The 111,172-nt window shown below is 47.7% G+C and overlaps 1 protein-coding gene across 1 annotated transcript; it reads right to left on the bottom strand.

Moving 5' to 3' along the window:
• Positions 1–5,468: 5,468 nt before the first annotated feature.
• HSD17B12 (hydroxysteroid 17-beta dehydrogenase 12) lies at positions 5,469–104,607 on the bottom strand. Its single transcript, XM_066583462.1, has 11 exons — positions 104,366–104,607; positions 65,458–65,504; positions 62,940–63,015; positions 42,767–42,877; positions 38,619–38,683; positions 33,455–33,499; positions 28,457–28,491; positions 23,201–23,282; positions 22,273–22,338; positions 10,639–10,788; positions 5,469–9,870 (listed from the first exon to the last, which is right to left on the bottom strand). Exons 1-11 carry the CDS (start codon positions 104,526–104,528, stop codon positions 9,763–9,765), a joined length of 948 nt encoding a protein of 315 aa, XP_066439559.1. The 5' UTR covers positions 104,529–104,607; the 3' UTR covers positions 5,469–9,762.
• Positions 104,608–111,172: the final 6,565 nt, after the last annotated feature.

Genomic DNA, 111,172 nt, shown 5'->3' with positions numbered 1-111,172 from the left:
TCACCCTTTAAAGCAATTTAGAAAAATGTCTCAAAGTAAAACCGTCTTTGTTGCCGGTAGCAACCAACCACAGAGCGGCTCTCATATTTTAAAGGCAGAATATGAAATGAAAGTGAAGGCGTGATCAGTTGCTATGGGCAACAAAGACAGTCTTCATTATAAACATCCCCCAATGAGTTTTTGCACCTAGGAAGAAATATATTGCATACGGCAGCATCTATATATTGGGTTACCATCTTCATCACAACAAAAATTACCAGCGGGATAAAACAGGAGTGGAGACATGGCTTCCATCAGGGTCTAGGGTAATTAAAGGGTTAAAGAATCCTAGAATGGTAAAGTTGGAAGGGACCTCCAGATATTTGTCCAGCATTCTGCGATTTGCCGGCCGCTCATGGACAGGGCAGCTGGACTCTCCATAGAGCTTCCACTGCGTTCCCGCGGGGAATGCAATGCAAACTTGCCCGTGGACAGGCAGCCTAAGGGCGCATTCAGACGACCGTATATCGGCCGGTTATTCACGCTGGTCGATATACGGTGTCCCTCTCTGCAGGGGGAGGAGGCTGGAAGAGTCGGGAGCAGTGCTCTGAGCTCCCGCCCCCTCTCTGCCCCCTCCCCGCCCCTCTGCACTATTCGCAATGAGAGGAGGCGGAACAGGGCAGGGCTAAGGTCTGAGAATTAGCTCCACCCCCATCCTGCCTCTCCTCATTGAAAATAGTGTAGGGGGGTGGAGAGGAGGCAGAGAGGGGGCAGGAGCTCGGAGCACTGCTCCTGGCTCTTCCAGCCTCCTCCCCCTGCAGAGAGAGATGCCGTATATCGGCCGGCGTGAAAACACAGCCGATATACGTTCGTGTGAATGCACCCTAAGGCCGTTTTCACACAGCCGCGAAAATTGTGTAAAATTTGTGCACTGCGAGACGCACAAATCTTGAACGAGTATGAACTCTATTATTTTGAGTGAGGTCATACACATGCGCGATATTTTTTCTGCATCGCATCGCCCATTGTTTTCAATTGGGCTGGCGGCAGCATCGCACCACGTGCTAGGTACATGAGGTGCAATTCGAGGTTTCCCCCATTGAAAGCAATGGTAGAAACGCCACAAATTGCTACTTCCCCGCTAAGTAGGATCGCTACTTTCTTTCCTAAAGTGATGCCAGGCAGTTTTGACATAAAAACGCCCCGCATCCACGGGAAAAGTCACATGTTGGCGACCGTGATATCAGGGCAAGATTCACGTTCCAATATCAAACTCGCCCGAGTGAACTTAACCGAAGGAAGAGTAGAGGGGGACAATTAGCTCACGTAATTATCTAGACTCTATGCTTCTCTTAATACATCCTGGAAATGTGTTTGCCTTTTTGCCTGCTGCATCACATTGTTGACTCATGTTCCGTCTATGATCTATTAGTATACCCAAGTCGTTTTCACATGTGCTGCTCAGCCCAGTTCCTCCCATTCTGTATGTACTTCTTTCATTTTTCTTGCCCATATGTAGGACTTTGCATTTCTCCTTGTTAAATACCATTCTGCTAGTCGTCGCCCGCTGTCCACGCTTTTATAGATCTTTTTAAATATTCTCTCTTCTCTAGTGTTAGCTATCCCTCTTAGCTTTGTGTCATCAGCAAATTTGATCAGTTTCCCATCAATTCCCTCCTCCAGATCATTTATAACAATGTTGACCACCACTGAGCCTAGGACAGAGCCTTGTGGTACCCCACTTTATACATTCTTCCACTTGGATGTGCAGCCATTTATGACCACTCTTTGAGTACGATCACTCAGCCAGTTGTGAATCCACCTAACAGCTGCCTTGCCAATCCCATAGTTGGTCATTTTGTCAATAATACCAACCTCCCTGCTGGTCTAGGGTAGATAAGGGATGAATGCTTTCTGGAGTTTCTAGATACTCCAGTACGGACATCTACTGTATTGACAAAGTCTACACCAATATCTTTGGTGATCTGGGGCAGTGAATGGGTTAATGTAAACATCCCTGGTGGTCTAAGGTAGTTAAAGGTCTATGTACTGAAGAGGTCAATAGCCACAGCCTTGGACTAGTTTAGATATATATTATACAGTAAATGCCAAAATCCTTGTTGGTCTAGGGCAGTGAATGGGTGTAAAGCACATTGCTCCGAAAATCCATTTAGAAAGTGTATTTGGATATTTTCCTCTAATCTAAGAATGCATTTAAATGGCGGAACACGATATCGGCCTGCAAAACAATGATCAATATCTCGCTGTCAAACCTGCAATTAGGATGTAACTGTGCTCATGAAACTCGCCTGTTATTACAATAGGAAAAAGTCATAGTACATCACACACACATGAAAACTGCATAGGAAATGTAATGGGCGATATCTCCTAAAAAAAAAGACCTACTGCAATCTATCATTGCTGCGAGAGAAAAATCGCCGTTGTGTATAGACCCATTGCCAATAATAGGTTCTATTTTTGTGCGAGTTCTGTGCGATATGTGAGGAGTCAGTGTGCTGCCCAAGTGCAGTCAGTTGCCAATATGTACAGAACACGAATGTGAAAATCACTTGTGAATAAGGCCTAATGGAAAGGTCTGCAGCAGGTTTTCTGATTCTATCTAAATAAGGGCTTATTCACACAGTTTTGTCCGTGTTTGCAACAGGTTGCACAGAGACAGTCCATAGTCACACTGATTTCAGGAATGCAATGCTCTTCATAGATCCATGATCCATGCAACAGTCAAAGGGTGTCCTATTTTTTTCTGTATCACATGCGATGTCCACTATCCCTGCTGCTGGGACCGCGGACAGAGAATCCCAAGTATAATTCCCATATAGAAATGTGAATAAGCCCTAAAGTGCGATCATTAGATCATGAATTCCTAATATACACCTTATTGTCAAAAAACCAACCCCTCCCCTAGAAATAGTAATTATATACACACACACAGATTGTCAGCTTGAATCCCTCCTCTAGAAGTTGTCAGATGAGACATTGTCTGTGTGATTGTAACGTTAATAAGTGATTACAATATCAGAGCAAAAGGAGAATTTATTGTGGAGAACCGACCCCTTGTAGGGAGGTTCTAGTACCCCGTTGTATTGCCTCTAGCTTGGATACAAGATGTGATATGGGCAGGCATGGAGGCTCTAGTACCCTGTTGTACCGCCTCTAGCCTGGATACAAGATGTGATACAGGCGGGCATGGAGGCTCTAGGACCCTGTTGTACAGTCTATAGCTTGAATACAAGATTTGATACGGGTGGACATGGAGGCTTTAGTGCTGCCTTTAGCTCGGATACAAGATGTAATATGGAGCTCTAGAATCCTGCTGTAATGCCTCTAGCTTGGATACAAGATGTGATACGGGCATGGAAGATCTAGTGCTCTTTTGTATCACCTCTAGCTTGGATCCAAGATGTGATACCGGCAGGCATGGAGGCTCTAATATCCTGTTTTACCGCCTCCAGCTTGGATACAAGATGTGATACGGGGACATGGAGGCTCTAGTATCCTGTTGTACCGCCTCTAGCTTGGATACAAGATGTGATATGGGTGGGCATGGAGGCTCTAGTACCCTGTTGTACCACCTCTAGCTTGGATATAAAATGTGATACGGGCAGGCATGGAGGCTCTAGTACCCTGTTGTACTGCCTCTCCCTTGGATACAAGATGTGATACGGGTGGGCATGGAGGCTCTAGTACCCTGTTGTACCGCCTCTAGCTTGGATACAAGATGTGATACGGGGACATGGAGGCTCTAGTATCCTGTTGTACCGCCTCTAGCTTAGATACAAGATGTGATAAGGATGGGCATGGAGGCTCTAGTACCCTGTTGTACCGCCTCTAGCTTGGATATAAAATGTGATACGGGCAGGCATGGAGGCTCTAGTACCCTGTTGTACTGCCTCTCCCTTGGATACAAGATGTGATACGGGTGGGCATGGAGGCTCTAGTACCCTGTTGTACCGCCTCTAGCTTGGATACAAGATGTGATACGGGGACATGGAGGCTCTAGTATCCTGTTGTACCGCCTCTAGCTTAGATACAAGATGTGATAAGGATGGGCATGGAGGCTCTAGTACCCTGTTGTACCGCCTCTAGCTTGGATACAAGATGTGATACGGGGACATGGAGGCTCTAGTATCCTGTTGTACCGCCTCTAGCTTAGATACAAGATGTGATAAGGATGGGCATGGAGGCTCTAGTACCCTGTTGTACCACCTCTAGCCTGGATACAAGATGTGATATGGGTGGGCATGGAGGCTCTAGTACCCTGTTGTACCGCCTCTAGCTTGGATACAAGATGTGACATAGGTGGGCATGGAGGCTCTAGTACCCTGTTGTACCGCCTCTAGCTTGGATACAAGATGTGACATAGGTGGGCACACAACGCATGAGTCTTGCATGAATATGAACTCCATTCTTTTGAATGGGGTCATACACAAGCGATTTCTTTCCCCTGTATCACATCGGACCGCGATGCGGGAAATAAATCATGGCGTGCCCTACCATTGCCATTAGTTTCAATGGGGCCGGCTCAGCGTTACACCTTGTGCGAGGTGCACGCAAGAGCGACGCGAGGTTTACCCATTGAAAACCATGGAAAACACTCCCTGACTCGCTTTTAGCTGCAGCAGAGAATCACTACTTCCCTGAAGTGGTGCGAGGCAGCTTTAGCACAAAACCACCTTGCATCCACGGGGACATCACATGTTGGCATCGCAGTCGCCCATGTGAAATTCGCCTAAGGCTACATTCAAATGAGCGGGCCCAATGCCATGCTTGCCAATGTGCATTTTACACGCGGATGTGACTTCCCATCACGGACGCGTTTACACACGCTAGAAGACCGCAACTGTTTCCTATTGCCTTCAATGGGAAACATGTCACGGCGTGCGAGTGCCATGCGATGTCTTCCAAGGTCCAATTGAAAACAACGTGTGATGCTTTCTATGGGGATGTAAAAAGATAGAACATGGAACATGCTGCGATTTCTAAACTCGCAGCATCGCTGTGAGGGGGAAAAAAAAATATCGTTCATGAGAATATTCGTACAAGTTTTATGCGTTTTGCAATACACAAAACCCACATGAAATGCTCGCTCCTGTGCATGCAGCCTAGGGCTTATTCACACGTCTGTATATCGGCCGGATTTTCACGCCCGCCTGATATACGGTGTCCCTTTCTGCAGGGGGAGGCGGCGGGCCGGGGCAGGAGCAGTGCACCGAGCTGCTGCCCCCTACCACTGTTTACAATGGGAGGGCCGGGGTGGGAGCTCAGTGCACTACTCCTGGCCCGGCCCACCGCCTCCCCCTGCAGAAAGGGACACCGTATATCAGGCGGGCATGAATAAGCCCTAAGGCTTACACAGTTCAGGCCGATACAGTCCTTAGTCATAACCCTTCCTAATTGCGTAATACGCAGCGCTAAAAGCTCCATGATTTCTATTGGGTCGCAGAGGAAAATAAACAACACACGACATATTGCCTAGAAGTAAATTTATTAGTATAAAAATTAAACAATCTCACCAAAGTCTTTAAAACCTTATGAAAACACAGATATTGTTACCTCCACATGCCTGCCCCAAATAATACGCAGGAAACACCTTCTGCCCCAATCAGGATGGGAAAACACAAAAATCAATAACATTTATCAAAACCAGTGCAAGGGAAAGTGGAAGATTTATCCATAGCCCGAGAAATCAGAGCTGGAATCTGATTGGTTGCTACGGATAACTCCTCCCATTTTCCTTTTGCACCAGTTTTTATATCTCTCCCCCAACGTCAGTGCAACAAGCTTTAGTCTTGTCCAGTGCAAACATGGTCCCGATCCTAATGTGAGTTTTATCATAAGCCAGCAAGAGTCCAGTGGTCCTACAGCAGTGGTAGAACTAGAAGTCCCATAATGATAGCAATTATATACACAAATGACTTATGCAGGAATGAGGCTGATGGGTAATGTTGTGTTTAAAGAGACATTGGAAGAAGGGGGGCTCATTTGGTGGGGTGCTATTGCAACCAAAGTGCCAACAAGGCAGCTAGAAGAGGTAGATTCCACCCACAACTCCTTAGTTCTACCTGTTCCTTGGCGGCCCAGTAGAGCAAGATGAGTCATGTGACCTCTATCCTCCACTAAGGGGCCCAAAAGTAAGAAGACCAAGTTATTTTCAGCCATTTACCTGGCACTTCAAGCAGTTGTTTAGTTGGTGCACTGCCTTTCGCTGCACTTGTCTCACGGACGGACATCTGAAGTGCGTCCCGTCCTGACTGCAGGTCTCCGGACCCGAACTATGATCATCGTATGATATTCAGAGTTTGTGTCCGGAAACCCGCGCTCAGGTTGGGACACACTTCAGATGTCCATCCGCGAGATGAGTGCAGCGAAAGTCAGTGCGGACAGGCCCTTAAGAACGGGTAAATCCTGCAGATAAACTCTATTAAGGCCAGTTTCACATGAGCGCCAGTTATACCAGTCTCCTGTTCCGACTGCAGATCGTAGATCCCTATGATGTTCTCAGTTCAGGCCATTAGACCCGCGTTTGAGCCGAGACTCTCGGTCATAAGCAGCTTGTGTGCAAATGGTCTAAAGCAGAGTTTCTGCAGCGTTTGGCTCTTTAGCGGTTGTGAAACTACTCAACTGATAGGCGACACGTGGATCAATTGCAGGAAGAGCAATCCCTTAAAGCTTCTTTAGCTACCTGTGAATAATACTGTCAGATAGTCGCCCCTTTATATAAGAAACGTGACCTCAGTATGAGAGCTCCTCAACAAGTCATTAAGAGCGGAGCCACGTCAAGGTGCGAGCGGCAGTTTTTGGTTTTACAAGAAGTTAAGGGTAAAGAGACAGAAGCCAAAAATATGCAGAGACTTTCTAATCAAGTCACACAATGGATGGTATGAAGACTGTCACATCAAAAGACATAAGGAAAGGAGAAAGAGCTCTCCTTGAGAACTGTGAGATGACATGCACAGATGGAGCAAAAGCTTATCTAAACGGCCATAACATAAGATAACTTGTTGCAGCAAGTGAACACAACAAAAGCTACTAAAAAGACAAATAAATGTCGGCACAGAACTTTTTCTTAACACATTAAGTGTCAAGTTAAACTTTGCTACATCTGTATGTTAGTATAGTAAATTAGTGTGAATGGTTTTGTTTAATATCATTGGTCAAAATCCTTATGAAAACGCAATGAAAATGTATTAATGTGTAAGTAAAGGTAATTTATTGATCATTTCCTAAGTGTTTTTTGGTAGCGTCTTGGGAGGAGGGTTCATGCGTCGTGCATTAGCTAGAAGGCTGGGGGTTGTGTCAGGCAGGATAAAGCAGACAAGCATACAGAGCTGACAGCAAGAAGTCCCATATCCCACTGCCCCGACTCATATAAAGCCCCTGAGTCTTATGCATACAGTAGAGTAAGGCTGGTGGTATTAGGGTGACCACTGGCCAGGAAATGGGTAACAAGCAGAGATGTACCACTCATCAGTCCGAAGACCACAATGGGAGAAATTAAGTACATTCTTCCCCCTATGAGCAATTGAAAACCTGCCTAAAAGGGGTTGTTGTATGAAAGCAAGTTATCCCCGATCTGCAGGATAAGAGATCCTTTGCTGATTGATGGTGATCCAACCACAGAGACTCTCAGTAATCCTTATGGCCCTTTTACATGGGATCAGAATCTCACGATTCTCGTTTGCCCAAGCGAACGCGATTGTGACCTCATCACCAGCTTGTTGGCGTTTGGAGGCCTGTTTAGACTTCACGATTCTCAACGAGGGAACGATCAGCATTTAAACTGCCCGACGATCACACGAGCCGGCCATAATCTTTATGCCGGCTGAGACTGAACAAGAACCACACGATTCTCGTTTGTGTCGGCTCACGTTTACGATCATCGTTCAGTTTCGCTTGTTTGAACGAGTTTCTGAACGATAATCATAGTTCGATATATTATATAATAACCTTTATTTGTATAAGCCCCAACTTATTCCGCAGTGCTTCTATAATAACGATAATTCAGTCTAAATGCAGCATTAGAATGGGGCTCTGCCATGTCCGAAAGTGCAGGCAGCAGCGGTGGTTAGGTATGTAGACTATCATAACAGGGAGACCGTATTTACACGGCTGATATTCTCACGTGCGTTTTCTGCGTTGCGACACCCCTAAAAGTCACATGAAAGTACTAGCCTTTATTTACAATGAGTGGATTGATATGGGCCCTTTTTCTCTCACTGCATGTTCTATTTTGTGCAAGTCTCGCACAAAGATAGAACGTGCAAATGTGCGGTCTTCCACCCATCGCACACCACACGGATGGAGTGTCAGTGTGCTGTGCGATGCGACCACTCTTGCCCTTGTGAATGCACCCTTAGACAGATGTACATAGTCAAGCACTTGAACTCAGCCATTTCCCACAGTTCCACTGTAATGAATGGAGCAGAGGTGTATATGTGCCACCAACACTGCCCTCATTCCAGGCCACGCCGATACCCCATTCTCTGGGTTACTGAGAGTCCCAGTAGTCAGACCCCGACCGATCACCAAATGATCCCCTAATTAGTGGATAGGGCATAATCTGCTTTTATGGGATAACTTTAAATGGGACCCATCAGCTTGAACACGCAGTCTAACCCGCAGGCAGAAGGAGCGGAGCAGATGGATATATAGTTTTAAGGGAAAAGATTCAGCATAACTTGTATGGTATTCAGTTAGATCTCCGCACATTCCGAACTCCCTAATATTTCCACTTATTGCTATTATTCAATCTAAATCGTCAAACTGAACTTCAGTCTGAGGAGGCCGCAGGTAAAGCCATATGGCTGCAGCTTTGTAAAACAAGTTAGATTATATTGCACAAATACAGGTTATCACCTTATAACTTTTACTTTGAATCCCCAGAATAACCATTTACTTGTCCAGTTGGCGGTCCTACCAGTGATTAACAGCTATTTCTATATGCACAGTCATTCACAGACAGCTGTCAATCACCGATAGGACCGCCCATTGGACTGTCCAGAATGTGTGGGGGTTTAAATGAATAACCTTCAAGTTATACTAAATCTTTCCCCATAAATAGGACACATTGATCTGCTCAGCTGCTGCTGCTGCTCCATAACAGGATGCCTGCAGTTTGGACAGCAAGTTCAAGCTGACAGATTCGCGTTAAGACTGCAATCATACATGCCGTTTTTCAGCTAAAGCAAGAAGTGAACTGCAAAGGAATGGGAAACCTACAGGAAAGACTTCTACTTCTTGCTGGATCCATTTCGGATCCATTTTTCGCCCAAAGAACTGTATAAAAAACTGCATGTATGTTGTCAGCCTATAGGAGTTGCCTCATCACAGAAGACCCATTCAATAGAAGAGCCGCCGCAGGTCTAACTCATCAAGAACCTTAGCAAATAGCCAATTATGCCAGGAGATCTTGCTGCTCAATTTCCCTGCAGCCGACACTACAGTGTTATGTCCATGTAAGACATGGACCAACCAGGACCACTAATGTAAGAGATGCTGCTTCGCTCTGCTCCGGGACCCCGTTATGATATCCATAGGTCACAGAAGAAACGAGTTGTCCGGATAAAACAGGATCTACACATCTGACCTAAAGAAGAACATTTAGCAAGAAAAGCATTAAGTAAAAGGGGTAAAAACAGAGTGGTCAGAAGCAGCAAAAGTTAGTCTGAGGGTCTAATCATAGGGTCTTCATGTTACATTTAATCATTGTAAAGACTGGAAGATTCTCAAATTTGGTGGAAGTGATACAAGAAGAGTTGCTCGTTAGTTTTTCTTTGCTTTCTTCAGGAAACGACTGCGCAGCCCTTTGTTCCCATTCATAGCGAGCTTCATAGAAAGGCATTGAGGGAACAGAGATTCAATGACCCATCCCTGGGGGGAAAAAACAGAAGCATACCCGATTATAGAAAGTGTTATTGTGCAGAGCGTCATTCTAATGAAAAGAAAATGGCGCATAATTTATCATTTCTCCAAATTCTCAAAATCGGAACATAGATCTATGCAAATTTACACGTGGAAACCCTACTGATGACTAAAATGAAGGCGCCTGTGCCTTTAAAGGGTTATCTCAAAATCTAAAGTTATTCCCTGTCCACAGGGTAGGGGATAATTTTATGACCAATGAGGATCTTACCACTGTGACCCCCACCGGTCCTGAGTAAGGGGGTCCTGTTGCCCCCTCTTCTCCCACCTGTAGTAACTCTGCATTGAATGAAGCAATGGCAGAGCACGTGCAGCAGCAGGTCCATTCATTTCAACTGGGCTAACGGAAAGTGCCAAGCACTTGTACCTGCTATCTCCAGCAGTCCCATTAAAATGAATGCAGCAGCACTGCACCTGTATTGTCATTGCTGCACTCAGTCTCTACCTCACTGCGTGGGGTGCAGTAAGCTCGTAGTGAGGAGGAGGAGGAGGAGGAGGGGAAACATGGGACACCCATTCTCGGGATCAGTGGAGGTCTCTGTGGGGAGACCCCAACCGATCATAAAGTTATCCCCTCTCCTGTGGATAGGAAATAACCCCTTTAAAGGTATATCTGTCAGTATAAAATGGTACAAGACATTGTAGGTGAACAAAGCCCTGAAGAAGGCCCAAGAACACCCTAACTAATGTGCACTATTATATACAGTAATGTCTTACCATGATAGCATGCGGCAGGTAGCCATTGGTCCGGGTCTGTAAGCCAACAGTATTCAGTGCTGACTTCACATAGTCTTCTGGGCTTGGCTTGTCCCACGTTGGTTTGCGGATTTTGCTCATTTTGGTGGCCACATAGAACGGAAGAACACTCTGTAGACAGAAAGAACATACGGCACAGATGTCATCTAGGGAACCCCAGCATTTATTACACAGTGATGTGTCTCTTTTGATACACTTTACAATATGCATCTATTTAACATGAACATCTGATACAGTCCCCAACAATACAAATACATGACTTAAGGCCCATTTAGACACGATTATCGCTCAAAAGATGCCTTTTGAGTGACTTTTGAGCGATAATCGTGTCATTTACATCGCAAGATGATCGCTCAAATGTTGAGCGATCACCTTGCGCTCTGGAGGATGCAGAGAACAAGCGGGGGGCCGCTTGTTCTCTGCATCCAGCTGTTCCCCGCTGGGAGCGCCCGGCTGTGTCCCCGCTTGCCTTCTGCATCCAGCTGTTCCCCCGCTCTGAGCGCCTGGCTGTTATACAGGCGAGCGCTCTGAGCGGAGGATGCAGAAGACAAACGGGGTGTCCCCACTTGTCTTCTGCATCTAGCTGTTTTCTGCATGGAGCGCTCCGTGCGGAGTATAGAGAACACAGCTGCACAGACTCGGACCAATGGTTACCTGCCGCATGCTATCATGGTAAGACATTACTGTATACCATAGTGCGCTCTTCATACTCAGCCTGTCATCAGGGAGCGGGATACAGCTGAAACAATAGTATCAGCTGTATCCCGCTGTGAATCCCTGATAAGACTCATCCTTGTATTTCAGCACGCTGAAAGACAACAATGAGCGATGGTTTAACGAAAACTGCACGAGGTCAGTGCAGTTACACACAACGATTATCGCTCAAAAGATAGCTTGGAGCGATAATCGTTGTGTCTAAATGGGCCTATACTGTGATGAGTGGTAACGAGATGGGGGGGGGGGGGGGGGGGGGAGAGGGAGGGGACATACCTTACCCTTTAAGCTGCTCATATGACTATGCTGCTCTCCAGACAGTCTTAGATTTGCTTTTTTACTGTAAGCTCCTCTATACTTGCAATGGATTATTACCAGTTTTGTAGCTCATTCTATAGCTATACAAATGTTTATTAATATGGTTGATTGCAGTTATAAGCTGTGGCCACAAGATGGCAGCAACAGGCAGCAATATCAGTCAGCAGAACACAGGCGCTGTTTACAGCAGACTGTATATACTGCCCATGGCGCAGCATGCAAAGTATTGTTAGACACACTTCAATAGTAACATAGTATATAAGGTAAAAAAAGATATCTGTCCATGCAGTTCAGCCTATTAACCCCCCAATGTTGATCCAGAGGAAGGCAAAAAAAAAAAACCAATGAGGTAGAAGCCAATTTTCCCCATTTAAGGGAAAAAATTCCTTCCTGACTCCAAGCTGGCAATCGGAAAAGTCCCCGGATCACCGACCCTTCTGAAGGTATTATTAATTATAACATAATATTTAATACTCAAGAAAGACGTCCCGCCCCTCATACTTTTTAAAAAATCAAATTCACCATCACCCTGTCTTCAGGCAGAGAGTTCCATCATCTCACTGCTCTTACAGTAAAGAACCCCCTTCTATGTCAATGTAGAAACCTTCTTTCCTCTAAACGTAGAGTGCGCCCCCTTGTTACAGTCCTGGGTATAAATAGATGATGGAGAGATCTCTGTATTGTCCCCTGATATATTTATACATAGTTATTAGGTCGCCCCTCAGACGTCTTCTTTCTAAACTAAATAATCCCAATTGTGATGACCTCTCTGGGTAGTGTAGTCCGCCCATCCCATTTATTACTTTAGTTGCCGCCTTTCTACCCGCTCAGGCTCTGATATGTCCTTCTTGAGAACTGGTGCCCAAAACTGTCCACAATACTCCATGTGGACACTGCAAGAGGATCTGGATAAGTTGGGGGGCAGAAAAATGGGAAATGAGGTGCAAAACAGACAAATACAAGGTCCTGCAGATGGGCAGAGGACATACATGCCACCACTGCAACCAAATGGGAGACCACCAGGGAACACCGACATGGAAAAGGACCTAGGGGGCTCCAGGTAACTGTGCAACCAGTGTCAGGCAGCTTCTGCCAAGGCAAACAGGATCATGGATCACAAGAGGTCCAGGGGCACATGACCAGGTTAGGCCTCCTGCACACATGCGGGTCGGACCCCACATGCAGGATTCCCGCAGCAGAGTTGAACCTGCTACCCGGCCGGTGACCACTGTGTACCTGTCCGGCGGCATCTTCTGCGCTGTGGATGCGCAGTAGGCGCTGGCGCTCGGCAATAACGCGGACACCCCAATACTTCCGCAGTGCTCACTGTGGAAGTGCCATGGGACGGACGTGCGTAGCCCGCACAAAATCACAGCATGCGTCGATTTCTCCCCCGAGAGCGGAAAATCGCAATCGATATCCACTGGTGGGCAGGAAATCGCGTATTTCCATAGCATGCTATAGGCTGGAATTGCTGCAGAATGCTGCTCCGGATTTCGCAATGCAAATCCGCATGTGTGCAGGAGGCCTACGATGGGAAGTGGGATTGATCCGCCATTAGTGATGTGACAACATCTGGATAAGCGATGTCTACGACATGTGTAGCGGCTCCCAGCGGGGCTTCTGAAGTCGGAGTCTACGGTTATAAAGCGTGCCGATGCGATTGGTGGTAATGCCGCAGACAAGACGCTGATAGTTGTGTAGTCATGAGCCTCGCTGCTGCCAAGAGATGAGCAAACGTACAGGTCGGCGAGGGGCGCTGTTTGATGAGGAGTGGATTCTGAGTCACTGGACATATTTAGCGCCCTGTCACTTTATACCGCAAGTTTATCACGTAACGCTAAAGTATGAAGACCCTCCTGTGGGGAGAAGCCATGTTTAATCAGTAAAAGCATATTTTGTAAGGATGTGCCGCCTCCGTCTGCCACCGCCGCACCATCTCGCAGCCAGTGACAACCAACGTTACCACCGGCCTGATCCACTGTGATAGATGTAGTCTCAAGCTGTGTATCAGCAGGGATGAGGCAGCCATCTTGGAAGATAGTGAGGTGGGGAAACCTCACAATTGGGGGACCAGCTGTGTGATTCATACCCAGAAATATGGCGCAAACACCTTTTATATCTGGAAATTTTGAAAATGTCCATCACAAGCGGTAAACCCCTTTAAAAGGGAACCCGTCACCTCTGAACAGCACCTTAACCCCTTAAGGACCTGGCCTGTTTTGGTGTTGACGACGCAACGATTTTTGGGGGATTTTCATCTCCACTTTTCAAAAGCCATAGCCTTTTTATTTTTCGGCTCGGCCGGATGAGGGCTTGTTTTTTGTGGGGCGAACTGTAGTTTTTATTGGTGCCATTTTTGGGTGCATATAATGTATTATAAAACTTTTATTCATTTTTTAATGATAGCAGGAAGAGAAAACAGATCACTTTTGCTATTGTTTTTGGGGGTGCTTCTCACAGCATTAATCATGCAGCATAAATAACGATACACGTTTTCCGCCGGTCGTTACGATTACAACGATACCAAAATTATTATGCTTTTTTTAGGGTTTTTTAAGTGGCAGCATTCAAAGTCCAATAACTTTGTTATTTTTCCGTGGATAATGACCTGTAGTTTTTAGGGGTACCATTTTGGGGTACATATGGCTTTATTCATCACTTTCACAGTGTTTTTTAGGAGGCAAAATGAAAAAAAATGCATTTCATTTCAGTTTTTTGGTAGTTTTTTTTTACGGTTTTTGCTGTTTAATTTGTTGTACGAGTCGTTATGGATACGACAATACCAAATATGGGGGATTTTAATTAAAAAAAAAAAATTTAACATTTTTTTCTAATAGGAGAAAAAGCACAAATAAAGAGTTTTCTTTAACATTTTTTTTTATTTTGCACTCCCCCCCCCCACACACACACATTTTATGTCCCTGTAGGGGACTTATACAATACCACCTATGATCGCTATGATAAGGCAGTGCAGTACTTCTCTCCTGCAATGCCATATCGCTTATTATAGCGATCATGGGCACTTGCAATGCAGGATGCCTGTATCTGGCGTCCTGTTGCCATGGTAACCTGATGGCCCTCTGCGATTACATAGCGGAGGGTCCAATGATGTCAGAGAGGAAGCGTGCTCCCTCTGTGAACCCTTTACATGCCGCAATCTATATAGATATCTACATAGATCTACATCGCTGTCCCGAGGCACCCCTGCCTGATAGCACGTGATCTCTTTTGACCTCGCGCTATCCCCAGGGGGTAACTGTACATCCTGTTGCATTAAGTACCTCCCTGCCAGGACTTACAGTTACATCCTGTGGCCTTAAGGGGTTAATCTAAGTTATGGTGACAGGCAGCCGGGGGACATATGTTTATACCCACCCCCTCCCAGATCCCGTAGTGGTCTGCCGGCGAGGTCTGTGCGTGGTCTGACAATCTGCCTCTTTTCAGATCGCTGTCCCATCATTTATGCCACGTCTGTAGTATCATTGTATGTGGTGCCGTGTGCCGGGGTGTGGGGGCAGGAATCATATTAGGGTGGATGGTGACATATCTGAATATCTCTGCTAGGAGTGGTGCGAAGAAGGGGGGCGGTGCCAGCGGAAGGGAAAAAGCATAGAATACATTTATATCTATGGACAACCTTCCTCTTGCCTTCTATAAGGACATGATCACACGGGGCGGATTTGCTGTGGAATGTCTGTAGCAGATCTGTAGCTGAAGCAGCAAAACCCACACCGATGGCAATTTCTGGAGGGGTTTTGTACAGATTTTTTGGCACATCTTGTGTGCCAACGTGGGTGAATTCAAAATTTGTTCAAACAAATGAAATTGAGCGATTATCGTCTCGTGTAAATGCAAAAAAAAAAATCATTTACTATTGTTTCACTTCTCATTAATCGCTGACTTTCAGCATAAAAAGCGTCGCTGGATCACAAGATTCTCACTAACTCAGCGCTTCATATAGAAGGATACGTGTACTGTATATTAGATTGTAAGCTCTCAGGATCAGGACATGTACTGCATATTAGATTGTAAGCTCTCAGGATTAGGACATGTACTGTATATTAGATTGTGAGCTCTCAGGATCGGGACATGTACTGTATATTAGATTGTAAGCTCTCAGGATCAGGACATGTACTGTATATTAGATTGTTAGCTCTCAGGATCAGGGCATGTACTGTATATTAGATTGTAAGCTCTCAGGATCGGGACATGTACTGTATATTAGATTGTAGGCTCTCAGGATCGGGACATGTACTGTATATTAGATTGTAGGCTCTCAGGATCGGGACATGTACTGTATATTAGATTGTAGGCTCTCAGGATCGGGACATGTACTGTATATTAGATTGTTAGCTCTCAGGATCAGGGCATGTACTGTATATTAGATTGTAAGCTCTCAGGATCGGGACATGTACTGTATATTAGATTGTAGGCTCTCAGGATCGGGACATGTACTGTATATTAGATTGTAGGCTCTCAGGATCGGGACATGTACTGTATATTAGATTGTAGGCTCTCAGGATCGGGACATGTACTGTATATTAGATTGTTAGCTCTCAGGATCAGGGCATGTACTGTATATTAGATTGTAAGCTCTCAGGATCGGGACATGTACTGTATATTAGATTGTAGGCTCTCAGGATCGGGACATGTACTGTATATTAGATTGTGAGCTCTCAGGATCGGGACATGTACTGTATATTAGATTGTAGGCTCTCAGGATCAGGACATGTACTGTATATTAGATTGTTAGCTCTCAGGATCAGGACATGTACTGTATATTAGATTGTTAGCTCTCAGGATCAGGGCATGTACTGTATATTAGATTGTAGGCTCTCAGGATCGGGACATGTACTGTATATTAGATTGTAGGCTCTCAGGATCAGGACATGTACTGTATATTAGATTGTAGGCTCTCAGGATCGGGACATGTACTGTATATTAGATTGTAGGCTCTCAGGATCGGGACATGTACTGTATATTAGATTGTAGGCTCTCAGGATCAGGACATGTACTGTATATTAGATTGTAGGCTCTCAGGATCGGGACATGTACTGTATATTAGATTGTAGGCTCTCAGGATCGGGACATGTACTGTATATTAGATTGTAGTCTCACAGGATCAGGACATGTACTGTATATTAGATTGTAGGCTCTCAGGATCAGGACATGTACTGTATATTAGATTGTGAGCTCTCAGGATCGGGACATGTACTGTATATTAGATTGTAGGCTCTCAGGATCGGGACATGTACTGTATATTAGATTGTGAGCTCTCAGGATCGGGACATGTACTGTATATTAGATTGTAAGCTCTCAGGATCGGGACATGTACTGTATATTAGATTGTAAGCTCTCAGGATCAGGACATGTACTGTATATTAGATTGTAAGCTCTCAGTGTCAGGACATGTACTGTAAATTAGATTACTAGCTCTCAGGATCGGGACATGTACTGTATATTACTGTATATTACTGTACTTTTGTCTTTCTGTATTCCCCCTGTCTATGTAAGCGCTGCGGAATAGGTTGGCGCTATACAAATAATGATTATTATTATATTACATTGTGAGCCATTAGAGCCAGGGAGTGTACTGTATATTAGGTGAAAAAAACCTCTTAGAAAGAAAAACAGCAGTAGAATGTATGACAACATCACAAGTCACATGATGTCACAGGGCTTATGACATCAAACAGTACATGACATAACTGGCGCAGAATGTGAAAGTTCTACAGCAGAAGCATCTTATGTCAGTTCAGCAGGACAGCCTGGCGAGGACGGATCCAGGTAAGTAGCCGGGGCCTGAGGGTAGAAGGGCAGCTACGGGGCCTGAGGGTGGAAGGGCAGGTAGCCCGAAGCCGGGGCCTGAGGGTGGAAGGGCAGGTAGCCCGAAGCCGGGGCCTGAGGGTGGAAGGGCAGGTTGCCCGAAGCCGGGGCCTGAGGGTGGAAGGGCAGGTTGCCCGAAGCCGGGGCCTGAGGGTGGAAGGGCAGGTTGCCCGAAGCCGGGGCCTGAGGGTGGAAGGGCAGGTTGCCCGAAGCCGGGGCCTGAGGGTGGAAGGGCAGGTTGCCCGAAGCCGGGGCCTGAGGGTGGAAGGGCAGGTTGCCCGAAGCCGGGGCCTGAGGGTGGAAGGGCAGGTTGCCCGAAGCCGGGGCCTGAGGGTGGAAGGGCAGGTTGCCCGAAGCCGGGGCCTGAGGGTGGAAGGGCAGGTTGCCCGAAGCCGGGGCCTGAGGGTGGAAGGGCAGGTTGCCCGAAGCCGGGGCCTGAGGGTGGAAGGGCAGGTTGCCCGAAGCCGGGGCCTGAGGGTGGAAGGGCAGGTTGCCCGAAGCCGGGGCCTGAGGGTGGAAGGGCAGGTTGCCCGAAGCCGGGGCCTGAGGGTGGAAGGGCAGGTTGCCCGAAGCCGGGGCCTGAGGGTGGAAGGGCAGGTTGCCCGAAGCCGGGGCCTGAGGGTGGAAGGGCAGGTTGCCCGAAGCCGGGGCCTGAGGGTGGAAGGGCAGGTTGCCCGAAGCCGGGGCCTGAGGGTGGAAGGGCAGGTTGCCCGAAGCCGGGGCCTGAGGGTGGAAGGGCAGGTTGCCCGAAGCCGGGGCCTGAGGGTGGAAGGGCAGGTTGCCCGAAGCCGGGGCCTGAGGGTGGAAGGGCAGGTTGCCCGAAGCCGGGGCCTGAGGGTGGAAGGGCAGGTTGCCCGAAGCCGGGGCCTGAGGGTGGAAGGGCAGGTTGCCCGAAGCCGGGGCCTGAGGGTGGTAAGGCAGGTATAGGCAGGGTATACTTTCTACTGTATATTTGATTACAGACTCTAAGGAGCAGGCTGTGTTTTTCTATTTCTGCACAGGATTAGCTCTCCTGAGTCTATAATTACATACATATATACAGCAATATGAAGCAGGACAGATTGGATCCAGGGTGACAGCCGATCGCCACATTTGGGGTCAGGAAGGAATTTTTTGCCCCCCCTGAGGTAGAACTCTCCGGGGGGTTTTTCGCCTTCCTCTGGATCTTTGGGTCCGGCGGCTCTCATGTCAGGACATCGATGGACTGCTCAAAAGGACCGCAGCAAGTTCTGTAGTCTCTACCGGTTCTAACCTGAGAGTCACTGCGATCAATGTGTCATTTATTAAAGAGCCGGTAATATTTAATTACAATGTTGCTTATTGCTCTTCCAATAAAACAGAATTCTATAATCTACATGGCGGTGTTTGTCTTTTGTCTGGAGTTCTCCTTACACAGCGACCATGATGGGAGCGATCGCTGCAGCCCAATATTCCAGAAGTATAAATTAATTAAAGTCTAATTTATCCACAAAATTTCTCTTGAGCCCCAACGAGATGGGGGCTAGAACCAGCCAAGATGTCTCCAGTAACCTCCGAGTCCAAGTCTGGAATATCTGCTCCATTAGGGGAGAAAACTCAATTTTTCAGGGAACAGCGGACTGTACCTTAGGCTGCATTCACACGAACGTATATCGGCTCGGTTTTCACGCCAGGAGCAGGAACTGAGCTCCCGCCCCTCTCTGCCTCCTCTCCGCCCCTCTGCACTATTTGCAATGGGGAGAGGCAGAGAGGGGCGGGGCTAATTCGCGGGACTTAGCCCCGTCTCCTTTCATTGCAAATAGTGCAGAGGGGTGGAGAGGAGGCAGAGAGGGAGCGAGAGCTCAGTTCCTGCTCCTGGCTCTTCGATCCTCCCCCCCCCCCCCCCCTGCACAGGAGGATAACGTATATCGGCTCGGCGTGAAAACCGAGCTGATATACATTCATGTGAATCCAGCCTTAAAGAGTCACCCTCATAGGTGCAGGCAAGCACATTGTAGGAGAAGTAGCACCCCTCAACTGTAGCCCCCTCAAACTCTGGTCCGTACCAACCAACTTGTGCTCCAAGCTACTCACTGGGTTATAGTCACTCAAGGTTAACCACCGGCTACACTAGCTAGTTGGCTAAGTAATAGTAATAAAATTGGGGGAGAGCAAGTCTACCGGGAGACAGATGGTTTCTACTTTAAGTCTAGGAAGGGAACCTCCACATAAAATGCAAAGCACTGTCCTGTGAAGAACATGGAAAAACATCTTAGGGACCCAAATCGGAGAATTATAAAAAACAAAGAAATTCAATTTCCAATAGGTTAACCCAGCCTACCAAAGCCAAAGGAAGGGTTGTAGAAAGCAGAGATCTACTTGGTCACCCTTATACCCCAATAAGTTGTCTGGTCTATCCAACGCACTGGCGTTGGCAAAGGGAACAAGGCTGCCACCAAGTTAATTGCCAAAAGAGGAGCTTTATCCCAATTAATCATTATGCCAGAGTAGTGCCCAAAAGCGTAAAAGATGGACGGCGCAGGGGTGAGAGAAGACTCCGGATCCTGCAAAAGGAGAAAGGTGTCATCAGCATACAGTGCAACGCGCTTTTCATAAGTATTCACTTTAAGCCCAACTATTGCTGGCGACGTGCACATCTGGACTGTAAGGAGCTCGATAGCGAGGACAAAAAGGGTTGGAGATGGGGGGGACCCTGCCATGTACCTCTATGCAACGGGAATCCTACAGGGTTAGGACTATTAGTTTTAATACTAGTTACCGGGAAGATCTGAACCCATTTGATGAATACTGGCCCAAATCCAAACGAGTCAGTCATCACCGCCTACACATACCTCCACTCCACCGAACTGAAGGCCTTAGTCTGGTCAAATACAGGAGTTAGTCTCCCACAGTTAAAGTGTTTATGCGCAAGATTACTGAAACGCCTCCTAAGATTCATATCGGTGCCCTTGTCTGGCATGAAACTAGATGGATCAGCAGAATTTCACTAAGAACAGCATTAATACAAATTGCCAAGATTTCAGCTAGAATATTGACGTCAGTATTTAGAAGGGAGAGCCAAAGTCCGCCGGGTGCTTCCCTGGTTTAGGGATCAGAACCACCAGGGCCTCATGCATAGTAGTCGGTAACGGGCCATTCTGCAATATGGAATTGTAGAGTATCAGAAGTCTAGGTGCTAAAAATGTTGTGCTCTTTTTATACCATCCAATGGGGAATCAATCAGTAGTTGGGGAAAGACGCAATGGCATCCACTATTTCCTCCTCGCTGAGTGCGCCATCAAGGTAAGTTACACAACTCCGAGGCAGCATCGGCAATGGAATATCATTAAGGTAGGTCTCCGATTGCTCATCAGAACAGACGAGCCTGGGGGCATGTAAATCAGCATAGAAAGTAGTGATGGCTAATTAATCAAGATGAGATCATCTGCCATAGCAACATCAGCAACCTGAGCAATTACAATAGGGGGCAGTGAGGTGTCCTCTCTGGGTAAGTAAGCCAACAGGTCAACATACATTACAGGGAGTAGAGACGTTTCTTTTTGGTATAGTCGACTAACAGAAATTTATAAACCCGCTGCAGCCCACTAAGAACAGTCCTAGAGAGGGACTTGCTATAAAAGGGTGGTTTCCCTTCTGCGTTGGAACATCTGCTCGGAGTACCTCTGGTAAAAAGCCGGGCAACTGAGTGGAAAGCGAACAAACCCTAGTACAGTCAATGGGGTCCGTTTGGCGCCATGTGGTTCAGTCATTAAGACGGATCCATTCGGCCAGGGAATTCCTCTTTCCTGCTTCCTGAACGAAGTAAGAAAACGGAACCCCCAAGCACAGATGTGAAAGCAGCCTTACTTGCTTCAGCTGCAGACAGCCAAATGGCTTGTAGGGACTTCTGGTACTCAGTTATAGCAGCGGTAAAAGATCCTCTACTAAAGGCCCTAAAGGGATCCCATCCTGAAGAGACAGAGGCTTCACTTACATCCCAATATATAGCCGCCCCTACTCAATATAGTTGTGGACCTCCTGATGGTCTAACCACAGTGGACTCTGCCTCCACGAAGGACAACACTCATGCGTTCCAGGATTAAGTACTAACTGTAGCGGTGACCTCGCTGGATTGCGTGAATATGAATGATAATCGTTCGGTGTAAAAACGGTCAGCAACTGAATGAGGAGCGATAATTCATTCACTTACCGTTTGGCTCATGCAAATTGGCCATCCATCTATGAACTCCCCGTTCACTCTGAACGGAGGTGGGTGGCTGGACGGAAGCCATCTCCGGCGCGCTCCACCGCTGTGGACGATCATTCAGTGAACGATCGTCGCTATTTTTGTTTTGCTTAAGCTTCCATGTAAGAAGACCCTTAATCAGGAGTCTCATGGTTACTGCACTTTATGCGCAACTTGAATCAATTTTAGCGGACTTGTCCGTATATAAAAGTGCATTTTTGGACCACGGGGGGTCCATATTGTACCGTAGCATTATGTCACACACCCCCCACCACCCCATTTTCATTTGAGCGCAGGTAACGTTTATGTGAATTACCTTTTGCAGATTAATAAAAGAAAAAAAAACAATGATAAGGCAGAGATGATAAAAAAAAAAAAATATCTAATTTAGACCAACTAGAAGCCTAAGAGGCGAGGACGTCACACACTCCTATGCTGGAGAACGTGATCTCCTTGTTGCCAAGACATCTGCTGTTGCCATGGAGACCACACAATAACAAGGATCCTCGGCAGCGACGCACTTCACTCACCTGCACGGTGACACCCTTACTCTTGTACTCGGCGTGCAGACCCCGCGAGAAGAAATCCACAAAAGCCTGCATGAAAAGGGAAAAAACGGTGAGAGTCAGCAGGAACCGCTCATGTGAGGACATGGAAAGAGGGAAGTACTACAACTCCCAGGAGGCAGGAGACCAGTCACACCGTAAAGGGGGAGAAAAATTAATTCCCCAAATCGCTAGGGGAGACGCGAGCCTCAAACATGTTTCATGCGTTACTTGCGTATCGAACGCCCCGTAAATAGGACGAAAGACAATAAAGCAATACAGTCCTGAACAAGCCGCGACGGCCAATGCAGGGAAATCCTGTTTGCCCCGGGTGCGGCGCCACCAACGCGGAGGCAGGATTAGAGGAGGGAAAAAAAAAAAAAGAATCAACCCTTTATCTGCCCATGTAACTGCAAAGGGCATCCGGGATTACAGACCCGCCTCTCCCTCCATACTGCCCTCATTGTAAGGTCTTTTACATTGTATTTGGGAAAAAAGGGTATTCTGGTAAGGCTCCTCCTAGACAACCCCCCACCTCGGGGGCAGGCTCCTCCTAGACAACCTCCCCACCTCGGAGGCAGGCTCCTCCTAGACAACCCCCCCACATCGGGGGCAGGCTCCTCCTAGACAACCCCCCCACCTCGGGGGCAGGCTCCTCCTAGACAACCCCCATCCCAGGGGCAGGCTCCTCCTAGACAACCGCCCATCCCGGGGGCAGGCTCCTCCTAGACAACCGCCCATCCCGGGGGCAGGCTCCTCCTAGACAAAGCCCCCGCCCCATGGCAAGCTACACTCTGATGAACTCTTTCCCATGGCAAGCTACGCCCTGATAAAACTATGACCTGTAAAAGGTGTAGAAGTGTCCCCACAAACTCTTCCCTGTTGGCAACTCCTGTATGTGGTTTCTACCTACCTTAGTAGCAGAATACACAGTAAGCAGCGGTATGGGGTACATGGCACTGGCAGAGGAGATATTCAGGATCACACCCTTGGACCTGAAATGCACAACAAGTGACTTCCATTAATCAGTCATCTGATAATTCAGAAATACTGATAATCAGACACAAACTGTAAGATAATCTTGAATTTCACAAACCCAAATGCTGGTTTTACCATTTTATGTTGGGATTTTCTTTCTCAGAAACGTGTAAACTTCTTGGACTGTCCAATAATTTGGAATGTCTGATAATTCAGCACCCATCAGATCCCATTAATGTTGCATTACCGTACTATATACCATATATTCATATACAATATAATTACTAATCTAATGACACAAGTTTAAAGCTGCCCCTGCATATCAGATGTAGATTGGTTGCACTTGCACATTTTGGTGGGAGCGGACACCCATGTTATATGTATAGGGGGACACCCAACTACCCCGATAGCAGATACAGCAACAAGAAAGGGCAGGGGGAGCAGTGTAACACAGAAATAGCCAAAGCAACTCTACAGTGAGAGGAGCCCATCAAACAGCCCTTCATATCTCAGCTTCCTACATCCCTGTGAGAATTACATGAGAAAAGGGGGGATTATTTGCAGTCTCGGCAGTTGGAGTTGTGTTTCCGTTGTTAGAACATGCTCATGTCTTCAGTGACGAGGATCAGCTCATAGACAGATCAGCTTACATAGAAGTTGATGAAGATGGGATGGGGGAGGAAGAGGAGGCAGAGAGAAGAACAGACACACACATGCTGCTGTAGGTAATAGTAAATGATGTACCATCTCTGATAGCTACGGAAATCATATCTGTAGTGCTTTGTACTGCTGTATAATGTCCTCCGTGATGCTGTTACTTATGTGGTTGTGCTACAAAGATGGAGAAAAAGAGATCCTGCTCTCACATGCAGCGTATCGGAGCTATCATAGCAGCAGTCTACAGCCAGAAGCTCAGAGAAGGAGAAGAGATCCTGCTTCCCTGTATGTACAGTGCATGGAGACATCATAGCAGCTAGTCTACACCCACCAGCTCAGAGAGATAGAATAGATCTTACTCATCTATGTGTGCAGTGCATAGGAGACATCATAGCAGCTAGTCTACACCCACCAGCTCAAGGACAACTGAGAATTCGATATGGAGACTGCATGCAGGAAAACCCATTTCTTTTTTAATTTCCTTTTGATTGTTCATGTCGTTATTATACATCCATCCAGAATGAAACTTTTTGGCCCAAGTTGCTATCCATAGCTCACTGTGACATCACATGCAGCTTGAAGGAACACTTACATTTTTCTTTCACTCGCACACATTGAAAACATCACTGTCTTGGACTTCACGCTTCTGTATGTAGCAATATCTCCTAGTGGAAACTTGAGATGGATGTTTAACGGCACTGACCACCAGAAGAAAAGAACTCTACAGCTGGTCGGCCGAATCTCACTAGCGGACCCCATTTCTGATGCACAGATGGAGGTGGAATGCAGATAACAGCTAAGACAGGTCCGATAATAACCTTGGTTTTTGCGTGGCCCTGGCCTATAAGACATGACACTACTCACCTGTCTTGTGGGAATATACAGGAAGAGCGCAGGTACATTTTTTACTTTCTCGCTTTGTACTTCTGTAAGTGCTGCCTGCTGTGACACCTACTCCTTGTTTTACGATACGGCAATCAGGGCAAGAATACTTTTACTTGTTGCAGAAAACTCACACTGATTCCTTGAGTGACCGGTTCCCTTCAATCTCCGTCTGCTTACGAGTAGCACAGACACATGGCATCTAAGCACACAAACTCTTCGGCCAATCACTGGCCTAACCACCCTGAGGTGGGCATAGGACCAAGCTACTTGGATGTGGACACAGACCAGAGGGGGCCGGAGCTGTAATTTATACAAGCCTTATAACAATAATTGGAAGTTGACAACCAAGCCAGAATCCATACGCAGACAGCCGTTTCAGGTTTTTGCCCTTCATCCGTGTGCAGCAGGTTTCATTGTTAGGCTTGTATAAAGAGTCTAACATTGGCTTGCAGGAATGCTGCCTTCCAATAGGTGGATCTGCAGAGGTACTGTTCTATCTTCCTTATTTGCACATACCCAGAGTACCATGAATGGCCTTATATGTGTCCTCCCACACCTTCTAGGTGCTCTCCCTAAGGAGAAAATACGCTTCCCAACTCACGTCCCAGGCCTCTCACCAGCCAAGCCAGAAACCTACTGAACACTGATGAGAGGCGAACACCCCGAAACAGCTGTCTCTGTATGGATTCTGGCTTGGTTTTCAATTCCCAATCATTGTTCTAAAGCTTGTATAAAGAGTCTGACATTGGCTTGCAGGAATGCAGCCTTACAATAGGTGGCGCTGCAGAGATATTGTTCCATCTTTCTTACTTACATTCAGACTAAGTACACCCTAGCCATAACTGCGAATTGTGCCCAAGAGACTCGGGTGCAACTCGCGTTGGACAGCACACAGACACCTGTCTATGGGTTGCATATTCAGTTTACCAGTCGCTGAACGAATTGTTGGAAGCATTTACAGAGGCTGAATTATCATTCACCCACTTGGTAGGGGCGTTTCCTGTTGTTTGTCGGCTTGTATTAGTCATTTCCACACTCCTCCCACTAATGGTCATGGATTCACCTGTTCACTGCCACCCGCCAGCTTTGCATGATGCAAACACACAAGTACGACCGAGGAATCTTCGACTGAACACTCGCTATGACTCTCTGGTGTATTCATGAATGAACTGATGTACTGAAGAGACCGCAGCAGCGAAAAAACCAACGAACGCACCAGCGAGTATTCAGTCGACTATCCTCTGCACATTTATGAGCGTCATGAAGAATTCCTTGCGGGAAAAAACATCAGGAGCCAATCAGTGGTTTGTGGGAGGTGCATGCTGATCAACTAAACGCCTCCCGCCAAGTTGGTGCTTCAATCGATTTCTACTCAGTTGATGAATTGTTTCGTTAAACACAACTAACGACAAACTAACAACTAGGGAGTGAATTATCGCTCAGTGCCCTGTTGGGGGTCACGTGTAAACAGGACGAATATTGCTTAAAATTCGCTCTTTCTAGCTATTACTTTGACAGTAATCGCCTCGTGTAAAAGGTACCTCAAATCAGACGCAATCCATCAAATAAGCGGAGGTGCGACTCATTCTGGTCCGGGCTGTCTGCCATTTCATCCTCACAAACCTTTCCTTTTGTCTAATGATTGACATCTACAGCTCCAGTGATAATACAAGGGGAGGGTCTGAGGAGGACTAAGCGGCAGACCGCCCACTATACGGCAGACCACCCATCAGACGGCAGACCGCCCATCAGACGGCAGACCGCCCATCAGACGGCAGACCGCCCATCAGACGGCAGACCGCCCATCAGATAGATTGCAGCTGACTTACATAGAATGCAGGGAGCTGGTAAAGCCATAATCATCCAGACGGCTGCAGGCGCAGAAAAATGGGAGATGCGATTGTGCGCATGACCATAGCGCCGATATACGCTGGCAGTGATTCATCAGCTGTCTTCCAGGGACAGACTTCCTTTAACTACTTTAGGGCCAGAGATTTATCTTTTTTATTTCATTTCTTTTGTTTTTGCCTCCTAAAAGCCATGACTTTTACATTTTCCCACTGACTTGGCTATATGAGGGCTTGTTTTTTTTTTTTTTACGGGACGAGTTGTAGTTTTCAATAGCACTATTTAATATGCTGAAGATATATGGAAACATTTTTACAAGTTTTTCATTGGGCGGAAATGGGAGAAAAACATGCTATTGCTCCATTTTTGTTAGGTTTAGTTTTTACCACACTCCCAGTACAAATGACATATGAACTTTGGGGGAGCCCAAGATGTCAGCCAGTGTAACCCACTGGGGAGATACAGGGCAATCCACTGCTTTGCCAGTAGGGGGGGGGGGGGGGTCGCACTCCTGTATAGTGTGGCACACCTACCTGTGGTTGACGTCTTTGGTATCCGTTCACATGTGCAGACTGTGGTTGTTTGCAGTCGCTCCTCCCCAATCTGGGCTGGGTTGAGTGGGCGGCTGCACGATTAGTCTGCATTGAACAAGTAGCTCCTCCATATCATAGTATGGCTGGATGGACATATGGCTTTCTTCGGTCTTACATACTAGGATACTATGAAAGACCGCTTTCTGTTACCATTGCATGGCGGTACTGGGAGCCTTCAGTTGGCTCCAGGTTGCAATGTTATCCCATCGGCACCCCTGATCGTTTTGTGGGATGTGCTGATGGGGTAGGAGGTAGGGGTAGGGGTCCCTTCCACTCCCGCTAACCATTTAGACATGCGATTAGTTTTGACCGCGGCATCTAAACCGTTAACTGTTGTGATCAGAAACAATAGTTGCCGGGTATGGAGCGAACTCTACTCCTGAGCCCGCTCCATATACCTTTCAGTACTGCAGAACATTTATATGCAGACGGCGGTCCTGAAGTGGTTAATAGTCTAATGCAACAATTATCGCAAAAAGAGACCGGGAACATGATAAAGCACTTCCTACTAACAGGTCTTTCATTGCAAATGCAATATTGTGAGCAGTTATCAATTGCAGGGTGGTCCAACTGGTCTCCGATTGTTCTTAGGCGCTCGGCACGGGGAGGGGGATACAAAGTGGTCTACAGCTCTCAGCCCTCGACCGCTTTCCTCTTCTTCACCAGGATGGTGAAAGATAAGAAAAAAAAGAATTGAGCATTCCCCAATGACAAAACGGTGAAGGTCATCGCCCTCTGTAACCACACAGATGCCAGTGTAGCCGATGCCCGCCTGGCTAGCTCACCGGGTATTGTATTGCTGTTTTGTTTACATGCTGCCATCTCCATCATGGCTGAAATGCTGCAGCCTGACGGCAGGTAATCCCAAAAGATCCACCCACTCCCCTTCTCTGTAATTCCCCCCTAAGAATAGAAAGCTGTTGAGACTATTGATGACTCAGAGCTCTCCATCTCTTCTCTCTCTTAGGTTTTTTTAATTCTGTTCTAAAAAGAAAATCACCAGAAGAGCGTTGAGGAGAGCTGAAGGATTCCACGCTGCCGGTGACTCACCCTCCGTCCTCGTGAGTCACCTCCAATCGCTCCATCCTTACCAACATGGAGGCCGAACGCATTAGTCACCAGAATGAATTTTTCAAAGAAAAGGATTCTCCCCTATAAATAATAATGAGGTCCTGTCTGGGCGCTGTTTATTTGCCAGTCTGACTCACCTCTCCAGCATCCCGGGCAACACCAGTCGTGTCATCTACAAGAGACCAGCAGAGAATAACCATCAGGAGAGACGTGATAGGGGTAGCAAGAGGGAGACGGCAGAAAAAACAATAGACTTGTGTCTCATCCCCAGAATGTAATATATATAGTGACAGAATAGTGAATGCAGCTCTGGAGTATAATGCAAGATGTAACTCAGGATCAGTACAGGATAAGTAATGTATGTACACAGTGACTCCACCAGCAGAATAGTGAGTGCAGCTCTGGAGTATAATACAGGATGTAACTCAGGGTCAGTACAGGATAAGTAATGTATGTACACAGTGACTCCACCAGCAGAATAGTGAGTGCAGCTCTGCAGTATAATACAGGATGTAACTCAGGATCAGTACAGGATAAGTAATGTATGTACACAGTGACTCCACCAGCAGAATAATGAGTGCAGCTCTGGAGTATAATACAGGATGTAACTCAGGATCAGTACAGGATAAGTAATGTATGTACACAGTGACTCCACCAGCAGAATAGTGAGTACAGCTCTGGGGTATAATACAGGATGTAACTCAGGATCAGTACAGGATAAGTCATGTATGTACACAGTGACTCCACCAGCAGAATAGTGAGTGCAGCTCTGGAGTATAATACAGGATATAACGCAGGATCAGTACTGGATAAGTTATGTATGTACACAGTGACTCCACCAGCAGAGTAGTGAGTGCAGCTCTGGAGTATAATGCAGGATGTAACGCAGGATCAGTACATGATAAGTAATGTATGTACACAGTGACTCCACCAGCAGAATAGTGAGTGCAGCTCTGCAGTATAATACAGGATGTAACTCAGGATCAGTACAGGATAAGTAGTGTATGCACACAGCGACTCCACCAGCAGAATAGTGAGTGCAGCTCTGGAGTACAATACAGGATGTAACTCAGGAGCAGTACAGGATAAGTAATGTATGTACACAGTGATTCCATAAACAAACAGTCTTCAGTACAAAGATAAAGGGGTTGTACAAGATGCGGTAAATATGGCAGTCTTTTTCAAGAAACTATGCTACAACCGTCCATAGCTTGTGTGATACTACAACTACGCTCCATTCACTTCAGTGGACCTGATCCACAATACCAGACAACCGATGCACAGGTGTAGCGCCGTTTCTGGAAGAATGCAGCCATGTGTAACACATTCTCTACAACCCTTTTCGCTTTGTACTGAAGACTGTTTTTTCACCTTACAAAAGTTCAAAAAAGTCTTATATAATTTTCTACAATTATCTGATAACCCGAAAAAGCGGATAATCTGTTACCAGGTCCCATGGACGCCGGATGAAAAGTATTTTATAGTCCCATAAAATGCCCTTGGAAATACTGGCCATGGTAAAGTATCACTCCAGGGCATCTCTGCAAACAACCAGCATTGCCTAAAGGTGCAGCAGATTGTAACCCTCTGCATCACATCCTCACCCTTTTCTTTGCTCCCCCGAACACTACTGAAGAGGTCCTACGTGACACTATGTTGCAACCCCTGCATATTAGCAGCATTCCAGGGAGCAGCTTGGTAGATACAGATGTAGCAAATGTTAACGTGACATTTAAAGGGGTATACATTTTTGTTTATAACAGCTGAGCAAGTAACTAAAGAACAGATACTTACCTCTCTCCTCCGCCCGTTTAATCTCCCGCACTCAACACTACCCGGAAGTCAGGTGACCAACTGTGGCCAACCATAGGCTGCAATATCCTGTCCCGGACTCCTGACATCATAGCGCCCAGGATGTTGACTGATAATGCCAAGAGAACGGTAGGTGACAAGGCAGCCTCAGATTGGCCACAGCAGTCACCTGACTTCCAGCGAGCGCCGACGGACGGAGATTCACTGGAGCCGCTCTGTAGCTTCCAGGGGAAGGAAGAGAGGTAAGCATCAACTCTTGTCATTTTATAGCATCAAAAAAATTATACCTGTACGACCCCTTTAAGGCAACGACAAGGTACTATAATTGGGTTATCACAATGCGCCAATCATGTTGACGATTGCTGCATCTGTACATTTGCTTTTACTGCACTGATCCGACATGCAAGGGGGAAAAAAAAAGTGGATCTGAAACGTATCGAAGCCGAGGTTCTCTTATTGTAATCAGATCTTTAAATCTGCACTACGGCTATTAGTTCCACGTCCTTCGTCTAATAACGGGTAATCCAACTGATGTCAATGAGACGGCGGCTAAAGCTCACGCATCTCCACACTGGAACGTCACTGGCATCGAGGAAAAACAGAGAATATACATTTACAATTCCCTGCATCAAATACAGCAAAACGCAGCAATGCCGAGTATTCCCTGGCATGATGCATGCAAAGAGGCGTAAAATTGGAAGGAAAAAAAAAAAGGTATTAAAAAAAAAAAACAAAAACAGAAAAAAAGTACAAAAAAATTAATAAAAAAAAGCAGTTTTTTTTTCAGCCAAAAAAAGGGAGGGTGGATTGAAAATGTATGAGAGGCAGCCTGGGATCGGTGCTGGAGCCAGACGTGGAGACGATGGGAGGGAAGTGGGTGAGATGCACTGTGTGGGCGGAAGTTGTGTGGGTGAATGCTTGCTGCGTAGGCGTCTGTTTCAGACATTCCCCTGAACAACACCAACTAACAAGGATGTCTTCCTCAAGTAATAGGGAGAGCGGGGATTAGGAAACGATTTTCACGAAGCGCCGGAATAACGAAAAGCACAAAAACAGAGAGAAAATAAAAAAAGTCTGAATAAAATACGATAAAAAGAGTGAAGGTTGGGGAAATCGCTTTCTTAGAAAACAGTTTGGACTGTGAAACGGTATGATGGCAAAACACGGGACGGAGGCAGATGGTTCAGGGAAGAAAGGGGAAGGAGAGAGGAGAAAACACAGATTGAAGTCTTAGATCAGCGAAGCGCGCAGTCTGTTACTTCTAAAAAGTTTGGCGACAACCCTGGTCCATATGGCAAAAACACATAAGAGGTTCCCAAAAACATCCCCTCCGCTGAGAAAACGCAAGCTCGGCGGTCTTACATCACACGGGCTGTTTGCCATCTCCGTGTATAAAGAATGTGTGACCATCGTACAGCCCCTTGCCTCCGGGGGAAGATGACGAGCCCTAAAGGGTGCGTTCGCACGTCGCTGATTCGCTGCAGATTTTGGGGCAGATCTGCAGCAGGTTTCACCCCTCAAGTTTGAATTCAATTGAAAGGGTGAAATCTGCTGCAAATCAGCATTATGTGAACGCACCCTTAAAGAGCATTTCCCCTTTAAAACCGGACGTCGCTATCCGAAGAAGCAGAGCAGGGGACAGACAATATTTCAAATTTACGCAAGGTCTTAGAAAAGACTTATTTCCCAACATAAGCGCAGGAAAAGGTTTTCCCGAAGTCCTTGTGTCGTGCATTTTGTTAAAAAGTCCACTATTATTTGTGCGCCCTGGAAAGCTGGGTGACTACCAATATCCTATATATTTCGTCGCCGCTGCCACGGGAGTCCTCACACAGCTTTTCCAGATGACTAAATGCCAAATCTACTTAGTTATGAGGCGATACAGGAGATGCCTCTCAGGGGCCTGGGAAAGCTGGGTGTTTTTTCCCAAAGCAGCTGTATTGCATTAATACTGGTTGGCACGCTGCTTTCCCAGAAACGGATACAACTACGAAATGTATGAATAATCAACAATTTGCCTCTGCTGGTCGGAAGGGAAACCCCCGAGCACGGATTCCTCATTTATGGAGGACACATCCATCAATGTGTTTAACAGCCCCGACACAAGAGGAGTGCGAGAGATATAGTACAATCAGCATAGAATCACGTGACAAGCTTCCATGGATCAGCTTCAGTGCTAATCCACATTAGATGGGAGAAACCAGCGATTTGATCGATTCTAACGAGGCCGGGTCATCGATGCTAGACTAGCCGGGGCCGGGATGTCTCTGCCAACACCATACGGTTTTCTTATGCAGCGGGGTGAAGAGTATACAGAGAAGGCCTTGATCGAGAAAATCATCCAGCAAAAGGGGATTCAAAAAAACTGTCCCAAAAGGGGTCAGAGGAGGATGTCAGGATTCCCCTGACGAACAGGAGCTGCACAAGTCACGAAAACTTCAGTTGAATACAGGTCTAGTGCCCCAACTAATGTGTCCAAATGCACAACTTGTAGTTCCTCGGCACGGACGGGCTAGAACAAGAGTTACGGCACCATTGCCGTCTAAAGAGAAACAAACAGGGGAGACTCCAGGGGGCAAAGTGGTGCAAAAATTATACCATTGAGCAGCGGAAAAACATCACCTGTCAGATGGATCCAGATTTCTGTTGCCCCGTGCTGATGGGAGGTCAGAATTTGGTGCAAGCAGCATGAATCAATGGACCATTACTGTCAGGCTGGTGGAGTAACTGTGTGGGGCGTTTTCTTGGCAGCTCGGGTCCTTTAATTCACGTAGATGGAGGTCATGACGAATTGGTGCGGTACTGAAAGCCAAAGAAGGCCCAACGTGCTACTAGATGGGGATCTCTAATAAAGTGGACATTCGGCATTAAGATGGCCATTTCAAACGCTTGCCTTAATCTAATTGTAGCTGGCATGAGGCATCCAATGTATGCAGAGGGGCACGCCTCGCTGTACGTTAGGCGCATCTCGGCATCGCCAACCGTCTACATAGAAATCTACGGCAGTGAGGAGTTGAGTAAATTCTTGGTATAACGTACCCCAGTTTCACATGTTGGGCCCGGGTGCTCCCCACAATGCAGACCCATTTTTGGGCTGATGTACATAGCAAGAAATTGAACATTTTTGCACAAGTAAGGCTCGCGCCAAACTTTGTGATTTTTCTACTCCTTTTTTCTTTTCACAAATCTCTCCTTAAGCGGTTTGGACGCATTTCGTATTCAGCGCTCTCCAACCTGTTGCATGCTGTGGCAGCCATGGGTACGGTATATGGACACCGCCTCTATAAGGAGGGCGAAGATCATAGACTGAAGACTTTTCCTACCTTACAGACGGACGTGATGTTTACGGTGATCAGCTTGTCAAGAGTCTGAAAAAAACAAGGTACAATGAGAAAAACAAATCCGCGCCGAGAACAAACAATGAAGTTACTTCATGGGTCTTCACCTCCGGACATGTGACAGGAGTTGCGCAAAGTTATAAAGTTATTACCCATCCCCAAGATCGGGGTTCGACCGCTGGGACTTTCACCGATCCCGAGAACGGAGGTCCAGTGGGTCCCTGAGTGAACGGAGCAGAGGGCCAGCAAGTGCGCTGCTGCTGCTCCTCCATTTACATCAATGACCACGACGGAGATTACCCAAGTGCTTGAACTCTAATCTCCGCTGCGGTCATTGAAGTGGAGCGTCCGCGGGACCTCTGCTCCGTTCACTCAGGGACCGACCGGACCCGGTTATCTTTGTTTTCATGGTGCGGCCACAAATATGTATACAACTGGAAGAGTCTTTAGAAGCAGTACTTGCCCTGACCGGCTTCTTCTCTAGTGCCCTTCCTGCAATATGATAAATAGTTGTCTAGGGCCGTTTTTAGCTCATTAGCCATTAGACTGCAGTCACCTCATATCAGACACTGCCATTAACTTGCAAATTTAGCTTGGCTTAAAGGGGTTACACCATCATCTATCCATAAAATAGGTGATAAGTCTGATCAGTGAGGGTCTCACTGCTGAGGTCACCATCGATCTCAAGAACAGGGGTCCCGTGTCCCCCTCTACTGATCATTGCAGGCTGCACCCACCCACAGTGATGTGGAGACTTAATGAGGCAGTAGTCGTCCATGCCCAACGCCACTCTATTCATTTCAATGGGTCTTATAGAAATAGCCGGGTACAAGCGCTTTGATATCTCTGGCCTTCTCACTGAAGATGAATGGAGCCGCACTGCGCATATGCAACCTCCACTTCATTCACTCTCCTATAGCGAGAGGTGCAGTGAGCCCGCAGTGAGGAGGGGAGTAAAGGCTCATTTACATACAAAGACAATCTTTCAAACAATTGAAAGATTGATAGTTTCAGCGATCATTTTGCATAAAGTACTAATGGGCACTAATGCCCATTAGCACTTTATCAGCTTCGTTTGAATGTAAAGAAGCCTCTGGAAGCTGCTTGCGGAGAACAGCAGGTGGTCTGTTCTCTGCACACAGCTCCTCTGTTCTCGCATAGGGTTGTCAGCTGAATAAAATGTAATCAGCTGCTCCGTGCAGAACACAGCCTGCAGTCCCTGTTATCTTCTCTCCAGCTGAGCCACGGATTTTATGCTCACCTAAAAATCATTGTTCAGCTGAAGAGTGAAAGATGGAAGCATTTACACACAACGATTATCTCTCAAAAGCCATCGTTTGAGCGAATCTTGAGCAATAATTGTTGCGTGTAAATGGGGTTTAAGACACGGGATTCCTGTTCTCGTGATTGTGGAAATTTCAGCAGCGAGACCCCCACAAATCCGACTTTTATCACCCACCCTTTAGCCCATCTGTTTATGAAAGTCAGTTTTTGGATAACCTCTTTAAGAACAACTTATTTTAATGGAGAAGATAAGTGGCTGTCAGACACCGCTTATCTCAGGATGATCCACTATCTACTAGATTATTCTGATTGCAGGAGATGGGGGGGGGGGGGGTAGTCTTGCAGTTTCCAACAAACTCATTAAGTCAATGGGACAAGGCCATCTCTATTCTTTAGGTAGTCATCTGCTGACTACAGGGTAACCTGAAGTCCGCTAAAGGGGATCCAGCAACAGACGGCTGTCCAATCGTTAGCCTGGAGAGCAGCGGCATACATTTCTAATCCCTACAGCTGTCAGGGATACCAGCAAATAGAAATATGAGAAAAGTGCTAGAAAAGCCATTCCCCAAAATACACCAAAAAAATAAAAATGTGTTGTTGGAAAGTTGAGCTAAATAAATTATCTGGTGGACGAGCAGTCAGCTGTAAGTAGTATAGGGGAAGTAGAAGGCACGAAATACTGAATGTTACACCTACGTAGATATCTGCAGAGTCCGTCTAGGCCTCGTTCACATCCGCCTCAGAGGTCTCATTTAGAGCGTCCGTCATAGATTCTAAATTACCGGAAAAAATAGCGCCACGCGCAGCACTACTTTACTGATAAAGTACCAAACAAAAATGGAAGGAAGACGAACCCAGTATAGTAAACGGGGTCCGTGACCGCTGTGCGTGAAATATCAATGGGGGTCTGTCACCGCTGTGCATAAAAGATCAATGGGTGCATTAAAAAAACACTGGCTTGGACTCGCAGGATGCATCACAGTGCATTCATCGTCCACATGCTGATAGATAGGATCTCATTGACCCGATGCAAGATCAGCCGCTTCTCTGGGACGCCAATATAAAGGTGTGTCATAATAGTAATCAGTAACTTAGGCCTCATGTCCACGGCAAAACTGAATTGCGGAATCTCCACAGGTCACCCGCACGGACGATGCGTAGATCAATATGGCCACAGAACCATTGGACATCTGCAGGTAATTAAATACCGACGGATGTCATTTTATAGCGTGCAGATCACACACGCGAGGGAAAAAAAAAAAAAAATCACAACATGCTTCATTTTTTGCGGATTCCTGCACGTACGGCTTCCATTGAAGGCCTTCTGCACACGGGCGGGTCAGGCCCCGGATGCGGTATTCCTGTAGCAGAGTTCGACCAGATGCCTGGCTGGTGACTCCAGCTTACCTCTCCGCTGTCTTCCCTTTCTGCTGTGAATGGGCCGCCGCACATGCGCAGTACAGAGGACGCCGGGCCATTGCTATGGAGATGGTCATGGGAGCCGCGTCATTCTGCAATGATTGTAGAATGGCTGCGGGACGGACTGCTTCGATTGCCTTAAATGGAAGCCGGCCGTGCATAGCCTGCACACAATTGTAGCATGATGTGATTTCTCCCCCGTGAGTGGAAAATCACAATCAATTTCCGCTTGTAGGCAGGAAATCGCGTTTTGCCATAAATGCATATTTCGCAATGCAAACCCACCCGTGTGCAGGAGGCCAAATTCCATGAAAGCCATCCGATCTGTGGTACACCCGCAGCTGACACTGCGGATGTGCCACGGATCCGCGGGAAAGCAGGAGATTTGAAAAGAAAAACATTGCGCATGCGTGCGGCACGCCGCAGTGCAGAAGAGAAGAAGATCCGCAGAGAAGACCCACGCCGCATCTGGACAGGTGAGAAAATGTTCATGGCTGCGGGCACAGGTGAAATTCGCTGCGGGATTCTACACTTGGAATCCGCGCGTGCCGTGGACATGAGACCGAAGTCATGGCACAGGAACGTGACAGAGCTGGGTGATGTCCCCCACGTGCCATGGAAATCCGTGTCTCTTCAGAGTCCCGTGCACACGCTCTTCAATAGACTTCTAGAGGAGAGTGCACGCACGGGACTTTCATGCTGACTTCAGACTCTTTTCAGAGGAGTGGGCGATTATAAAAAATACCTGACCCAACTCATGTCGTGTCCACTAATCGCAACATAACCGTTGGCGCTGGGGGAACGTGACGAGGTCTCTTTAACCGATTCAGCGTGGGTGGAGGGAGCAAAAGAAACTTATATCCGGCAGTGGGAGAGAGCAACTAGCGCAGAACAGGGCTGGGACATGACGACATCATTTGGGCCATCTAACAGAGAAAAAACAAACAGATGACACTTGTGCGCAAAAAAGGCAAAACACACGAAAATCTATCTATTTTTCACGATCACAATCACACTCCCCTATGTGGATGAGGCCAAAGGGAGCGTTCCTACAGCGCTTATCACTATGCTGTGGGGCTTCCATCACAGGAGCCAAACACAGAATCCTGATGAACATGGTGTCCATTAACGAGGGTTCTGTTCATCTCTGCTGTATTTGGTGTAAAGAATAGTCACCGATGTTATTTTATACTCCAAATATAACGGAAACGCTGTCAAATGGGCACCAAACTGATGTCCCCTTCATGAATGGCAATGAATGGTTCCACTTCGCAGAGGTAGCGACCGCGGCGGAGAATCACGGAGCGTTTACCATTGTTTTCAATGGATAAACCTTGCATCGCACACCGTGCAACGCTGTGCCGGCCCCATTAAAAACACCCACAGATAGGGCATGCTGTGATCTTTTCCCGCACCACTCGTGTATGACCGCAGTCGGTTCATATTCGTGCGTCTCACAACGCACCAATCTGGAGCGATTTTCTCGGTTGTGTAGAAACAGCCTAAGTGATGCAAACTGCAGCCGGCACATCCGGTTTTCTGCCAAATGCATTAAACGAATCCGCAAAGAACAGATGATCGTTTCCGTCCGCTTCGGTTAGACAGCCGTTATGATCAGTTTTTTACGGATCTTTTTTATTTTATTTTTTTTTTATGCAGCTTTATTGACACAAGCGAGTGCAATCTGTGAAAAACGGACTGATTGTTTGGTGCGAATTTCATGCATTTTTGCTTTTTCACACGCAAGTGTCATCCGTTTTTCCATGCGGTAAGAAAAAAAGTAAAAGTGGTTCGCATATATTCCTAATGCTCTGCTTTTTTATGTTTCCCCTAGTTAAATGAGCTAAAAGCAGATCGCACTCACATCCTGCGACAACAATCCGTTTGAACTCATCGACTGACTTGAATGAGCGACTGTTGTCCATACATCAGACCGACATCCGGTAGGACATGGTGCTTGTTCTTTTTGTAACTCTGACTATCCATGCGAGTAAAAAACGCTCGCGCCTGGATTTAAGAAACCAGACCGTAGTCGCACAGAAAACCGCCGCGGTGAATAACCCGTTACATTAGTGGTCGTATTAAACGGATCCGGTAAACGGAGGAATAACCAGATGGCTTCCGTTTGTGTCCATTCCCCATTGACAGCAAAACTATAAAAATCAGATAAGGATGGAAAGCGCCGCTCCCTTCGGTTTCCATTATTTTGTATGGAAGAAAAATTCCTGAAGGTCAGTCTTTTTTTTTCTGTCAACAAGATGGAAACCGAGCAAAACGGAGGCGAATGGAGAAGAAAAGACCTATTTAAATCAAAGGGGATTCTGTAGGATGCAGTTTTTTTCCTGCACATTAGGCGAAACGGAAAAACTGAACGCCAGTGTGAGCAAAGCCAAAAAACGATTTTTTCCTCTGGGTTTCTAATGTGTCTGCAGCATGCAGTACTCACGTTATCCAAGTCGGGAATATCAAGAAAATACTCCGGATACTCGTAAGCGATCCCCACGTTGTTCACTGAAAGAAAAGAAATGTTACTTAATAGGGATATTCCCATTTATACAGCGCAGAACATCGCAGGCGCGTGCCGTCCCTGTGTGATTGGTGGGGTCTGTCCTCTGGGACCGCAGCGCCAAGTCTGCACCGCGTAAACAGTATGTCACAGCGTAGAGCCTGTCATTGGGGTACGCAGGGAGTCGGAAGAGCGGAGGGTAGCAACATAGTATATCAGGCTGAAAACAGACATATGTCCATCCAGTTCAGCCTATTACCCCCCAATGTTGATCCAGTGGAAGGCACAAAACCCCAATGGAGGTAGAAGCCAATTTTCCTCATTTAGGAGAAAAAAAACATTCCGGGGCCACAAGCCGCCTTGTATCCCCCGCACTGCCAGCTGCAGCTAGGATCTGAACATTTTTTAATTAATTGCCTTTAACCCCCAAAATCTTCTGATGTTCCTGAATTTAAAGCGATTTTCCAGTTTCAGGGAAAAAAGAAACTCTGTCCTGGGACTGGAAGGCGCAAGAGGTATATGATATGTACTTGATCTTCTTGGCCGTCCCTCCATTCCGCCAGTCCTGTTTTTGGGTGGCCAAGATGGCCACCATTTTCTAAACTATGCAGTGCTCTGTGATTGACCAGCGCTGATCACATGAGCGAGCAGCACTGGCCAATCAGAGTATTGGTAGTCCCAACTTTACAAATGCACTATAGAGGATTTAAAAACAGCAATGGACATCTTGACTGCCCAAAAGTAGAAAGCAGAACTAGTGGAAAGGAGGTCCGTCGCAGCGCTTCAAAATAAAAATTGGGGCAGCAGGCGTCCCTTCCTGGGTTCACGCAGCATAAATCTGAAGTGATGAATTTAAAAAAATATATATAATTTTGGCATTATTGTGAATTGTGATGACGACAGGAAAAAAAAGTTATGTTATTTATACTACATAGTGAACACTTAAAAAAAATAAATTAATTAAAAAAAAGGCAAAATGTGTTTTTTCACCCTGCCCGTCCCCCCCTCCCATCCCTGAAAAAAAAAATAATTATACATTGTATGTACCCCAGGTGTCGACGCAACTGATGAGCCCTCATACAGAAGCGTCAGTGGAATAAAAACTACGGCTTCTAAAAAGTGGAGACACAAATCTGGAGAAATCATTGCGCCCTTATGTAGCAAACTAGGCTTCGCCAGTAAAGGGTTAATGCTAGTCTTCTATTTACTTGCAGGGACTGTTTTTGCAATACTGCGGTGTCCCCTATAGGATTAGCTACTCAGAGGCGGATTTTGCAAATATGTCCTCTACAACGGAACAGAAAATGTAAGATTTGAAGGGACTGTAAACAACCCAGAACCTCCGGCTCAGCAACGAGGAGGGGATCCAACCAGACAGACGCCATCGAAGGGATGTGACATCTGCTGGAGGCGACATCGTTTGACCCATAACCAATGCGCTGCCCCCAAGGGGGGGAACCGTTGCAATGCCATATGCAGTAGCCTGTCCTATTGTCTGCCTGCACCGCTTGCAAAAGCCATGAATATGCTGCAAGCACTGCCATGGCACCGGGGGGCAAAAGAGCTTAAGTGTGAAGACACTGCCGTCTGCCCATGTACATCCTATATGGACCAGACACACCCAGCGGCCCATTGTATGCAGCCACGGTAAATAACGTGGTATGCTGGACAGGGAGCGCTGTGTATTTTTGTCCACCGTTTTCACGAAGGTATCAAAATGCCAAAAAGATACCCTTGGCATGAAAAGATCACCCAGATGCCCAGTGCCAACGATGGATGGCAGGGTAAGGGGAAATACAATGGAAAACAGCGCAGTTTATATCAGACAGTCCCCTTAACATATTGATTATGAGGGACTTGTATTGTGGTTACTTAGTACACAACGGCTTTCTGTACATTGGGGAATTCTAGCTATATACACCATGTTGATAAAAGTATTGGCCCCCACCAGTCCTGTGCCATCAGGTGAAGGGGATGGGTGGCATCAGGTATGAAGGAGAGGATCACACAGGCAGATCCCAGTACAGAAACCATTAGATGCTTCCAGATATAGAGCCGACAACGGGGTCTGGTGGTGGGATGTCCCTAACAGAGATGAGCGAGCGTACTCGGAAAAGCACTACTCGCTCGAGTAATTTGCTTTATCCGAGTATCGCTGTGCTCGTCCCTGAAGATTCGGGTGCCGCTGCGGCTGACAGGTGAGTCGCAGCGGGGAGCAGGGGAGAGCGGGCGGGAGAGAGGGAGAGAAAGATCTCCCCTCCGTTCCTCCCCGCTCTCCCCTGCAGCTCCCCGCTCCGTGCCGGCACCCGAATCTTCAGGGACAAGCACAGCGATACTCGGATAAAGCAAATTACTCGAGCGAGTAGTGCTTTTCCGAGTACGCTCGCTCATCCCTAGTCCCTAACCATTCACTACGGGACATTGCAGCTTTTGGATCTTCCAGAGTCCCCTGTCGGCCATGTTATTGGTGTGTGCGGTGCCGCTACGTTCAGGAGACCTCGTAGACTGGCAGAACGTGGACAACGAAGCCTTGTACCAGCTGCCCTCGCCCCGGAGGTCTCACAAACCTCACAAGGTTACCATGAGACTTGGTTTGAGGTGTGGAACGTATGCAAAAGTCATTGGCCAGCCCAAAGTCCAGATCTCCATCCCATCGAGGAGCTTTGGGACAAACTAGAACACCGTACCCGTGCTCAATACACCCATCATTAACCCCCACCTCATCACTATGTGAAGCTCTCCTCGAGGACTGGGGGTGGGGGGGGGAGGAAGGGAAATCCCTCTACACATCTACTGGAATTTGGTGGAAGGCGGCCGCGGAGGGTTACTGCAGTCGTTGATGCCAAAGGCGGCCAACACTGGATGGAAAAATGGGAATAGAAGAATAGAAGGTGATGAAATTTGATTTTATGTGTCCCAATACGTCTGTCAGCATAGTGTACGTCATTATGTACACTCTATATTGTATCGGAGGGTAAATCCCTGTAAGTGCACATACAGACTGTGGCCACTAGATGACAGCAAACACCAAGGAGCCGTGAAGCAGTTTTTGCGCAGAATGAAAATAGTTCGTGCCAGATCATCTAAACTCACTGGATGATTCCCCAAAGCTGTCTGAATGAAAAGTGCACAAATGCAAAACCTACAGTAAATCGGCAGCTATGGAGGGATCTGGCTCCGGGACAGCTGATGAATGTGCTTTTATGAGCGGTGATAGAATTAACTCGCATGTAGCCCCCCAACTCGGATTTCGCTGCACCCTGATAAATGCATCCCGTGACACTGAAGTGGATTTTGGAAACTGGCAGAACTGAGCTGTAAGGAGCTCAAACTAAACAAGTCACAATTTAGGCTGTCAGGACCAAGCCTGTTCGTCACTTGTTGGGGTCGATTGTCGGCCGTGTAAACAGGCATTCACTTTCAACAGCTGCCCGTTTGCAGTGAACGGAGGCGGGTGGTCAGCAGTGATCGCCAGCAGACTCCGCCTCCATTCACAGAAAAACTGTAGCGATAATCGGCGGGGCGGCTGTTGTCCCGTGTGCCACTCTCACACTAGCGGAGGAGAGAGAGGGGTCCTATAGCACTCAAATGCAAGGAAAGTTTGTTACTACAACAAACTTTCCCAGCCAGTGATACGAGTGGATGTCACTCTGATCGCGTCATTAGGACTTGAACCAATCAGGTCCCGATGACCACACCTGAACAACAGGTTGTTAGTAACCGCCTGTTTCAGATGCTTCAGCTGCTTTGGTGCAGGTGATTGCCAGTGGAATTGGGAACATAAATTTACGTCACTGCTGCGCAGCAAGACGCAAAGTAAATTTACGGTCAATGGTTGCGAAGTAGTGATAGAATTCACAATTAATAATTCCTGGCTGTGGGATTTCGTTTTCATTCCTTGTACAAAAGTTTCTCCTTTGTACAGGATTCCCAGAAAGAAGGAAATGTAGCGTGAAGCCCCAGGGGCCCCAACCGACCCTCTATCCTTAGCTCACTGTACAGGGGAGTTGCGTTAAGGTTCGTCCAAAAGTAAGAAAACCCGTGTCAAATATATCTTATAGACAAGCTTTATAGAAGAAGTCACCTACCCAGGACCCCAATCTCTAAGCCCTTCAGTCCTGCTGCGATGTGGTCATAGATCTCTGCAGGTTTCCCAAAATCTGCTGCGATGACCTTCGTTTCCACTTTAAATTTCTCCTCTGTAAAAAAAAATAATAAGTAGAGTATTAAATGGGGTCTCCATGTTAGACAATTTCTACTTACAAGAACAGTCCTTTTATAAATTGGTCATAAAATGTCCCTTTGCAAAGATCTAGGAAACCTGGCAGTAAGTGTTCAACTTCCCTGCAGCTCCCCCATAGGGAAAATGAAGTATTACACAGTGTCCCTTCACATCAGTAGGTTGTCTGTAATACAGGACAGGACAGAAGAGCGAGAGACAGTCTCTATAAACGCTCTCTGCTATGGCCAAGAGAGGAGGATCCTGAACAAAGGACCCCCTAAGTGTCAGAATACCTGCCATTTTTCTCTGCCACCGGTCTGACTGACCGATTCCAGGTCCCGTTTTCAGCCACCCAGGATGCCCAATGCCATCTTCAGACTACATAGACCCCACAATACATTGCTAGTTTTAGACTACCAATGCATCTCCGCTCTACGATTGGCCAGAGCTGCTCACATAATTAACATTGGCCAGACACAAAGCAGTGCAGAGTATGCATTAGGTAGTTAGAAACTGCAGCCATCTTGGATGGCCAAAAAGGAGTCTTGGAACTGGCAGACCGGATCTTCCCCTTCCTTTCCCAAAGCTAAAGGGCCACTTTAACTCCTAATAGGGTGTATGAAAATTGGTTTTCTAAGCTGGACAACCATTTTAAAAGGTTATAAATCTATACCCTATTCACAGTTTAGGTATAACTTTATGAGTGGTGGGATTCCAACCGTTGGGACCCTCATTGATCCTGAGAAAGGGGGTCCAGATGGTCCGCAAGTCAATGGGCCGGAGGCAGCATAAGCACACCACTGCTCCTTTCACTAGAATGACAACACTGAATATTTTTGAAGCGCTTGAACTCCATAATCTCCAGCAGAGATCGGACCACCGCTCATCATAAAGTTACCCCTAGCCAGTCAATCGTCAACTTTTGAACGATAATTGTTTTGTGTAAAATAGCCTTTAGGACACGGTCCCACAATGTGGCAAACCACATGGCATAAGAACAAAACCCTGCCCACCCCCAGCGACTTCAGGTTTGGTTGATAACCCTGCCTCCTTATCGGCAAAATCTTTCGGCCATTGACTGCATGCGGCCAAAACCCCACCTGCCTGAGGCGGTTACCATATTGTGGGACTCTACCCCCTCATGGACAGGATTCTGTGTATTTACTAAACGGAGCGTTGACAGAAATACTTATAGACCATCTACAAGATTATGCCCGGACTGAACACCCCCGGGGCTCACATTGTGGGTGACGGAAGGATCTCCTTGGGGTAAACTTAGCAATCAGCTGTTATATGTAGGTGAAGTGTAATGTAAAGACTTGTTTTCACATGAAAATGAGGGAGCACCGAAGCTCATTACTCCTCTTCCTCCAGTCCGGGGTGCTACATTGGATATGGCCGCCACCATATGTAGGTGAGGGAGACCTCATCAGACGTAAAGGTGGGGTGTCTGGAGATTGAACAACCCCCTTAAAGCCACCTACAGAGATCAGATGGAGGTAGGATGCCAACTGTGGAAACTTCAAGCTTGGATCACCCGAATAGCTCTGGTCACATCCATGTTGGCAGACGAACATATGGCCAGTGATAACTTATCACAGACCCATCTACCCCAAGACCAGGCAACCATCTAATACCTACAGGACCCGTCACCTCTGTGCCACCCTAGAGGCGGGTGAGAATATGTTCCAAGTCCATTTGATGTTCAACAGCGTGGTGTAACTATTTCCAATCTGCTTTTCCACCTCTGTGTCATCTCCATGGTGTTAGTCCAGCAATGAAGTGTCAGGTCTGACAGTCCGGTTACTATGGATACCTATATAGTGCTGCCAGACATGTCCATAGCAACCTGTCTCCGGCAGAACGGTCATAGAACTGAAGACCGTACAGCAGGGAGGAGGCCTGTGTGCTCCAAATAAGTTTTCCTACAGCTTTTAGGGCACCTTCACACGAGCGTATGCGCCGCAGCACTGCGTCTTTGCAGAATGACCTATGCGTCCTGGTGCAGGTAGCGGCATATGTTACTGTACCTTTTCCACCTGTAGGCCATGTTCATTTGCGTGTGGCAAACAAGACGCACTAATTGGAATGCATCTCTTTACGCACTGTCCACCCATTTGCACATTCCTCCACTGACTTCTATGGGGACCTTTGGTGCACAAATACGTCGAAAAATTTGAACTTTTTTTTTGCATGGCTGAAATGCACACGAAAGATAGGGAAATGTATGTGAACCCACTGAAATCAATGGATTCCATTCTCTGCATATTGCGCACAAATACGTCTATGTGAAGCCGGCCTTTGGCTCTGATCGAGGCCTCATGTTCACGGGTGGGTCGGATTCCGCATGCGGGTGGCGGCATAGGAATCCGACCCTGGCCACGGCCGAGGACAGCGCTTACCTGTCCTGGGCTTCACTGCGGATGGGTCGTCCTATGGGCGGCTTGAACTGCAGATCGTCAGCGCAGATTCCGCAATTCAAATTTGACCGTGGACCTTGGGCCTTACTATTGGAAATTTGTGCCAGAAACCTGTCTTCCAAGTTTTCAACATCTTGCGTTTTAGAAACTTGCGTTGTCTTTTTGCTGCGTCCTACCTAGTTTTTGAAAAAGTGGTGGGGCTAGCGCTAAAGACTGAAAAATACCCGCTACATGTTTGCACAAAATTTGCAAGTTTTCTACCCCAGTAATCTGGCAAAAAGCCATCATAAAGCCCCCTAAATCTCCCCCATTGCTTCTTCACCTTATTCTGCACAGAGCAGATCCCACATTTTGAGCTAATGAGCAATCCCACCAGATACTGCATGATGCCAATTACCCTTCTCCTAGAAGTCAATGGAATCTGTCTTGTTTGATCAGACTCCATTGACTTCTATAGGGGGAAGCACCATTCCTGTGCCTGCCCACCAGTGAAATGTCATCCTTTTGGAGCCAGGCTGCAATATTTCCATTTTCAACAAGTTCTGCATCCAACGTGACAGCAAGACGCTGCGGAAAGCCTAGTTGGAGCACGTCCGATCCTCCGTGCCCTTGAATGCAGAGGCAGAGTAACCCAGGTTAAATAGCCCGTTACTAGGCAGCGTTCTACGTAGCAACCGGACGGTCTATAAATGTGGATGGAGGGACCCTTTCACGTAGCTTCTTGTTGTAACAGTGAATGAGCTGACATTAACAGTAAGTGAATGGTCTCTATAAAGACATCTTGATCCCGGTAGATCAGGTCAGATTAGTCTGAAGACGTATGACTAAGGACTGCCGCACGAGTAGATGTGGCGTGCCAGATCATTCATTCATTAAAAAGAGGCCACTAAGATCTATAAAACATGAATGACACGAGTCCTGCTGGCCTTCTTAGAAAACAGATGGTTGTGTGAATGGAGGAGAAGCGAAGAAAAAAAAAATAATTAAAGACCAAAAAAAGGAGAAGAATATTTATATATAGATTTAAGGATGAAGGGCGTGCGAGGACAGGCTGTCTGCACCGTGACTCACCGCACGCTGATCGTGCCGCTCGCCATCACACAGGTTTTCCTCTTTTGAAGAATAACGCCAATGTAATCATTGTATGAGGAGTCTTCAGGGCTTTGGTGAAGCAAAGACAACGCTTTATACACGATTAAACCCCTGCAGGTCTCCACATGGGGAATAGGTTAATCAATACCCCCCCACCCCCCCCGAGACCCCCTCATCGGGGGCAAGCAGTGCATAATATATACTGTATATGCGTATACACTGATCAGCCCTTACATTAAAGCCATCTGCTTAATTGTGTCTAGGTTGCCCTCTCCATCCTGCCGAGGCCCGGACTCCACAAGACCTTCGAGGGTCTCCTGGGGTATCTGGCACAAGACGTTAGCAGCTGATCCCGCAAGTTGCTCGGTGCGGCCCCCATGGATCGGATGGGTTTTTCTGCCCCTGATGATCGATTGGGTTGAGATCTGAAGGACAAGTCATCATCTTGAATTCTTTGTCACCCATTTCTGGACCATTTTTACAGTGTGGCTGGGCACATTGGTACATCATCTTGCTGATGGGGGCACTGCCATTAGGGAAACCGGCTGCCATGAAGGGGGTACTTACCTGTCAGTACAGTGTTAGGTGGTACGTATCACATAGTATGTATCACAGGACCCAAGTACCCAGCAGAACATTGCCCAGGCCATCACACTTCCTCCGCCAGCGGAGCATCAGCAGACTACAAGCAGCCGGTGAATGGGACACAAATGACAGATAACGCCCCGGCCTGGAGAAGGGGGCAGCTGGATTTGAGAAGGAGAGAATTGCTACGGATGCCATGTTTATATCGGACGTAGATGCGACTTGTACTTTAGACGCAGCGCTACTTTACGTTAGCTTTCTACATGGGCGGATTTGTAGTAACATCCAGCCTGGAGAACGAAAGCCACTTGATGGACACATCCTGGCGTGTTCTGCGGGCGCAGGAAGTAAATGTCAGCTTCGTGCAGCGCGTCACGACCATACGATGGCTCTGTAGTGACCTCAATGATATCTCAGGAGGCTACGGGGAACTAGGGCAAGTAAACGGGCGTCCGTGTTCCAGCGGAGCATGGCCCATGATTCTCCCCAGTGAAGCAATCCAAAAACTGCATTATGTGTCTTCTGCAGAGTCCCCGGGGGGCCGGCGTTGTGACGCGGTAGCGATGTCTCTGGGCACTCAGGCGGATAAAGGACTTTCAGAGCCATTCCTCATACTACTGCTGAGGTACTACAGACGCGCGCAGCTGCTGACGGAGGAGGAAAAAATTAAAGCAAAAATATTCCAAGGGGAAAGACGGATTTGCAATTAATATGAAGGACGTTTATCCTTCTAGGAGGGGTCGTCCCACGAATACCATTATCACGCCAAACGGCCGGAAAGGCTGTCAATAGGGGTTTTAGGCTTCGTACACATGTGGTGGGATTTTGGGGCAGATTTAACACCCTCAGTTGAAAAGGTGAAATCTGTGCTGAAAATCCATAGCATTAGGCCATTAGGCCATGTTCACACGGGCGGGTTTACTGCGGGAAAAATCTGCCACCACTGTTGGGGATTTGTTGCTGCGGAGTATCCGCATGTTTCCCGTGTGGCTGTTGTGGATTTGTTGCTGCGGAGTATCCGCATGTTTCCTGTGCGACTGTTGTGGATTTCAGCTTCTCCATTGAGGTCGATTGTAGAAATCTGCATGATTTTTGCAACAAAAATCCACCGCCAACATGGACAAGCTGCAGATTTAAATTGCGCGCCGCGGGTCAATGTTTGTACTGATTTAGGCCCCATTCACACAGATGGCCTGATAGCGCACTTCTTAAGGTTGGATTTTCACGTCGATGCAAAGCGTTTTGATTAAAAAAAATTGCATCGCTTCTGTGAAAATTGCGATCCTCGTGCGAGTGATCGAAGCGCAAATGTTGCCGATCGCACGGCACAGCATAAGAGCGTTACGCAATGTCTTACAAGGTCCTATTGAAAACAAAAAGGCGAAATGTTCCAAGGGAACGCCAAAAGATAGAATGCGCTGCGAGGGAAAAAAAACAATCACTTGTGTGAATGGATTTCATATTTGTGCGACTTCCATATTGGACTAAAAGAAATGGTCCGAAAATCGGACCGAAATAGCAAATAAAAAAAAATAAAAAAAATACGCATGCGAAAAAAAAAAAAAAGCCCATATGAATACGGTCTACGGGCAGATTTTTTCTGCGGTGTTTGGATGAAACCTTGGAAGCCTCCTCCCTGTCGCTGCTGCTATAAATGCTGCCAACTTTCCAAACGGAAAGTCGTGCTTTCTGGTTCTTGTAGTCTCCATAGGACCCTACATTGAAAACCGCAGCGCACTTGCATGAAAAATCACGTAGTATGCAAGCGCGGTGTGTTTTTTTCACTATTTTAATTATTGGAACCAAAAGCAATTTTGTTTCACTTGCGGGAAACACGCCCGTACACGGACGCAAGTTGTGTGTTTACGGACGCCAAAACGCATTGTTTATGTTGGTGCATCACATAGAAATTGCTGACAAACGAGCCCGACCAACATTGCGCCGCCCGTGTGAGCGCCCAGGCTGTGATCACCCGGTCTGAATCCACTTGGATTTCCCTGCACAGATTCCAGCTCACCGGTCGCAGCGGCGCTCCAGATTTCTGCTGCGGCTTCACTTGTGGATCTGCAACAGATTTGGACCAAATCCAGTCTAATAGTAATAGCGAGATCTGCCATTCTACTTTCTGCGTACAGATTCCAAATCTGCATGCGAAGAAATCTCTGCTCTATACACTAGAGCCCGGATTACCACGGACCGTAATGGGGTGCCGATTTCGCGGCAGAAAATGCAGTGTGAACATAAACTTAAAGCAGTTTACAGAGCTTCTATGATAAAAATACTGTTTTCGTCCATTTTTCCTTCCTCCCTTGGTAGTGGTGCTAACTAGAGATGAGGGAGCACCACAATGCTCGGGTGCTCGTTACTCGGGACGAAATTATCGCGATGCTCGAGGGTTCGTTTCGAATAACGAACCCCATTGAAGTCAATGGGCGACCCGAGCATTTTTGTATATCGCCGATGCTCGCTAAGGTTTCCATTTGTGAAAATCTGGGCAATTCAAGAAAGTGATGGGAACGACACAGCACCGGATAGGGCAGGCGAGGGGCTACATGTTGGGCTGCATCTCAAGTTCACAGGACCCACTATTAAGCCACAATACCGGCAAGAGTGCCCCCCCCCCCTCCCAACAACTTTTACTTCTGAAAAGCCCTCATTAGCAATGGATACCTTAGCTAAGCACCACACTACCTCCAACAAAGTACAATCACTGCCTGCATGACACTCCACTGACACTTCTCCTGGGTTACATGCTGCCCAACCACCCCCCCCACGACCCAGTGTCCACAGCGCACACCAAAGTGTCCCTGCGCAGCCTTCAGCTGCACTCATGCCACACCACCCTCATGTCTATTTATAAGTGCGTCTGCCATGAGGAGGAACCGCAGGCACACACTGCAGAGGGTTGGCACGGCTAGGCAGCGACCCTCTTTAAAAGGGGCGGGGCGATAGCCCACAATGCTGTACAGAAGCAATGAGAAATAGAATCCTGTGCCACCGCCATCGGGAGCTGCACACGTGGGCATAGCAATGGGGAACCTATGTGCCACACACTATTCATTCTGTCAAGGTGTCTGCATGCCCCAGTCAGACCGCGGTTTTTTATAAATAGTCACAGGCAGGTACAACTCCGCAATGGGAATTCCGTGTGCACCCACAGCATGGGTGGCTCCCTGGAACCCACCGGCTGCACATAAATGTATCCCATTGCAGTGCCCATCACAGCTGAGGTAACGTCATGTTTAATGCAGGTGGGCTTCGGCCCACACTGCATGCCCCAGTCAGACTGGGGTTCTTTAGAAGTGGACACATGCGTGATTACGTGAGGTTTCAGGAGGAGGAGCAGGAGGAGGAGGATGAATATTATACACAGATTGATGAAGCTAAAAGGTCCCCGTTTTGGATGGTGATGGAGAACGATGCTTCCATCCGCGGGTGCAGCCTACGTATTGTTTAGGTATCGCTGCTGTCCGCTGGTGGAGAAGAGAAGTCTGGGGAAATCCAGGCTTTGTTCATCTTGATGAGTGTAAGCCTGTCGGCACTGTCGGTTGACAGGTGGGTACGCTTATCTGTGATGATTCCCCCAGCCGCACTAAACACCCTCTCTGACAAGACGCTAGCCGCAGGACAAGCAAGCACCTCCAGGGCATACAGCGCGAGTTCAGGCCACGTGTCCAGCTTCGACACCCAGTAGTTGTAGGGGGCAGAGGCGTCACCGAGGACGGTCGTGCGATCGGCTACGTACTCCCTCACCATCCTTTTACAGTGCTCCCGCCAACTCAGCCTTGACTGGGGAGTGGTGACACAGTCTTGCTGGGGAGCCAGAAAGCTGTGAAAGGCCTTAGAGAGTGTTCCCCTGCCTGTGCTGTACATGCTGCCTGATCTCTGCGCCTCCCAGGCTACCTGGCCCTCGGAACTGCGCCTTCGGCCACTAGCGCTGTCGGATGGGAATTTTACCATCAGTTTTTCCGCCAGGGTCCTGTGGTATAGCATCACTCTCGAACCCCTTTCCTCTTCGGGTACGAGAGTGGAAAGGTTCTCCTTATACCGTGGGTCGAGCAGTGTGTACACCCAGTAATCGTAGTGGCCAGAATGCGTGTAACGCGAGGGTCACGAGAAAGGCATCCTAACATGAAGTCAGCCATGTGTGCCAGGGTACCTGTACGCAACACTTGGCTGTCCTCACTAGGAAGATCACTTTCAGGATCCTCCTCCTCCTCCTCAGGCCATACACGCTGAAAGGATGACAGGCAAGCAGCATGGGTACCCTCAGCAGTGGGCCAAGCTGTCTCTTCCCCCTCCTCCTCCTCCTCCTCCTCCTCAACGCACTGAGATATAGACAGGAGGGTGCTCTGACTATCCAGCGACATACTGTCTTCCCCTGCCTCTGTTTCCGAGCGCAAAGCGTCTGCCTTTATACTTTGCAGGGAACTTCTCAAGAGGCATAGCAGAGGAATGGTACCGCTAATGATTGCAGCATCGCCGCTCACCATCTGGGTAGACTCCTCAAAGTTTCCAAGGACCTGGCAGATGTCTGCCAACCAGGCCCACTCTTCTGTAAAGAATTGAGGAGGCTGACTCCCACTGTGCCGCCCATGTTGGAGTTGGTATTCCACTATAGCTCTACGCTGCTCATAGAGCCTGGCCAACATGTGGAGCATAGAGTTCCACCGTGTGGGCACGTCGCACAGCAGTCGGTGCACTGGCAGATGAAACCGATGTTGCAGGGTGCGCAGGGTGGCAGTGTCCGTGTGGGACTTGCGGAAATGTGCGCAGAGCCGGCGCACCTTTCCGAGCAGGTCTGACAAGCGTGGGTAGCCTTTCAGAAAGCGCTGAACCACCAAATTAAAGACGTGGGCCAGGCATGGCACGTGCGTGAGGCTGCCGAGCTGCAGAGCTGCCACCAGGTTACGGCCGTTGTCACACACGACCATGCCCGGTTGGAGGCTCAGCGGCGCAAGCCAGCGGTCGGTCTGCTCTGTCAGACCCTGCAGCAGTTCGTGGGCCGTGTGCCTCTTATCTCCTAAGCTGAGTAGTTTCAGCACGGCCTGCTGACGCTTGCCCACCGCTGTGCTGCCACGCCGTGCGACACCGACTGCTGGCGACGTGCTGCTGCTGACACATCTTGATTGCGAGACAGAGGTTATGTGCACGTTTAACGCTTGAGCGTGCGGGTTCGTGGCGGCGTACTTGCGCTTGCGCTCCAACATTTGCGCTAGCGACGACTGGAGGGTGTGAGCTGAGAGACATTGGTGGATGGGGCCGAGCACAGCGGAGGTGAGGGTGTGGGTGCAGGCCAGGAGACAGTAGTGCCTGTGTCCTGAGAGGGGGGTTGGGACACAGGGGGAGAGGCAGCGGTGCAAACCGGAGGCGGTGAACAGCCTTTGTCCCACCTTGTGGGGTGCTTGGCCATCATATGTCTGCGCATGCTGGTGGTGGTGAGGCTGCTGGTGGTGGCTCCCCGGCTGATCTTGGCGCGACAAAGGTTGCACACCACTGTTCGTCGGTCGTCTGCACGCTCAGTGAGCACCTCGGCCTCTGCAGGGTGGCATGGCGCGAGGGGGCGCTTTGGGAAACAGTTGGTGGATTATTTGGTCTGGCCCTGCCTCTACCCCTGGCCACCGCACTGCCTCTTCCAACCTGCCCTGCTGCTGCACTTGCCTCCCCCTCTGAAGACCTGTCCTCAGTAGGCGTAGCAAACCAGGTGGGGTCAGTCACCTCATCGTCCTGCTGCTCTTCCTCCAAATCCTCTGTGCGCTCCTCCCTCGGACTTACTCCAATTACTACTACCTGACTGATAGACAACTGTGTCTCATCGTCATCGTCCTCCTCACCCACTGAAAGCTCTTGAGACAGTTGCCGGAAGTCCCCAGCCTCATCCCCCGGACCCCGGGAACTTTCCAAAGGTTGGGCATCGGTCACGACAAACTCCTCCGGTGGGAGAGGAACCATTGCTGTCCATTCTGGGCAGGGGCCCGGGAACAGTTCCTGGGAGTTTGCCTGCTCCTCAGAATGTGTCATTGTAGTGGAGTGAGGAGGCTGGGAGTAAGGAGGAGCAGCAGCCAGAGGATTCAGAGTTGCAGCAGTGGATGGCGCAGAACCCTGGGTGGTCGATAGATTGCTGGATGCACTTTCTGCCATCCATGACAGGACCTGCTCAGACTGCTCATTTTCTAATAAAGTTCTACCCCGCGTGGACCCATTAATTGTGAGATGAATGTGGGGACGCCAGAAACGTGCCTCTCTCCTAATCCCGCAGCAGTCGGCTGCGATACACCTGGATCAGGAGCTCGGCCTGTGCCCACACCCTGACTTGGGCCTCCGCGTCCTCGCCCGCGTCCACGTCCTCTAGGCCTACCCCTACCCCTCAGCATGCTGTATTACCAGTAGTGCAGAAACAGAACGCTGTAATTAAATGTGCCGCTTATTGGCCTGTGGTTGGAGGCTGACTTCCCTTACGGAACGCACAGCAGAGCCAGGAAACAATTTTGCGCACGCCTGTAGTGAGACGTAGGTGCGTATGACTGAGCTAGTGGAATTCACAGCGCAGTAGTAGGCCTTAAGTATTTTGCTTCTATTTTTTTTAAATGCTGAGCTGATACAGCAGACAGATACTGTAGGCAGCGTATAATATTATGTATACTCTTTCCCTTTGGCGGGATGACGGCGATCAATTTTTTGGAAAAAGCCCACTGCCTATATAGCCTGAATATCTCTTTCCCTGCCTCACCAGTACTGCCCCTATACTCTGTACAATGACTGCAGACTGCGGACGCAATGCTCTGCACGGCCGATATACAAAAAAATAAATAAATTGTGCAACACTGCTAAAAGCAGCCTCAACAGTACTGCACACGGTCAGATGTGGCACTAAGAAGGACCGTTGGGGTTCTTGAAGCCTAAAATAACTCCTAACGCTCTCCCTATAGCAGCTCCGGCACCAGCAGCACTTTCCCTCAGCTCTGTCACAACGCATCTGAGGCGAGCCACGGGAGGGGCCGATTTTTATACTCGGGTGACACCTGATCTCGCCAGCCACTCACTGCAGGGGGGTGGTATAGGGCTTGAACGTCACAGGGGGAAGTTGTAATGCCTTCCCTGTCTTTCTATTCGCCAGAAAAGCGCGCTAACGTCTCAGAGATGAAAGTGAAAGTAACTCGAACATCGCGTGGTGCTCGCCTCTAGTAACGAGCATCTCGAACACGCTAATACTCGAACGAGTATCAAGCTCGGACGAGTACGTTCGCTCATCTCTAGTGCTAACCTGTGCTGCTGGGGTTGGTCTCAGAACAAAATCGGTCTCCTTCTCCCTCTGGCAGCTGACAGCATTGTCTGCCCCTACAGAAGACGTCTTCTCTGCTATACCACCCCCATGAATTATCATTCATTATTAGAGATGAGCGAACGTACTCGTAATGAGTACTTACGCACCCGAGTACCGCCATTTTCGAGTACTTCAGTACTCGGGCGTAAAGATTCGGGGGGCGGGGAGAGGTGAGAGAGCGGTGCGGGGGGGGGGAGCAGCGGGGAACAGGGGGGAGCCCTCTCTCTCTCCCTCTCACCCCCACTCCCCACTGCTACCCCCCGTGCCGCCACGGCGCCCCCCGAATCTTTACGCGCGAGTACTGCTGTACTCGAAAATGGCGGTGCTCGGGTGCGTAAGTACTTGTAACGAGTACGTTCGCTCATCTCTATTCATTATTCAGGTGCCGCCAGCAATTACATTGAACGATCATTGTTCAGATTCCTGCTATCCAACGAGAATCTGAACGATCAGTGTAAATGGGTCCGAACAGCTGTATATGGATAGCACAGGATCTTCCATACACAATAGGCTATTGTCACAGCTCACCTCCTCCCCTCCCTACAGGACACCTAGACCAAAGAACGCAACGGATCAGTTCCTGTCTTTTGTGTAAAGGACCCATGAGACTGCTGTAAAGCGTATCTTAGTCACCAGGTTGAGACCCCCCCGACAGACCACCAGCAGAGAGGATCGTCGGATCATCCTACAAGCACAAGCAGCTCCAACTGTTTCGTTGTCCACCATCTAGAGAAAGTAGGCGCCATCGTTACACCCCTGTGTCTGTCAGAACCATTTCCAGGCGCTTGGCTGAAGTACATTTGGTCTCACGGCCCCCATTACTTGTACGGCCTCTGACACCCACTGTAGTTTCTGTCTGCAGTGAGGTCATAAACGATGAAACTGGACGCTACGACAGTCGGTCCCCCTAGTGGTGGTACGAGGGACAATGACAGCTCAGCGATATGTTCAGGTGATCCTGCAGCCACATGTGTTGCTCTCATGGCAGCTTCCAAGAGGCAGCAGGATAATGCTCGGCCGCACACACAAGGGGGTCACAGGAAGCCCCCACAACATTGTCACACTGCCGTGGCTGCCCGGTCACCAGATTTATCACCAATAGAACATGGATGGGATCATCTGGGACGCCAACTTCCACAGCCTATGAGTTTGCACGATCTAGAGCAGTGGTGGGGAACTATGGCACGTGTGCCAGAGGCGGCACACAGAGCCCTCCCTGCTGGCACGCGTCACCATCGGCCGCTCACCACATTAGTGAATGCCTGCAGGGGCCGTGGCACTATTACTGTTGGGGGGACTGCTGGGGGGGGGGGAGGCATTATTACTGCTGGGGGACCCCTGGAGGGGCATTATTACTGTTGGGGGGCCGCTGGGGAATGTCACTATTATTACCGCTGGGTGGTCGCTGGGGGGGTGTCACTATTATTACTGCTGGGGGGCCGCTGTCGGGGGTGTCACTAATACTGCTGGAGGGCTACTCTGGGGGGGGGTGACAATTACTGCTGGGGGGGGTCACTATTATACTGGGGTCCGCTGTCGGATGTCACTATTATTGCTGGGGGGTGGCTATCTTCGCTGGGGGGGTGATGTCACTATTATTGCTGGGGGGGGGGTGTCGCTATTATTTCGCTATTATTGCTGGGGTATGTTTACGTTTTGCAGAAATAGGCAGGGTTGTTTCAAAATAGACAGGGTGCAGATTTTGACAGCTTTTTGGATGTGGAAATACTGCAGAATTTTCCGCTGAGGACATTCTGCAGTATTTCCGCATCCAAAAAGCAGTCACAATCTGCACCCTGTCTATTTTGAAGCGAACCTGTCCTTTTTAGAACGATAGGGGTAAAATCATATGTCGTGATAAGCCCCGCCCCCTGACATGTTGGCACTTGTGGTAAATAAGTGAGTTTTGGGTTGCAGTTTGGGCACTCAGTCTCTAAAAGGTTCGCCATCAGTGATCTAGAGGCTCAGTTACAGCAAATGTGGAGCGATATGCTGCAGGATACCATACAGAACCTGTATGCCTTCATGACCCCCGTATCACATCTTGTATCCAAACTAGAGGCGGTACAACAGGGTACTAGAGCCTCCATGCCCACCCGTATCACATCTTAAATCTAAGCTAGAGGTGGTACAACATGGTACTAGAGCCTCCATGCCCCCCGTATCACATCTTGTATCCAAGCTAGAGGCGGTACAACAGGGTACTAGAGCCTCCATGGCCGCCCAATATCACATCTTGTATCCAAGCTAGAGGAGGTACAACAGGGTACTAGCACCTCTATGCACGCCCATATCACATCGCTGTCAATCACTACCACTGATTTCAATGGGGCTTCTCAGACAAGCGTTAGAATGTGGTTACCGTGTTTTTAGCTGCGTTTTTTCAGTTCTGCCACTATGGCCGCCAGCACACGGGCAAGTCGGATTCCGCATGCAAGTCAGAATCCAACCCTGCGCCCGGCCGGTGACCCCTGCGTAGCAATCCGACGTCTTCTATTTTGCTCTGCGGATGTGTCGGCTGGTATGCCGATGCAGTCGCAGTATAGAATAGGCCGCGCTGTCGCTAGGCGATGACGGAGTTCCGACTACCTTTCTGCAATGATGATTACAGAAGGGCCGTGGGATGGACGTCTCCATTGACTTCAATGGTAGCTGTCCATGCGGAGCCCGCACAACTATCGCGGCATGCTGCGATTTCTCCTCCACGAGCAGAAAAAAAATCGCAATCGATTTCCGCTCGTGAACATGAAATCGCGTATTGCCATAGCATGCGATGGGTGGTATTTCCTGCGGAATCCGGAAATAAAGGTGATGGCATCGTACAACGTGCGCTCGGCGTCTCTATAAGTGGCGCGTCCGGGTCGCATTATAAATAGTAAAGCAATTTCATTGAGCGTTCTCTAAATCTGGATCAGGAATTGCAGCGATGATTTACAGGATTTACTGGGTCTCCTCCTACAAATAGCGAGCAGCTACTGAAATCCTCAACTTGTGAGCGCCGAGAGATAATCCGGCCGTTTGTTGTGTTTTTTCAATCATTCATTAAAAAAAAAGAAAAATCAGGGCAACAGCTTCCTGCTATCCCATCATGCCCCTCTTCATTCAGAGAAAAGCAGGCAGAAGCATTGTGTGGTCCATTCATGCAGAAATAGGGATCAGAGGCTCGGGGGCTTTGTTTAAATGCTCACTTCTTAAAGCGGCAGACGCCGCTGAGGAGCACCTTGCTCTTGCAGACCACAATAAGAGGGAACGGGGCGGATTTACGAACGTTGTCTAATAATTAAGCAGCGCAGAGTTAGACGGACCATCCTAAAATACTCCGGATTTATCACAGACTCCGCAGAATGATAAATCTGCCGCGTCTTCAGACCGTCTAGTGTAACCTACTGGTTGGCCTAGTTTACCGTAAATCGTGCGTCAAAATTTTTAGCACAAATTTGGTGCCATTTGTTGCATGACTTCACATTCAGGTCATGCCCTCTTTTCACAAAACCGCAACCTTTTACGAAAGTGCTGAAACAAAGTGTTTGAAAGGGTCTAAAACCACATGATAAATGTGGTGCAAAGCCTGTAAGGGCTCCTGCAGATTGGCGATCGCGAGATCGCTGACACAAATGTCAATAAGCCTTTCTGATGTTAAAAACGCATTGCACAAAAATCGCAAAGCACAAAATTGAGATTTCTGTGCGATGCGTTTTTAACATTACAAAGTCCTATTGGCATGTGTGTTTTAAAAAAAAAACGCAGCGATATGGCGATCGCCAGAGAGCAGGAGCCCTAGGGCTGCGTTCACACTTGCGTTCTGGCATAGTTATGTCAGTTTCGTTTTGGAAGCAGAAAAACAGAATTAAAAAGGTTTCCGCTTTCCTCCCTCCATCGCTTTCAATTGGTTTAAACAAAACAAACAAACAGATTGCTGCAGTTTGATTCCGTTCCGTTTTTTTCTTTTACCAAAACAAATAGCGTTGAAGATGGCTGTTGGGTAAAAAAAACGGAAACATTACAGATCAAAAACAAACTGGCAATTTTTTTTTCAAAATGGTAAAAAAAAAACAAAAAAAACTAGAAACATTTGGAACTGAATTAAAAAACGATCATGCCAGAAACCCCAACCCAAGTATGTGCGCACCCAAGACCGCTTTTCGCTGCAATAGACACCAGAAAACGGGCAAATTTTCAGTACTAAGGCCTAATGTCGACGGCACGCAGTGCATCGCTGCAGATATCCACAGTGGATCATTTATAGAATGCTTAAAATGATTTTTAAATGCTTGCGGGTGATCGCGGATTGTGGGCTCTTTCCGCGCAAATGCACTGCGGATCATCCGTGCGGAAAAAATCCGCAACCCCACCTCCAAGTCTTTTCCCCACCTCCCTAATTGCTTCTAACTTTCAAATCCGCAGCAGATCCGCAAATACATTACTGCGGATCCTAAGCTCTCATAGAGATGAATGGTGCAGAATCCGCAATGAAATGGAGCAAGCTGCGATTTTAAATCTGTGCGGATACTAAATACCAGAAAATAAAATCCGCAGACCTAAAATCAGTTGTGGAAGCCCCATTCATTTCTATGGATGGCGATCCGCGGCTCCAATCCGCAGGTGAACATTGGGCCTTAGGTCCAATGTCCACGGGCGTACTTTATTTGCAGAATCCGCACAAATTCGAGCCGTGGAAATCCGCCCATAGAAATGAATGGAGCTTCTGCGATTGATTTTATGGTATTTATTTGCTATCCCCGCGGATCTAAAATCACAGCCTGCTCCATTTTTATTGCAGATCCTGCATGGATCTGGCTCCATTGAAGTGTATGGGAGTCGCGGATCCGCAAATACATCTAAATGCATTTGCGGATCTACTGCGGATGTGAAGGTTAGAAGTAATTACGGAGGTGGGGAAAAGCCTTGGAGGTGGGGTTGTAGATTTTTTTTGCGCGGATGATCTGCAGTACAACCGCGCAGAAAAAACCCACAATCCGCGATCACCCGCAAGTATTTAAGAATTATTTTTGGGCATTTTATAAATGATCCGCTGCAGATATCTGCATCAGCAGCGGACGCACTGCGTGCCGTGGACATTACGCCTTAACCTCCTCCAATGTGGTTTATCAACATGTCCAAACTTGCCGAGTCCTTTCCTCAGTTAGGGTGGCTTCACACGGGACGGCGATCGCCCGAATAATCACTTGACGGAATAATGGTCGCTTACATCCACTCTATGTAAACACGGCCCCTAACAGAGTGATAGGTCGTTAACTAATTGTTTCCATTTCAGCTCACCTAAAAACAGTCACAAGTTGATTAATTACCTTCTGGTGTAAACAGGAAATAGTTTGTCTTTCAAAAGACTAGCCAACAATGTTACATGGAGGCTTTTTATGCATGATGGAATAAAACTGGAGTTTTAACCAAGGAACTGCAATCTCCTATTTTGATATATACCCCGGATGCTGCTAGTATACTCTTTTCATTTGTTTTGGAACTAAATAACTTATTTTTGCATCAACGTAGCTGTATGGAGGATTGCTTCTTGCGGGACATAATAAACATTCGACGTGTACTAATTGGGGGTGTGCACATGTTAGTGCTTAATTCCCGCTCGTGGACATGGAAAAGTGATTTTCCATAGCATGTTTATGGGCTGTATTTGCTGCGGAATCCGGAGGCGGACGACCACTTTCCACAATGCAAATCCGCCCATGTGCATTGGACCTAAATGCTACCATTAAAAATACAACTCATCTTGCAAAACACAAGCCCTCATTACGGTGAAGTCAATGGAAAAAAGACAAAACCTTATGGCTCTTGGAAGGCGGAGATAGAAAAATAAACATAAATTTAAAAAAATGTAAAAAAAAGTGATAAATCTCTGGTCCTGAAGGGGTTACACGGTAATCAGGTAATTGTGCGCTGTCCTTTTAAGCTGTACAGGAGAATACGTGATCTAGTCTTGTGATGACTCAGGACCAACTATGGGGAAGCATCTGGGATCCTGGAAGAGGCCGGCGGAGAGGATATTGGAAGTTACCGGCTACAGCAGATTTGCTAAGCACGCTCCAGGAAGACCGTCCAGCAAACAGCCCTGGCATGGCCCATCCACCTACGGAATCAGAGGGGAAGACCGGCGGCGCTGCGCGTCCTGGTGGGAGACTCTCCTCTTCCTGTTGTCAGTAACTTTCAGCTGACTTACAAAGTAGCGATCGTATTAATGCAAGAAGTTTCCAGGCTGAAGCTCACGAGGGGGAAGGATATCACCGATTACCACGCTCGGGCTCGTCCACGGTGGCCCTTTCATGTATGTCTCAGGTACGAGAGAAATGTACATGAAAAAAAAAAAACACGGTAAAGGCGCGTGCATTTTAAATATACGTTTACATTTTTTTTAAGCGTATACATGTTTTTCCCCCTTTTGGGACAGAAAAGTATGGCAGGCTATGCGGTCCAATCCCACGAAAAAAAAACAAAAACCCTGCATGTCAGGCTAAACGTAGTCACACGTCTGCATAGCTTGACTATGTTTAACCCCTTATAGCCTATAGATGTTTGAAACAAGCCGCTTTCATCCATTTCTTTGGACAAAAACTGTGCATTTAATGGATGACCATATATCAGTGTGTGCAGCCGAGAAGCCCCAAACTGTATGCTGGGAAAAGAAGACTAATCTACAGATGTAGCAAACATTAAAGGAGATGTCCCGCGCCGAAACGGGTTTTTTTTTTTTTTAAACCCCCCCCCCCGTTCGGCGCGAGACAACCCCGATGCAGGGGTTAAAAAAACCACCCGCACAGCGCTTACCTGAATCCCGGCGGTCCGGCGTCTTCATACTCACCTTCTGAAGATGGCCGCTGGGATCCTCTACCTTCGTGGACCGCAGCTCTTCTGTGCGGTCCACTGCCGATTCCAGCCTCCTGATTGGCTGGAATCGGCACGTGACGGGGCGGAGCTACACGGAGCCGCTCTCTGGCACGAGCGGCTCCATAGAAGACTGCTGAAGACCCGGACTGCGCAAGCGCGGCTAATTTGGCCATCGGAGGCCAAAAATTAGTCGGCTCCATGGGAACGAGGACGCTAGCAACGGAGCAGGTAAGTAAAAAACTTTTTATAACTTCTGTATGGCTCATAATTAATGCACAATGTACATTACAAAGTGCATTAATATGGCCATACAGAAGTGTATAGACCCACTTGCTGCCTCGGGACATCTCCTTTAACTTGACCTTTTAATGCATTATGATGACTTAAGTACTACGATGCAGTAAACAGAGTTATCGCGATTCGCCAGTCATGTTAATGATTGCTACATCTGTACCATAGATAGTTTAGGCCTGAGGAGGACTTCAACAAAAATGTCACTGCGGTTCATGTGGTACACCCAAGTTCATCCAACTCCACACATAATGTTCTGATACGGTTTCCCTTGCGCCACTGTGACCCGCGGAGGCATGGACTATCCAAGGCATCTGATGTGTCTGGCGGCACCAAGACATTATCAACAGATCCTGTAAGTTGCTCGGTGCGGCCTCCGTGGATCGGACTTGTTTTCCAGCACATCCCACTGATATTGGATGAAGATCTGGGGAATTTGGAGGACAAGTCATCCACTTGTGCAGGGCGGTCAGGCGCCATTTTCTTGCTGATAGAGGGCACTGCCATTAGGGAATCCTGCTGCCGCGAAGGGGGTACTTGTCTGTACAAGGTTAGGTAGGAGGTACGTGTCACATCCACATGATGCCGGGACCCAAGACCCAGCAGAACATTACATCACACTTCACCTCCGCCAGCTTGCCCTCTTTCCCATAGTGCATCATGGTGCCAGCTCACCCTCTTCCCATAGTGCATCATGGTGCCAGCTCGCCCTCTTCCCATAATGCATCATGGTGCAGGCTTTTCCCCAGGTAAGTGACGCACACTCACCTAGCCGTCCAAGTGACATAAAAATATAATTCATCAGACCAGATCACCTTCTTCCGTTGCCCCGTAGTCCGGTTCTGATGCTCACTGTAGACTCTTTGGGTGGTGGGCAGGGGTCAGCATGGATGCACAGACTGGCTGGCAGCTTTGCAGCCCCTTACACAGTGAGGGGCGATGCCCTGTGTGATCTGACAACTTTATATTAACGTCAGCAGGGACTTTATCAAAAGTTTGTACTACATTGTTCTACAGTAGCTCTTGTGTAGGATTGGTGGGACCATTGCTGGTTCACAGGTTGTCTTTCTTTAGACGACTTTTGGTAGCCAACAACTACATACCGAGAACACCCCACAAGACCCGTGACTTTGGGCCAGTCACCCCGCGGTGCGCCACCCTGAGCCAGTCGCCCAGCGGTGCGCCACCCTGAGCCAGTCGCCTACACATCACAATTTGGTCCTTGTCAGAGTCGTTCAGATTCTTACAATTCTTTATTTTTCCTGCCTTCAACGCATCAACTTCAAGACAGACTGATCACCTCTAATATATCCCACCCTGACAGATAATTAGCCTTATTTACTTCACCCATCAGTGAATGATGTATAGCACCCCTGCATGATACAGGTATGCCAGTCGTGTGTTACTGCAGTCCTCTGCCCAACTTCTTGATAACCCTCATACAGTGACAAAGGTGCAGTTAGGGGACTCACGGATATACTTGGCGACCTCGTCCAGCTTCTCCTTGGTCCTGCTGATCAGCACGATGCACATGCCACGTCTGGCCAACTAGAAGAAAAGCAGATAGAACAGCTCAGTTTTGATTATCCAGAACAGATAATTAAAGTATTCATTTTTTGGGGGTCATCCTATTGACGAATACCAACGTCAGCCTCTCCCCTACCCAATATGGCTGCTAACAGGGAGCAATAGACTGTATTCACCAGCACAGCAAATTGAAAGACTTTAGATTTCATGTCCCTTTAATGGCTTTAATACAAAGCAAAGAAGTAGGACTGTTTCAGCTGCTTTTGCCATCCGCACAGCAACTTCTGCTCCTCCGATACGTCCATCAGAATGGAAGTCCATGAGGAGGATGCAATATTATTCCGTTACATCAGCTACTTCGCAGCCATGAATAGAAGAGAGAAAGGTTTTAATGGTTCAAGTCACAAGCCAGGTCAGGAGGTGTTATTGGTGAGGATCCAGGTGCTCCTCCATCATTTGCAAGAACAGACAGCTGGAGGCGCTGTACTACTCTACATGCAGCTTCAGCTAGAGATTGAGGCTGGCACTACACGTCGACGCGTTGCTTGCACTGTCACGTCTAATGATAGTCAATGGTGTCAGGTTGTGATCAGTTGCAGAAAATTCAACAAAAGCTGGATTTTGGTCACATGCGCCATTTTCCACCATAGAAATCAATGTAAGGCTAGGTGCACGCTTGAAAAAAAACAATGGTATTACATCAGTGTGCAACTCCGAGTGGCCTCAGTATTTGGTCTGCGTCTCCGTTTTTAAACTATGTGCGCCATTTGGGTTTTTTCAGACGTGAAGGACAGCTGAAAAAAAAAAGTTGGCTTAACAAAAAAAATATATAAATCAATGACAGGACAAGCCCTGCACACGGATGCCCTCCATGTTCAGGCCATATTTTTCTTATCTGACCCATCTTATGGACAATACTTGCCCATTCAAGTCAGCGGGGACAGGAGTTTTTTCATGCAGTCCAAGGCCATATGAAAAAACTTGCAAGTGTGTGATTCCACATGGAGTATTATGTTTGTTTTAACGGACCATACACTGAGAGAAAAAAAAAAAAACCCCACAAACGCCTAGTGTGCTGGAAGGCCAAGTAACACGCAACTGGAACTCCGCCATGAATTTTATTCAACTTGCTGTTGGGCAACACGTGTAACCCTAGCGGAATACAGGCCACAGCCAAGAGAGGGGCGCAGCGCTCATCAGGAGCCCCCAGTACTTTATCATCCTGTGGGATCACATCAGCAGGTTCCATCACAGCTGCCAAAAGCACTGTGATGGAACCCCTGAACGAACATCAGCGAAACCATTCCCTTGCTTTAGCGAAGCAGACATCACTTTGGTCTCGTTTTACAAGGGCTCCATTTGATTCCATTATATTTTGTGTACAGAATAACGTAGTTGACCGCGCCATTTTATACTCCAAATATGACGGAGACAAAATGAACTCTTGTGAAAACGGACGTGAAAGTGGCGACTGCTTTACAAACGCTAGTGGTTCTATTCCCTTCCGTCCAGGCGTTCCGTCAGTCCTGTTTTGGGCCCCTGTGATGGAATCCGCTGACGTGATCCCACAGCGTACGGGAACGCTTGTCAATTTATCCGGGGATGATGTAGCATAACTTGACAGCCATTCAGATCAGTGACCATCCAAGCAAGGATGGCTCGGAGACACTCGTACAGGTGGGCCCTCCATTCCACCTCCAACCAGGAGACCCCCTCTACGATGTGCATGTAAACAACGGCTGAATCCATGAGATCCCTAGATTTGCTGCTCACCCTTATACTAAACAGCCCGAGACGTCTGGAAACCATGCACTGCTCAGATGAAGGATTCCAGGAGGGTCTGGAGTGGTAATGGAGGAAAGACTAGCGAGCACATTTATCTAAGACCAGCCTTTTACATGCCAGTGTTATAGAAGTGCTGCTGGAATAAGATGCGACAAACATATTACAAAGGGGTATCCCCAAAATCTATCCTTTCACGATGTGCATGACTCCTAATACACATTGATCACATTTTTGAGTTGCCCATGTGCCACCTCCTGAAATCTACACCAGGTAAAACCTGGTACAACTTTATGCCATAATTCACGCTAGTTTCTGCCATAAATTATAATGATCGGCTGTAGGAGAACACGTCCCCCTCCCACTAAGGGGCGATAAAAGTTAAAGCCGCACATTTTGGGTGCAAATATGGCATAAATTGTTGTTAAGCTTTAGCAGTTGGGTTGTTCTGTTCTCCCCTAGTTGTTTTAAGATCCATTCTGTACTACAAATGGTTAATAAGACCAATCCCTCCACACATTCACACCAATTGACAATGAATCAACAAACCCGTTCTGAATCCTCTGATCCTTCGATGCAGATTTTTCTGAATGAAAACCTGCAGCACTGGAAAATTTCATTTTTGGTATGAAAAACAACAGGGACAAGCTGCTATTAATTAGCACAGCAGACAGCGCTTACCTCTTCTGCATACGCTTTTCCAATCCCATCAGTGGCTCCGGTGACAACTACAACGAGGAAACAAAAACAAAAGACGCGGATGAGTTACATTTATCCAACAGACTTACAATGCAGCAGCAAAGTTCTTCACAAGAATCTGACCCCCCCCCCAAATAAGTGACATAAACCCCCTAAAGTTTCCACAACACAAAGGTCTTCCAGTAATAACGTACCAGGCAGACTACTAATTGTAGAGGAGAAAGGATCAGGACTTTTGTTCTATTGATCTCCTCAAAGTAAATCACCTTTGATGAATACTATAGGGGGTCGGAGCACAAATCCCTTACATGGAGTTCAATGATCAAATTCTAGCTGCTTGAGTCCTCCAGCAGGGGGAGCTCTGGAGTCTACTATATACAGGTTTTATTATGGAGTTCAGCATATTAACAGTAAACTCCCCCTAGCGGTGGCTGCAGGTAGAAGCATTACGGTGCCTGTAGACGTTGCAGATGATCCATGGTAACAGCAAGCAGATTACTGGTAATTGCCAAGAAGGACCGGGACTTAATAACTGATACAACATCCAGTTGCAGCCCGGCAATTAGCAGTAGGCTGCAGCATTTAAGAACGGTATCACAATCTTATAAAGGAACATAGAATGTAAGGCTGAAAAAAAAGACAATCTGTCCATCCAGTCCAGCCTATAGACTCTAATGTTGATCCAGAGGAAGACAAAAAAGACCCCAATGTGGTATAAGCAGATTTTCCTCCGTTTAGGGGAGAAACATTTCTTCCTGACTCGAATCTGGCAATCGGAATAATCCCCGGATCACCGACCCTTCGGAAGTAATCAGGGACTATAGCACATAATATTGTTACACTCAAGAAAGACATCCCAGCCCCTCCATCACCACGTCCTCAGGCAGAGTTCCATAGTCTCACTGCTCTTAGGCTGCTTTCGTACAGGCAACAAAATCGCATGATTTTCTCGCAATTCGTAGCGCTGTTGCATCACATGTATGTGAAGGCCATGCTTTCCAATGGGTTCCTTCACACTGAACCAATCCCAGCCGTTCATCGAGCGCTGCATGGATTGGCTGAACCGCAGTGCTCAAGAACCAGTCAGAGCCATCACTCCCTGGAGGCGGGATTTATAAACCCCCTGAACAGGAAGTGGCGGCTGAAGACTGCAAACAACTGTGCCGGAGCTTCAGGGGGAGAAGTGTGGCGGAGCGGACAGCGCCTTTTAGGTAATGTATTGTTTCTTTTATTTTTGTTTCAATGCAGCTAGGGCTTTTTTTTTAGGGTAGGGCTTATATTTCAAGGCCTCCCAAAAATCCCGACAAAAGCGAGCAACTAAATCGCGATGCCGTCATGGGAAAACGCATCAATAAATCGCACAGAAATTGCAGGAACGCAGCTGCAATATTGCTGCGATTTTCTCACAAAGACAACGCTGTCGCCCGTGTGAATGAGTCCTTACAGTAAAGAACCCACTTCTATGGCGGAGTAGAAACCTTTTTTCCTCCAGACACAAAGGGCGCCCCCTTGTTGCAGTCCTAGGGATAAATAGATGATGGAAGAGATCTCTGTATTGACCACTGATATATTTATACATAGTTATTAGTCGCCCTCCAACGTCTTTTTTTTCTAAACTAAATAACCCCAACTTTGATAATGCCATCACTTTATGGCTGTGGGTGTCCCACCTCTGGGACCCCACTGACCCTTTGATGAAGGAGGTATCCTTGGTTGTAGGACTGCGTTATCCCTGCCGATCGGCGCTCCCGACCACCCAGCTGTGCTGGAAAAGACAGACAGCGCTATTTACTTGAACAGATCCGCGCTGCAGGTGGATGAGAGCGCCAATACTACCAAAAATAGCCAAAGGACAGCTGGGATACCCCAGCACTGCCGCCGATCATAAAGTGATGGAAGATCCTAACAAGTTTAGTTCGCATCCCCTTCACGGACTTGCAGCAAGGCTCAGTTCCGGTGAACGCCTCTTCAGAAGCCGCAATGAATTACTGTATATCCAAGTCCAGATGATTCTTTGCAACAGGTGCAACCAACAATGAAGGCCACCAAAAGCAGCAGAGGACACAACGATTGGTACACTGGTACCAATAGTAAACGCTAGTGTGCAGGGGCCCTTAGTGGTGTGCCATTCTGTCGCCATTGCAGCGGTCCCTATATTCATCATTAACCCTTTAAGGACACGCCCCCTTTTTCTCCCTTTTCTTTCTTCGTTTTTACTTCTCACTTTCAAAAAATCCTAACTCTCTTATTCGTCTATTGCCGTAGGCGTTTGAGTGGAGTGAAATTAAGAGATTTTGCTATTTTTTGGCGTTAAGTTTTAACTTTTACTTCCTTTCAATTTTTCCAATACTTAAACTTTTTTTTTTTAAACTTACTTTTAGTCCACCATAGGGGACTTGAACTTGCAATCGTTTGATCACTCAGAGTATGTTGTTATACCACATACTGTATTTTGACAGGCAGGCAGTCTATGACTGTGTGCCACTAGAACACCTTGATAGGCATTTGATAGACCCCTACCCCCGGCTGCCATAGCAACCGAGCGGCCTTCCAAATAACGAGTGAGGCATTTAAAATGTTAACAGCCATAATCAGCCTGATCGTGGCTATTGCAGGCGGGTGTCTATTCCAGACAGCCGGCACCCACCTTGTATGGAGCAGGATCCGCTTCCGATCCCGCCCCATATAAACCCCGCACACCTGGTTGTAAATGTACGTCCTGTGATGTGCAAAGGACTTGTCGTGGCCCCATGGCTGCAGGGCCGGCTGTATAGCTTTGCAGCTGTGGCTCCACTGATAACAATAGCTTTCTTTTGTCTAAATCTGTTCCCCTGTAAAAGCTTTTCCTAGATTCGGCCCCCTGGTGCTTTTACCGTGTCAATTGGCCATCCCCACCCCTGTCAATCAAGTATGACTGACATTGAGCAATGGGGACCGCCCACTTGACACATTCACAGGGCCAGGAGCCAAGTCTAAGAAGAGCCTGTATCGTTGAGTAGGGGAGAGTATAAAGGAAAGAAAGACATCAGAGTCAGCGGGGCGATGGATGCAAAGCTACACAGCCGGTCCTGCTACCATGGCGGGTCCTCCCTAAACGCAGGGCGTGGGTGCACACAATGCCGGCTCAGATCTAAGCTGGTTTTCCAACTTTTTCAAAAAACTGCTGTAAAAGCTTGATAAAAATGAGTTACACGGCTGGAAAAGTGAGGCAGAAGCCTCTTAAATATGGCGTCTGGTCTGAATGTCACATGTCTTACTAGCGTTACCCCATCTGCTCCCCTCTCTTCTGTGTACCAGTTGGTTTGGGAGTAAACAGAACTGCTTCCGGTGTGGAAAAAATGCCGCAAAGTAAGAATACTTTCAAAAATAGAAGCGTTAACAGCTTTTTTGGTCAATTAACAAAATGGAAAGTTAGTGAACAAAAAATAAAAAAAATATTTGGCGTTACGCCCTTTCCTTCAAAACAGCATTGGTTCTTCTAGATACACTTGCACACAGTTTTTGAAGGAACTCGGCAGGGGGGTTGTTCCAGACATCTTGGAGAACTACAGATCTGTGGATGTTGGCTAGCTCCAATCCTATCTCTTCATGTAATCCCAGACAGACTGGATGATGATGAGCTCAGGACTGTGTGGGGACAAATCATCACTTCCAGGACTACTTGTTCTTCTCTACGCTGAAGATAGTTCTCACTGACATTGGCTGGATTTTGGGGGTTGTTGTCCTGCTGCTGAATAATTCTGGAGCCAGACACCTTCTACTTTTGAAAAAAAAAATTCTTACTTGGCAGCATTTTTCCACACCCGCCTAAGACTTTTACACATGTTCAATGAGGAATTCCAATAAGACGATAATCTGGACCCCTAAGATGCCGGATGTTACATTATTGAAATATTAATATACTCGGAGGAGAATTAAATATTTCCAATAACTTCAATAACAAAAAAAATGTAACAAAATCCCATCTTTGTAAGGGTGGCTTCACACGAGGGCGTTGATGTGTGTACAGTTGTGCGCTCAAAACCACGCTCCTATTAGAAACATTGGTTCCCTATGGTGTGTTCACATGTCCGTGTTTTACAGGTGTGCAAACGCATGTACCTGCAAAGCATAGGTCATGCGTGCACCATAGGTCCATGGTGCTCGTCAATATTCCCCAGCGGGGAGTCCCCTTGTCACTGAACACTGTGACAGCACTGTCACGGTGTTCAGTGACAAGGGGACTCCCTGCGGGGAGTAAAGAAATCCATGCCACAGCTGTGACAGAGGATTGCGATGTTCTCTCATTGCTTTCAATGGGACCTGCAGTCCCATTGAAAGCAATGCGCTGTTGGCAAGCCCTACAGGAATTTTCGGGGAAGGGCATTAAATAGAAGTCCTTCCCTGAAAATCATCCATAGAATGTGTTAAAAATAAAAAAAAAAGTTATACTCACCTCTCCTCAGCTGCCGGGGCTCAGGCGCGTCCAGCCTCTCTTCTCCCTGCACTGCTCTGAAGCTCTTTCAGCAGGTGAGCATTTAGAATCCCCACCTGCTGAAAGGGCTGTGTTTGATTGGCTGAGCGCTCAGCCAATCACAGGCAGCTCTCAGCCATTCATTGAATGACAGCTGAGTGCTGCCTTCGATTGGTCACAGTACTCAGCCAATCACAGGCAGTACTTGGCCATTCATTGAATTCAACAGCCAGCACCCTATTATGATACAACGGGCAATGGAAGAGCCATAACACAAGACCCAGTGTTGAAATCGGGCCAGATATGTAGGTTCTGACACCACTGCATCGAGTAAGTATTACCCCTCCCCGGAAACCCCTTTTCATCTCAGAAACATGTATAGTCACCGACATCGTACAGCTACTCATAAAAGGCCAAGCCACAGAGCTTCCTAGTGCAACTAACACCATTCCAGCAATGGCAGGGCAAATGGAACAATACCTCTGCCGCGACACCTATTAGAAGGCAGCATGCCTGCAAGTCAGAGCCAGGATAACCATACACAGACAGCCGTTTTGGGGTGACGGCCCTTAATCAGTCTGCCGCAGGTTTCTAGCTTGGCTAGTGAGAAGCCTATAGACGTGAGTCAGCAAGGGTATCCTTTCTCCTTAAGGAGAGCACCTAGAAAATGTGTGAGAAGACTTACAAGGCCATCCATGCTCCTCTGGGAAATATGCAAATGGAAAAAATGGAACAATACCTCTGCAGCGCCACCTATTGGAAGGCAGCATGCCTGCAAGTAACCACACCGATGAGACAATTTGAAATGATGTCACAATGTCTATCCTGGGTCAATCTCATTAAAGGGGTTGTACCAGGATCATAAGCTATCCCCTATCCACAGCTGATTGAGGGGGTCTCACTGCTGAGACTCCCACTGATCAAGGATGGGGGTTTTGTGTCCCCCTGTCTGTCACTGCAGGGTTACTTCACCCCGTGCAGTGACATAAGCACAAATGGAGCTCCATTCATTTCAGTGGGGCTGACGGAAATACCATAGCCCTTGCCGCTCGGCTGTCTCCACAGTCCCAGTGAAAATGAATGAAGCACCAGCGTACTTGCACGACCCCTGCGCCAGTCTACAGTCACAGTGAGGAGGAAGGGAGACATGGGACCCTTATGCAAGATCGGCGGTGGGGGTCTCAGAAGCGAGACTCGTACTAATAAGCAAGTTACCCCCTATCCTCTTGTACAACCCTATAAAAAATAAAAGGGGATATGACACATGAAAGTGATTGAGGTAGACCCCTCCACCCCCCGAAATATCATGCTGGCTGCCAGAGACTGATGGGACTTGTAGTACAGCGGCAGGTTTTGATCTGCCGAAGTACTATAGAGTACATTGAGCCTTCATATACGTATCCAAGTGCCACATATAGGAATCCGAGCCACGAACGCAGTCTATGACACATTCCCATTCAGAAGAAGTAATAGCAGTCGGCGTGGGTTAAAAATATTCTACACTCTTTGTCCTCAACTTTCTGGGAACAGTTATTTTTAGCCGCTACCCAATCAACCTTATCTAAATCAAACATCAAAAAATAGACTGGAGGAACACTGCAAGCAAATGGAATATTTTTAGCTTGTCCTGTCTCTTCCTTAACCCACCGAAATCTGAAAGCCCAGACTGCGCACAATCGCTTGCCGATTCAAAACAGGTCCCTTTTTCGGTGACCCTCTTGCTCCCCCCCCCCCCCCCCCCTACCCCGAACACCTGAATAGAGCGAACACTCGATTGATTAAAGATTAATACTGCTGCAAACCCGTGACAGCTGCCTTCCCTATCAGTTCTTTAGGGAAGCAAGAAAGGGGGGGCTCGATGGCGGAGAAGGGGGGGAGCGTGCAGAAGAAGAGGGATGACAGAAAACTTACATCAGTATTTCTCTTGGGGATCCATTACATAGAAAGAAAATTGCTATTTCAATTCCCCTTTGTTGCTAAAAATAGCAGCCCCAATTGATTCAAGCAAACAGGGCACCGGCTTAGCAAAGCCGAATATAGAAAGCGCTGAATTCCCCGAGACTGAATGCTAACGCAGTCTAACAGATGCCAGCTCACATTTAACAAAGAACAAAAGATGAGAAGTATGCAGGCTGCAAGTTAATAAGACAGGAGCAACTCCCGCATCTTCATGGAAGGAGGGAGGCGAAGGACCAACATGGCGGGAAGACATGAAAATGGAAGCGAAGGAGGACAGTGGGAAACACAGATGACAAGCGGTGAAAAAAAACAAACCTTTTTAGAGTAAATTTCAACAACGGCCACTAAGGATTATGGGTACGTGCCGTAGAGTTGGGTAAGGTTACCGCTTTAGGGCTTATATAGCAAGAATCTCCAGCTTAGGTTAGGCGTATCCCCCCAGTGTGAACCCGAGCGCGGACCCCCACCACCCACAGGCCACAAGATCGCACCAATGTCATCTTCTACAAAGTATGGAAAAACTTGCAGGTCTTCCTCATCATTGGCGGGGGTATGGTGGATTAAAGGGAACCCATCCCCTTCCCACAATACTATAAACTAAGTTATGGTGACCCGGAGCCGGGTGATGGTTATTTTAAACTCGCCCGCTATTCCGATCCAGAGCTGTTCCCCTCTTCTAGCAGGGCATGAAAATCTGACTCTTTTCGGAGTCCTGTGCGCAAGTTTTCCTAGGCAAGTCTATGGGAGAGAGTGTGTTCAGGACTTGGAAAGAGTCAGATTTGCGTGTCTCGCTGCAACTTCAGAAGGGGACATCGCTGGATTACGGAAGCGGATGTGTTTAAAAAAATAAATACCCCACGCGGCTCCTGGTCACGTTCGCTAATAGCACCAGAACTTAGTGTATAGTACTGTGGGGAGGGGACGGGTTCCCTTAAAGGCACCAACAAGAGATTGGAGTGGGCCATTTTAACTATATTTAGGGGGCTTTTCTCATCTTGTAAACATTGGTGTAGTGTATGGAGTATCTTGACAATGTACTGGATTTCAGGCAGTACTATTTCTCATTGTGGAGACCACCATAGCTGCTGTACAGAGTATTATAGGCTGGGCAATGCTCCCTGGGAAAATGGGTACGCAAATTAGTCACCTTTAGAAGGAAGACGGCAGTTTCTCTAGTAATACATATTGGAAAGTAGGTACCCTATAAGGCCGGTCGGAGGTTCCGTCACAGAGGTGGCTGACAATATTGGAAGAAAAAGTGCTGCATGCAGCGCTTATTGTTCCATCCGAACGCTGGGCAGCTGAGCGAAAAGCGGGCGGACCCCATAATAGTCAAGTCTTTTTCGATTCCAGCCACAGACATTCAACCGCAGGGATTCCCCTTTCCCCGAACGGAGCAGGAAAGCGGAACCCCCAGCGTACATGTGAAAGCACCTACGGCAATGTCTGGCTTTTTAACAGGTCTTGCAACATGACCAAGACTAGTTTCCCACGGCCGAGTGAGATATCGGGCCGGGAAATTCGTCTCGATATTGCACTCTTACACGTGTGATGTCGCCGCGGATATGAGGCAGTTTTGACACACTTCAGTAGAATTGCCATGGTGTTTTCAATGAGAAACTCGAAGTGTTTTCCAGCCCATTGAAAACAATCGGTGAACACCCAAAGTCAGGACATCCCGCGATTCTTTGCCTGCACTGCAATGCGGGGAAAAGAAAAAAAAGTTATATTTATCTCTCTCATGTATATGATCCCATCCAAAAGAATGGGGTTCATATTCGTGCGTCATGCGATTTTCGCGGCCGTGTGAAAGCCTCCTAAGGATATTAGCCTGATCAGCCTTCTCAAAGGGTTGGGTATCTTTTCCGCAGTCTGCAACGCCATTTGCTTCCGTTCTGTTTGGTTTCCCCTTTTTAAAATGGAACAAACAGAAACCTTTTCCTTTTTATACCCACTGAAATCAATGGGGAAACAGAAACCTCTAGTTCCATCTCTCCGCTCCAAAAACAGAGATTCCTAACAGCGGTGTAACATTGGTATGAACAAACCCTTAGGGTGTTTTTAGACGGAGCAATTTGGGTAAATCCCTTCTCCGTGCATTAACCTAACAAATAGGCTGCAGCGCCCCATGTATCGCCCCGTAAACACAGGCTGGAGTGGGGGCCCGAGCACCGAGGCGGGACACAGCACGATCAGGGAGAGGCGACTATACCACTATTCGTTATGTCAGTGCATGGGGAAGGGCTTGTAACGAGATGTTACAACCTGGACATCCCCCTTTAAAGAGGTTTTCTAGGACTAAACAATTGATGACCCATCCTCAGATTAGCTCACCAATAGTTGATTGGTGAGGATCCACCAATCCCCACCAATCAGCTGCCTAAAAAGGCCACAGTGCTCTGGCGAGTGCCATGGCCTCTTCGCACGTTCATCAGTCACAGGCCCGAGAGCAACTCCACACATATCAGATGGTTGAGTCGCTCCTGCCAAAATCAGTGGCTTCAGGTGACATTCAAAGTTTCAGATCAGTGCCTGGCCTGGGGTTGAAGGGGGGTGGGGGTATGACAACCACTTTACATTGGAGATAAGAGATGCTATCTCAATGAAAGTAGCCATGTAACTTCATATCGGCATGGGTTTATGACGGTTGGTACAGAATACCTGATGCAACTAATGAACCCCTTGATTAGTTGCATCAGGTGTGTTTGAGGGAAAACACCGGATTTGCAGATGTATACTCTTATGAGGGACTCTCTTCAGGGGTTGGAATAATTCGGAGACTGTTGTAGTCCTTAAAAGTGGAATTTTGTGGTGAATTTGGAGAAACCACTTGTGATATTAGTGGTGTTGAGCTAGTTAAATTGTTTTTGTTTGCCCACAGCTGAAAGTCTGCAAATTCGACAAATTAACCAAATTTATAATAGGAGTTGGATCATTTTGATTGTAACAAGGGGCTGTCCCCTACGTCTAGACTAGGGATTCCCAACCACGATGCTGCAGCAGCTGAAGTGCCGTGAGAACCCTCCAAGGGCAGGCGAGAGTTTTTAGTGTTTTCTATTCTTCTTTTAACAATTTTTTTTTTCTTATTGCAGGTGTGCCTCGAGACAAACATTTTTTTCCAGTGGGGGTGGGGGTTTAGGAGCATGAAAATTTTTGTAAATAGAGGTATAGAGGAAAGAAGGTTTCTACACCAACATCATAGAAGGGGGTTCTTTACTGTAAGAGTAGTGAGACTATGGAACTCTCTGCCTGAGGACGTGGTGATGGTGAGCTCACCAAGAGGGGTCAAAAGGGGCCTGAACACCTTTCTTGAGTCTAATATTATTACAGGTTGTAGCCATTGATTACTCCAGAAGGGTCGGTGATCTGGGGATTATTCCGATTGCCGGAGTCGGGTAGTAACCACAACATTACACAGGTGATCTAGGTCAGGCAGGGCATGGTTTCTCCCACTTAATGAGCAGACTTATAAGGCTATCCATGCTCCTCCAGGAAATTTATGCAAATGAAGGATGGAACAATGCCTATACAGCCCCACCTATTGGAAGGCAGCATTCCTACAAGTCAATGTCAGACCTTTTAACAAGCCTTGTAACAATGTCTAGGAATATAGGCCAAAGCCAAAATAGTCTCCAAAAGGGAAAAAAAAAAAAAAAAAAAATCCCCATGTACAGACAGACTATTCCGGGGTTTTTGTCCCTCATCGGGGTGCAGTAGATTGCCGGCTTGGCTGGGTGCGAGACTTGTAGACGTGGGTCGGGCACAATCCAGCAACACAGATGAATACTATTGGATTTACAGTACCTGAACCGAACCAGATGTATTCATAAAATCTACATAGATGCCCAACTTATGGACTACACCTCCTTGATACAAGGGCTCCTCGTGCCAATGATCATTGCACACACACAAAAAAAAAAAATTAAAAGGCGGTCGCTTTACAATCACTTCGCATATTAATAATTTGGTAAGTAGGACAATAAAAATTGCAATGGAAAATTACACCGCCCCCCCGATCCTTAGTGAGCACTAAGCCTCCCCCTCGAATAGTCAACTCAGAATGGACAAAAAGGGCAGCGACGTCAGCAGCGACGTACGGGAGACCGGACTGTGTGACGTGAAACATCAGTGAATTGAAGAAAAAAAAAATTACAATACGTGAACCGAAGCCCCCCTAACCGAGGTAAAAAGGGGGTTAAAGAGCAGCACGTTGGATGCACAGGTTAATACAATGGAAGGGAGCAGAAGTATGGAATATTTATGAAAACGGATGGCCTGTCACACCGACACTGATGAATATTTTTACAGGATAAAAATGGCAACGGAGATTCTAAAAATAAAACACTCTGTTTCAGACCTGTCTGGCTGCGCTACGCCGCTGGAATACAAACGCGCTCGCTCCCTCTCGCTGGCACAGCTCTCTAGATAGGATATGCAATGAGGAGAGGGAGGGGAGCGAGAAACAAGAAAAGAGCTGGGAGAAGCGGCAGATCTTACTTAGAAGACAAAGGTTTCATTGTACAGTTTTCTATCACCGCGCCGATCCCTGATGTACGAAACCCATGATTATCGCCGCGCTCCCCAACTAATTCCATGTGTGGTTATACATAGCCGAGCCCCAGAATGACCCCCCGACTGTCATTGCCCCAGTTGGCTGACTGTTGGGTGGGTCGTCAATGCAATTATGAGTATGACCATATCTATGGCGTTCTCCGCCCGCAACAAACAATCATTTTTAAATTTCCAATAATCGTGTCCAACCCCAAAATAAAGGAGTCGTAGGAAATTAGGGAAAAATGTAAAAAAATACAATTAAAAAAAAAGTTATTTTTCCAGATGCAGCACCAATGTCTTTATAGTATTGCACAGTGCTGCAATACTAGAAGCTACCTAGAGACAAGAATGGCGCAGTTTATGGGGGGTTGGACTTTTTGCAACTCCTTATGTGGAACTCTAATTAGTGTATATGGACGTCAGAGCCTGGGAAACCCAAAAGGGAAGGAGAATCCCTTTATTTGCTGTAGCGAACAGCCGCTCCCGCTCTGGAGGCCATATATCTTATACTCGCCCATTGAATTAAAACGTTGTATACGCCATCTTCCCGGTTGTAGTGACCACAGGAGAGCGGTTTATCATTAGGGGGGGGCTACAAAAAAAAGGGGAACAGCACGGATATCATTTTACCGCAAGGCTACTACGTGGCTGATAATCCCACTGGTGACGCCGGTCCGTGTGACTCGCTAATGAAGCATTTGCTAGCATTAGGTTGTTAATGGCCGCGCAGTTTGCCTAAGTTCACACATGGTGGAAACAGTGTGGATATTCCGCAGTGGAAAGTTTGCACATCTAATGCGGATTTTGATGCGGACTAGAGATGAGCGAACGTACTCGGTAAGGGCGATTTCGCAATCGAGCACCGCGATTTTCGAGTACTTCACTACTCGGGTGAAAAGTACTCGGGTGCGCTGTGGGTGAGCGGGGGGTTGCAGCGGGGAGTGGGGGGAGAGGGAGAGAGAGAGAGAGAGCTCCCCCCTGTTCCCCGCTGCTACCCCCCACTCCCCTCTGCAACCCCCCGACCCACAGCGCACCCGAGTACTTTCCACCCGAGTAGTGAAGTACTCGAAAAGCGCGGTGCTCGATTGCGAAATCGCCCTTACTGAGTACGTTCGCTCATCTCTAATGCGGACCCATCGCAGCCTTCATCCTTTCAATTGAGGTAAGTCCGTTGTGGATCCCCGTCAAAATCAATACCAAATGCGGTTTTGATGCAGATTTTGGTGCAAATATTCAAACCATTACCATTGATGAATTGCCATTTTGCTGAGGCTCAATTCTAACAGAACCGTGAAATTGAGATTAGTTCTGCCCCCTGATGGTGGGGCTAATACCAGGCTGAGGGCAAGAGGGGTGTGCAGGTGCCATGGGAGCGGGTCTGTGATGACTGTGGGGAGGATAGCATATGGGGGCTCTGATGAGGGAGAGGGCTTTCATGAGGTGTGTGCATAGTACATGGGGGAGCGGGGTAACGGTGTCCCGGCACACCAGCATATTTTGGGCAGTGTGCTCTAAGTGTTAATCCACGGACAGCACACGGCTCCATTATAGGCCTACAAGGACTTGCACATTGACGTGTCTTCACACGGACCGATGATTTCACGGGGGGAGAAATAGGACATGTCAGTGGATGTCAATGTGCCGCCTCCACATGGACTTGTGTCAGTGTGCTGTCCGATGCTGGTGGGCACCCGGCCTGAAGTTTGTACCCCATTCTTTTACATAAGGGAATCCCACACACAGCAATTCCTTGATAAACACTCATGATCAGATTGTCCCATTCAGTTCTGCTAACGTCTCCTAACTACATATACTGGTTATGTATGCGAAAAAAATACCAATAAAACAAGAAAATCCAGATTACAGTCACAAATTGAGAGGTCATCGAAAAAAATTGTTCAAATCCCCCCGACCTACCCAAGATCGCCCGACCATTACCAACCTACAGCTAGGAACACTTCATGCACTAACCACACGCCCGGCATCACCGGCGGGACTGCTGGCCGCATCACTGCTGCAACCTCTACACTGGTCTGTCCCACAAGAGTTTGTCTGCCCAGAATTGATATTTGTGGCCAGTCAATCACACATCGGGGCTCATTCAGACGGGCACAACATGCACTGGACCGCACACAGTTGCCCATCATCACCCGGACAGCATGTCCTATTCTCATCGGTAAGAACAGACGGCAATAGGGCATGCAGCGATCTTTTTCTTCACATGGTCCACCGGACAAACTACGGTGGGCTCACGTGAGCAGCGCTGGCCAATCAGAGCAGCGCCTTAGGCCACTCCCACACGTGCTAAACGCGGAAAAATACAGCAGACAGCCCTCAAAAATCGTGGTGCTTAAAAGAGCCGTCCAGCGCTGCAATCAAGCACATGTCTTCGAGGCCCCAATGTAATCAATGGGAGCCTTATACCGCGACGTCCAAAACGCCGCAAAAAAACGTTTGTGTGAGACTGGCCTTAGACTACCAGTGTACTACCAATCCAAAATGTGCATCATGTCGTCGGAGAAGCGGCGCGGACATCTTGATCGATGGGTCTTTAACCAAATCAACGAAAGTCTAGTTCTCGATACATTCGTCTGGAGATATCCCCACATTGTATAACAGAATTAGGGCTCATTCACATCTGATCAAAACCTCCGGCAGCGATTTGCAGGATAAAAAAGAGCAACGTCTGCACTATTTTGTCCTGTAAAGCATTAGACAGGCGGACTGAACCAAAAGGACCCTATTATAGTCAATGGGGTCTATTGGACACTGGTTGCGGCACGAGACGGATCCAACCTGTCAGGGAGTTCCGTTTTTCGCTCCCTGACCATATGAGGAAAACGTAAACCCGTGGCGCTGATGTGAAGGCGCCCATTTCCTTTATCCGACATCCAACAAGTGTCTATAACTTTCTGCAGACGTCCGATAATCCGGCTCCCATGGAAACCGAATTAAAGGAATTGTATTGCGATCGTTTTTTCGTCAACTTTTAACTTTGCTAACAAACTATACCGATCGAAGGTTAATCCTAAGAGAAGAGGGGCGGGCGGGGGAGAGAGGCGCCCGATACTCGTAAAAAGTCGTATCATCTTGGAAGTCATTAATCTGCTGAGCGCAGGGAGGGGAGATCGTGAGCCGAGGCGCCTGCCCTGCAGCTCCCGTCCCGCTCCACGTAACGAGCCCAGAGACATCAGGGGACAATCGGAGCTTTATTACAGACCTGCTTCGGAGGCAGCATGGCGAATATTTCATTGATAAATCAGGAACTTATTTTGCACCTGTGCAAAACTGCAGAAACGAGCGCCGCGGCCTCATAGGTTGGCGAGCGCCAATCAGCGCCGAGCGTGATGCTTGCTTCTGTTGTCAGGGCAGGATTTTCCTATCTCTCCAGCACCCTCTATTCTGCAGAGAACAGGCTTTTTTTCTCCTCTGCTGGAAGAGAGACGCCTGCGAAATCCCGGAGACCGGATCACACGGAGGCGGCCGGGAAGGAAAATACTGCTGTGCAGCAAACTACGGCTCCGCTCGCAGCGTCTGACCGCAAAAGTACAGAAGTAGAAAAGTAGTAAAAGGCAAGAAAGAAAAACCTAAAATTCTTTTGACGTTTAACCCCTTAAAAACCAACATCACAGCCAAATTATTGCAGCAATCATTAAAAGGGCCTCAGTATACAATGCCGTGTAGAATAAGCCCTACATGGGTGCCAAACTGCCCGGTGACCGCCAGGATCGGAGGCATCCCGACTCGGAACATTTAACCCTTTGATCAGCCTTGTTTAGGTGACATGGCCTGAACAAAAAGTACGCCTGGACTCAATTCACAGGGTTTCCTTCTGACATGGTGGACAGGGGGCGACCTAGAAGGGATACGAAGTCTACCTATACACGGGCGAGCGCGATATCGCGCCACAAAACTCGACCGCAGATGAGAGTTGTCTTCCTGGCAAAAGCGCCTCCCATCACTTCCGTGTAGTGGCGATCCTCTGGCGCGTTTGAGAACCGGCAAGTGTTTCCCGCTCGCATCGCACTCACGTGCTGCTCTCACGCCGTGCGATGTGTTTTACTGTCCCATTGAAAACAAAGTGCGATGCGGTCAGAGGAACACGAGAAAAAAAAAAAAAAAAAAAAGATAGGACATGACGCGATTTTTCCCCTTTTTGTGGGAAAACATCCTGCATGTATTCAGAAGAATGGGGCTCATAGTCGCACACGTTGTGCGCCGCTCGCGATGAACCAATCTAGCGCAAGATTGTTAGCCGCGTGAAACCTGCCTAGGGCTGCATTCACATAGGCGAGCGCGATGTAGGTCAGTGAAAAACTGACCTTTTTGTGTGGTTTCATAGCAATTTTAATGCATATATGATGCATTTTTATGATAAACCCCACGAAATTTGCATCAGACTCACATTTGCTGTTCCGTTTTTCACATACGTAAAAAACGAAGGGGGGCGACGTGTCATTCCAATACTAAAATGCTTTAAAAACAGATCGCAGTCGATCCAGTTTTTCACACTCTCATAGAAAATAACGGGCAATTTTTGTTCAAGATTAGTCCCAGAAAACTAAAAAAACTAAAAAACAAACATAGGACATGCAACGATTTTTAGACCGTAAGACTATCAGTCCGTGCGGAGAAGCGCTTGTGTGAATGAGCGCGTTCTTTCCCGTGCGAGTTCTGGTCATCTCGGAAAGGGATGCAAGTCGCACAGGAACATGGCGGATGTGAACACACCTCAAGGCCGGGCGCCCACAGCCGTATGCCGTTGGACCCCGCGGGAGACGCACAGGGTTTTACGGTTGTGGAGTTGGCCTATCGCCGCACATGGCAGCAGTATATTACTGTATATACATACAATATAGTCTATTACTGCGCATGACAGCATATCTCACGCCCGCGGTCATACAGTCTTCCTAGTTGTTTAAATTTCCTGCTGTCGCTTCGCACCGGCGCCCCCCGTATGTAATAACGCTCATAGGGAACAATGGGCTCTCTCGCACGTAATGCCTGGTGAAATACAACATGCTGTGTTCTTTTTCTTTGCGCTTACGTATTACGTAATTCTTACATGCGAATGTGAGCGAAACCGCGTAAGGCAATGTATTTGATTGTACGCGGTAATCTTACACTCGTGTGAACCCGGCCTTAGACTGCTCTTAGGGCACTCCAAGACGCAGAAGAAGAAAAAAGTTGGAATGTTTTACGCTAAATTAAAAAGGAGCACACCTCCTAACTTCAATGCATTTTGGATGGTCTTGGGGCTTACTAAAAAGAGCGCGACTAACAGCGGACAGCGAAAGACAGACTGATTTTAATCTCTATGCATTAGAGATGAGCGAACGTACTCGTTTAGGGCGATTTCGCAATCGAGCACCGCTTTTTTCGAGTAACTGACTACTCGGACAAAAAGATTCGGGGGGCGGCGTGGTGGAGCGGGGGGGGGGGGTAGCAGTGGGGAGCTCTCACCCTCACCCCCCTCACACTCCACTCTGCAACCCTCCACATCCTTTCGCCCGAGTAGTCAGTTACTCGAAAAAAGCGGTGCTCGATTGCGAAATCGCCCTAAACGAGTACGTTCGCTCATCACTACTATGCATGTATTTTTTTTTCTTCTGTCTTATCCAGTTTTTCATTGCTTTTGTAAACAAAAAACACAAAAAAGCGGCAATTTTTTTTCTCTAGCACTGCTTAGCAATGATCCAAGAAAAACAGACACCTAGATGTCCTTTGTGTGCGCTCCCTTTTTCATTGCACACCCACTGACTTGAATGGGTAACGCATCCAAGACGGCGGACCAGAACAGGCCGAGTCGTCATTTTGGTTTTGTTTTTTTTAAACGGACCAAGAAACTAAGTTTAAAAGAAGAAAAAAAAAAGGGGGGGGGGGGGGGGAATTGCTTCCTGAATTCAGTGGGAGCATGCTTGCATGTTTTTTTTGCGCATGCAAATTCGCAAGGCAAAAAGGGTGTCAATTACAGGAGGGGGAAACGGAATAGCCGAGCGGCGCTTCCACTGATTCCAACAGGAGAAAAGCTGAGGCTCTCACTTCCTCCCCGGACTTTTAAAATAGAATTACAAAAAATATATATGTACAAGTCTGTGAATTTTTGATTTTTAGCATTTACAAAACACGTTTCGGGTGCGTTCACACGTGGCGGTGCAGCAAAATCTGTGTCACAATCCTCACCATTGAGTGCTGCGCAGCAGATTCGAGCCTTTCAATTGAAGGGATGAAGTTTGCTGTAAATCCGCATTACAATCCCCACCAGATGATGCGGATGCAGCTGCTGAAATTGGCCGTGCGTGAGCGCAGCCTTACTACAAGACGCATCCTTACGTAAACGCTACACTTATTAGGTGTTCGTGGGACCGCAATCACAACTTACCAAATAAATCCGTATGAAACGTGAATGGTCAACAAAGTAAAAAAAATATGCAGAAGACAGGTTTTTTTTTTCTATATTTCTGGTGCAAAAAAAAAAAAAAAATTCTCATATAAAAATCTAACAGTAATTCATAAGTGGCCACGAGGAACGGAACATAAAACACAATTTCTCTTCATACCGCAACAAAATTAAAAGAATTATATTGAAATTTCGCATGACTTGAGGTTCGCTGGGCGCAAGAACACAATCGGGCGACTTTCGACATGACGGGTTTAAGGTTAGGGTTTGCCCATTTACGGCTCCATAACAGCCATTAACCCTTTCCAATCCACTGTCTGACCTCTAAAGACATTATGATTTAAGGCTGTACAGCTCCGATGTTGGAAGACATCCGTCGGGGTTCTCTTACTGTATATTGCCAGCCTCTCTGCTGTCGGAGCCTATCCAACGTGTCACCTCATGCAGTACCGGCTTTAGCCAGCAGATAGCGCCGTTGTATAACAGCAGAAAAAGAGTAAGCCCCCTAGGAAAACCAGGATACAAATTGGATTGGAAAGGGTTAAAGGGTGACTTGTTTTTAAGGGTATATTCGTACCTCCTGCGAGCGACTGAGGAAAACCGCCCTACAAAACCACCCGTCATATATGTGAAGTTAAGGCAAGTCCTTCAGCTGATCAGTGTCCGGGCTGCAGGTACCTCGGCGATCAGCTGTGGAGAAAACTGGCAGCAAGTATTCATCTTCCCTGCAGCACCCCCACAGGGGAAATGAAGAATTACAAGGCTTTCAATAAAAACTAGAGGCTATCCATTTAAAGTCTGGACATGTCAGGTTCTCTAGAGCCTCATTCTTAAAGCGACTCTCCGGTCCTGGACAAACCAAGATGGCTGCACCACTTCTCTGACTACCTGATACACACACTGCATTAGTGGTGCACTGGTAGTCTCAGATGCTTTAAACTGCATGATTGGCCAGCAATTCTCACTTGAGCAGTGCTGGCCAATCAGAACGGAGTGTAGTGTCGTATACTATCAATGTACCACCAATGCACAGTGTGCATCAGTTAGTCAGAAACGTGGTACGGCCATCTTGGTTTTTCTGGAACTGGAGGGTCACTTTAACTTGTAGTACACAGACCCCGGGGGTACATGCCACACCTCTAGGGGGTACTCGCACTTTGCTCATGCTGTGCTTTCATGGACTGAATTTGAATTGCCATAAGCCATATACTCCAGAGCTGCACTCACTATTCTGCTGGTGGAGTCGCTGCATACATACAGCATGTAACTCAGGATCAGTACAGGATAAGTAATGTATGTACACAGTGACTCCACCAGCAGAATAGTGAGTGCAGCTCTGGAGTATAATACAGGATGTAACCCAGGATCAGTACAGGATAAGTAATGTATGTACACAGTGACTCCACCAGCAGAATAGTGAGTGCAGCTCTGGAGTATAATACAGGATGTAACTCGGGATCAGTACAGGATAAGTAATGTATGTACACAGCGACATCATCAGCAGAATAGTGAGTGCAGCTCTGGGGTATAATACAGGATGTAACTCAGGATCAGTACAGGATAAGTAATGTATGTACACAGTGACATCATCAGCAGAATAGTGAGTGCAGCTCTGGATTATTCTATTAAACGATGGGTTTATTCTATTCTGCTAGTGGGTCACTGTGTACTCACGAGCTGTATTCACTATTCTTCGGGCTTCACAGTTGAAATCCCCCAGCATTCTCTGCAGCTCTCCTTCTCCATGCCAAAGTCAACTGGCTAGTAAACTGCCCTGAAGAGCATAAAATTCCTTTCACCCAGCATTCAATAATCCATATGTAATCGTCCGGCACCTATATGGTCCACTTGATGCCGGACTAAAAGGAATTTTATGGCATAATCAGAGTAAATCAGTAAAAAGGAAAGAGAGGAGGGGTGCACCCGTGGGTACCGGGCATTACCCAGCAGCACTCACTTCCTATCACTTTCTACTAAGTTGTTCTGGAAAAGTACAGAAGCGATGACCTACGTTCACTTCCCAGGAAGCGCGGAGATACAGAAAGAGCCTGTGGCCAGTAAATGGGAATAAGTAGACTGTAATCTACAGCTACTCCCTCCCGCTCCCCCACCTATCCCCCCTCGCCGCACGTGTACGAGCCAATGCCAGTGTCACATGACCAGGCCTCTCTAGGGCTCCGTCACATCAAGTCACCGTTTACACATGAGGCCAGCGCTCAGTGAAGAGATTACATCCAGCCCAATGTTCCCCCGCACATGAATGGCACCCACTCCAATTGATAAAAAGCAAAGGCAAAACGATTCATAAATTCTGCTTTGGTGCACATTAATGGAAAAAAAGGACGTCCTGCAAGCGGCGAGATCTACAGGAGCAGAACACGCAAAGGGACAGCGGCAGTGGGGTACATTAACGGGGGCACCTCAATGCCAATCAGGTGCTGGAGGGGGTCACAAGTGCCAATACTGCCCCCTCTGCATAGGGTTGCTTCTACGCCATCGCACACAAAGCCATTCATGGGTCCCAGGCATGCGACATTCAGAAAGGAACGACCAATCCCGGCTGCGGCTAAGACCTGTACCGTGCGAATAATGTATAAAAGAATGGCGTCTCCTGTTCACATCTCCCATCATGCTTCCCGGGCAGGCCCCGCCATCCGGTGGGTGGAATGGAGACGCTCTGTAAGGGCGGTTCTCGTCTGGACGGTCAGTGTGGCGTTGACCTAAATACAGGATCGCCATTTGTGTAACGGATTTGCCGCGGATTTTTCAGCAGTGGGAAAAATCCACAGCAAATCAGCACAAAAATCCACACAATTTAGTAGCTGATTTAGTGTGAATCGCAGCAGATTTCATCGCTTCAATTTAAGTGGAGTGGGTGAAATCTAGTAGGGATCCGCAGCAAAATCTGCACGATTTTTGGTCCCGACGTGCTGTGGATTTTTTGGGCTGCTACATGCGAACGCACCCCGAGGCCAAGTTCACACGGGGCAGAATTAGCTGCAGACGGGACTCCCCACATAGAAAAACGATTCTTACAGCAGTAATAAAGTGGATGAGATTTTCAACATTTCGCCCGCACACTGCGGAGATCGTCCCGTGGTGCGGATCCTGGATCTACATGCGAATTATAGCACCCGGCTTTGGGTGGATTTTCTGCAGATTTCGGCCACAGGCTTCAATAGAGAGGACAAAATTTGCAGTAAATTTGCGCTAAACCGCAACGGTAGCTGAAGATTTGGTGCGGATTTTGCACAGCAGAATTTCAGCATGGAAAATATGCAGATAATCTGCAGCCAAGTCTGCAACTGAAGCTGCGCAATTGTTAAAGCACAGTAAATCCGTGGAAAATCTGCCCCGTGTGAACATATAACCTGATACTACACCCCCCGCTGCAGCGGAAAGGTCTCACCGGCTGCAGCTTCCCCTGTATGCTGGGGTATCAGGAGTGGGACCTGGGGCAACTTCAATGAACACACTGGGTGACGACCACAAATCTGCATAGTCTTGTGTGGTCACTGAATCATCTTAAGGGTGCTAGATGATGAGCGTCAGTCAGTCGCTGGAGCGTACGTCGCCTGTGACATACGGCATGCTGCTGCGCACAGCACAGCCTCCAGCCTCTCCTGTGCCCCCAGCCTCTCCTGTGCCCCCAGCCTCTCCTGTGCCCCCAGCCTCATTCAGACAAGTGGATGCAAGTTGTGCCCAAGAATCTCAGGCGCAACTCTCATCGGACAACACATTGACAGCCATACGTGTGCTGTCCAATTTGTCCCGATCTCATCCACGATACGGACCAGAACGGGGCACACTGCAGACTACCTTCTTTGCTTATACACTGTATATGGACTATAGGTTAGTGGAAAAAAAAGTTACAATTGACCTTAATGGATCCTTGTGCTGTCCAGTTACAAACACAGTCGCGCACGGACCAAAAATACTCATGTTAATAAGCCCTTAAGACCTACTTTCTGCAGTCAGGCTCACAATTTGGAATACTAACCCAAAGGAGGTCAAAAGGAGCCTCTTCCTACGACCCCTGTCAGGAGAACGGAGCTCTAGGGATATGTTTGTTATATTACCAGGGAAAAGTGTCCAACTCCTCTAGCAAGAAGCTCCAACTTTATCATACAGCGTATCCCTGGTATTAAGTTTGCCGCAGTTTTTGCCCATCTCATCTGGTTTAATATGGTCTAAATTTAGGACATTAATAAACCTGCCAGAAAGATGAGCAAAACACCACAATCGGGAGGTTTAACCCTTTGCGATCCGTTTTTGGATTCAGGGTTTCCTAGGGGGCTTTCTCTTTCTGGCATTATATAATGGCGCTATCTGCTGGCTAGAGCCAGTACTGCGGTATGAGACATGCTGGAGAGGCCCCCCGACAACAGAGCGGCCACTAATATACAGTAAGAATACCCTGCCGGATGTCTTCCGACAGCGGAGCTGTACAGCCTTCAATCAGAACGTCTTTAGACGTCAGACAGTGGATTGGAAAAAGTTAAAACTAGGGCTGAGCGAGTATACTCACTAAGGCACTACTCGCTCGAGTAATGTGCCTTAGCCGAGTATCTCCCTGCTCGTCCCTGAAGATTCGGGGGCCGCCGCAGCTGACAGGTGAGTTGCGACGGGGAGCGAGGCAGAGCGGGCGGGGAAGAGAGATCTCCCCTCCGTTCCTCCCTGCTCTCCCCCGCAGCTCCCCGCCCCGCGGCGGCACCCAAATCTTTCGGGACGAGCGGGGAGATACTCGGCTAAGGCACATTACTCGAGCGAGTAGTGCCTTAGTGAGTATACTCGCTCATCCCTAGTTAAAACACAATGGATGTCAATGATATATAAATTGTGAGAATGACAGAAAGTCATAATTTCCATACGTGTCCTAATAGTAGAAAAAAAAAATACAGGAACATTGGTCGGATCTGGGATGGATCTTCTCATCTAGGACCAAAGTTCAGCAATCCCTCTCAAGTTTAACTTCCTTAAAATGGTTGTCTCAATGAGACATCTCCTATAGGGCTTCAGACATCATATAAGGGATTTCACCATTCATGACCCCTCTATCAGATCATAGCTATTCTGTAGGAGCTACGACCATTCTGGAGGACTCGAGCCATCTTTGTGCCACAAGGATAGCCATTCAGCAAATGCCTAGCTAGACTAGACCCCCCCCCCCCAGCAGGACTCGGGGTTATCAGCTGATGGGACATGGATGTCACCCCATCCTTTGCTGATGACGGCCTGTGGCAGTGATATAAGCACAACCCCCAGATTGCAAGCAGCCATATATTGCAGCATACATGTTCATTAAGGTCAGCCAGCTGTGCATGTTAATTATTAGGGAGAGGGGTTAAGATCTGCAATACACACCCGGCGCCGCTTATCTTCTGGAAAAAAGAATAATTGGACGTGGTAAATCCACTGGATTGCATACTTGGACGGTGTTTAATGGGACTTTCGTCCGGGATCAGGAATAAAAAGGGTATAAACTGAGTTAACAGGTTATAAAGTGATGCAATGTGGCACTACTTTGTGACTGGTGGCAGTTGGACTTCCGGGACCCCTACCGATCAAGAGAATGAAGGGGATACAATGATAATGTAGTGTCCCAAGTCTGCTTTGCTGGTCAGTGCTGATCGTGTGGACAGCGCTGGTCAATGACGGCAGGTGTAGTGCCTTACACTAATGCACAGTGTGCAACAGGCAGTCAGAGCAGTGGTGTGGTCATCTTTGTTTCTCCTGGCCCAGAGGTTTGCTTTAACCTTATAGCCCCAGCAACTGCCATTCAAAAGATGAATGATAACAAATACTGTATTTTGAGTGGTGTTCCATTTCACATTCAGTCTTATTGCCATGAACTTTGCTATAATATTAACCTCATCATGCAAATATTCAATATGCCGTCGCTTTTCAGCTTTCTATTAGCCACTTTGCTAAGTGCCTTTTTCAAAAACGACACTTTGGTAAAAAAAAAAATTCACTTCCACACAACAGTCAGCAGATGGCACCAAAGAGTTCTGTTTACAGGGAGCGGCGCAGCATAGCTCTATCAGGCGCCGAGCAGCGCGAAGTCTCTCCTCATCATCAGTTTTAATGAGACTGTAAACCTTTCCAAATCAATCACACCTTCATATCCTTAGGAACCCCCATCTACATAGAAGCTGCGCCATTCCTGCTTGTTCTGTGATAACATAGCGAGAGACGGAAAGATCCCCCCGAATGAGACAAAAGTTACTCCTTATTGGAGGCCGCACACGGTCCCCTATGTCCGGTTCTATCTACGGTCCCACCATTGCCTTCTATGGGACAGTAAATTCATAGCAGATAGCTGTTAACCCCTTTGAAGCCGCCCATTTATACTTAAGGAAATGCCAAATTTTGGAAATCTGGTGTCACTTTAACAACACATAAATGTAAGGGCTCATTCGCACAGGCAGTTTTCGGTCCGTAAATAGGCACCATTTCCATGGACCAAAACCCTGTATTCCCTACGGACCTGGGCCTGCTTGAGTTTTTTTGTGAGCGTATTACCAGGGGTTTTCACGTACACACAAAAAAAAGGAAACACGCAAGCCGGGACATTGATTTCATACGTAAACGCGAAGTGAATACGCATCATATGCATTCACATGGACTTCAATGGGCGAGGTTTGTCCATAATAAGAGCCAAAAAAATGGGACAGGATGCGGTTTTTTTTCACATGCATGAAAACCGCAGGTCTGAAAACCCCAATACAAGTCAATTCCATAAATACACCCTAACGGTTTTACACATCCAAGTAGTCATATAAATTGTTTTTTGGTCACACAGTGCGCTTTATGGTAAAAGTAGACGGAGATCACATACTAGATATTTATTTTTAAAAAATTAAGGAAAATGTTTAAAATTTGGCATTTTTCCTATTTTCAGCTGCCGTATGTCACGTGTACATACGTGCTGTAATTGTAATATGTCACGTGTAATTGCCGTATGCTGTAATACATGATGTCATTTTTATCATGAATACATTTCCATTTTATGTTTTGGGGAAGTACATTTGAAAAGTGTTACGTTTTTGAACAATTTAGGAAATATACTAATTTAACATTAATTTTTAAATATATTCTGTCTAATTTATAGACCAGGTATTGTTGATTAATATAACTTATTGATTAATGTAAGGGCACGTTTACACGTAGCGGCATCGGTATAGTATGACCCCAGTGGAACCATTGGTGCGGACTCGCAGCAGACCTCATCCCTTCAATAGAAAAGGTGAAATCAGCAACGGATCCGCATCAAAATCCGCAGCTGACCGTAAACCGAACAACCCCCATTATAGTCATAGGGGTGCGTTCAGGGCCGTTTGGTTCTCTCATAAGACGGACCCGTTCGGTCACGGGGAATCCCCTTTCTTGTTCCCCAAACAGAGCAGAAAAGCGGAATTCCCAACACAAGTGTGAAACTCGCAGCGTTTTACCAATACGGCGCTGACATGAGGCCTTTATGCTGCAATCACACGGGTCGGAAATCTCGTGGAATGTCCGTAGTGGGACCACACAGAAATTCTGGGAGATTTCCGCAGCTTGAAGTCCTGCGAGTTTTCAAGCGGCTTATTTCGCTGCGGCCAGCTCTTCCCCATAGAGAGGAAAGATTGCTGCAGCGGAAACGGCGATAAAATTGACAAGCCGCGGCTTTGAATTCCACCCGGCATGTCAATTTTAGCGTGGTTTGGCCGCAGCGCGTGGACGAGATTTTTGCAAATCTCGTCCACTTTGCGGCTTTATCCCGGGATAAAAGTTGCCGGCAGAAAACCCGCACAAAAAATTCTGCGACAATTCCACCCCGTGTGAACCCAGCCTTAGGGTACTGGCCAAGATGATACATTGTAACAAAACATCCTCAGGTTGTGTAAGCAAGAATAGTTCTAAGCCTTGAAATGTAAACAAGAATGTTCCCATTCACTGACAAATAGCAGAAAGTTGCAAAACTTTGATTACACTATATTTAAGGCCCCCTGTCCACGACCGTTCCGCCGCGGGGGGAGCAGGTGGGAGCACTGACAGAGGCTCACCGCACAGAATCGTGGCATGCCGCGATTTAGATCCAGCAAGCGGAGAATTGCTACGATTCTCCGCTCGTGGACGCTGCAGCTGCGCTTCACATAGCAATGCTATGTAAAGCTGCGTGGCCCGCGGACAGGCAGCCTACACCCTTTTAGAAACAAGGGTCAATACACCTTTGTACGGTCATCACTAAAAAAGGCTTACAATCTGCATATACATCCTTTTAAGTCAGTGGCTTGGCTACTATATATACTAGGAGAGCATAAACCTCAGATACTGGCAGTTTAACCCCTTACATGCCATAATCAATAGTAGACGCATCATGTAAGCAGATGACAGAAGGAGGGGATCCTCCTCCTGCCCAGTGGAACCCTGCAATGCAATCACAAGGTACCAATGGGTTCCCATGGTAGTTGGTGGCCTGACAAAGGCCTCCGTGTCTACCATGTAATAGTCTGGTCACCGAGGGGTTAATGTGTTTTGGGATAAGTCTGTTTCTGTGAGTCTGTATTATGTACAGGCAAATGGAAACAAAATAGAGATAAAAAGCCACTTTCCTCTCAGTTCTCCCTTCTTGTACTTAATAGAACCAATTGGAACTACTAACTAAAATCCTCCAATTCTCCGGAGCGCAGCGATGACCAACATGCCGAGGTTATTGGTGCACTGGCGGATATTACAGTCCACATTTCACACAAAGCGCATTGTAGTGCCAGCAGCAGGTATAATCCTTTCCATTGTCCGGTACGGAGTCACACTAAAGGTCCGGATTTTCACACAGTTTTGTTGCGGATTTTGGTGCAAATTTTCTGCTGTGGAAAATCCCCAGCCGTTCTGCTATGTGCGAACGCATCCTTAATAGAGATGAGTGAACATACTCGTTTAGGGCGATTTCGCACTCGAGCATCGCTTTTTTTTTTTTCAAGAAACTGACTACTCGGGCGAAAAGATTCGGGGGGCGCCGGGGGTGAGCGGGGGGTTGCAGTGGGGAGTGGGGGAAGAGAGAGGGAGAGCTCCCTCCTGTTTCCCCCTGCTACCCCCCGCTCCACCACACCGCCCCCCCGAATCTTTTCGCCTGAGTAGTCAGTTACTCGAAAAAAGCGATGCTCGAGTGCGAAATCGCCCTAAACGAGTACGTTCGCTCATCTCTAATCCTTAACCCTGCAATACCACATATATACCTCCCGGACAGGTAGAGGATGAAAACTCTTATCAAAAGTAGTTGTAGAACAGTCGCCAAGTAGATCATCACACATAGAAGAGATCAATGCAGTCTGCTTGTAATAAAAGAAATGACATTAATGGCGAAAATGAAACATTAATGAAGATGTAATAGGGTGACCCTTCACCCAGGGCTAACGGGGACGTCCAGTTGTAAACTACAACATAGAGCCATTCTTCTCTATGGTCACGGATATACCCGCAGCTCATACGCAATTGCATTGCGTATGGGCTGCAGGTATCCGCATCATTGCCAAGCAACGGCACGGGAAACATCAAGCAAAAGTGTACTGTGCGTGACCGCCAGTGTGTGTATGCGGTCATGCGCAGTACAATATCACCGCCATACGCGGCTGTACGCAGCGCCACGGTCCAGCTCACAGCTGGAATCCACTGTGGGTCTGTGCAAGCAGATTCCGCTTACGGCCGTGTCGGCTCGGCCTTAATCTGTAGCATATATATTTCCAGTAAAATTAAGGGGACGCGGATGTGACACATCATAGGGTATCTTTTCAAAAAAAATATATTTACACGACCGGCTACGGCGCAGGTTTCAATTCTGTATGTAGAATTAAAAAAAAAAAAGTCGCCGCCTCTTGAGGTTGATTCTGCACGAGGATTTGCCCATTAAAAAGAGCTAAATCCACATGCAGATCCATGAGTATACATGTGCGTACCCGGAGCAGAAAGCCGCGGCCTAGCTGGTGCTTTATGTCGCCGTTTTTAGAGGTGGAAAAATGTGCCCCATTGCAATCAATGGGAAACACTTCCAATCCTCTATTGCACGTGAAAGTTGCGCGAGAGGATCGGAATTTCAAAGAACTATGGGAGGCGTTTTTCTGGCCTCGAAATCGCCCCACATCAGCAGGTAAAACGCACGCCGACGAGCGCAATATCGGGCCGAGTTTCTGGGCCAGATATTGCATTTGCTGATTTTGGTCTGAGAATACCCACCGAAATAGGGCATGCAGTGATTAAGGCACAATATAGTCCGGTAACTGAGGGGTTAATGTGTTCTGGAATAAGCCTGTTTCTGTGAGTCTGTATTATGTACAGGTAAATGGAAACAAAATAGAGATAAAAAGCCACTTTCCTCTCAGTTCTTCCTTCTTGTACTTAATAGAACCAATTGGAACTACTAACTAAAATCCTCCAATTCTCCGGAGCGCAGCGATGACCAACATGCCGAGGTTATTCGTGCACTGGCGGATATTACAGTCCACATTTCACACAAAGCGGATCAGCAGCAGATTTAACACTTTCCATTGACTGGGTGAAGTCTGATGCAGAACCACACTGATTGTCCGGATTTTCATGCGGTTTTGCCGCGGATTTTGGTGCAAATATTTCGCTGCAGTAAATCCCCAGCCGTTCTGCCATGTGTGAACGCATCCTTAACCCTGCAGTACCACATACACCTCCCGGACAGGAGAGGAACACTTATCCAAAAGTAGTTGTACAGCAGTCGCCAAGTCGATCATCACACATAGAAGAGAGAAATTAAATTAAAGGCGCTCCGGCGCAGCAGTGTTATTGGGTGAACTCCCACCCAGAGTTAACGAGGATTTCCAGTTGTAAACTATTGATGGTTTATCCAAAGATTTACAACTGAAAACTCCGCATGCGGCGAAAATGGGGCAAATTTTCCAGGAAAACTTCACATCAAAATGCAGCGGTGCGATTTGACGCAGAATACATCTACAGTTTCGGAGCCGGAACATAATTTGTAGACAATGCGTACGATGAGAGTGTTAAATACCTCATTGTAAAGAGGACGGCCCTAAGTACCTACGAGCAAGAGTCTGACCCCGGTATGGCGTTATCCGATGATGCAATAGTGCCGCCATCATGAGGCACTGAGATAGTTGCGTGGCTAAAAATTAATGTAGCTCTGGCCTCCGGCGTGCTATCATGACGTGTAGCGTGGCATCGGATTTGTCTCAGTGAGTTCTACAAGTATACTGCGGGGGAAAAAAAAGCAAATCGTGAACATTAGAGAAAATTGTGGCGCGAAGTGGTGCAAAAACTTTATCGCAAAATGTTGCGACGGATGCTAAGAAATGGCTTCAAGATTATCAAAATAACATTTGAGAGGATAGAGCGGGAGAATTAAACCTATAACATCACTAATGCCCAACGTCAAAAAGTTTATCGAAAACGTCTCAAATAGAGATGAGCGAGTATACTCGCTAAGGCACATTACTCGAGCGAGTAGTGCCTTAGCCGAGTATCTCCCCGCTCGTCTCTAAAGATTCGGGGACCAACGGGGGGCGGCGGGGGAGACCGGGGAGATCTCTCTCTCCCTCTCTCCCCGCCGCAACTCACCTGTCACCTGCGCTGGCCCCTGAATCTTTAGAGACGAGTGGGGAGATACTTGGCTAAGGCACTACTCGCTCAAGTAATGTGCCTTAGCAAGTATACTCGCTCATCTCTAGTCTCAAACTTAAGGCGGCCGAGCATCATGTCTCCATCTCTCATTTGGAAATGCTGCTGTTCGGGGGCGGGAAGCGGAATGGTGGTGGCTTATTCCGAGATTACAAAGAAGCTCAGAGAAAACATGAGTGTCGATACACAAGTGCCCATCATACTAGTTGGAGATTTCAATAAACGACGCCAAACTGAACTTCCACACTTTATATTGGCACAAAATCTCCTAATTACTACAATTTGTGCAGCTTGGTACCCATTTTAAAACCCCCGGCCGCGGCGCCTTTCCTTCTTATTGGATTTATACCCCAATTTCTATGCGCCAGCTCCACCCACATTGAGCTGATCGCCGTTGCTCGGGTTGCAGAGGCAACTATGTTACATGAAGCCTGGTAGAATGCCGTCTTCCATAGCTAGGGTCGTTCTATGTAGAGGCCCTTGGATATTAAGAAGGGGGTGCTAAGTGAGGGACCCTTACTTACGATGTCGACCCACTAAGAGGACAACGCTACACTGACAGTCTACGGTAATGAAGGAGAATAAGTCATTGGCCAAGAATTTCCATACAGAACACAAATGCTCCACTGAGATTTTATCTACCACTAGAAAGACTTTCGATGGTAACCAAGAAAATAATGCACAAACTTGCTATACAGTATTTATCAACAGAGTGCATCCATAGAAATGGAAGGTCAATACCACAATCTACAGTACAAGCCGCTCTTTCTGGGTCAGTGCCACAATAATGCTTTTGGAGAACTCTAGCGAAATCTCAAGATGCCTTGATTATTATGCTAGAGTGACTTTTAGCAACTTGGTGGTGTTGCTACAATGTATCAGTGTAGACAATACTGTGCGAGTTCACGAGGTTGTCCCAAAATCATAAAGTGCATAGGGGATAACTTTAGAACGGGGGTCTTGTCACTAACACCTCCACCGATTCTGAGAATGAGGGTCCCGTGGGCTTATTGCACCCACTGCAATGAGGAGATGGAGTGGAGTGGAGCAGCGTCAGGCATGCATAGTGCCGCTCCATTCGCTTTCAATGGGAATGTCGGAGATAACCAAGTACAAAGCACTCGGCAACTTCCGTCAGCCCCATTGAAATGCATGTAGTGGCGGTCGCGCTTGCATGGCCAGCACTCCATTAAGTCTTATGTCACTGTGAGTGGGAGAAACCTAGAAGATGGCGACATGGGGTCCCTGTTCTCAGGGTCAGTGGGGACTCAGCAGCAGCAATCATATAGTTATTACCTGTCCTATGGACTGGGGATAACTTTAGATTGTGGGATAACCCTTTTAAAAGGACGGAACTGTTGGTGATCTATACTCAGGATAGGCCATCAATAGTTAATCAGCGGCGTCTGCCACTCAGAACCCCTGGAGATCAGCTGGGCCAGGGTCAGTGTATATGGAGCAGGAAGACTATTGCAAGCACTGCTCTCACTGAAGTCAATTCCATACCAACCCGGGCGACTGCAATGTGTGCAGCGCTGTAAGCTTCCAGCTCCATACACTCTGACTACAGCTGATCACCAGGAGTCCTGAGTGGCAGACCCCCGCCGCCGATTAACTAATGATGACCGATGTATTGTAACAGTGCAAGCGGGACTAGCTCAGCATGAGTTTTCAGACTCTAAACAAGTATATTTCTATTCACTGACAGCAAGTTGAAATCTTTAAATAGTGAAAGGATGAAAGAGTTTATTAGAATTTTAAATGTTTCATGATACAATAAACGTCATTTATACAAGACTGGAAATCCCCTTTAATTAAAAGGAGTTCTCCGCTTTGGGCAATCCCTACTTTTCTTGCCCCCCAGAGTAAGACTTGTTAGTATTTTGGGGTTTAAAGGGCTCCCCTGGTGTAGAAGACACCATGTTTGTACATTCGATTAGGGAATTCTGGGTTTATTGACGGGTTCGTGTTTTGGCCAAAGTGGACAGCAGTTACAAAGAACATCTCTCTGCAGGAGCTATTCTGTATTACACGGGCAACCCATTGATGTAAATGGGCACTGTGTAATACTTCATTTCTCCTGGGGAGGCACTGCAGGGAATATAACGTTTACTACCATGTATTACAGCTGATCGCAGGGGGTCCCAGTAGAGTGACACTCTGATGAGCTTATTTTAAAGCTATTTTCCAGGCAAATACTGTTGATGACCTATGTTCAGGATAGGTCATCAATAGCTGATCAGCTGCGATCCGCTGGGCTGCCGCTGTAATACAGGACAGCTCCCCTAGAAGGACGTTCTTCGTAACTGCTCCACTTGGCCAGGACCTTAACATTCTCAATAGAAGATGCCAATCTGTAAATTCAGTATTCCCTATATGGGTGTATAAACATGCCTCAAGTCTCTACCTCCATTCATTCATATATCAGTATCTCCTCTCCTTCCATTCAGGTATGCCTGTTTCAGCCTATACTCCCTCCTTCCATTCATTTCTGCCTCAGCACCCCCCTCCTTCCATTCATTTCTGCCTCCACACCCCACCCCCCTCTTTCCATTCATTTCTGCCTCCGCACCCCCCCCCCCTCCTTCAATTTCTGCCTCAGCACCCCCCCTCCTTCCATTCATTTCTGCCTCAGCCTCACACTCTTTCCATTCATGCCCTTCCCAGCCTCCCTTCCCTCCCTCCATGCCCTTCCCAGCCTCCCTTCCCTCCCTCCATGCCTGACTCAGCCTCCCTTCCCTCCCTCCATGTCTGACTCAGCCTCCCTTCCCTCCCTCCATGTCTGACTCAGCCTCCCTTTCCTCCCTCCATGCCTGTCTCAGCCTCCCTTCCCTCCATTCATTCCTGTCTCAGCCTCCCTTCCCTCCCTCCATGCCTGTCTCAGCCTCCCTTCCCTCCATTCATTCCTGTCTCAGCCTCCCTTCCCTCCATTCATTCCTGTCTCAGCCTCCCTTCCCTCCCTCCATGCCTGTCTCAGCCTCCCTTCTCTCCCTCCATGCCTGTCTCAGCCTCCCTTCTCTCCCTCCATGCCTGTCTCAGCCTCCCTTCTCTCCCTCCATGCCTGTCTCAGCCTCCCTGCTCTCCCTCCATGCCTGTCTCAGCCTCCCTTCCCTCCCTCCATGCCTGTCTCAGCCTCCCTTCCCTTCATTCATTCCTGTCTCAGCCTCCCTTCCCTCCCTCCATGCCTGTCTCAGCCTCCCTTCCCTCCCTCCATTCATGCCTGTCTCAGCCTCCCTTCCCTCCCTCCATTCATGCCTGTCTCAGCCTCCCTTCCCTCCCACCATTCATGCCTGTCTCAGCCTCCCTTCCCTCCCACCATTCATGCCTGTCTCAGCCTCCCTTCCCTCCCTCCATTCATGCCTGTCTCAGCCTCCATTCCCTCCCTCCATTCATGCCTGTCTCAGCCTCCATTCCCTCCCTCCATTCATGCCTGTCTCAGCCTCCATTCCCTCCCTCCATTCATGCCTGTCTCAGCCTCCATTCCCTCCCTCCATTCATGCCTGTCTCAGCCTCCATTCATGCCTGTCTCAGCCTCCATTCCCTCCCTCCATTCATGCCTGTCTCAGCCTCCATTCCCTCCCTCCATTCATGCCTGTCTCAGCCTCCATTCCCTCCCTCCATTCATGCCTGTCTCAGCTTCCATTCCCTCCCTCCATTCATGCCTGTCTCAGCCTCCATTCCCTCCCTCCATTCATGCCTGTCTCAGCCTCCATTCCCTCCCTCCATTCATGCCTGTCTCAGCCTCCATTCCCTCCCTCCATTCATGCCTGTCTCAGCCTCCATTCCCTCCCTCTATTCATGCCTGTCTCAGCCTCCATTCCCTCCCTCTATTCATGCCTGTCTCAGCCTCCATTCCCCCCCCCTCTATTCATGCCTGTCTCAGCCTCCATTCCCCCCCTCTATTCATGCCTGTCTCAGCCTCCATTCCCCCCCTCTATTCATGCCTGTCTCAGCCTCCCTTCCCTCCCTCCATGCCTGTCTCAGCCTCCCTTCCCTCCCTCCATGCCTGTCTCAGCCTCCCTTCCCTCCCTCCATTCAAGCCTGTCTCAGCCTCCCTTCCCTTCCTCCATTCATTAATGCCTGTCTCAGCCTCCCTTTCCTCCCTCGATTCATGCCTGTCTCAGCCTCCCTTCATTCACGCCTGTCTCAGCCTCCCTTCCCTCCCTCCATTCATTCATGCCTGTCTCAGCCTCCCTTCCTTCCCTCTAGTCATGCCTGTCTCAGCCTTCCTTCCCTCCTTCCATTCATTCATGCCTGTCTCAGCCTCCCTACCCTCCCTCCATTCATTCATTCATGCCTGTCTCAGCCTCCCTTCCCTCCCTTACATTCATTCATGCATTTCTCAGCCTCCCTTCCCTCCCTCCCTCCATTCATGCCTGTCTCAGCCTCCCTTCCCTCCATTCATTCATTCATGCCTGTCTCAGCCTCCCTTGCTTCCCTCTATTCATGCGTCTCAGCCTTCCTTCCCTCCATTCATTCATTCATGCCTGTCTCAGCCTCCCTACCCTCCCCCCATTCATTCATTCATACCTGTTTCAGCCTCCCTTTCCTTCCTCCATTCATTCATTCATTCATTCATGCCTTTCTCAGCCTCCCTTCCCTCCTTCCATTCACTATTTTTTCTGAGACCTATAATCTGTCTCTTACTAATGAAGTAGCGCAGGTCTATAGCTTTTTTTCTTTCTACCATCTATTTATTATCCGACCTCTGATGAGGAACGGAGTATTTTTATGACCTGCAGCTCTCCAGTAATCTGGATTACGTTGATCGATTGATTTACTGATTTCTGGATAAAAGAAACCTTTATAAGCTTACCAGGATGTTGGGTGCTGACATGATCACCTTAGGGTGACATGTCTGGCACCAGGTGAGTTATTATACTATACCATACTAATCACCGTTTAAAGGTGCTTGGCGTTCTCCTTTGACTTCGATCTTCTCCCTCCATTCATGCCTGACTCAGCCTCCCTTCCCTCCCTCCCTCCATTCATTCATGCCTGTCTCAGCCTCCCTTCCCTCCCTCCATTCATGCCTGTCTCACCCTCCCTTCCCTCTCTATTCATTCATGCCTGTCTCAGTCTCCCTTTCCTTCCTCCATTCATGCCTGTCTCAGCCTCCCTTCCCTCCATTCATTCATTCATTCCTGTCTCAGCCTCCCTTCCCGCCCTCCATTCATTCATTAATTCATGCCTGACTCAAACCCCCCCCCTCCCATTCATGCCCGACTCAACCCCCCCCTCCCCGCCCGACTCGGCCTTCCCCCCGCCCCCCTCCGCCTTCCCCCCGCCCGCCCTCCGCGCCCGCCCCCCCCTCCGCGCCCCCCCCTCCGCGCCCGCCTCGGCCTCCCCGCCCGCCCTCCGCGCCCGCCTCGGCCTCCCCGCCCGCCCTCCGCCTCGGCCTCCGCGCCCCCCCTCCGCGCCCGCCTCGGCCTCCCCGCCCGCCCTCCGCCTCGGCCTCCGCGCCCCCCCTCCGCGCCCGCCTCGGCCTCCGCGCCCCCCCCCTCGGCCTCCGCGCCCCGCCTCGGCCTCCGCGCCCCCCCTCCGCGCCCGCCTCGGCCTCCGCGCCCCCCCCCTCCGCGCCCGACTCGGCCTCCGCGCCCCCCCCCCTCCCTGCCCGACTCGGCCTCCGCGCCCCCCCCTCCACGCCCGACTCGGCCTCCGCGCCCCCCCCCCCCCCCTCCCTGCCCGACTCGGCCTCCGCGCCCCCCCCTCCGCGCCCGACTCGGCCTCCGCGCCCCCCCCTCCCTGCCCGACTCGGCCTCCGCGCCCCCCCCTCCCTGCCCGACTCGGCCTCCGCGCCCCCCCCTCCCTGCCCGACTCGGCCTCCGCGCCCCCCCCTCCCTGCCCGACTCGGCCTCCGCGCCCCCCCCTCCCTGCCCGACTCGGCCTCCGCGCCCCCCCCTCCCTGCCCGACTCGGCCTCCGCGCCCCCCCCTCCCTGCCCGACTCGGCCTCCGCGCCCCCCCCTCCCTGCCCGACTCGGCCTCCGCAACCCCCCTCCCTGCCCGACTCGGCCTCCGCGCCCCCCCTCCGCGCCCGACTCGGCCTCCGCGCCCCCCCCTCCCTGCCCGACTCGGCCTCCGCAACCCCCCTCCCTGCCCGACTCGGCCTCCGCGCCCCCCCTCCGCGCCCCCCCCTCCCTGCCCGACTCGGCCTCCGCAACCCCCCTCCCTCCATTCATTCATGCCTGACTCAGCTTCTCCTTCCTCCACCTGAGCCTCTCCTCCCTCCATTCACGTATGCCTGTCTCAGCCTCTCCTCCCTCCATTTCCTAATAGGGTGTATAAACATGGTGTCTTCTACACTGGACAAGCCCTTTAAAGTAACTTAGCCCAGCAGGAGGACCACTGCAAAGTGCTTATACTTGGGGGCGGGGGCGGGGGCATAGCTAAAGGCTCATGGGCCTTATTCATTCCTCCCCCCCCTTGTTAATAGCAGTTGACAAAACCAGAGAGACCCTTTGGAAAGGGGGAATGTCCAACAGTAACAGGCTGAGGGGTAGGAAGCAGTATTTGTGCTCCAGGACGAGCCCCATGCTGCACATTTGGTGGTTGCATTGTCTACATCGTCAGATTCCCTCTGTCTCTGTTCCTTCCCTCCATTCATATCTCAGTCTCTTTACCTTCCCTCCATTTATTTACAGCTCAGTCTCTCCCATTCATTCATTCTGTCAATTCATTCATGCCTCACTCTCTCCTCCCTCCTTAGTCTCTTCTGTGCCCTTCTATTTATGCCTCAGTCTCTCCCCTCTTTCTTCATTCACACCGCAGCTACTCCTCTCTCCATTCATTCCTTGGTCTCTCCTCTGTCCTTCCATTGATTCATGTCTCTGTCTCTCTTCTCTCTCCCTACCTTCATTCATTTTACCTTAGTCTCTCCTCTCTCCACGAAGGACTCTTTATTCGTTTCTTATCCATCCATTCCTTCATGCCTCAGTCTGATCCACTCTTTCTATTCATGCCTCAGTCATCTTCCTTCATTCATCTATCCAGGCCTTCGTTTCTCCTATATCCCTCCATTCATGCCTCAGCCTCCCCTCCATTCATGCCTCAGCCTCCCCTCCATTCATGCCTCAGCCTCCCCTCCATTCATGCCTCAGCCTCCCCTCCTTCCCTCCATTCATGCCTCAGTCTCCCCTCCATTCATGCCTCAGTCTCCCCTCCATTCATGCCTCAGTCTCCCCTCCATTCATTAATGCTTAACCTTTCCTTTGTGCCCCAGCCTCTCCTCCTTCCCTCTTTTCATTGATGCCCCAGTCTCTCCTTCCATTGACATCTTCTCTGTCCTTCCATTCATACCTCAGTCTTTTCCATGCCTCAGTCTCTCCCCCTTCCCTCCATTCATGCCTCAGTCTCTCCCCCTTCCCTCCATTCATGCCTCAGTCTCTCCCCCTTCCCTCCATTCATGCCTCAGTCTCTCCCCCTTCCCTCCATTCATGCCTCAGTCTCTCCCCCTTCCCTCCATTCATGCCTCAGTCTCTCCCCCTTCCCTCCATTCATGCCTCAGTCTATCCCCCTTCTCTTTCTACTAATTCATGGCTCAGTCTCTCCACCTAGCTTCCCTCCAATCATTGATGCCAGTCTTTCCTTCTTCCATCCATTCATGCCTTAGTCTCTCCTTCCATTCATGCCTTAGTCTCTTGTCTATCTTTCTATTCATGCCTCAGCTTTCCCTCCATTCATACTTCAGCCTTTTCTCCTTCCCTCCATTCATTCGTGTGTCTCTCCTCCCTCCCTGCATTTATGCCTCAGCATCTCCTCACTCCATTCATTGGCTCAGCCTCTCCCTTCTTCCTCCCCTCCATTCATGTGTCAGTCTCATTTCTCCCTCCATTCATTCAAGACTCAAGTCTCCCCTTCCTTCCATTATGCCTCAGTCTCTCCTTCCAATCATTCCTTATTCTCTCTTCTGCCCTTCCATTCATGTCAGTTTCTCCCCTCTTGCTTTATCTATTCACACCTTAAAGTCTCTCCCCTTCATTCACTCCTCAGCCTTTATTTCTTTATGTCTCAGTCTCTCCTTCCTCCTTTCATTCTTCAGTTTCCTTCCATCCAATCATGCCTCAGTCTCTCTTGTCTGTCCATTTGTTCATTCCTTAGTCTCTCCTGTGTCCTGCCTTTCATTCATGGCTCATTGTCTTCCCTCATCCATTTATTCATTCATGCATCAGCTACTCCTCTCTCCAGTTATTCATTGCTTAGTCTCTCAACTGTCCTTCCATTCATGCCTCAGTCACTTTCTTCTCCCTCTATTCATCCATTAGTTTCTCTTTTCCTTCCATTCATTCCTGTCTCTCCTCTCTCCACTCATTCCCTAGTCTCTTCCTTCATCCATCCATCCACGCCTCGGCTACTACTCTCTTTTTATTCATTCCTCCCTCCATTTACACCTCAGTCACTCCCTTCTGCCTCCATTCATCCATTAGTTTCTCTTTTCCTTCCATTCATTCCTGTCTCTCCTCCCTCCACTCATTCCCTAGTCTCTCCCCTCTTCCTTCATCCATCCACGCCTCGGCTACTACTCTCTTTTTATTCCTTCCTCTATGTCATTTCTTCCTCCATTTACACCTCAGTTTCTCCCCTTACGTTCATTCAGCCCCTCTCTTACTATCCGTCACCCCATTTACTTCAGTTTCCTACCCCATTTTTAGGCTCTCCTTTACCTACATGTTATCAGCTTCCCTTCCACACACATTACCTTTCTCTACGTTCATTCCCTCCAGTCCCCGTCCTGTCATAATTACTAACCTTCATTCAGCCCTCCACATAATATATATTATACCCTGCCTCCTTCCCCCACATAGTATATCATACCCTTCCCCACATGTAATATCATACACTGCCCCTCCCACACTGTACATCAGACCCTGTCCCCTCCTCCCCACGTAATATATCAGACTCTGCCCTTCCCCCACTGTACATCAGACACCATCCCCTCCTCCCCACGTAATATACTGGCCCCTCCCCCACTGTACATCAGACCCCATCCCCTCCCATGTATTATATCATACCCTCACCCCCCCCCCAGTAGATCAGACCCTCCCCCCCATATAACATACACTGCCCCTCTCCCACTGTACATCAGACCCTCCCGCCGTGTGATATTATACACTGCCCCTCCCCACTGTAATATACATCAGACCCTCCCTCCATGTAATATCATCCACTGCCCCTCCTCCACTGTACATCAGACCCTCCCTCCATGTAATATCATCCACTGCCCCTCCTCCACTGTACATCAGACCCTCCCTCCATGTAATATCATCCACTGCCCCTCCCCCACTGTACATCAGACCCTCCCTCCATGTAATATCATCCACTGCCCCTCCCCCACTGTACATCAGACCCTCCCTCCATGTAATATCATCCACTGTACATCAGACCCTCCCTCCATGTAATATTATCCACTGCCCCTCCCCCGCTGTACATCAGACCCTCCCTCCATGTAATATTATCCACTGCCCCTCCCCCGCTGTACATCAGACCCTCCCTCCATGTATTATCCACTGCCCCTCCCCCACTGTACATCAGACCCTCCCTCCATGCAATATCCACTGCCCCTCCCCCACTGTACATCAGACCCTCCCTCCATGTAATATCCACTGCCCCTCCCCCACTGTACATCAGACCCTCCCTCCATGTAATATCCACTGCCCCTCCCCCACTGTACATCAGACCCTCCCTCCATGTAATATCCACTGCCCCTCCCCCACTGTACATCTGACCCAGTCCCCCATTACAAGATATACCCTGCCCCTCCCCCACTGTATATTACATACTGCCCCCAGTGCTCGGTGTGTTGTATCTCCACAGTGATTGACAGTAATAACAGCTGATGATGAAGCAGCACTTCCCGCTCTGACTTCTGGGAGACACTCACCTGCCCATTTCCCGATCCTCGGGCCCACCTGCGCTCCACTCCCCAGCACCCAGACCCGAGCGCCACTCAGCAAGCGCCATGCGGCCCTCACACCCCACCAGGCGGCCGCTACCACACCTAGATACCAGAAAAAGTCAGCGCAGGGCACGGGGAGCGCCGCCATGTCCCGGCACTGCGTGTTACTGGGCACAACAGACAGAGACCCGGAAGAGCCGCACGGTGTGTAAAGAATAAGTCTCCTGTCAGCCTGTCACCACGCCCCCTCCGCCTACAACCCGCCACCCCATAGGCCAGTTCTAACGTCAGTTTTCTAAAGCCCGCCTTTTTCTCCCGTTTCTCCGTTCTTATTGGCCTAAAAACCCACTGTTTTTTATTGGTTTATTCGCCAATCCATCAACAAGTCCTGCCTTTTATTGCACTCCCGTCGTCTGATTGGATCATTGTTGTCACGGCGACCCGTCTTCTTCCCCCCCTCATCGCTCTCTGAACCGTTCAGCTCGTCCGAAGAGTTTCTATTGGACCATAGGGTCCCGTCGCCTAGCAACTCTGCCCCCTCCACCCCCGCACTGCTGCGACTTCATTCACAAAAGGGCTGAGAGGAGCTGTAACCTGATTGGTTGGCAGGATCGTGTTACTATGAATGGACTGCGCGCTGATTGGTGGAGCCGATGGCACCAGATTGTCTGAGCTGTCAGTGATAGCAAAGAAACGCTGCGCCTCAGAAACGGTCCGCAATACATTCCTATAGTGTCAGTAAATGTGACAGCTGTCAGTAAGGCGGAGGTCATACAGAAAATGTCACCTGCTAATCTTATAATAAATAATAATAATAATCTTTATTTGTATAGCGCCAACATATTCCGCAGCGCTTACATAGACGGGGGAATACAGAAAGACAAAAGTACAAACATTACAGAACCACGGTTACATAGTAATCAGTTGATGGAAACAATAGGGGTGCGGGTCCTGCTCCAACGAGCTTACATACTACAAGTAATAGGGTGATACAGAAGGTAAAATGGCTGGAGGTGTGCACAGTATCGCGTGATGGAGAGTGAGGGATGCTATATACAGACAACAGTCAGACATTTAGCCGTGTGATGGCAGAATCGGTATGACTGCAGGAGCGGTTTATGATGGCTAGCAGGGATTGCAGTCAGTAAGTCAGGGAGCATGTTATCAGGCGGCGTACAGAGGGGTTTGTTTAGGGAATTCGGTATGCCTCCCTGAAGAGGTGCGTTTTTAGAGCACGCCTGAAGTTTTTCGAGTCCTGGATTGCCCGGATGTTCTTTGGTAGTGTGTTCCAGAGGACCGGTGCTGCTCTGGAGAAGTCTTGGAGGCGGGAGTGAGAAGTTCGAATTAGAGGGGTGTGCAGTCTAGTTTCGTTTGCCGAGCGGAGAGCCCGGGCTGGGTGATGGATTGAGATGAGGGAGGCGATATAGGGGGGCGCTGCACTGTGGAGGGCTTTGTGGATGAAGGTAATAAGTTTAAATTGAATTCTGTATTTAACGGGCAGCTAGTGCAGTGACCGGCACAGGGCAGAGGCATCTGAGTAGCGGCTGGACAGGAATATGAGCCTGGCTGCCGCATTCAGGATGGATTGGAGAGGGTAGAGTCTGGTGCAGGGGAGGCCGATCAGCAATGAGTTGCAATAGTCGAGCCGTGAGTGGATGAGGGCAACGATAAGCGTTTTCAGCGTGTCTATGGTGAGAAAAGAGCGGATTCTTGAGATGTTCTTGAGGTGCAGCTGACAGGTTCGGGCCACTGATTGGATGTAGGGGGTAAATGAGAGATCTGAGTCGAATATGACCCCAAGGCAGCGGGCATGTTGTTTGGGAGTTATGGTGGCGCCACACACTGAGATGGAGATGTCAGGATGAGGTCGGTTGGTGGAAGGAGGAAACACCAGTAAGTCAGTTTTAGAGAGATTTAGTTTTAGGTAGAGAGAGGACATCGTGTTAGAGACAGCAGACAGACAGTTGGTGAGGTTTTGGAGGAAAGGTGCAGAGATGTCACGGGAAGAGGTGTATAGCTGGGTGTCATCAGCATAGAGGTGGTAATGGAGGCCAAAGCTCCTGATGGTTTGTCCAACAGGGGCTGTGTAGATAGAGAAAAGGAGGGGGCCAAGGACCGAGCCTTGGGGGACCCCAACAGCAAGAGGAAGAGAAGGAGAGGTAGAGCCAGCAAAGGAGACACTGAAAGAGCGGTCAGATAGGTAGGAGGAGAACCAGGAGAGAGCAGTGTCCTTTAGGCCGATGGAGCGAAGCATACTGATGAGGAGTTTGTGGTCAACAGTGTCAAATGCTGTAGTCACCCCACGATAATCTTATGAAAGTTGCTTTGGCAGTGCAACCTCTACTATTTCTGAAGGAAAAAGCTGTGTGTGCCATGCTGCAACATCGGAAAAATGCCCACATCTTCCATATTTGGGATCGACTCCTGATTTGGACTTCGAAATACCGATGCAAAACACTGTTGTGTGAATGAGGTGTAAAGCTGAGCGTTCAGGGAGCAGCATATAGTTCCCACAGAACACCTCCAAACAATGCTTATATAATGCCTCCATAAGCGCTTAGATAATACCACAACCTAGAGCTCACATAATACCTCCATATACTGTTCACATAATACCTCAACACAGAGCTCACATAATACCTCCCCAAGCTCTCCATACAGTTCTCACATAATACTATCATATAGTACCCAGGTAATGCCTCTAAACAATGCTCATATAATACCTCCATACAGAGCTTAGATAATACCTCAACACAGAGCTCACATAATATCTCTATACAGTTCTCACATGATACCTTATACAGTACTCACATAAACCTCCATACAATGCTCACATAATATATCCATACAGTTCTCACATAATACCATCATACAGTACCCAAATAATACCTCCATACACTGTTCACATAATACCTCCACACAGAGTGCATATAATACCTCTATACAGAGCTTAGATAATACCTCAACACGGAGCTCATATAATATGATAGAGGCCTAAATTTGACTTATAGCGCGATCCAGAAGTTGTGAAAGCTAAGCGGGACACTGCTGAGTGATCGACAAGAGCACTGAGAATTAAAATTCTCCATATAGTGCTCACATAATACTATCATACAGTTCCCACAGAACACCTCCAAACAATGCTTATATAGTGCCTCCATAAGCTTAGATAATACCACAACACAGAGCTCACATAATATCTCCATACAGCACCCAAATAATACCACCATATACTGTTCACATAATACACCTCCAAACAATGCTTATATAGTGCCTCCATAAGCTTAGATAATACCACAACACAGAGCTCACATAATATCTCCATACAGCACCTAAATAATACCTCCATATACTGTTCACATAATACCTCAACACAGAGTGCATATAATACCTCCAAACAGAGCTCATATAATACCTCAACACAGAGCTCACATAATACCTCCCCAAGCTCTTCATACAGTTCTCACATAATACTATCATATAGTACCCAGGTAATGCCTCTAAACAATGCTCATATAATACCTCCATACAGAGCTTAGATAATACCTCAACACAGAGCTCACATAATATCTCTATACAGTTCTCACATAATACTTCATACAGTACTCACATAACACTTCCATACAATGCTCACATAATATATCCATACAGTTCTCACATAATACCATCATGCAGTACCCAAATAATACCTCCATACACTGTTCACATAATACCTCCACACAGAGTGCATATAATACCTCCATACAGAGCTTAGATAATATCTCAGCGCAGATCTCACATAATACCTCCAGACAGCTCTCCATACAGTTCTCACATAATACCATCATATAGTACGCAAATAATACCTTTTAACAATGCTCATATAATACCTCCACACAGAGCTCATATAGTACCTCTACACAGAGCTTCGATAATACCTCAACACGGAGCTCATATAATATGAAAGAGGCCTAAATTTGACTTATAGCGCGATCCAGAAGTTATGAAAGCTAAGCGGGACACTGCTGAGGGATCGACAAAACCACTAAGAATTAAAATTCTCCACATAGTGCTCACATAATACCATTATACAGTTCCCACAGAACACCTCCAAACAATGCTTATATAATTCCCCCATAAGCTTAGATAATACCACAACACAGAGCTCACATAATATCTCCATACAGCACCCAAATAATACCTCCATATACTGTTCACATAATACCTCAACACACAGTGCATATAATACCTCCATACAGAACTCATATAATACTTCAACACAGAGCTTATATAATACCTCCCCAAGTTCTCCATACAGTTCTCACATAATACTATCATATAGTACCCCAAAAATGCCTCTAACAATGCTCATATAATACCTCCATACAGAGCTTAGATAATACCTCCACACAGAGCTCACATAATATATCCATACAGTTCTCACATAATACCATCATGCAGTACCCAAATAATACCTCCATATACTGTTCACATAATACCTCAACACCGAGTGCATATAATACATCTATACAGAGCTTCGATAATACCTCAACACGGAGCTCATATAATATGAAAGAGGCCTAAATTTGACTTATAGCGCGATCCAGAAGTTGTGAAAGCTAAGTGGGACACTGCTGAGTGATCGACAAAACCACTGAGAATTCAAATTCTCCATATAGTGCTCACATAATACTATCATACAGTTCCCACAGAACACCTCCAAACAATGCTTATATAGTGCCTCCATAAGCTTAGATAATACCACAACACAGAGCTCACATAATATCTCCATACAGCACCCAAATAATACCACCATATACTGTTCACATAATACACCTCCAAACAATGCTTATATAGTGCCTCCATAAGCTTAGATAATACCACAACACAGAGCTCACATAATATCTCCATACAGCACCCAAATAATACCTCCATATACTGTTCACATAATACCTCAACACAGAGTGCATATAATACCTCCAAACAGAGCTCATATAATACCTCAACACAGAGCTCACATAATACCTCCCAAAGCTCTCCATACAGTTCTTACATAATACTATCATATAGTACCCAAGTAATGCCTCTAAACAATGCTCATATAATACCTCCATACATAGCTTAGCTAATACCTCAACACAGAGCTCACATAATATCTCTATACAGTTCTCACATAATACTTCATACAGTACTCACATAACACTTCCATACAATGTTCACATAATATATCCATACAGTTCTCACATAATACCATCATGCAGTACCCAAATAATACCTCCATACACTGTTCACATAATACCTTCACACAGAGTGTATATAATACCTCCATACATACCTCAGCGAAGATCTCACATAATACCTCCAGAAAGCTCTCCATACAGTTCTCACATAATACCATCATATAGTACCCAAATAATACCTCTTAACAATGCTCATATAATACCTCCACACAGAGCTCATATAATACCTCTATACAGAGCTTAGATAATACCTCAACACGGAGCTCATATAATATGAAAGAGGCCTAAATTTGACTGATAGGGCAATCCAGAAGTTGTGAAAGCTAAGCAGAACACTGCTAAGTGATCAACAATACCGCTAACAATTAAAATTCTCCATCTAGTGCTCACATAATACCATCATACAGATCCCACCTCCATACAGAGTTTAAATAATACCTCAACACAGAGCTCACATAATACCTTCACAGAGTTCTCCATACAGTTCTCACATAATACCATCATATAGTGCCCAAATAATACTTAAAACAATGCTCATATAATACCTCCACACAGAGCTCATATAATACCTCCATACAGAGCTTAGATAATACCTCAACACAGAGCTCATATTATATCTCCAAGCAGTTCTCACATAATACAATCATACAGTACCCAAATAATATCTCTATATAGAGTTAACATATGACCTCCACACAGAGCTCACATAAAATGTAATAGTTCCATCCATACAATGCTCATATAATACCTCGATGCACTGCTTACACAATACCACAATACAGTGCCCACAGAATACCACCAAACACTGTTCATAAAATACCTCCATGCAGAGCTTAGATAATACCTCAACACAGAGCTTATATAAAACCTACACACAGAGATCACATAATACCTCCATACGGTGCTCATATAATATAATCATAGTACCCACATAATACATTCATACATTGCTCACATAATACCTCTATGTAGTGCTCTCATAGTACCACAATACAGTGATTTCATTATACTTCCATATAGTGCTCACATAATACCTATATACAGTGCCTACAGAATACCACCAAACAACGCTCACATAATACTTCCATACAGAGCTTAGATAATACCTCCATACAGTGCCCACATAAAATGTAATACCTCCATTATTTTCTTGCAGACTGCACACTCTGTTCATTTCAGTATGGGGCTGAGTTGGTAAAGATTTAAATAACTGCAGCCCTTTACTTTCTCCCTGCTGTCAGCAGCAGTAACAGATGTCTAGTTTAAAAAGATATAAGAACAAGTTGCTACATAGTGCAGAAAGTCCTGCAGACAATAACTGACACAGTGTATCAGACAGCTGTCCATATGCTCACCCCTAAACACTGCAGTTGTAGGCATGGCACTATTATAAGGCAAAGTAGAAACCAAGGTTATGCTCCCCATTTAGAACCAAATCATTGAAGACAAAAACTAATAAAATCGGAGCATGCCGTTTCATACCAACGTTTTTGCAAAAAAAGAGAGTGAAAGAAAGAGAAAGTTAAAATAACTTCAGTGTCCTATTCACACAGAGAATGATCTGTATCTGTTG

The sequence above is a fragment of the Eleutherodactylus coqui genome, chromosome 11 (assembly GCF_035609145.1).
Source record: "Eleutherodactylus coqui strain aEleCoq1 chromosome 11, aEleCoq1.hap1, whole genome shotgun sequence".
In the NCBI taxonomy this organism is placed as follows: Eukaryota; Metazoa; Chordata; class Amphibia; order Anura; family Eleutherodactylidae; genus Eleutherodactylus; species Eleutherodactylus coqui.
This window is presented reverse-complemented; position numbering and strand designations above follow the sequence as displayed.

What these genes read in the sequence shown, in the direction of transcription:
- HSD17B12 (XM_066583462.1), bottom strand. Translation starts at nt 104,528, where the DNA reads ATGGCGGCGCTCCCCGTGCCCTGCGCTGACTTTTTCTGGTATCTAGGT. An exon ending in GAGGATCGGGAAATGGGCAG is followed by an intron (nt 65,505 to 104,365) that starts GTGAGTGTCTCC and finishes TCCTCGTTGTAG; the next exon opens with TTGTCACCGGAGCCACTGAT. An exon ending in ACCTGCCGCATGCTATCATG is followed by an intron (nt 9,871 to 10,638) that starts GTAAGACATTAC and finishes TTTTCCCCCCAG; the next exon opens with GGATGGGTCATTGAATCTCT.